The sequence below is a fragment of the Columba livia genome, chromosome 10 (genome assembly GCF_036013475.1).
Source record: "Columba livia isolate bColLiv1 breed racing homer chromosome 10, bColLiv1.pat.W.v2, whole genome shotgun sequence".
NCBI lineage: Eukaryota > Metazoa > Chordata > Aves > Columbiformes > Columbidae > Columba > Columba livia.
The window spans coordinates 15600310-15725483 of NC_088611.1; the positions used below are offsets into that span (position 1 = coordinate 15600310).

Genomic DNA, 125174 nt, shown 5'->3' on the forward strand with positions numbered 1-125174 from the left:
TCGTGAATACAAAGCAAAAGATTTCATGGGTTTGGGTTTTATTTTAGTTGGCTAGACATTTAGGACCAAAAGTTTGGTAGAAATTAACTTTGCCTTTAAAATGAGCATCATTGCTTTTTCCATAGCTGTTGACTGTATGCCCTGGATTTCCAGGGGGCTCTTACGAGTGTTTTTGTTCCCAATGACCAAGTGTGACTGGCCAAGGATTGACATCTACAGGTCAGAATCACTTTATTAGTTTTAGCTTCTCCTCCAATTTGACTGCTAGGCACAGTACAGATGTTTTCAGGTGGCCCCACTTGTGGATATCAAGACATAATTTTGTACGTTATTGCCTGGGGCATAACTCTCCTTGTGTGCTTTGAGTCACTGGTTTAATTTTTTTAGGAATCTCAGTGTAGTATCACTGGAATTTGAAATCAGTAAATTGGTAACCTTCCTTGCTTTGTCCTGAGTGGGCGGGACCCCTATCTTTTCTACATATTAAAAAGAAAAAAAAATAACAAAGTGACAGATGAAGCAGAGTAAGTCATTGCAATTTGGGGAGCTCATATTCGGTATTCAGCTTAAGCAGGAATAAGAAATTTGATGGTTTTGTCCAATATTATTTTGGGGACTGTCACTAACCGTGATAAAACCGACAAGATGACAAGACCACATGTGCACTTAGGGTGGGGGGAAGCAGCATCATTCAATCTGTAGATTTAATTTTCATGCTCTTGCAGCCTCTAAGGACTTATATGACTGACAACTGTAATAGCAAAAATCTGTATTTGAGGGTCTTCCTCCACTGACCCAGTAAACCTTTGCCAAGTCATGATGGTTGCCTGATGCACAGCCTGAGTGTCAGTTGAAGAAAGAGAAACACCTGGGATTCAAGAGCTGAAAAAGATATTTTAAAAGTAAATACAAACTGAAGTGGAAGAAGGTCACTGGCAAAGAGCAAAGACTGGAAAAGCTAAAATGAATAGCACAGAGGAGCAGACATCACTGGAGATGAGGCTGCTTTTGTCTTGTGGATTACATGGGTTTCCAGCTTGGGTTTTGTCACTAGCGATACCATGCTATTGTGATTTTGCAAGTTCAAGACTGGATCTTCTCTGAAAGTCCTTCCTGTAGCAATGCTCCATGAAATAGGCAGTTCTCTGCATCTGGAGAGAGCACCATCTACATCTGGGTGAAAGCACCAGGTAAGAGGGTGCACCAGGCAGCAGTGGCCTGCAAAAATAAAGGCTCTTCTACCAGCTGGGGATGCCACAGAGCTGATGTGTAGTTTTGAGCTCCTATTTAATGTGATTTCCTGCAAATCTTTAATAGAGTTCATGATTATGGCTGACTAGCATTCTTGTGTTGCTTTTATCTGAGTCTGTCTTGCCTCACTTCATAAAAAGCGCTTTTTATGAAGATGTGGAGTAGCCTACTGCAGGAGTGACACACCACCTCCTGAAATCTAATAGAGCTGTCATCCTTGTGTCACCATTGTATCTGTTAAAGTAATCAGCTAAACATCTGTCCCTCCGTATTTTATGCACTACAATCCATTCTGCCAATTCCCTCCACCCAGGCAGGTTTCCGGAAATACTGCATTTAAATGCTTTTAGAGTGGGAGGAAAGAGGGAGTGTTTTTTCATTTTTCAGTCAGCTGCATCTGATAAAACAACGATTTGTAGTGCTGGGTAACCCCAAACATGTAAAAGCTCATTTGCAAGCCATGCTGCAGTATTATAAAAAGGACTGGAGCTCTTCAAAACCCATTCAATTGGAATCACATTGGGCCTGAATTTGGCAAGAAAACCACCTAATTTCAGTGCTGAAATCTGTAACAAACTGGAAGTAATTCTCCATTAGTATGGAGTTTATATAAATCAAGGCTTCTGCTTCCAAAACTGAATTACCGGCAACAGCACAAGCTATTGTTGCTTTTAAGAGCAGACATCCAAACCAAGCGTGGCCAGTTCCAGGTGTTCAATATTGTAATGGGGGCCAGAATTTTTTTAGGCAGTTGGATATGTTAAACAGCATGTTGAACTCTTCTGAAAAATCTGATCTGCTCTTGCCTGCTATGGAAGGGATTTTTATTCTTAAAAACAAAAAAAAAATCTGACTTTTTTTTCCTGATTCAGAATATTTTGGGCAAGTCCATTTTCTGACAGTATCCTTGTATTTGGTTTGATTCTGCTCACAGGAAAGAAACACAAAGAACTGATGAGTCCGGAGTACAATCAGAAAGCTGGCAAAAGCAGTGATGAAGTGGAGGTAGCAGGAATGGAAGGAGACCACAGGCCATGGCCAGAGGAGCTTCCTTAGCATGTCCCTTCCTCTCACACACACTTGGATGACACAACTTCATCACGTGCACCTCAAACAGAATTTTATCTTCTTCTAATGAAAGAAGAGCTAAGCAGATTGCTATTAAAATTAAACAGATTTAATAGTATTAGCTGTAGGCTTCCAAACACAAAATAGCCAACTGTTTTTTTTTGCCCTTGTTTTGATGCATTTTGCCTAAATGGCAGCAGGTGTTCTGGGCTGCCCTGCCAGCACTTCCATATGGGTCAGAAACCAAATCAGCTACCAAATACTGATGGAAAAGAATGACTTCTGTAGTACTTCTCATCTCTCTCTTTGCAGATATTGCATTTCTTCTCATTTATGTGCTGTACATGACTGTGGGGCAGTTTCCAGGTTAGTGTCTCTTCATTACTGTTTTCAGCTTGGTGTGAGCGAAGAGAAAAACATCCTTTACTGCCTGTAATTCTAGATTTTACTTGTGGATTGTTTTGTTTTTCCTGACACCCTTTTGCTTAGACATGGCCAGAGAGTTAAACCACATGCAAAGATGCTGCATGTTTAATACACTGCTATTGGGACCAACATGGGATATATGGAGTATTTCAAAGTTCATCTTGAGGGAAAAGCCATGGTGCAGGTAGTTTATGAGCTGTGATGGCTTTTGCTATCTTGAGAAACTCACTCTGTTACACCTGCCAAGAAGGACTGTCTCCTGGAAAAGCTAAGGCAGTTTGTCTCAATAAATACTTGGATACAGCATAAAGGACATGTGCTGGCTGTATACCTGCAATCAAAAGAATAAACTGTGTGTGTCTGCAGCCTAACTATGTGCTACTGATAAACTCATAATCAAAGAAGTGAAACTCTTTTGAAGATCAAAGGAACTGTTATTCATGTGGATGTGTATAACATATCTGATTACAGGCAATGGTCTAGCAGTGTCTTGCAGCAGCAAATACAACCAGAGAGACAAACAGGGGTGGTTGGGAGGGATGGATGGGGCTTTAGCAGTCTCTTTGGCCTTGGGCACTCTGACCCAGTGTTAGGAGTAAAATACACGTTGTTGCAGTCAGGTTACCTCCAGTTCCTCTTCCAAACTGAGTTTTCAGTCAGCTGGAGAGACCTAGGAGGAACATTGTCAGAAATACTTTGCTGTGGAAAGACATCCTGACTCCTAGAGAAAAAGGAAAGCTGTACTTTTTCCCCCTGCTTCTCTTTGTCCATTGAAGAAATGGCCAAGAACTGGGGAAAAAAAATCTTAGCTAGAATACCTCTTAACCTTACATTTTAGGTGTTATGTGTGTTGCATGATTTAGGCTTAGTACTGGTACTTAGGCAGAGTTAGTTCTGATACTAACGTACTTTCTAGTGTAGTAATACAAATATGTAATTAAGAGCTCTCAGTGCCTGCTCCTCTTTGGAGGATGTGCTCTCAGCCCTCCTCACCAGGACCATGACCATATCGGTCTCCCGAGGTTTGGGGGACAAGGGGAATTTTTGTAGGCTCAGAGCACAGAGTTCAAGGAGTTCCTGAGACAAAAGTAGCTGTGTGATAAGATCAGTGTTGATGGGGTGTGGAGGAGTATGATTAATATGCTGAAACTTAAGCTGTGTCTGCCAGAGCCTGGTATCAAAATACCAAAAAAAAATTGTGACAAGATGCATATTTGTGAAATGCTATAGATGGTCTCATGTTGGCTGGGGCACAGAGAAAAGAAAGCTTCTGCCTTGTACATCTGCATGGGCCAGATATTATCTTATTGATAGATAGCAAAAAGCATGAGAAAAAGGGTAAATGGGATATCTGGCAACAGGGATTTCTCCCAGAGCCACCCCAATAGCAACCACAGAAGAGGTTTTTCAATGTGAAGCAAGTCAGATGCACTAATGTGGGCTGTAACTAATCCTTGTCTCTTACATCCTCCAGGAAAAATGGTGCTTGTCAACACCTCCAGTAATCGTGGTGTAAAGGGTCTGTACAATGATCCAAATCTTATTGGGGGTCTCAAGTGTTCATGCTCTCTTTCTCCCATCACTTCATCTCCTCTTGCATATATTGTAGCAATGGATTTCCCAGAGCACTTCTGTCTTATTATTAAGACATGCTGTCACTCTGGTTCATCTGCCAGAGAAACAGAGTAACACCTGAAAATCTGAAGAGGGAAGAAACTAATTATTTCTTGATAAATTATTTCTAAATTAAGAAATTTAGAAGAAGTCAGTTACAACTCTATCTTGAGAAGGAGGGAGGTTCATACTAAGAGAGAATAAGGCAAATTTTGGTCACTCAAAAATTTTTCTGAGAAGGATTGTGGTGTTTCAAATTCTGGATCAATGTTGTTTATGAGAAATGCCTCATTCTGATAAAGCAGAGAGGGAAATGGGGCTGGTAGGCCACCTCTCTCCTATTAGTTTTCACACACACCATGTAATCAAAGACTGAAGCATAATCTGTTGGCACGAGGTTGACTGAACTAGAGTATACAGACAACGAACTTTTTGAAATACTTGATATTTCAGTCTCAATCATGGTTTACATCTGAAGTAATTTGGAGGTTTATTTTGTTTAGAATCTGAATAGTCATTTTTGATTAGCAGACTGCATAGGTCAGAAATGATACTGCAAACCCGAAGCCATGCAGGTTGCCAAAGGTAACACACTGTCTTTGCTTACTCAGGTTTTCAGTGCTGAAGTTATTTGAAGTTGAGCTGAACCATGGAATATTTGTTTGTTTTGTAACTGTTGTCTACCCATCTGCTTTAGGTTTTGCTTGATTTCAAGAAGGGTTGGATTGTTTTGTTTTTTTGTTTTCTATTCAGGACATCGGGTGCATTAATCCTCTGAAAAATCAAAACGCCCTCAAGATTAATTACAGATATGGGTCAGCTATTTGTTGCATTCTACCCATATGAAACAGGTGTTTGGGTTGGCAAGTCACCCAGAGGCAAGGGAAGCATTTGGTAGATTAGAAACAGCCCTATGACTTTTTTTTCTTTGAGTTTATGGTAAATCCAACCCTCACATACTTTCCAGGAGTCACTTACTTCAAATGTTGTGTTCTGCAAATGATTCTCACTGGAATGGTTTAATAGACTTATGGAACAATTGAAGCTGAAAAGAAAAATTGCAGGTCATCTAGAACAGTCCCTGCACAAAGCAAGATCATCTCCCTTTGTCTTCATTATCACCACCCATGAGGTAGCTGGAGAAAGAAATTAGATGTACCTATCCTCAGCTCTCTCTTTTCCAGGCTGAAAAAATGACTTCTCAGTCTGTTCTGTGTTCCAGCCTTTGCCTGCCTTGGCTACAGCATCTTCATATCTTTCTTGACTGCAGTACTTCAGAGGTAGCCTTCCTACAGGTATACAGTGTAATAATCACTTCCCCTGGCCTGCTGGTTACATTCTTGGTTGACCTTCTTCAGTGCACTGCTGGCTCACACTCAGTTCCTGTCCACCTAGTCCCAATCTCCTTCTCTGGAAAACTGCTTTCTATTTAGATAAACTGCTGCGTGTGCTGCCCTCTGGCATACCAGCCTTTCTGAACAATTTATTATTTTATGTGAACATGCTGATGATGCACTCTATACCGCTGGCTAGGTTAATGTGGTCAAGCACAGTGAGCCCTAGCATCAAACTGTGGGGAGCTCCACTGATGATCAGACATCAACTGAGCATCAAGTCACTGACCACCACTCTCTAAGCCTAGCAGCCCACACGTTTGTTCTAGACATCTCCGTGTGTCCCCTGAAAGGTTGGTTTTGGTTAGAGAATACTGCAGGCAAGGTCTGGGGAGATAGATTTGGAAGGTAGTGAATTCATAACTAGAGGACAAACACCATTTGCTAATGAGTTTCAATGGGAGGTGGTGAGCTCATTGTGTTTTCTCTCGGTGAAATCTCCTCCAACAGCATACTTTGGTGTTCTTGAGACTTGTAACCCAGTTTCATTTTCCTAAGATCTACTTGGCAAATGAATAATGCTTCCAGCAGCCAACAGTGTCACAAATTTGATACAGTAAGGAGCCCTCTAAAGGGATTCAGACTACAGTGGTTAAATCCAAGTGCTGGGGTCCCAGCCCAGCGCTGCGGAAGGCCATTCTTAAAAAGAGCTTGTTTGCCAAATACTGACAGATGACTGTCTTTCCCTCAACAACTAAACTCTTGTTTAGCTTTATTTCAAATGTTTACTTTTCTGCCAGGATTTCAATAAAAGACCCTTGTCTTGCAGCAGCAGCAGCAAGTCATCTAGCACAAGAATGGGGTCTGTAAAACTGTCTTCTTTTCATGCTTGTAAAGCTCTTTGAGAGAGAGCGTGCTACCCATCCTGTGTTTTGCTTTTGGAAGGAAGTAAAACATACATTATTTAAGTTATTTGTGTTATTGTCAGATCATCGGGACAAAGGGCTTGACTGGTAGCAAGCATAAAATAGATGAAATATATGCCCCCATGAGTCTTTAAAAAAAAAAAAAAAAAAAAAAGAAAAAGAAAATAAGAGAAATAAAAGTGTAGATCATACATTAGGTCTTCAGTTACTTTCATTTCTGGATTGCCTTTTTAACTCGGAGCTCCTATTTGCCTATTGCATCTCAGGCTATATCTGGTCCATAGAAATAAGGCCATCTCTTAGGTTATTCTAACAGAACAGTTGCTCTTGAAAATCAGATTCTTCAGACAGATGATTGGTATATCAAGTCCACTGATGGGGAGCGCATCCAGCACAGCAGTGCGCAATTGCTCCTCTTTCCTGGTGGCTTTTCCTTCTGCTACTTGCACAGTCATCATCCCTGCAACATTGAACTAATGCTACAGCAGCTCTGCACAGGAGCAGAAATCTGTATTTCAAATTTCTATTTCCCTTTCTGTTTCAAGATTTAAATGGTGCCAAGCATAGAAAAAGGCAAGCTTCAAGGCAGGAGCAGCTCTCAAACCCATGAGCTCTGCAGATGCAGCCCCTGATACCTGTTGGATGTGCTCAGTGTTGATAGTTTCTACTACTTTTTGACAGCTCCCACAGCATCTAGGCCAAATAAAATACTGAATTAATCTCTTATTCCTGACTTCTGAAGAGGGGGGAGCCATGGAGGCAAAACCTGCCAGTCCTCCTCTCCCACTGGTGTTGACTAAATCATGTGAGAGGGATTAAGGAGACCAGTGAAGCATTTTTAACCCTGCTCTCACCGCGAGAGCAGCAGAGACCTGGTGTGTTCACATAATAACCAGATATGTGTATCAAAGAGGCTGGTATATGAGAAGGGGAGCAAGGTGGAGTTTAACAAACAGCCCTTAATCCAGTTAGTTCTTGATGCTGACGACTGGGGCACAACTTGTAACTAAAGGGTTTGTGCTCTAGGATTTCCTTTATGGGACTGTAAAAGTGACATGTTCTCTCTGGATGCTGAGTGTTAAGAATCCTTTGCTGCTTTTTGGAAGGCAGCAGTGCTGCAGCAGATTTGTATGGTGCTGCCACAGCAGTTCCCATTCCTCCCAGGAGCTTTCTAAAACCCCTCTGCCTTTTGATAGTGGCCCAGCTCCCCAGTTCACTGCCTTGCCTTTGTGCAGGCACCGCGGGGCCTGGGCTAGAAGGGAGATAATGCTTCCTGAAGGGCTCGTTTAGCCCAGCAGGAGAGAGGCGGCCAGCAGCATCCACACAGGTTATTAAGCTGCACTGGAAAGAAAAGCAAACTACAGAGTTGTATTAGTTTATGTATTATCAGCATTTGTAAGGTGCCTGTTGCCTTAGTAACAATGAACAATGTATATAGCTTTGACCAGGCAAAATCACCCTCTGGTCAGGGAAATAAAAAAATTCATGGCCTTTCCTCCAGAGCCACTCCTCCTCTGCTTAGGGAGGGGAGCTTAGAGGGCAGGAGAAACTGAGCTGGTTGTTATGATCTTACAATCCCCATTTCTGTCTATTCACTGCTCCTTGGAACCCTGTGGAGCTGCTAACAAGCTGTGTGTATATTGAGAGCACGTAGGAATATGTTGGAGGCAGGGAGGCAGAGGGGTGTGCAAACTCCTGTAATCCAAAGCATGCACAGTACCTTTTGGTGGAATGGGCTTGGGGTTATCCTGAGCTGTCCTTTAGGTATCCCTCCTGCCCTCATCTCCAACAGACCCATGTCTGGCTGGGGAGCACATTAGCAGTGCTTCTCCTGGCCTCATCCACGCTGGGAACTGGACCATTTCCACATGAGAGGAGTGACCAGTTCTGCTACTTGTGCAGCAATTGCATGTGTTGCACTGTCCTTATTTCTCTGGGCTTAGTATTTTGTCATTACATGGGAATAATAGTTTTGCCTTATCTGAAAAATCTATTGTAGGTCTCATGGTAGCAACTACTATTCCAATGAGGGCTGAATGATTGAATTCATTAGATGCCACTACTGTTTTTATCACAGGAAGGTCTAAAAGCCATTGTACTGAGCACCGGGAGCTCAGTGCTGGCATGGTGGTCCCACTGGGGTACAGCAGGGTCACCCCATCTCTGGAGCAGGGAGCCTGGCCCAAGTATACAGCCCTCTGGACTTTCAGATGTTTGACACTTGATATTTCCCTTATGGAAAAATAGTCTGCTCTGTATAAATAGTGTAACAAAATAAACACTGTGCTCAGCATGACAACCAAGAAAAATATTGCAAGGTCAACTTAAAGGCTGAGATGGGCTCAGAAGACAATGCTGACTTTGTGTTAAAATTGGGGGAGACTCATTGCACCAGTCCTGGCAGTCATAGGAGGTAAAGCAGCACTTTCTATTGCATGTGGATCAGCTAGCATGGGCTTGTTCCTTCTATTTATTCTATATGCTGGCTAATGACAATACAGTTATTGTTCTTACACCTGTTTGCAAAGGGAAATGAACTGATGGCAGAATTTTAGTGCCTCTCCATGAGGTAAATGGGTCAGGTTTCTTTATTTTTGCCATTTAGTGCAGTACATCTGGTCTCACAAATCTGAGCTGCAGCTCAAGATATATGTAGGCAATTCAGAGCCTTGTTTTATCGTCTTCTAAAGGACGATAAAGTAAGTAATGAAAATCTCCACCAGAGTGAAATAAGAGGTGAGATTCTGATAGTTGTATACCAGGCAGTCAGCTAAGGTGAATCCAATTATTTGTGGCATTGCAGGTTTTTGCTGCAGGAATATGTCACACGTGGTAGCCAGCAGCACAAAACTTACTTCACTTTGGCTTGACACGTGTTTTCACAATTGCTATACGAACAATAAAAATGCAGCACCTATTACTGTTCCATCCTCCTATCACACTCTTTTCCTTGCATCAGAAGAGATTTATCTTCACCCTTAATCAGCCACCACAGTGGTTGCTGCCACTATAATTTTGACTATAATTTTAATTGCCTACAGAGGCTGCACTGATCTTCTTTCTGACACTGAAAGATTTAACAGTGGAGTTGAGGTCCAGAATCGATGTTAACAAGTCTTTATTTGTGACTATTTTATTTAATAGACTCTTATAGCTACTAGGGGTGATTTACAAAACTGACCTTCACTGGCTGTCTGGTAAACCAGAGAATTGGCAAATACGTTTCCTCAGCAAGTAATGGATGCACCCTTCTTGGGAATCAGCCCGGTCCCTAATTCAAGGCCGCAGCTTTACCTGCCCCAAACCATTACTTCTCTAACTTTTAAACAGATGATATATTGCCCTGTAAAGAGCAAAATAAAACCAAATTTCTGGTTTAATATACTTTAAGATGCAGCAACAGAGATAGAAGTGGATGGTTTCTTGCAGAGCAGACCATCTTCCCATGTCTAGCGGAGCTGACAATGTTGTTTTAAATGTCCCAAGTAATAAGAGTCTGGACCAAATGCCATAAAAGATATAGTATGGAACAGTTAGGCTTTGATGGAGACATGGCTGGCTAACCTAACAGACATTCCTTGGCTTTAACAACCCTGCTATAATGTGCAATGATTTGTGTGGCTTTGAGTTCAATATGAAGGTTTCTGCTTTAAAAAGTAAAGGGGGGGAAAAATTACATTGGCATTCTGTTCTATCAGGCAACGTTGCCATTGGGACTGTGTTCCCCAGTGAAAATGCCACAGAGACAATCTGTCAGCTCCTGCCCATCACATTTCTTTCCATCCCAGTGGCTTGCAGGGCATTTCCATCTGCATGTAAAAATCCAGGCTGATGATTGCAGTGGTATTTGCAAAGGTGAAAACCATGCAGCTGTTACAGAAGCTTGCTTGCTCCCGATCAGAAAAGTCGATGAGCATTTTATGGATGACAGGTTTGGGCAGTTCTTCTGAAGTGACTCTACTCTGCTCCCTTTTGCACTCTGATTTGACTGGTAGGTGCTGTATGTGCTTCATAGTAAATGATATAATAAAGGGTTATTAAGTGATACAAGTGTGTTAAGAAGTGCTATCGACAAATCAGTATAAAATATTCCAGGTTATTATAAGACCCTATTACAAGAAAACTGAAGGATTTTTGCATCAGTTGATTAACCAGTTATGAAACCGTGCTTCTTGTTAAACTTTCAAATGACATATTAAATATACAGTTATAAAGGAAAGGTGAGTAGACCATTTATACCAAAAAAAATGGACTCTCATGATAAAAAGGGGGTTGTGCTTTTGTGAAGTGATACTGCTAAGAGGAATAGGAAGAGCAGTCCCAAAAGTGAGAATGGCACAATGTGTTTTTAATCCAAAACAGAGTCCTGAATTTGCCCTGTTAGAAAAATCTATCGCGGGGACTTGAGTGAAGTATTATCTAACCATCTGAGACACAGCCCTATAATTCATGGGTCATTGACACAGTAGAGAAGATCAGTTTTGTCTATTGTAGCAGCAGAGGGACTCTTAATCCATGGATTATTAACGTGGAAAATTGAAGGGGCTGTTACAGGCTTGTGGTTTATTAGACTATTGTGGATTTAGGGAGCTTTAATTTGAAGATTATGGACACAATGGAGTGCAATAGATCCTTTGACAATGTCAGTGGCAAGGCTTTTGTACAAGAGAAAGCTTCTGCGTGTATTCTGGCCTTCCCCATCCCACAGGATACTGCTTAGGGAAACACTTATGGGGCTGTAATCACCTTTGAAACTTATGTGATCAAAGCAACTCAGAAACCCACTTCTCTGAAGATAATGTTCCTTGAGCTCTCCAGCCTGAAAATTGTTTTGTTCTAGTAAGGGTCTTCTTGCTAATGCTTGATTTGCACCTCTTGTTGCTGTTTTGTTTTGTGAAAATGTGATGCAATACATCACTAGATCCATGGCATGTTTTGCAGCACTAGTGAGCTGAATGTATGTCACACTTTGGAGAAGGACCAAGGAGTGAAACCTTGGACTTCCACTAGCAACGGGTTAGAGACAGACCTTCCTGCCCGTGGTCACCACCTCAAAGGAACTGAGTGAGCTTATCTCTACTTCCCATATACTTTGAAGGACTAATAGATGTGAGCAACTTTTTGTGGGTGTAAAGAAGCACAGTGTGGCTTGAACACAACCACAGCTCAAAAGACAACCAGCCTGCTCTGAAAGCCCGTTGGGAAAAGTTTCTCCCCTGCCCAAGCATCTTGCAGGTTGTATGTTCTTGTATCCTCCTCTGTTCCAGAAGCAGGGAAAGGAATCAGAAATCATCACAGTAAACACTACAGGAAGGGCTGGGTTTAAAGTGTAGTGCAGGAGACTCAGAGCTGACATTGGGGTGAGCTTTGTAACTGCAATGGTATCTGAGAATGGAAATGGTTTGCTTCTGGAGGGCATGAGGGCATGTCACTGGCAGTGTCTAAGAGCAGGTAAAACATCTGCTGGGAAGGTCTCAGCAGTAGCGTGTTCCACTGCAAAAGCATGAGCTGGACAACTTTTCTGTTTAATTTCTGATTTGTGTTTGCAGTAAAAGAGGAGGGAGCTGTGAACAGAACTGACATAAAGTAGCTGGCTGGATCAAGGGTCTTGACATGTCCCCTGTGGACATGCTCAGCTCAGGGTGTCTGTGCATGCAGGGGTCAGCTTTGCAGGTCTTGCATTCATGTCTGCAGCTGTGAGTGGACTGAGGGGAGCAGGGACGAAAGCCAAAATGCCATCTGTCCCTGGTATTGTTTGGCTTATTGCGCTGTTGTCCAGAAAAAGCACGATCACGATTCAGTCATGGAGCTCCTTGCTGCTGGAAGTTGAGGAAGCAAAAGCATTAATGGGATCAAAAGGAATTACACAAATTCGTGGGAAACAGCTTATGAATGGCTTTTGAATGATGGCTCAGACACAACGTCAGGACCAGGTTTTCTGGAAATGGAGAGGGCAGCAGGAGGAACAGGTCATGCTTGTCTTCCTGTCTAGGTTCTTTCCCTAAGCTGAGTACTGTCCACTGTTCCTACTTGATTTCATATTAGGGCCAGACAACATTTTAAAAGCTTTTCCAATAGACAAAGGACTAAAGAAAGACGACAACTATGTGAAATAAGCTACAGGGTACATTAATTGAGGAAGGGCAAGAGAAAATTGAAGTGGGGATCTCTTCTAGGCCAAGAGAGGAGCAGAAGGTGATCTGAAGACTTCTGTTTCAATTCCATTGATGTTGGGCAAGGAGCTCACAGTATGAGGATAAGCTTAGGTCTCCAAAGCTGTGTTTGTCGTATTTATCTCTATTTTGCAAGAAGGGAATGCTGAAGGAGAAAGGAAGTCTCTCTGAAGAGAAACTTGCTCAAGAAACATTCTAGGAGTGGCCTTAGCCACTAGGGCAGTCTTTAACCTCTGATGCTCCAGTGTGCAGCAAAGGCTTGGTTTCTGTGCAAAATCCCAACAGTCATGCAGAGCCTTGATTAAATCCTTGGAAAACTGATTGAGGTATAACACTAGATTGAGTGATTATTTTAGTTGAGAAAATACATATTTACTTGAAATAAACTCCTATTACTCAAATGGGATGCTTACGCAATGCATTACATAATGTAATGTTTACGTTATGCAGATAGCTTGGTTTATGTTTAAATAGAATATGTTTAATATTCAGCCTGGGAATCGTTGTTGAGCACAAATAACTATTTCTTCAACATTAATTTCCACTTCAAGTATTTCCTTTTGCTTGCTTTGCCTCTCCTGCCCTCTTCCATTCCCTCCCCCCATCAAAATTTACTTTTATTTCCCAAGGAATGTATGTGTTTTAAAGTAATGCAAAGAAAAGATAGATTGAGTGCATTTGCAATGGCCTTTGAAAACTGTCCCAGTGTCCAAAGGCTGCTCAGTTTTAGTCCTTCAAGTGTTCTGTGCTTACTGCTGCAACGTGTCATCTACACAGCCAGGAAGTTGTACAAGATATACAAGATTCAAGCCAATAGGATAAAATCCAAGTGATCTTTTAGCCAGCTTTTGAAATGAATATAACTTTGTGACCCAGGACTCCAGAAATTAATCTTAACTGAGTGGTCAGACACAGATGGTCTATATGAAGTTTTCTGTATAACTTCTAATTTGATATGTGAAACTCCTTGTATCATTTTAAAATATATGGGGATTTTGAGCACTATGCTATTTAAAGAAGCACATACTGTTGCAAGGGAACAAGGACCTTCTGAGAAGTGTTCAGTTTTAAAAGATAGCTAAGTTTAAGCAGCTTTAAAAATTTGTGTAGTACAGTTATTGAGTTAATATTCCAGCCTAAATCTATGGATGTACCAGCAGTAAAATATTCTGAAACTGCAGACTGTAGAATCTGCTCGGTTTGAAGATGTTCTACAAACCTGAAGATTTTGATGTTTGGATTTGTGAAGATAGGACATAGCTACAAATGCTTTCACAAATCCAGGTCTTTAGTCAGGAATCAAGGTGTTCAACATGAAGTCAGGGATGCAGGCCAGGGCTCCAGCTGGTAATGCTGTTGAATCAACACCAGAAAGTGAACTTGTGTGCACAGACCTCTCCAAAGGGAAGGGGAAGGCTCATATCACATCATGCCTGAGACACCTCTGGCCTGCTTCATTGAGCACACGTATCTTCTGCTCAAGCCAAGGCTGCCTGATTTTTGGCCAGCTCTGTATGCAAAACTCCCTGAAATTGGAGTGCACCTTTTAATGGTAATACACTAGACACCTGCAAGATATTCTGAAAACTTTGGTTGCTCAGAAGCCCTCAGCTCTAAAGTAGTGGGAATGTATCCCTTGACTTCAGTAGATGTCTCCCACAAGTATGCAAGAAAATATTTGTCTTAATATTAGCAGTAGTTTTTAGGTTACACAATAGCCGAAGATCAGAACTTCATTTTCTCTTGAGCATGGTGCTGAATGAACAATAGCTGAATACCTTTTATTTGGTATTTGCAGTCACTGATTACACTCCCTCAAGATATTACAATCTCTTATTCTTCCAGTTCTGCCTGATAAAGTGGCTGGAGATTGGTAAACAACTGGAGTGAAAGGGAGGTAAAAATACCGTAAAACTGAGGCAGGTGAGATGTTTTCCTGGCGAGTATATGAAGAAAGGAAAGACACTGAGCTCCTGAAGCTCCAGGCATCACCCTCCCTATGAGAGAATTGTGAATTAGTATGTATTTTGGTCATTTGGTTGCTAACATTCAGAGCAGAATTATATTGTAGTTGTAAGGGGGTTTTTTTGCCAGCAGATGAAACCTTCTTACTGAAGCCTAGAAGGCAGAACAGTCCTGGTTGCCACTCCTACTTGGGCTACTGCTTCTCCCCTGTCTTGTGGCTTTCTTCTCCAGCAAGGTCAGGTGGGGAGCCACCAGGAGACTGCTGACACTAATTCAAAGCAAACCGAGCCATTTCTCCTCCTCAGCTTTGCCAAGACAATCGTCTCCACTGTGGAGAGCCAAGGTGGGAATTTCTTCTTTGTTTTCGCTTGATTGAAGCGGAGAAGCTTCATTCTTTTTGAGCTTTCCATGTTAGTGTCATATAACATCTCTTTTCACTTAAATACTACATCCATTCATTATCCATCCAAATGGAAGCTGGCAGGGCTTTCTCTATTAAAGTTTGGGGTTTTTTTTATAAGTAGTTCTATCTGTTGTTGGTCCAGAAAACATCAGCTTTCATCTGTCCTTTCCCTCTCATGGGGCTTTTCCTTTTAAACCAAAATTTTTGTTTAAATATTTAAACATTTATTTATTTAAGTAGCAAACTGATGCATCCTCTACTGATGTCCAGTTTCACTAGACTGCATTTCTCTGGCTTTGCTTGTTGTCTTGTGGCTCAGGAGATAACATATTAATGGCCTGTAAGAAAACCCAGCAGGATGTATGCTGGGGAGAAAATGGACTATGTCTTGGTTTCTCGATGGTCCTTCACTTGGAAATTTGTTGTGGAAAATGTGTTGATGGAAAAAATACAGCTGCTGCTTTGCATGTGCTACATCCACAAGGAAAGATCTCCCATGAGCACTTGTCTTGCATCAAAAGTTTCTGGTGAACAAGTGTTCCTACAGGAACACCAAGCCTCTGTGTTTATTAGTCCCATAAATGGCTGTCATTTAATGCTCTAACCAATCTTCCTAGTAATTGCAATCAGCAGGGTTCCCACGCTGTGCATCAGTGATGGTTCATGAACTTGCTTCAGTAGCTTCCCATGAGTCATCAGTAGAGTTGACACAGCTGAAGTAGACAAGTCAAACTACAATTACATAGTTTGTTGGGTTTTTTTGAGACCAATTTCCTAAAGATATTTCCACCGTAACACTGTAAGTCGGACTTCACGTTTGAATACATCGCTATGTTCCATCTAAATTTGACAGACAGCTAGATGTGTCAGCAATAGCAAGATAAGCAACTGAGGAGAGATTAAATTCATGCCCTCCAATCAGGAACAAAAGTTGCACTGTAACCTCAAGTAAATTTCCAGATCCCACAGACTACTCATGGGAAAAGTATTCCTGCTATAGGAGACATTCTGATTTGATTTTGTGTGTTACTGCCCAGAGACTGACCCAACTTGAGCCAGAGAGCCAAAGGAAACAAGGGCCTGCAGCTTCCATTACTTACAGATTGGCTTCTTGTTAAATGCTTTCCTAATTTCACCATCAGAGATGCGTGTCAGCTTTTGCTTTTTTGTTTTAAATAGATAAAGATGGTTTTTCCATTAAATATTGTTCAACTGTCCTGGCAGTTACATTTCCAGTACTTTCTTTACTAATAATTCTTGAGCATAGAAGGGAAATAGAAACTGAGGGCAGGAGGCACAGTGAGCTTTCTTGCATTAGATGACAACCTGACATCTCTGGTGTGGGACAGAGGCTTGTATAAGATGAAAATGCTAATGTGCCGGATACATATCATGTGGTGTGATGTCTCCATGACCCCACTACTCTGCCTGAGACATTGACGTTTGGACCATCATGGTCCTCTGATGAACGCTGATAAAATGGTGAGTTTCTGCCAGATATCAGCCCTGTTGCATGGTGGGGAACAGACGGGCTGTTTTTCAACTCTATGGTTTTGGCAGGCTGTGCAGTTGGTCATGAGGGTCTATTATTGCTCAGAAAAAGCGATGGAGCTGAACCCCACATTCAGGTGTGAAGTTGTCCTCCAAGTCTGCACAAGCATTTGTTGAGAAGTGTAAAAGAAGCAAAGCAATGTATAGGAAGCAATTATGCCATGTAGGCTCTAGGTAGCATTGTCTAATATGAGGACAGTAGTTCTGATGATAAATATTTCACAGGTCATTCATGTCTGGTAAAGGTGAGAAGCCATGTGTTAAACCTTTCATATTCCTTTTTCTATCTCCTTTTTTCAGCTGACTTGTTTGTTGGAGCACCTCAGTCTCCTGATCCTTCCTGATGAGAGAGGAAATCACTGGTTCTGACATTTTCTAAATAGGAGGAACTGAGGCAGAGAAAAGTGCATCTGTTGAAGCAATTTAGGGGAGAAAGAGGCACACAGACCAATTCTCAAAATTCTCCCCAGATGTCCAGCTCCCCTTGGCACCAGGCATTAAAGAAATTCCTATCAGTTTTCTCTCTGCATCTTTGCAAACCTAAATCCCTCTGAATGTCTGGCACTAAATCATCTACCCATGGTTACAGAAGGAATTTGAAGTATCACAGGGAACTGATCCTTTTTCAGCAACAAGAATGGTGTTTAATTGTTGCCCTTTCCATCTCACATGGTGCATTCTGTAACATTTGTCAGCTTGAACTGGGCACATTTTGGCTGCCAAATTCTTTGTTGAGGGAAACTCCCAACTTCTTTGTGTGAGGAATAAGTATATATGTGTGTGTGTATATATATAAAATATACATGTGTATACGAAATATATTTACAGTATCGAGAAAATAAGAAACAAGAGAGCTTCCAAGACTCCAAGTTCTCTTCCAGAGGAGAATTATGCCTATGTCTAGTGGCTCATGAACACATTTGACGTGCAAGTGCTTGGTTGCACTGTGTTCCTCCTAAAACCTAAAGATGGTAAATGAACACTGGTAAATTCTGAGTAGCTTTTTTAAAAATGCATTTATTTTTCCAGTAAACTCCCTCCCATCAGAAGCTCAGCTGGGATTGCTTACTTAAATTTATTTTGCTTAAAACAGGAACTGAGCTTTAAAACCATTATTAATAAACAGTTTATTTTTTACAGTGAGGCATCCAATGTAATTCGTAAATTATTGTCCATTTAATTAAAGACACTCACCTTCCCAGCTGTTTCTCTAATGAGCTTAATCCAAAGCAAATAAATTCAATGGGTGCTTTGCCAGTAATATCAGGGATGTCAGTGCAGACACAAGCATTTTCAGGGCTTCTTCCCTCATCGCCCTGACTGTTACCAGGTTCTGGTTTGCAAAGACCTTGAGACATGCTTAAACTTCTGGGGACTCCACCTCTTCAACAACAGATTGTCCAAGGTGGAGGCTGCTATGCCTGGCTGACACAGTGGGCCCACCTCTCTTTACTTTTTACCTTATTCTCCTTGAATTCAAAAGTGGACCTGTGAGAAATTAAAGTAACTTAGCCACAGCTATCCTGAAAGACCAAGTCTGCTGTTGACGTAGCCAGCAACTTGCTCAATGACCCTTCAAGCTAATCCATACACAAGATCATTTCCTATGACACGGAGTGGGATGTTTCAGGCATCTGGCTGGAGAGAGGAGCCTGTCTGTGACTATTGCCCACAGGAAGAAAAAAAATATTGTTTTTGGTTCTTTCTACAGCTGTGAGCCTCCTGAGTTCATAAATACCCAAATGAGTTTGTGGAAAATAATTCTACTGAGGGCTATGAAATATAAATACAAAGACACTACCCTCACCTCCAAAAATCACCTGGGAAGTTTGTTAGAGAGGCCTCAGAATAAATGAGATGGAAAACAGAAGATAAAGGTAGCCGGAAATGATTGGGTTGGTAAAATTCACCCCACTTTGAGAGTGACCTGCAAAAGAGGGGAAAGTGGGTTAACCTTTGTGTATAAGGATGGGCCAAAGATGTGCATTTTTGTTCTTGCGTCTCACCTTTATGTGACTTCTGTTCCCAGTCCTCATACACTCCAGTGGCATGTGTGACACAATGCAAACCGAGATAAGAGAGAGTCTGTGATGTCTGCAGATATGAAAAATCAAGACATGTCAATAATTGCAAGTAACTAAGTATTATTCAGAAATAATATAGAATGCGACCAGCCAACTTTCTCTGTGATCTGCTCTAACTTTGCCAGGCACCAGAAAGTTGTCCTTAGTGTTTATGTGTGCAGGGCAGACAGAAAAGGGATGAAATGCTACTTCTGCTTTTTTTTTTTCAAGCATCTGAGCCACCTCTGCTGACAAATTAGCTGCACTTTAGTGAATGTATCATCTGCACAGTGACATCAGCACTGGCTTGCCATTAGATAACACTTCTCAGAAAGGGAAATTTAATCTGTTGGATTACTTTTCTAAGCAATTGGGGGAAAAAATACAAACAAGGAAACTTTGCAAGGCTGGAGTTTGTTTTTACTTATGACGTCCTTTAAAACAAAGGTTAAACATCTGGTCAGAGAACTCCTTGTAGGGCTAAGGTTCAAAACTGAAAGTAACAGCCCAGCAGAAGTGTGTTAATAGCAGATGTGAGTTGTGTAGCAAGATGGGGCTACGATGAATCTGAATTCTTATGAGAATCCATGAGGACTTGGGTGCTGGCTATCTTGGGTTTGTTTTTTCTCACTTTCTGATTATTTTTTAATGTTACCTCTGACTGTCACAGTTGAGTGGTTGGTTGGTTGATTTATTCTTTATGAACGCTAGAAAAGAAAACCTTTTTAGGTTGGAGAGAGCTAGAAGGACGAAGGCATCCTGGTAGGCATTCCCCAGCCCCCCTTCCCTTGGAGGTAAATTCTCTTCCCTGCTGCCTGACCTGGTTTGGGATTTTCCCCTGTCTGGGGCCATTCCCATGAGGTAGGATAACTAACAAAAGCCTGAAGGACTGTGTCAGGACCAGGGACTCGCTTTGCAGAACTGCCGCTTCATGCACTGCAGAAAAACTTGAGAGGGTGCCACTTGACTGAATCGGCTCTTGCGTTGTGGATTTAACTTCATTTTCTACTACAGGCATCCTGGTATGTAATAAAGCAAAATCAAGCATGCCACTGTGTTCACTGAGGCAGCAAACTGGGGGGGGATGAGTGGGATAGGAAATTCCCCTCCTTCTGCAGTTCATGGTGTTCTTCTAAACTATTTATAAATAGGTCTACTGTAGCCAGCATTTGCATTTGCACGGCTTCGCTGTTCTCATTTTCAAGGCTTCTCTCAAATCTGAAAGTAAAGGTTAGGCTGATTCCCCTTGTTTGAAATAAAGAGGAAAATAAAGTTAACCCTGTAGGCAGGTGGCTCTGACACAGTAATTCCCAGGGACATGAGTGAATTCTCCCTCACATGTGGCAGGAGCAGAGCTCTGAGCCTGCTCTCCCTTTTGCTCTGTTTTAATTTCTCTGCCCTCTTCATTAGCTGATGACAATTTTCACTTCCTACATCCTTTTAAAGGCCTCCCCCTGCACATCATGTGGGATTCTTGAAATGCAGATATCTGGTAAGCAACACAAATCACACACTTCTAGCCTGCCCTTGCCAGAAGCTCTGGATAAGTTTTCAGCTGAGTTTATACTTCATCTCCCTCCACTTTACAGAGGAATAATATATGGCTCCATTTGCGCCAGAAAAACTTGCACCAAAAACCAACAATCTATTTTGTGAAGGATTATTTTTTGCTGATCGAGTGGTGTTTGCAGATGACAGGCACGTGAGCTCATCTTAAGCTTTAAATTGCAGGAAATCCTGTATTTATTTACTTTTTACTTCAACCAAATAGGACATTATCCTACCTTTGAGTTAACACTCTCAATACTTGCCTTAGTTGAGTGCTGCATGCCAAAGGCATTGATATCTACTATCACTGGGCAAGGAACCACACAAAGCCACCAATTCGTGTATGTGACAGCTAAAATACTAAATAGGATTATGTAGCTCCTAAGACACAAAGAATCAGAAGCAGCCTGTTAAGTGATCTCTAAGTTGTAGATGTAACAATTGTTTTGCTTCTGCATGGGGCAATTGGAGGACAGGTGAAACACTGTGAAATAGCCTGAGATAGTCTGTTGTGTCTGTGGGCACAGGATGTGATGCCTCAGCACCTGCCTGCTGTTGGCATCCGAAGGCTGAGAGTACGAAAGGTCTCAGTGAGAATTTTCTTGAGGTCCCAACCTATATCTGAATGAAGAAAACATGGCTTTTGAATAAGGGTGTGCAAAAATTCCCTTCTGAAATGGAAAACACTTTTCCTTTCTTCTTTTTTTCTGTTTGTTTGGTTTTGGGGTGCGTGTTTTGGTTTTTGTTGTTAAATAATTAAGAACACTTTAACCTCCTGTATCCACAGGACCTGCCTAGCAGCCTTCTTGGAATAGATTGGTTTTGACTCAAATTGTACATTTACTTTGGGATGGGTTACTAATAAATAGAGGTTTCTAGGTGTTCTGAATGTGAGGAATGTATGTGGTAGGTTGGTACATTATGAATCTAAACAAAGAAGACTTATAAGACTAAATATTGTTTTATTGCCTGTTTAAGACTTGGAGATTAAATGTTTGTATAAAAGAAGGCATGTTATCCTAAGACAGTGAGGGTTTTTTTTGCTATTATTAACACAGTGTTACAAGGACCTAAAAGGTCTCTAAACTCTCTATTCTAATTGAGCTGTGAATTAAGGCCAAGATTAACTTCTACCGGTAAGTTCCAGCCACCGAAACAAGGCACTCACCTTTACAGAGGTGGTCAGGGCACTAAGGCCAAAGGTGGTTTGTTCAATAACGGAGCTGGATCATAGGTGTTTTGATTGATGTGTCATTTTTCCACCCAATGATAATGTGTGCAGGTGTGATTTCTTTTATCACAGAAGCACTAAAAAATTGTCACTGTTCACCTTGAATGTGTTCAGCTGCTTCTGGTTCTGAATATTCCACAGGATCTGAGGGACATTTCTGTGCAGGCAGTGGCTGTTATTCTGACAAGTGTTCATTCTCTATTTAGAAATCTAATTTTCTTCACTTATTTGTCGTGGGAAAAATTGCGTGGCATTCTTGTTACAGAATTCCTTTTCTAATTTTCCTGTGTTTTGCACTTATGCAATCTCTACAATTATCTTTGGCACAGCAACTACAATTGTTCCAGCTGTAATTCTTGCAATAGGTGAACCTAATGAAACACTGGGAGGTGTCTTGTGAAATTCTAGCACTGGTGAATACAGACCCCACCAGAGCTTTTATTATGGACTTTTGCTAATTTGTTCTGGGTATGCGCATGAAGGTTTTTATGTCATTCACTTTCTGTGCTATAGCAAAGTGAATTTCCAAAATTATTTACCTCTGAACTGTGACCTTGTATCTAGAAAATTGCAGTTTGTGGCAGGTGTTTAGGGATGAGTTTCAGCACAGTGTGTTTTTCAGTTGCTTGCTGCTTCAGATTTTAGTTTTATACATCATTGGAAAAAGCAAACTTATAAAGCACTATACATGAGAACTATCTCTGTATTTCAACAACTGTTTTCAACATTATAAAGTCACTTATTTTCATGTATTGACTACAAATTTACTTTTTTGTAGATCTATGTCAATTACAGCGACAAGGCATATATATATATATATATACACATATATATATATTCATGCAGACCTTAAAAGTTGAATTTGCTTTTATAGTTCTTCCATTTACATTGATTAAATGTCATACACTAAATAATTCCCATACCCATTAACATATGATTTGCCCACTAGTAATTACTTTGTCATCCCTGCTTCCTCAGGCTATTTTCAACTTTAAGCCACTGTTAATCCATGACCTTAGTGCTTTTGTCTCCAGGTCTGAATTATATAAGTATTATGGAACAAGGATTGAAATGAACTACTCTCGGTTTTATTGTACAATTACAGGCAGCTGATTGGCTTTTCTATTTCCACTAACTAAAATAATAGAGTAAATTTAATTCCTTTATAAAGGGGTCACAGGATTGGAGGGTTTTTTCTTTTCTTTTTTTGTTTGTTTTTAGATTGTAGCAAGGCCAAATAAGAAATATTCCTAAAGGGAAAGTAAAAATGGAGAAAAATAACAATTGTCAGTTTTTCTGAGTGTTCAGGATTGCTGCCAAGTGGACACAAAAATGACTGCAGCAGGAATGTACCCTGCACTCTGCAGAGGCCACTGCAGTCATAATTGAATAAAATCCACTGAGAGGAGAGGAAAAAATAAAAAGTCCTTTGGTCATGGAGTTGAAATGGGAAGGTATGTGCCTTTAAAGGACCTTTTTGTAGCGTGTCTCCTCAAACTCATTCTCCTTCCATGAGACTACCAAAAAAGCAGAACACCTGTTGAATGTCAGGTTTCCTTTTGGATGCAGGAGCGCAGCATCGTATGGCATGGTCAGGCCTCCAGCAGGCTGGGCAGTTTGCTATTGCTCCTGTTCCAGGTAAGGTGCCTGATTCTCCTTTGAAATGCTATCTCTAAGCTGCTTTTGTTCAATTGCTTACTTTCATGAAAGGTTATAATCAAAAGGCCAGACTTTTAGAAGAGCTTGGCTCACTTATATGATACTGGTTTCCAAGTGGGACGTAAATAAGAGGCCACATTTTCCAAAGGGAGTACTGCCCCACTATTAGTGCTATGAGAAATCTGCTTTGCAGCTCCATGGCTGTATGTAGGGGGAAACATTGCTGAAAGGCTGAGTCAGTGGCCCAAATTCTCCTCCCTTTATCCATATAACCACATGAAAGCTTGTGCCTCGTATCCACTGAGTGTGCATGAATAATTTGCTTGGCATGGAACTGGAGCTAGCTAGCACAATAACCATGCTTTTGTAGGCTCCATATGTCCCTTGCCTTGGAGCTTTTCAAATGATACAAAAATCTGGTACTGTGACTAACATGAGAAAAGCCTGGGCAATGACTTCAGAAGCAGTTGGGAGTGACCTAAAACTCATGAAAGGACTCTTTGCTTCAATGGCAGACTTAGGAGTTACATCCAGACCCTACGGAGATCCTGGAATGACCTCTCCAGTCTGCAGATAGATTGGGCTTTTCAGTTACCGCAAGGGAGTCCTCATTTACAAATGCTTCAGAAACACTGGATTCTTTAACTGTCCTTCTTGAAATATGCTCAAGAAGTAAGTGTGCACACACATTGCCTATCCCTCTTCTCCTCTATCCACTGAATGTTTTTGGTGTAGGAAGTGTAAATCTTCTGTTTACATCTATAAACAAGATAAGGTATAAATTGCTGCAATACAAACTTCCTTGCTCTGGCCCTCCCCTGACCTCAGCTATAAATGACAAGGAGCCTCCTTTCTCACAGTTGCAGGAGACTCCAGCCTCTAGGACAAAGTTTCAGCCAGCAAATGTGTTTGCAAAATCTTCTCTGTGAATTTTTCTAACTGCTGTGCTATTCATACACTGCCAGGGGGCTTGTAGCTATGGCATGACTCTGCTGTACCCACACTTGCACGGCCTCCAGACACCTCTGGCTGCAGGGTGAGGCTGGTTGCATTTGAATGTGTTTCCTACATACATTTTTGCCAAAGGGCTAGGATAGGAAAGTGCAGACTTGTACCACATTTCAGACTGACGGACAGCAAACATTCTTGTCTCTGTATCACGGGCTCATGTCTCCTCCTGGAAGCTCTTTGCTGGGTCAAATAAACTGGTTGCAAAATAGCTAAGATTCTGCTAAGTAAATATAAGTATAATTAGATTAAAAAGCTACTCATCCATTGTCTTACTTGTATAGATTTCAATGGATGCAGAAAGAAAAAGATCTGTTGATAAGACAAGAGCTGGTTTCTGCGAGCAGGAACCTGACTCCTTGGAGAGCTCGACAGATGACATGTGGCCTGAAGGAAGGACATAAGGAGAGAGCTTGGTCATGGGAAAATCTTAGGACATGAGGCAGAAAAGCTAAATGGACTTCTTTCTTCAGCAGCTGTGATGATAGTTCCATGCACTGAGAGATGTCACAGCCCTTTTTGATAAAAGCTCACAGCCATTGGCAACCCTTGTCCAGCTGCACATGAATGCCATTGAGACTGTGATTTTTTCTTTTTTTCAATCAGAATTTGTTGATATGAGATTTCTACAGCCATGTCTGTTCTGGGTGCTCAGTGGAAGCTAAGCTACCACACTTGGTATCAACATGAGACTGTAGGGCAGTGCAAGGTCAGACTTTTCAACACCAAGATGGTATTTACAAGAGGACAAGAGCTGTGATGATGTTTTCATCTCCCCAGGCAGGACTCTGGCCCATCTCCTCCCAGAGCAGCTCAGCAGAGGGGCACAAGGGCATCACCTCTGGCACGGATGGGTCACACTGTGGCAGATCCTCTGAAGCTGGATTGGTGCTCAGGTGAGGCATTGCTTTAAGTTTACCTGTTCTTACCTCATCACTGTTGAATGGTCACCGTTGGCATGCCCTGTAGATGGCATGAAATGGCCCTAACATGGCACAGTTCTTCTGTGTTCAAGCAATGCAGAAGCTCCTCTTTCATTTCTTGTGTTTTGTAGGAAAGTGGCTTGGGGAGAGTTCTTGGTCAGAACCGTTACAAGGCTGCAAAAGCAGCAGAGAGGTAGTGACTGGATCCCTCCTGATGCTCTCAGTAGAAGCATGTCAAATCTTGACAACTGCTGACTCCTGGCCCAGGGGCCTTTTTTCTATTCAAAAAAGTGGTGTTCAAAAAATGTTAATGCAGTTAATTAGATACTGCTGCTCTAAAACAGATGGTTTTATATATACATAACCAGAGCTATAAAATTACAGTCTCACTGTTCAGATGGGTTAATCAATTCATAGAATCAAACAAGATAAGCATATGTTTCTTTTAATGAGCCTGGTGCTACACATCTGTTCTGTGAGGGGTGTCCTTCTTTCTCTTGGGGTGTTTGGCTGACCTGTGGGTGCTGGATGATGCCAGCATGGCTCACAAGCTATGACAGGTCTCCGGCCCTCAGCCGTGGACAAGCATCTCCCTGTCCTGGTGTAGCATGAACACAAACATCCACCTTCTTGGTAGATGAAACAGTTCAGATTTGGACAATTCTCTCTTTTGAATATGGGCTCTGAGTTACAAAGAGCCATGAGCAGGAACCTCCTATGAAAACACTATAGAGAAACAATGCTGCTGCTATGTATGAGTTTTCCCTCTCCCTGTAACAAATGCCACTCTTCGCTGGCCAGCTAGCATGGAGTAATGCATTAACTGAGTGTGATAAGGCAGGGGAACTCTGATACCAGCTCCATTTTCAGTCTTGTGTTTGTTCTGCAGTTAGCACAAAGGGGTCTTGGTCCCTTGGTAGGCCCTGTCATGTCAAAACAATGTCAGTTAAGTCAACAAATCCATTCACGTTACAGTCATTTCCAAGTCATGCTTCCTCCCTTTAAAAATTCTGGGTGGAAATGTTAAGGATATTTAAGCATTAAGCTGATAAAACATGGGGAGAAAAATGTGGAAACAGCTGGCTCACAAACATGAGCCTGATTCCCATCACCAACATTCAGTAACGTTATTTGTATTCTAGTGTATACAGAAAGTAGAGAGGCCTGAAAAATATGTGTCTATCCCAATATACTTGCACTGTAGGATATAAAATTACCTCCTTAGCAGAGCTGCTGTATCTTCAGGCATACAAGATGAGCTTTCCACGTGCACATCACCTCACGTCTGCCATGAACCTGCAGGCAATGAGGAGCTCCAGGGGGGTTGTCGTTCTTAGGAAGGCTCAAATGGCCCAAATCCTCTATGTCTGAGTAACACTTCTGGCTAGAAAAAAAAAAAATTGTGCCCAAACTGGGTATGGGGAAACTCTGTTCCTGCTATCATCAATTTTAGCCCTTGCTGTTGTAGGTAATAGTGTTATAATCTGTACTAAAACCCTATTGCACCTCATTTTAGAAGTAAATTAGGTGACTGAAAGCAACGTTTTTGTTACTGGCAGGTTGCTAGCTAATTCTTTCAGCTCTACTGCATATCCCTCCTGGTGTCCTTATGGAAAGCAATTCTATCCCATCCTTCCTTGCAACCAAAAGGCAAAGTAAGGCTTGGTTTAAATGTCTTGGGAATTTTGAGGACTTATCTATGTATTTGTGTGCTTAGACTTGACAAAATTAACTGCTTACTTTTTTGACTGAAAATGGATAAAATTAAATCCCTGCTTGTTCAATTAATAATTCATCAGTGAAAGAAAGTGCTGCAGGATACTATTTGGGATGAAAACTGCTTATGTTAGTCTCCATGAGTCAATCTGCTATCTATAAAAGAAGGGATTCCTGCTAGCAGTGCTCTCTTCGGGGAAAAAACCACTTCTTTTAACACTGCCTGCATTTAGAAACAGCCTACATTTTGAGTAATTAAAACTGATGATCCTGACAAACATTCACCTCCAAAGAAATAGTCTATTGTGAACATAAACTTTCCAGGCATACCAGCACAACTGTCTCCTAAAAATTCTTCCCAAGCCATCTGGTGCCTTATCTTTGTAGCCAAGGCATACAATAACTTTAAAAGACGATTGCTGTGAGCAGGCTTTAGTCTCAGGACTATGGATTCCCTTGGAAGTACTGCAGCTAGCTCTAAGCCTGTCAGCCGGGCAGCTCTGGCTGTGTCGAATATTCCACTTTTTTCTATCATGGCGCAAAATGTCCAGCTGTGGTTTTTTGGGGAGATCTCTTCCTTATGTGGTTTACGAAGGGAGTGAAGGAGTTACAGGGAGAAGCTGGAGTGTGGTGTATTTCCAAATAGGGATTTACACTCCATTAATTCTCTCTACAGCGGCTCAGCCTGAGTGGCATGACATGAATGTGGTTATGAAGGCTACAGCCAATTCACATCATTTGTGTAGCTCTCCCCACACCTGCAAAGGGAACATAGAGCTTCCAGGCTTCCTCTTACACAGATTTTGCCATCAAAAAAGGGTATTTAGTGAGAAAGAAGGTAGGAATCCATGGAGCAGAGATGGCTGCTGAAACAGCTGGCAAGGGGAGGACAACTCTGTTTCAGCTCTGCAGATCATCCAGAGTTTGTTCTCCCTTGGTTGCATTTCACTACTTCTGAGCCCATTCCTTAACATCTCACCTAAACCCCATCGTTTCAGAAACACTGAATTCCTACCATTAAGTGCCTTATTTTGGTTGCACAGGCAGAGATTGACAGTGAAGTTAGGTAACAAAGCCAAGGTTGCAGGCACCTGACAGCAAAGCAGCGATGCAGGTACAAACCTGGTGTGAGAGATCCTGCGTTAGCTGTGCCCAACTGCTCAGGCTGGCCAAGAGCCACCATGAGAAAGAGGCAGGTTGTTGCAGAACACGTGGCTGAAAACAGAGCATGCTCAGCACTCGCTCGTCCAGGGCAAACACAACATAGTTGGGGAGAGACCAAATCCCATGTGTTATGCTGACTCTCCACCACCTCAGCATCCCTAGTATGTTCCTTATCAATGATGCTTTCAGAGGAAATGAGGAAACTGGGTGAAAGAGTGTAGCAGCACATGTAGGAGGAGAGAGATCTCCTTTCTCAGGACATCCTGCACTCAGCAAGTCAGGCACTTGTGGGAAGTTGTATCTGCACCATCGCATTTCAACACTATATCTCTTGCTCCTTTAGCATCTAGGGAAGCAATCCCACATCACTGCTCTGGTCTGAAGCACATTCTGGCTGCAGTAATGATGTGATGCCAGCAGTTGTACCAAGTGATGGAGCTATCATTAAACTATTGTCTCCCTCCTTGTGCCAGTCTGTGTGGGCAACCCTCAGTGACCCGGGCAATGTTTTTAAAATGCTCTTTTTTTTGGTGATGCGCCTTAGGGGTAGCACAGCCATTTTTCCAAGTTAGAGAGAGATGTTTTTTTCAAGTTGTTGCATCTTGGTAATGAAATACTGGGTGGTATATATGCTTGTCAGGTGGATATTAATGAGCATGATGTGATACTGTAAAATAGCTCCTGGAAATGACACAGAGGCCCACATTTTGCACTTCTCCAAGTCAGTGGAAGTCTTGTTGATGAATTTTGACAAGAACTGGATTAGGCCTAAAACATTCACAATTTTTAGCCAGTGACTTTTTTTTTTGATGGTTTTATAACTGGTACAGACTTCCTACCACTTTACAAATACAGCATTGTAAAGACTTCCCCCAGGGAGATGTCTTTGCTTTTAGCTGGCTACCTTGTGACACCCCTAAGGAAATCAAAGAGTTTAGTGATAAAGAATTCAGTATCTGTAAAGCTGTTTGGCTTTTTTCTTTCTCTAATAGATATTTGTATTTTATCATCTCTGGAGACAATTTACTATTTGGGGCAAGAATGAAAACAACGCTCCTAAAAGAGTTTTGCAGTTTAATGATCTCTGCACTGAAATATTACATTGTACACTTATGCTGCATGCAGGCTTGAGTGGGAGGGTGGAACTGATCACAGAGTCAGAGCTCCACGACTCTTTGTCCTTTGCCAAACTGACCATCACAGTCTCCTCTTCATAAGGTGATGGTGATACCTTGCAGAGCTGTTATGATAATTAGTTTATACATGGCTTGAGGGGCAAAGTTTTTTGTACCTGCAGAACTTACAACATTCCCAGGTTGCCTTTTGGTGTGGGATTACAGAACATCTGCTCTGTTTAGTCCTCCTAGTATTACTGTTAACGTTTTGGCAAAGGCACCTGGAACAGAGCATAGATGCACGTGTTCATAATATCAAAAGTCAAAAGGAGTGTATTCAATTCCTGTTTGATTTATAGCATGTCAAACACAAAAGATAAACTAATATAATGTTTAACTTGATGGCTTAATTTGCACAAAAATGGAAAGACACAGAATTAAGTGTTTGTCAGCTGCTTTAGGGACCTGCCCTGCATTGCTACCTGAAGTAAAAAGCATAGAGGATGGGATCTATAAATGCTTGCCAGGCCAAGGGAACTGCTAGGCTGCAGTGAGACCAAGAAGTTGGGCTGCTCTGAGCATGCATTTCCCACAAGGCAGATAAGAGGAGTAAGCAAAAGGCTCCGTGTGCAAACAGTCTGCGGCAATGCTGGGAACAGGGGAGGGGCGAGCTGGAACCATCAGTTTTAAGTGAAAAGCCTCAAGGGATACTCACGTCCATCCATTCTGACCTGAAGCTGAAAATCCCACACATTTGCAGCATCTACGTGGGCTTTGCTCTTCTTCCCACCCAGTCCCTAGTTCCTACTCATGTATCTGTTTTCCAGGGTCAAAGTCGTTTGTAAGGCAAATTGAGAGCCGGTTTCCTCGCACGTGAGCGAAGCGATGTAAGAACCTTGTTTGCTTTTCCTCCTTCACCTTCTGTTCCCAAATGGTGGTTCTCCACCCAGGCAAGGAGCAAGGAATGATGTCTGCAAGGACAGGGGTTCGTTGAATTTCCACTGCACCCAGCTTGCGCCTCTGTGCAGTGGGATGGGTCCCACAGGACACCGCTCCTGCTGCAATGCACTGGCTGGGAAGATGTTTGAGTAACACAGTGTCACCCTGGACCAGGCAGGAGGACATTTGGGTCTTATTTGCCTGGTGACCTTGTATGAGTCACTTTCAAGTGCACATCTCAGCATCCAGGGGACCAGTACGGCACCAAGAATTGAATTCTGCTCTGCAGCATCCAGGCATAGACTTTCACATCTCCCTCTGCCACTCGCCCTAAAACGGGGACCAGGATATGAACCTGCAGAGGACAAGCTGTGCCAGCAGTGACAGAAGTGTTGTGCTGGTATTGCTGTGAATGGCAGGTACCACTTCCCAGATGTCAGTGGGTCAGAGGAGCAAACCCAAAACAACCAAACGATTCAGACCTTGATGGCAGTATCATGCTGCACGGGGCATGGCTCGGAGTAAGAACGGAGAGCCCCACAGAGGAAGCAGGAGCTTTAAAACGGCTACTGTAAATTAGTTAAACTGTGTATTTAAATCCTTTTAACCAGGATCAAAAAGAGTTGCCTTGGCACAGGTAACAAGCTTGACAACTAAGTACACCAAGTCTCATCCCCTCCAAACAATTGGGAAAGGCTTAAAACAACAATCCAGCCTTGACACAATTGTTGAAAATATTCCTTAGAAGAGAAGCCTTTATATGAGGAGAACAGCTTCCTAAACTGAGCAGTATCCATCCCTGTGACCAGCACAGGCAGATGAGCAAGAGACTGAAACCCAGCCAGCTAGTGGTTGGCTGTTTGAAGGGAATGAAATCTTTCACTTTCTGACCACACAGATTAGACACGAGGAGAAAATGTTTACTGTCTTGGGTTATCTTGTGGCATTGAAGAGCAACCATCAAAGGGAAGCAGTCTGCCCTCTGGGAAATCATTGGGCAAGCAAGTGGATGCAGCAGATAAAGGAAGATGACGCTGACCCAGAGAGGCCAAGTGGAAAAGAACAAAGATGAGTGACTGGGGCTTGCCCTCACCTATGAGGAAAAGGAAATAGTAACGAGGGTGAAAAGCAGTGCAAAAAACACAGGAAATCTAGGCTCCTTGAGTGCATTCTTGAAGCAGCATTGCACTGCCTTAAATTACCCACTGAACTTTTGCTGTTGTGATCAAGTTCTCGTTTCATAGTTTATAGAAGCATTATTTGCAGTTCAACTTTTGCCATATTTACGTAGGCAATATTCCCAATGTTTTAAAGGGATTTTTCCATGGGTAGGTATGGGCTCTTAGAGGTTACTGTTGACAGGGTTAGGACTTGGAGTCTGCACAATTACCATGCCGTAAGTATTAACAGATCATTCCTAATAGAAAAGTTATTTAAGATTGTAGCTTAGTTCCTCTAAACTCTGCATCATCTATTTACTTACACTAGAGCTTTCCGTCTGCACTTTCTAATCTCCAGCTGTAAAGATTCAGATGCTACACAACGTACAACTCTGACGTATATCAATGGAAATGGCATTGTAAGTAGGTAGTGCCATGCCCCTAGAACATGTTTAGTGCTGTTGAAAAGCCAGCATTTCATCTCGGGAGCACATCAGTCCACTCCCAACTCTTCCTCATAAATGAAACCTTATTAGTCCCTCCATGGGTCAGCTCCCCTTTTCTGAAAGACTGGAGGGGTTTTGTTTCTTGCCTACCCTCATGTCTGTCCATGCTAAGATTTCAGATCAGTGAACGATCCTGTGAGGATGCTCAAGACAACCTCGCTCCACTCAGCTCAGTGCCAAAAATGAAAAGGATCCAGCCCACCCAAGTCACAGGTATTTGCTGGCATTTCTCAGGCTGTGCCAGCTCCTGAGTATCTTCAACCACCCAGAGCCAAATTAACTGGCTACCAGGTAGAAAACTAAGAAGAAAAAAAAAAAAAACACCTACGAAAACTTTGTTGTTTTTTTCATGTGTCAGTGAGCTGAACTGGAGCAAGGCAGCTCCCACCAGCACTGGACCCGGCACAAGAAGATGCTGAGGCTGGGAGTGGTGGGATGCAGGACTCTTGTGAAACAGGGACGGCGGCAGCTGCCCTGGGGCACTCTACAACCCAGATAAAACAGCAGCAGACCTGTTTCCCAATATCATCCTGATTAGAAGACGAATAGATGAGTGAGGGTTGCTCCTCTCTCCCCTAGGACGTCGGCAAGACAAGCTCCACGTAAGCCTCCTTCCCTCCCCTCTGACTCAGCTCTAATGCTATGCTTAGCTTTTCACTCTCTCCTTCCCCAGGCAACTCTGTTCACTTTTCTCCACTCCCCCTTTGCTGACTAGCAGCTCGATATCGCTCAACACACCCAACTGCCAGTGCTGGATTGCCCAGGCACTCCCAGGACACTTGTCTGCACCCACCCGAGCTTGGGATACGGCTTCCTCTTCCCTGCCGCAACTTCTGGGCCCTATCCCAAGCTCAGTCACCCCATATACCTCTCCCTGTGAAATCTGAAAGCTTTGGGGCACATGTGGGAGATTTGGGAAGGTACTGGAGGACTGTCATGGGTTTGGTAATGTACAGGGTGCTCCCATTATCTTGGCAGAGCTACACTGCAGCTCAGGGAGCAGATATTACTCCTGCTATGAGTTAAGTCATTTATTTGATGACAAGATAGAGAAAAGCCCAAAGAATTGGAGCAAGGAAACACGTTTAGAGGGAAGGCTGGGTTGCTGTGCGATGATGTTACAAGATTCCCCTTTTTGTTCATCCAGCAGCTGAAGGATCTCAGTGGCTTTTCCGACTCAACCAGGACACAATTCATAATAGGACGAGCGGGGATGTCACGCGCTTTTGTGCTGAACCAGGAAGGGCCTTGCAAGCCAGGGGTTTGTGTGGCAGCCCCAGCAGGCTTTGCAGATTGAATATTTTAGAATAGTTTGGTTTTTCTCCCCTTCCGAGGATTTCCTTCTTAACGCGTGTGCATGAGCAAGCGATTAGGTGCTAGGATAGGAAGATGTTACTGTACAAGCACATTACAGCATTACAAGAAAATCTGGACCAGGTTTGCTCGTAGACAGGTGAGTGCACAGAGATACAAGCACGTTTGGTTATTGGGAAGAGCTGCTCCTGGCAGTAGATGATGCCTTCCACAACAGGCATGTCACCACTCCTGTGCATCCCATGATGGAAGGAAGGAAGGAAGGAAGGAAGAAAGAAAGGAAGGAAGGAAATACCTCTGCTCCCCAGAACTGGGGGACCATCAGGCAACCATGGATGTGCTCAGGCCAGCCCTGAGGCTGGACACAGTGAGAAGAATCAACACGGTTGCCAGCGCTGACTGCACACGAGGCAACTCAAGTCTGGAAGCAGCCCAGCTATGCCAAACCCCTGAAGCCAATATGGGTGAGTTATCTTATTGCAAGCATCTGACACTTAAATTAAACATAGTTTATGAGTGTGGGCACAATGCCATGCTGGGAGGTTGTGCCATTAGGTCTTGCCCTAAAGGTGTATTGACATGGGTCTTCACCAACGTGGGGATTCCTGCACCATGCTCAGCTTTGCAAAGCTGCTGCTGAGGACCTGCCCAGCAACCCTGGCCAGCCAGCTGCAGTGTTAAAGACACATGGCTTTGCAGGTGATCCTTTGCTTATTTGACTTTTATATTCATTGTACAAAATTAATAATTTACTGCTAATGGTTGAGGTTCATAGAGCTTCAGAAGTTAGTTTAAAAGAGCTGGGCGGTGCTATTTTGCCCAGTAGTGGATTCTGAATTGATTTTTTTTTTTTAAGATTTCCCTTTCTGCAGCGAATACTTATATTTCTGTTCTTTGTACAAAAATTGAGTGAAGAAAGTACAGAACTTTGAAATTTTCTATGGAAGTGAAAATTCAAACTTCCACCTAATTTCTTTTGCCTTACCTTACAGGCTTTAAATTTTATTGCATCTTTCCTCATTTTGGGAAAAAAAAAAAAAGTCTTGGTTTGAGGAAAGGTAAAAGACAATACTTAATTACATTTAGCTGTAAAGGATGTCTTAATTTTGTATAGAAAATTTCCAAATTGTAAAGCCAAACAAAACAAACTCAGATAAGGAAACAATGTTTCTTTTCCTTCAGGCTACCTGAAGACTGTGCATCATAACTATAACTCTAAGCCTTGGTTTAAATAGCTCCTGTCTGAGAAATGAAGACGCAAGCAACTGCTATCAGGAGGAGTCTTCAATTGTTGGTACGCATCTTCGAACTATTAAAAAAAAAAGAAAAAAACCAATTATGTAAGAAAACTCGGCTCTGTCACTCACCGGGAGGAAAGTGGCTCTTCCTCACGGGACCGGGCAGATCAGGCAGTTGCCAGTGCTGCTGTTCCTGGGACACTTCGCGTTTTTAAACCCACCTTGCAAAGCAGCCGGCGGGGAGCAGCTGCAGCCGCCCGGGCCGGGGGTCCAGGCTCCCCTCCGTCCAGCTACAGTGAGGACTTCTCTTGGCGAAAACCTGCGATTCCGTCGTTCCTCGGGAATGAAAGAAAGTGACATGTTGGAAGAGGAGGGGGGGCGCGAGAGGAGGAAGGGCTGTCCCTGCTCCTGCAGGGCGGGATCTTTTCTCCTGCTTGATCTATGGATCCCGCCCCCTTAAATTGGTTCCCGGGAGCGCCCCGTCCACCAGCCCGACTAGGGGGGAGAGCGGAAAGCGAGGGAGAGCAGACGGGCGGGCGGCCGGCTGCCCCGTCCCGGCCCGTCGGTCCCGGCCCGTCGCCCCCGCGCACCATGCGCGGCCCCCGGCGCCCCTCGCCCCGCCGGCCCGCCCTCCCCTAACGCCGCCCGGCTCCAGCGCCTTCCCCCGGCTGCGCACCGAGGGGGCGGGGAGGGGGGAGAAAGGGGGCAAAAAAAAAAAAAAAAAAAAGAAGAAAGGGAGGAAGAAGAAGGAGCAAAAGAAGAGCCCGAGGAGAGCAAGGAAGGCTGCGCTCCTCCGAGGACAGCGCGCAGCACCATGCAGCTGGCGCCGCTGGCGCTGGCACTCACCACGCTCTTCATCGACGGCTTGAGGACAGGAGCAAGGAGGCAGAAGCTGCACCCCAGGCAAGGTAAGGGTGTGCTTGGGGAGGGCTGGGAGGGCGACCCTGGGGGCTGGTGGGCTGCCCTCCCCCGGGGGCTGGGGTCTCGGCCTCCCCGCTCAGGGGCATGTGCTTCTCTTCCCTTGCAGCCAAGCTGCTGGAGAAACTCAGCGAGTACGAGATCGTGACTCCTACCCGGGTGAATGAGTTTGGCGAGCCCTTTCCCACCGATGTCCACTTCAGGCGGCGGCGGCGGAGCACCAGCGCTGGACCCGACGCCTGGACGGCGGCCGCCGCCGCCGCTGCCTCCCCCAAGGCGCACTACAGGCTCTCCGCCTTCGGGCAGCAGTTCCTCTTCAACCTGACGGCTAGCTCGGCCTTCATCGCCCCGCTCTTCACCGTCAGCCTCCTGGGAGAGCCCGCCGCCGACCAGCGGCGCCTCTACGCCGAGGCGGCCGACGCCGACGTGAAGCACTGCTTCTACCGGGGGCACGTCAACGCCCGCCCGCGGCACACCGCCGTCATCAGCCTCTGCTCCGGGATGGTGAGACCCGCGTCCCGTTCCCAGCTCCGGCCCCACCGGGCGCCCAGCGGCGGCGCGCCGGGGCGGAAGCGGGGAGGAGGAGGAGGAGCAGGGCGAAGGGAGGGTGGGCAGAGGGATGGGGACGGCCCCTTCCCCCCGCCCTCCGGCTGCGGGATAGGGCTGCTCCGGCTCAGCCCGGTCTGGGGTTTCTCCCACCCTGCTTTTCTTATTCCGTCGGGTTCTGGCAGTGGGGTGAACCCCTCCTGCTCCGCGGCTTTTGGTGGAAAAACTGCCACCCAGTGGCACCCCGCGGGGGGAGATCAGCGGGTGTAGACCCGGGACACGGACACCTTCCTGTTGCCGGGGTGCCGATGAGGGCTGCAAAGAGATGAGTGGGGGCTCCCCAGCAGCGCTGACCCCAGCGCCGTTCTGCAGCTCGGGCATAGGCTGAGCAGAGACGAAGGCAGGCTGCCTGTTAGCTCTTCTTGCCATCCTGATGTCCTTCAGTGCAGGGGAATATTGGCAAAGTGATGAGCAGTGGCTCCCAGCAGAGCTGACCCTTCAGGCTGCCCTGGTGACTTTCTTCACCCCGGTGCCTGTCTCAGCTGTTCCTCTGCTGGTTTCTGTCTGGTCCAGGAGCTTCCCTGGGTGAAAGTGTTCACCCAAGCTAGTGCACACGTGTGTGGTTGGGCAGGACTTCCTTCCAGTTGCTGGTCATACATTCCAGACTGGGATGACTACAGGATGCTCTTTTGTCTTGGTTATCTTTTATTTACTTGCTAAATCGTTACATTCATAGTTCTATGGAATTAGGAGTGCTGGTGTCTTCTCATAAGCAGGGATTATGGCTGGGCACCTCTCTCTGGTCCTTATGTCCGAGTTTAAAGCTTGTCTTGGGGAGAGCTGCTGTATGAAAACCAGTGCAATGTGATGGGGTTGCACTGAGGCCTCCAGCACACTGCAGCATCATCTCCCCCTGGGCAGGGGTGGCTTGGTAAATGTCACATGCATAGGGATGAGGTCTGGCAGATGTGCCCCTCTCATGTTCTCTTTCTATGAATTAATAACTTGCTTTCCTGAAGATCCAGAGGGATGGCTGCAGGGAGCTGCATGCAGCTGGGCATGGGTGTGATGGGAGCTGGTGCTCCAGCCCATGCCTTTGCAGGGGTGGCTGCAGAACTGGGCACTCATGCAAGTCCCTTGTTAACCACTCATTTTCTTGAGTAGTCCTGCCCCATGGTTTGTCATTACCCAAAGTTGATTGCCTGCCCCTCTCTGGTCTCTCTCAGCTAGGCACGTTCAAATCTGATGATGGCGACTATTTCGTAGAACCATTGCTATCACTCGAAGAACAGGAGTATGAAGAAGAGCACAATAAACCGCATCTAGTCTACCGACACCGAACATCTCCAACCAACTCTTCAGGGGACAGGCAGACTTGTGATACTCCAGGTACTCATTTTGTTACTGCCATTGATTACCTGGCACTTATGGAAGGGAACAAATTTCCAGTAAAATGCCAGTAGGTTTGTGTGGGGCAGAAGGGGTGTCAGTCTGAGGGACCCCTCTAGAAATGGTCCCATGTGCTAGGACTGGGCTCGCGATGGTACTGCTGTCCTGGAGAGACACGGTGTGCCTGTGCTTTCTAGTAACTGGTTATAAGGAAGTTGTGGTCAGGAAAAATATTATGGTTTCCATTTCATTCCTGCTGTAAGGCTGGCAAGAGATCCTTTGAGCTGTCTTGCCTTAAAATCCCATGAGCCTTTAAACCTTCTGTCTTCTCCTATGTGTAATTCTTAACCACCCTTACCTGTTTTGTTCTCTGTCTGAAATTCTGTTTCTGTCCTTTAAATGACATCCTTCTGCCTTAGTCTTGCTGTACTCCTGGTCTTCCTTCCCCAAATCTGGTTGTGAGTTGCAACATCTTATTTTTTTCTAGTGAAAATGAGAAGGTCCTAGCACCAACTCCAACAGTTCTTCCCTTATTAATCACTTTTTCGTGGTTCATTTTCAAAGGCTTTTTCTTCCTCATGGCCCTTCCTCCACCAGCACTATCTTCCTGACCTCCTTGCTCCCTTTTTCTAGTCTTTGCACATATGAAAGAGCACAAGCCTTTTTATCTCCCCTTCACGTGCCTTGGTGAGCAATAGCCTTCCTCCTACTGTCCCTATTATCTGCAGTGGCCTCCTGCTGCTCTCTGCTTCGTTGACTTCCTGATTTTCACAACTAATCCTCTCCTTTGGCAGCAAATAACTAAATTCTGTCTGAAGAAGCTTATTCCTTCGGTCTCCTGTTTCACCTGCTGTTTTGCCCTCCTCCTTTGGCCTGCAGCTAGATCTACAGGAACTTTAAAGCCCAAACAGAGTAGACCTTGAGTGGCTTCCCTTGCGCAGGCTGTGAGCTGCTCATGTGCTGCAAAGCGGGTGGAGTTGCTCAGGGAGTAAAGGTACCACTGGAATGGAAGTGTGGTGCCAAACTTGGGCTTTATTGAGCATACATGACTCATTTGACACCCATGACTGTGGATTGTGGCTGTGCTGTTGAGCTGTTGTTCTGGTCACCTTGCACTGACCATGCAAAGCCAGAAGATGCTCTGTGACTAGCTAGGGCTGATGCACTAGCAACATGTGTTTCTTCTAGAAAACACGCGGATACACGTCCATGTGCAAACATACGTGCTGGGGGACAATGGTACCTCTCACAAGGCTGTCATTGTTTGTTCTTCCAAGGGTTGCTGCTGGACTATGCCATTCTGGTTTCTCTCTTCCAGCTGTTTCTGCTCCCTTCTTTGAGATCAGATGCAGGAGACTCAGAACAGTTGGAAAGAAACACGGAATCTGGCACATTGCATCAGTAGCCCTTGGAGGAACGGAGCAGCAGATCACAGGACTCATTGAAGCAAAGGTAGCCGGGAGGGCTCTCACATTCACTTGTGGACTTTACTCTGTGCCATTTTAACAGTCTGCTGTATTTCACCCCACTTACATGTATCACAGCCTCTATTTAGGGTATTATTCTTTTAGGTTATGATTCACAAGAATAATACCCTATCAGTATTACCTACACGGTGTGTATTTCTTTTCTTTTCCAGTGTGTTTTGCTTCTTGCTTGTCTTTGTTTCCTTGCTCTTCTTAGTTACTTCATGTAGTGGAGAGAGTAGTTGTAGCTTCTCAAGTACAAGTTTAAGGGTTCCAAACAGGTATGACAGTCTTGCTTGCCCTCCTGTCCTCTCTATCTCTCCCTCTCCCTTTTACCACTGTTCAAATTTTTGATAGGGAATGATGCTTTGGTCATACGTGTTTGATGAACAAGCCTTGGTCACTTTGTTTAAGGAGCAAGTGCAGGGCAGCTTGGACTATGCTGAACCTTGGTGTTCCCCCCTGGAATTACATCTAGTGGAGATGGTATCCCTCGTGTCTTTGGAGCAGCTCTTACTGGTTTGGATGGGGTGCATCTGTTGCTCCTACCAGAGAAAAGTGGTTTTGTGAGAGTTTGAGAGTTTGTTATAGCTGTAGGGTGTTGTGTCGATCCAGCCTTTTGTCAGAAGAACATGTGAAAAGATGCCTTTACATTGCAAGCTTCTGGCATGGACTGAAATTTTCCTGAAGAGGAAATTCATGCAAGGGAAATCTGCAGTAATCACCCTGCAGTGAGCAATGGAGCCTGTGTTGCCTGGCAGTGGTGCTATTAAGAATGGCTTTCTGATAGTCTTCTTCCTGGAAATGATTAATAAGCAACATACTGGTGAGCCCTTGCCGTGATGATGTAATTATAGACTTCTTGCAGTATCCAAGAAAAGTTCCCTCGTGAGCTGACTGACAGATTGAGTAAAAGCTTTCATTTCCAGTGGTCTCCCTGGTGTTACTTTTCATTTTCAGCGTCCTCGGGTCAGCTTAGAAAAACAGGTAGTTGATTTTGTTAAGTTTTAATTAGCAGTTTCTGATGACAGTTGTAGGTACTCTGACATATGAGATACTCTGCAGATGTTCTGAAAAAAAGATCTCTCTCCTCAGAATGCTGATGGATATCAAATACAAACTGTGCTCTGCATATGAACTTTCATAGCCCAACACCCAGGTCTCCTGGCAGTGCACTTCAGCCGTCTGGTGTATAGCTCAACTGCTGCAATAAAAACTTTTGACAAAGTTTTCCTTGGGGTAATGGGTTAATGTAGTTTCAGTCATAGGAAATGGTGCAATTTCTCCTCATTCCCTTCTTTTAGTTAGTACCATGAATCAATTTGTCATCTGGTCGGGGATCTGGCAGAGTAATTAGTTGTGTTTCACTGAATAGCCCTGATGGGATGAAGACTTGGCCAGGCTCATGGCGTGATGTCACTAGGTGCAGCGCCGCTACCACCCATCGCTTCACGATAGCAAGCTCTTCCGATCCAAATTATTAAATATCCGCTTTTTTGAGGTGGAGGAGGAAGAGAAAAGAAATTCTGATCCTAAAAAAAGAAAAAAAAGGAAGTGGCTCATTGCGAAGCTGGAAAGTGGAGCTTTCCTGCGCCCTGCGGAGGAACAATATGACTCCGATGATAAAAGGCACGGAGCTGCATCCTGCGGCACCGTGGGGAGCTGTGTCCACCATGCTGGCTGGTTTCGGGAGGCCGGCAGCAGCTCTCCCACACCCCCACCAGTCTGACCTCTCGCCAGTAGCAGACCAGCAAGCCCTACCTAGCGGTTTCGCTGTGAAACCCCAAAGGTTTGGTCTCGGAGAGATGTCCAGCTCCAGATGCCAACAGGACAGTGCCTCTGGTCATTATCTAAGTAAACCACTTAAGGCTACCTCTTGCTCTGCATCTCGTGTCCCTTTCTGCTGCCTCTCCTCTTTCTCATGTTTCCTGTGCTTTTTGTTGTTGATATACATATTGATATACATACATTTTGTTCATTGGCTTCCCTGGAGCTCTTCCAGTTTTGTTGGGTTTTGTGATAGCTTTAGACTTTTACTGGATCTTACCCAGTCATTTTGCCTGTTGGCCACCCCTTTTTCTGAGGCAGATGTGACCTCTACCTGTCTGGTGGCACTGAGCCACAACTGCCCTGTGGTCATGAGTAATAAATGCAAGAGTTGGTGTTTCTCATCTCCCCACTTCTGCTCCATGCTCAGCTATTTCATTGCTCCAAACTTTGCAAATTCCTTGCAGCTTGTACTGTGACTTAGTGAACTCTTTTGGGCAGCTCTTTCTTTGTTCCCACTGTGTTCACTTTGCCCTCCACATCTGTGTTTTCTGTTTCCTTCTCAGCTTCATTAGTTAAATACCTCCCTGATCCTGTCTCATTTTTCATAATTCTTTTATATTCAAGACTCATCTGTGGCTGAGATGAGTAAATCAAGGACCAAATATGTATGGAGTGCTGGCTGTTCCAGACTGGTCAGCTGTGCCCATCCTAAGGCTGCTGTTAGACACAGGCTCTGGAACTGCCTACGAGGATCTTGCACAAAGTCCTGGCTCCTTAATGAGAGCGCTTAAAGTGGGAATATCCACCACGGGCAAAACTCCTCATGCAGAAGCAGCAATAACACTCTGATGGTGCCAAGCTAGTAGGAAGATGATTAGAGCTTTTTCTGTTTCTGGAGGAGAGCCAAGGGGCTGTAGCCAGCAAAGAAGCCTTCCAGCAATTCGCGCTGCGGTGGTGAGATTTTTGGAAGCGGTCTCAGATGAGTACGGGATGGAGCAGATGTTACCTGTGCAGAGCTGGCGCTGTCCCCACCTGCTGCCAGCAGAGATGGGAGAGCCCGGTGTCTTGGCTGCTGAGGTTGCTTTCCAAAAACCACCAAGCATTTACCAGCACAGGTGGCTACTGGGCACAGTCTGGAGGCTTAGCACGTCCCAGTACCTGCCAGAAATGGACGCAAAAGGGTCTCAAATTTGCAACAAGGTATTGCATTGCAAAGTGTTAAAGCAGTTTGACTGTTGGGGAGGCAGCATGTGTGCAGCCAGGCACAGCAGCTCCAAAAAGGCAAGGCCAATGTACTCATCCAGGTGAGGAGGAGAAAATCAGCTGAGTGTGTGTGTAAGTTTTGTTGAAAAAGTTGCTGTAATAACCGCAAGACGAATTGGCAGCGTGAACCAAGTCTTTCCACCGAGCTAGCGTGACACAGGCATAATCAGTAATATGTCACTGATTTTTCAGTTGCATTAATGAGTAATTTGTAATAGATTACCCTTTCATAGTAACTTTAACAACCCTTCCCACTGAACATGACACTGGGGAGTCACCAGAGCAGAGGAGTGCTGCTGTGTGTCTTGAGCAAGCAAATGCCTGGTGCTGCCAGCAGAATGATCGCAATCTCTTTTCTGTGTGATAATTACCACCAGCCTGCTCAGCCCTTACAGATGGTTGTCATCTCTCTCCCCAAATGCCACCTGGCTATACAGGAAGTTATTGCTGGAGCCATGACACAAGCAGGAGATGGTCCTGCCACCGTGTTCTCACGTGCTTGGGAAGGGGTGGCTGGGTTGAGATTGCCAGGGTGGGGATTTGTTAATGTGTCATTAGTGTCATGACTGGGGAGGTGACCTGGGGGGAAAGTATTGAGAGCCTGGCACCGTGGCTGAAGCCTGACTTTGTCCTTTCCCATGTAATGTGGCCTCTTGTTAGTGCAAGGTGGGTGGTGGACTCTTGATCCTACCTGAGCTGTGGTTTGAGGTGTATGCCCAGTGTTAGACATGGCAATGGTGAGGAACAGGGCCAAACAGGCCAGAGGTGAAGAATTTCATATTTATTCTACAGACCATTTATATGTGTTATGTTCTTGTTTTATAGCAGTTTTGAGGCAGAAACTTTGAAAGCCTTTTCCTCAGGGCTTGATGTTTGTACTCTTGTGAGTGGTTCATGGTGAAATTCCAGATGTCTTGCAGTCAAGCTGTTGGTCTGGAGCTGCTTTGTATTTTTGCTGTTCCTTTTGGACTGTCTTGCTTCCAACCGTGACCTTGTTTTGGTTTTCAAGTCCTTCATCCAGCAGAATTTCTCATTCTAGGTGTCTGGTTTCCAGGCAGGTTTTCAGGCAAATTGTGTCCTGCTGGGTCTCACGTAACTGTGGAGCTGCAGAAGATCTGCAGGGAGGTTTTCCTAAGCCTTTGCTTCCAGGCTGAGCAATCCTTGAGGTCTTTCAAAAGTCTGTTTAAGCTGTCAGCTTTGGTTTTGGCCTCAGGGTAAAACATCGGCTTCATTCTTTCCCTCAGAAAAGTTCCTTGTTTTAAGGAAGTGAGTTGTAATTTATAGTCATATAGTAATTATTTCAGGTTTCCTTCCCTCCCAAAAACAGCAAACGAGAGAGTTACGTCACAAGTACCATATGCTAATGTAATTAATTCTATTTCTGGCTTCCTATTGAGGTAATAGCACAGTAACAGCCAACTAGAACTTGGTCAGATGGGCCTGGGATGTCAAACACAAGATTTTCCCATACTGAGTTGGGGAAGGGATCAGGCTGTAATGTTTGTGATATGTTACTGTGGTACTGGCAAGAGAAATAGGGTATTGGACTGACTTCAGGTAAAAAAAATGATCACAGCGAATGATACAGGTCCTATAACCACAGTTTTGCGTGACAGTTTCTCAATGTGAGTTATAAGCAAGGTGCACACACTTTGTTATTGTTACTCTTAGTGTTGAAAATGTATCAAGCATCCATTAGGCAAGAAAGTTTATTTCCCTAATGGTGGAAGATCAAGATTGTGTCTAAACAAATTATTATTGATTTGTTGTTGCTTTGCAGCTTAGACATGATAAAGGAACAGAGTGAAATTATTCTTCTGGAATCAAAATGGGTATACTTGTAATTTTGCATCTACTTTTACATCATCTATGTGGATATCTGGTGAAGGGCAGGTGGGAGAAGCAGGGAGGTATCACTTTGGTATTTTCCGTCTGTATCCCATGGCATATGCTACTGAAAATAAACAAGCTGACTATTCTGTGACTTCTCTTCCCACATGCCTGTATTGTCATTACCAGCATCCCTGTGGCCAGTTGCAAAGCAAAGCTTCTTTCTTATGGGATATTTTTTTTCTCATCTTCTGCTGTCAGTCCAGAGATGTGGTGATCTCAGTATTGTCCTTGTTGGCCTAGTACCTCATAGGTACCACTTGACATGAGTGCAGATAACGTGTTGATGTACTTGCGACTTATGCATTGAAAAATTGTATTAAGAGCAAGAAAACAGGCACATGTGCTGAGGTGGATTGCAAGGCAGGGATCAGGTTCAGCAGATGCGGGTTCAGAGCTCTGCAGGTAAACAGGTTCAGTCTGCCCCGGCAGTGCAGAAGGCAGCAGCTCTGCCTCTTTTCCTGATGTGCTGAAATGCCACCGGTGTGTGTCAGTGTGCCTGTGGTATATTCATACTGGTTTGACCCACAGCCTGGTTCAGATGTGTGTCTGCTCATAGGTGAAACACTGGGATGTACTTCAGCGAGCTGCCCAGCCCTTTGCAGTGTCAGGATGGTTTTCAAAGGTATTTGACCATGGGTTTTTTAGTCATTCTACAGGGCTAGTTTATTTTTCTTTCTGAACCGGTAGATTATGGAAATGGTATCAGTGATTTTTCAGCACTGTAACTTTGTGTCAGCCATACCTTAAACCAATTTTGTGCCAATTCAGTGGTGCTTTTGTGCCTTGTGGTTATGAGCTACAGTTATTCAGTTATTTTGTCTCTAAGATGATCTTGAATCGTTTTCTGCCACATGCTCAGCTCACATATTACTATCTGTTTTCTTAAAGAGGCAATTTATTGTTTTGTTCACTCGTCTGGTTCCTGTCTACTGTGCACAATTGATAGCTTTCACTTGCAACTTTTTACCTTAGGCAGAAAAAAATTCTTTAAAGCTGGAATGTATTCTCTTATACATCATCATGGAAGGAAGCATCCAGATTATGTGTGGTCTTTGGTGTTTGCATGGTATATAACCAGAGAATATTTTCTTCCTAAGGGAAGCTGATTGGTACTAACTGCAAGTCCATGGTTTTTAAGTGTTCAGGTTCAAGCAGTATGAAGAAAGGCAGGATCACCTCAAAAACATAGGTGGGTTCAGCATTGCTTTGAGCTTTGGCTCCTCCAAGGATGGAGCCTCCATAGCCAAAGCCACCAGGCTGCAGCAGTGGGACTCCTGATCTTGATATCAGTGGTGCTTCATGCTGGTCTAAACTGCCCATGGCTCTATAGAATTGCTTTCTGGCCTTGCAGTATTTTCTGATATTACAAACACAACTCCCAGGCTCTGTGCTTCAGCTGACTTCAGCAGCAGCTGCTCCTGGACATGGACCTTTCCGAGGATCTGAACATTGCTCCAGCTGGGCATCTAGGAAGCTACTTAGTAAGGCATATGTGCAAAATTCAAAGTGGAGAAAGGCAAGAAAATTAACAAGCAGGTGTGCTTGGGTCATGAGGGTTTATGATCCGTTCACGTAAATATTTCTCTTAGTAGCAAAGGAAACTTTTTTGTAGAAGCCAAATATTTTGGGAGTCGAGGGAGGCAGGTCACACTCTGACTGACTGCCTGGAGGGAGCTCAACTGCCTTTGGATCTGCTTTATGGAGGTGTGTAATAAACAACTAACTTCTAAACAATAGTTTTCTCATCTATGCAGCTGGATCAGAGCAGGTCTAGGAGCAGAGCAGGTCATGGGCACACCACTGAGGAGCAAAGTTTCTGTTAAAAATCCTAGGTCACACATTGAAAAAACATACGATGGTAAATTGGTTTGAAAGGACCATGCTCCTTTTCTAGCAGGGAGAGGTTGTTAATGTTATTAGCTTGAGAAATAGGTTAATTTTTCTGTGTGTTTTTTGTTGCTTTTTTTTTTTTCTCTCCTTTCTCCCCTGCTATGTGCAGCTCTCATGAACTTGGAGCTGAACTGAAATTGCTTGCATTGTCACATGTCTTATTTAATTGTGCAAATTGCTTTCTATTCTAAGGACAAGTTAATGTAGAAATGGAAAATATTAGAACTGTTAGGATAAGCGATTGCTCTTTCTTTTAATTTTTGCTTTTAGTGTAACAGTAGCTACTACTCCCAAAGCAGTCCCTGGCTCTGCCCTGTCACCCTTTCATGAAGGCAAAGCACTTGCGCAGGGCCAGAATCTCCCCTGCCTTCTCCCTTGGGATAGATCCAAAGTCCAATAATCAGCAGGAATCATCCATTAATCAGCTCAATGGGCTCCGGGCAGAAGCTTCTTGTGTAAGCAAAAATAAATGGCACGGGTGGGAAGATGCCATCAGGAAGGAACATCCCTGTCACAGGACTGGGTCTCCTTTTAAGTCCCACATAACGAAGAAGAAACTAGGGAAAAAAATGAACGTACACCTCCAGGTCTGTCTAAAGACAGTGCAAATACCATAGACTGTCTTATTAAAGCAAGTAGTAAAACAGACATTATTCCAGCAGTCTTTTAGCCACCTCTTAAATGAATATTAACTGTTGAGTAGGTGCATAGGCTTGCCTTAGAGATGAATTATTGATCTGTAGTTGGTGTAAGGTGTTTGTCTACTTATTGGGGTTTGTTTTCTCTGCAAATTAAAGAAAATATTTTGTTGCTTAAACCCATCCAATTACTGCCATATGTAGGTAGATGTTTTTCAGGTCACTTGCAGTGATTGAGAGCTTGCCAAGCAAACCATTTTCCTTCCTGATTTCTGTTAATATGTTAACACAATAGGGGAAGGGAAAAAAAAAAAAAAGAAGCAAAACCAGGTGGAAAAATATCACACTTTTTTTTTGGTGGTGTGTGTGGCAGTAGGAAGCTGCTGCTGTAAAACTGCAGTTTTCTTATGTAACGTGAAAGATTTTCACTTCTGCTTGATTAAACAGCTGTATGCTGCGCCAGGCAGTAAGAGCATTTCTGTTGTGGCCATCGTGGTGGAGCGAGATATCACCAGCATCAGGCACAGGGAGTACTGGCAGTGCCTGTGTGCAACTCCCATTAAGGCTGGGGGTGGATTTTATGGATGGGTTGAGAGCAGTGCACTGCCATTAGTGTTTAATTTTTTACAGGTGAATGTGCGCCATCTCTGAGTGTAGTTATATGGAAGAAAGATGAGTGAAGATAACAGTTCACTACTATCAAAGTCCAGGAGTGGCTTTACATGCAAAGCATCCCCAGTCGTTTGTGTTTGGTTTTACAGTAACTAGACTGGCAAACATACTATACGTGACTTGTCCAGATAGTGTGCTGTAAGTGTTGGGGTGACTTCATAGCTGGAAAAAAATCTTGGTTTTTGAAGGGGTGATGGGGCTGACTGATTTGTGTGCCGGATAGGGGAAGTACACTGATACTGTATCGACACTCAGCAGTGTTAGGTTAATGATTGGACTCGATGATCTTAAGGGTCTTTTCCAACCTGAATGAGTCTGTGATTCTGTGACAACATTCCAGATATCTGCAACAGAAAGAAAGGTCATTTTTCCTCTGTGCTGAGCATACTTGGCTGCAGTGGGCTCTGGTTCTCCTGTGTGGTGCATCAGTTTGGGGCTCTTGGAAACAGACCTGGCATTTCACGTGGGATCTCTCTGGTTTTGCGGAAGGGTTTTTTGTGTTTTTTTTGTTTATTTGCTTTTTGGTTTGGGATTTTTGTTGTTGTTGTTTGTGGTTTTGTTTGGTTTTTGTCTATTTAATTTTGGTTGGTTGGTTGGGGTTTTTTTGGTTTCTTGTTTCTTTGGTTTGGGGGGTTTTGTTTGTTTGTTTTTCAGCGTGTGACAACACTACCTGCAGGATTTCAGTGCAAGCGTGCTGAATATCAGTTAATTTCTTTTAAACATCCTTTATAACAGGTGCCTCTTCAAATAATCTTTTGCACTTTCATCTTCTTTTGCCATCTAACCTCCCTCTGTCAGACCAGCCGGAGGAGAAGACATCTGAGCCCCATGGTCCCATCTGGGGCTCTGGGAGCTGCTGCAGTGGATGTTGAAGAGCCTTTGCACAGCAGCCTTGCCTTCAGCCTCACTTGAGCCTTGCTGAGCATCTCGCCATCCTTAATGCATTTTTCCTTGAGCACCTGCTTCTTTTGGAAGTTAGTTATTAAAAGGGAAATGTAAGTGACAGGCAGAGGGTTCAGAGAGGAGGGGAGATGGCTAAAGGGCTGAGGTTAGCACATTCTGCTCAGTCTGGTCTTCTTCTCACCTTTACATTATTTGTATGCAGAGTTGGCTTCCTGCACTGATTGGCACCGAGCGAGTCGGGATAATGTCACGGTTGCCCACGAAGCCGTGCCAGCATGAGAGCACAACCTTGCCAAGCCAAGGGCATTGATTAGTGTGGAGGAACTAGGGCAATCCAATTATAACCACAAATGCTATTGGCTTTCTCAAATTCTTACTCAAATAGCTGCGGACTCTCTGCTGTATTAAGGTGGTCTGGACTATATCGAGAAAGGGCAATTCATAGGACTTAGTGCAGAGTAAACAGGATTTAATTCTTAAATGCTCTATTGCCTATTTACACATAGGGCAAAAGGATAGTATTTTTCAGATAAGTAGAAGCAGGCTGACCCCCTTTGCCTGCCTCAATATTAGAGAGTGTATTTATATTTCTTTTTTTGGAAATTATTACAAAATATCCTAAAAGGGAAACTACACAGGAAAAAGAGCCAAGAAGTTTCCTATCATTTCAATCTTGTCTGAGCATTGAATATTCCTTTGTTCCTTACTATTATGCTTCCTCTAACCTACTCAGTGGGTCAGATAAGGAAATGTGATATTTTTCACCACCATGATGAAATTAAACTAAAGCTACAAAAGAGCTATGAGGGTTGTAGCCTGGAGTCTTAGATGAGTAGTTCAGATCTGGCTTTATATTAAATGCAGAAGCAAACAGTCTCTCATGGATGAATCACATTCAATTAAGTACTTCCTACGATGAACTGATTAAAAATTAAGTGGCATCAAATAAGACTGATTTTGCTCTTACATTTAAATAATGCTATAATTACATACTAATCAGATGGTAAATCTTAATTGTACATGTTCCATATGTTTCAGTTGCCTATTCTCCCTCTTCACTTTGTCGTCTTTGTATCAGCATGGAGTATATTTTCAGGCTGCTTTTATGTTTGGCCTAATTGAATATCAAAAGCAGTATATGTGAAACTTCCTGAATTCTATTCTTTAGCCAGTGGCAGCTGTGCTATTAGATGACCTTTACCATTCCCGTAGCACAGAATAATAAAGGGAGGGGGGGAATTGAAGCCCAGCCATGTTATTGTTAGAGACAGAAATAAATCATATATAATTGCTTTGCTATGAAGGCCAAATCCTGCCGTCCTTCATGCCTCAGTTAGAAATACAGGATTTGAACCTTTGTTTCCTGTGGTTTCCTGGCCACCTTGGACGTGCCCAGAATCCTCACGCTGCTGCCGTGGTGGCTAATTACCATCGCCGGGCTCACGTCACATTCAACTGAACTGCAGCCCTGGCTCCATCCCTCCTGCACGAGGGAGACGGCTCTGCTGCAGGAAAGCCTTTACAGGAATGTCTGCCTTTAGTCACCATTGGCTTCCGTAAGGTTACTTTACGAAAAACCTCATATGTTGGGTTACATGGTGGGCTTCCACAGAGTTCTTCTGTTCTGGTTAGCTGTTTGGAACAACCCTCCTAGAACCCGTCATTGAAATAAACAGGCGTTTTGATGTAACGTGCATGTGGCATTAACTTTATTCACGCCAGAATGTGTTATACTTCATGTTTTCGTCTGCTTTTAAATCATAGATCATGAACATAGTCACAAAAAGAGCAAGCGGAAACACTGGAGAAGACAGTGGGCAGAAAGCAGCATATTGTCTGATGTGGAGGTGTTGAAGCACAGCCTGGAAGTGAATTCGTTTTCTGCAGATCGCAACAAGACTGGGAACATCACTGAACAGAAGAGCCACAAACGGACGAAGCGTTTTCTCTCCTACCCTCGTTTTGTGGAAGTGATGGTGGTGGCTGACAGCAGGATGGTCGCCTACCATGGAGCTAATCTGCAGCACTATGTTTTAACGTTAATGTCAATAGTGAGTATTCAACTAGGGGGAGTAGATTCACTCACAAATCATTTTCTAGTAGTCACAGAGCCCCATTTCTGCTGTGTTCATATGCAATACCATCAGTTTGCCTCAGCCAGGCATGGATATAATGCTGAGATTAATGTAAAGCTTGGTAAAACTTGGCTGGGGAGCACTGGCTGGAATCTTCTTCCTTCCCATACCCATCATGTTTCCTATCCCTTCCCACACCTCTCCCTTTCAGATTTCTGAACCCCAGGCAGCACAACAGAGATCACTGGTCCTTTAGTCCACATGCTGTGCTCTTTATTTAAGCCCATGTAAAACAGCAACTGAATTTAAAAGGTACTTTGAGGACTGTGCCTTCCAAGAAACTGGTGCTAGTAGGTGTTGCAGTTGCAAGGGAAAGGAGCCTGTGGTCACCTTGATCCTTAACATAGTGCTGGGGTTGGCTTTCCAGGCTGAGGACAAGGATTTTAGTAGCTGCTGGGACTAGGATGCAGTAGTGCAGCCTCTGAACAGGCAGTTCTGTAGGTGCAGAGTGAGTGGAAGTAAGTATCCAACATAGTTGTGTCATTGGGGTGATTTTCATGCTATTAGAGGGTGGAAGTGCAGTCAACATGTCATCTAAAAATGTCCATGTCCAAATGAGACACTTGAGAAAACAAGTTGCTTTTAACAATCTTAGTCAGTGGTTGTATCTCAGAGCAGAACAATCCTGTAATTTGGTGAAATGTGGGTTAAAGCAAAAGGAAATGTTTGGTTTCTGCGATATCAGCAGACTTATTTCATTCTAAAATTGTGCTTCTGGCAGGAGGTCTCTCCAAGTAGCGTCAAAGCACAGAGTGGGGCAGAAGGGCAGCTCAGGAGAACAAAAGCTTCAAAATGGAAAGTGTGTGTGTTGTCTTAATTGTTTGTTTCCTTGAACGTTAGCAATAATTCTGAATATTTTTTTAAAACAGGTGGCTTCTATTTACAGAGACCCAAGCATTGGAAATTTAATTAATATTGTTATTGTGAAATTGGTCGTGATACATAATGAACAGGTAATGGAAATTATTTTCTTCACCTTCTATTCGATGGTGGCATTTGTAGTGAGTTGTATGATGAATAATTGAAATACCTGCTTTCTGTGTGTTGCTTATTAGGATGGTCCTGCAATATCTTATAATGCCCAGACAACACTGAAAAACTTTTGCCAATGGCAGCAATCCCAGAACCACCCTGAAGGAAGTCACCTTCAACATGATACAGCTGTGCTTGTTACCAGGTATGGTGAATATTCTCAGTAAAACTGTAGCCAGTTGTGTGTCAGAGGCTGTGAGCATGTAATATATGCAGCTTTGGGAAATATTCAGTTTTTGATGTAGGTGTAATGATATTTGCAACTGTGGGAGAAGTGTAACTGTGAGCAGAATTGGGATAATGTGTCCAGCATAGCGGTGGATGACTTTCAGACTTCCAGGACTGTCCATAAGATGAAAAACTCTGACTGTGGTAGGGAGTTGTTCAGACTCTGGATGATGTGGCAAGCCAGCATGAGAAGGTCCATTGGAGGACCAAGCATTGTTTTTGGATATTGTTATTATTGTGCTTGTACCTTAACTCACTGCTGCATTGAAAATTAATGTGTCAGGTCTGTTCTGCTTTCAGACAGGATATTTGTAGAGCGCACGACAAATGTGATACTCTGGGTAAGGAAAAGCTTTTCTTTGTCTTTTAATAACTTTTTTGTAGTGACAATGTTAGTTGTCTGTGCCGAACTGTGGGTGACATTTCTTTTTCTGTCATAAACCTTTTTGTTCTCTTCTAGGTCTGGCGGAGCTGGGCACAGTCTGTGACCCGTACAGGAGCTGTTCAATTAGTGAAGATAATGGACTGAGCACTGCTTTCACAATAGCACATGAACTTGGCCACGTGTATGTTTTATGTAAATATATTTACATTTAAATAGCCCAAGACTTATGCTAGCTAGGGCTTGCCAGCCTGCCTAGGACTTGGTACCTGCTGAGCCTAATTATTTGGGAGGAGATGAATGTAGTCAGGTAGGAGATGTACCGTTGAGGAAAATTAGGCTGTGGTGTGACTCTGGGAGGTGGTGGGGTGCTCTGAAGTCCATCTGAGAGCAGTAAAACCAGCAGACCCACATTTTGGGGAGGGTGAGTGATGGAATACCCCAAGCAGCACATTAGCAGGGAAGGAGAACTAACAAAATGCCTCTTATTACTGCATCTTCTCACATCTACATGCAGATGTCAGCAGCATCTACCCTGGAGCTGTGATGTCTTGGCCAGGTCACTGGGACTAGATGGGTTTTTGGCCAGGGCTGGGATGTGCTGGGTGCCTTTGGGCAAACCAGGGCAATTGCCACAGGCACATCTCACCTGGGCTTTGGGACTGAAGTCTCCTCCAAGAGCCAGTTCTCAGCCTGCCACAGCTTGGCCCACCACCACACATGGTGCTGAAGGAAGGAATTTAGCCAGCGTGTCTGGCAGGTGATGGGGATGTGTTAGTGAGCTTGATCCACCTCCTGAACCATTTCACAAAGGGAAATCTCGTGATGCTGGACATGCCCGAAAGAGATGCTGTCATTCAAGATGCACCTCCTCCAGTGGAGGTGCATCTGTTAACCGATTTTGACTTCTTTTTTAGAGTAGTAGTGAAAAAAATCATCTTAGATCACATAGTCCTTTACCTCCCAGCTACAGCTCAGTCCCAAATCACCTCATGTTTGGTTTGCAGTGGAGATCTGTAGGTGTGGGATGGATGAATACTCAGTAACAAGTCACTCATTGTTTTAAACTCCCTTTTTCTGCACAGAGAGCTGGCTGAGATGGTCTATTTTTAACCACAGCAGTGTTTGTTTAAATAAGATTTCCTGAGAGAAAGTCCCCGAAGGTTTGGCATTCCCCACACCTAACCTGTGGCTAATTCCTTCGCGAGTGCTGCCCCAGAGCTCCTGGAGGGGTTTGTGGCGCTGCCGGGCGGGAAGTGCCTCTTTGCTCTTTTACAGGGAACTGAGTGAAAAGGTGGTTCACCGGAGGTAATCTTAATGGGATATAAACTCTCCAGCCTTCGAACGCAGGATCACACTGGGTCATTTCCCCTTCTCCACTTCAAAAGGCAAAGTGCTTTAAGCCGTTCTGTCTCTGTTAGCGTATTTGCCGCATTCTTCAATATGTCATGTGCTGCAGACTTCGCGTGGGTTTCTGCTGATACTGATGCTTGATGGCATTTTGTAAACCTACCACATAAAGTAGAGAAGCCAAGTCTATCCCCAGCGCAGCCCTATTTAGGCAACAGCATGAAGTATCAGCATGGCCCGAGGTGTTCAGCTGCATTAGAAGACATTTTGCAGCCAGCGTAGGATGCTGGCAACGCACATGAGGGACTTCAGGCACCAGTGGTCAGTGGGCTCAAGTCGTTCATCTCTTTCGGAAGCTTGGCTCTTTGGCTCAATTCCAGAGAACTTTTGCCATTTTTATGAAGGTGGGGCCAGACTCCAACCTGCCTGCGGGATCTCTACTGTCAGCTGAGAAGGAAACGGCAGCTGAAATTGCATCTTACTGCAGGCTCCCTCAAGGACTTGTCTAGCTGAATATCTGCAGCCGTGATTTGGTGACCTTACCAGGGTGCTGCCGAGCTTCTTGCAGACAAATGCTAAGAACCCAGTTTGACCAATGCTTGTTGACGTTTATGAGTATGTGCATATTAATTACTTCTATTCTGTAATATCTGTCAGTAGCGTATCTAGGAAAAATTCTCCCATTTGCTTACATTTAGTTCACACTGTTGCTCTCGCTATGCTAAATACTTGACATTTGCCACTAAACTGACTGTGCTTTTCACTGCTGTGTTTCTCCTAGATTTAACATGCCACACGATGACAATCATAAGTGCAAAGAAGATGGAGGTAAAAATCAACAGCATGTCATGGCACCAACGCTGAACTTCTACACCAATCCCTGGATGTGGTCAAAATGCAGTAGAAAATACATCACTGAATTTCTGGAGTAAGGCCATATATGCATGTTAGGCTGTTATTACAAGTGCGTGCATCCAGTAGGGTTCATAATTTACTCTGAAGTCCTAACGTGCAGCATTTGGAGGAAATCGGAGGGATTTGTATGTGCACATATCCTTTAGGTAGATCAGGAATGCATCTTTGGCATGCAGTCCCTGCCAGTTCAGCCTCGTGATAAGCTGGCAAGGACCAGCCTCTCTATGGGGAAGAATAAGTCTTCCCCCATGGATATTGCTTTTAAGGAATGTGTGTTCTCCTCAAACCTGAAGAGTGAGTTTTCCAAGCCCTGTGGCCAAGATACAGAGCCATATTTTAGGAGGCAGATTGAATCTGCCCGTCTGCTCCACAGGTCAAGATAAGGCTTTGGCACTAGTCCCTGGTGAGAACACTCTTCCAGGAGCCCATAGGTCAGTTTGATGTGCAGTGATCGCCCATTTTGCCCTGATGCCTTCCCATACGTTGTGATGGGGAGCAAAACGAGAGACACGATGGTGTCCTGGCAAATCCGGAAGCTCAATCCCCCAGCTCTTCTGCTAATAAATGTTTTTTCTTTCTAAATATATATTACACCACTGCTTACTCAGCAACTAAATTCAGGTTGTGCATGCTCAGAAACGCTTTTGCCAGGGTGGCTGACTGCGTTGTAGTGGATGGTTGTTACTGCAGCCTGGGCTGATGGGAAAAGGGTAATGCACCCTCCTGTGCTGAAGTCTGCAGTAGCTGCTCTTGTGCTTGTTATAAATAAACATGGCAAACATGGTGCACCTCTGCCCCAAGGCTGGCTCAGGTAAACACCAATGGGTTCTTGTCGCATCACCTCCTGTTTAACACCATTTCTCTGCTTTGTGTTGTAGTACTGGTTATGGGGAATGTTTGCTTGATGAACCTTCATCGAGAACTTACACGTTGCCTCAGCAGCTCCCGGGGCTGATTTATGATGTCAACAAACAATGTGAGTTAATTTTTGGACCTGGATCTCAAGTGTGCCCGTATATGGTAAGTGAAATTCCACACCTTGGTTTTCCTGCTGTTGCCAGGGCAAAATAAGGCCTCTTGGGGTGTGCATGAATGGAAGGCTCACAAGCCATCAAAGTATTGTCAAGCTTATGAGTTATTGATGAATCCTAGGGGTATAATTTCATTGAGGATCATTTATCTGGTAAGACATGTGGCACGTATTTATTTAATGTCTTCATCTTTTCAATAACAAGCAGATGCAGTGTCGGCGACTTTGGTGTATTAACATTGATGGCGCACACAAGGGATGTCGTACCCAACACACACCTTGGGCTGATGGGACAGAATGCGAGCCAGGAAAGGTCTGTAATATCTGATGGTTTGTGCCTCATAGCGATGTTTCCCAGATCTCAGGTTAAGCATATCAGTCAAAATCATCCTGTCCCAATGGCCAGTTATATGGGGCACAGCTTCCGACTGTGAGGGTGGAAGCCCAAAGCAGCTCTGTGTGTTTTAAACCTGGTACACATGGGTCAGCTCTGCACCGGAGAATGTGATTAAAATCAACTGCTTGGCATAGTGTTGTTTAATCAGGTATTCCTTCTGCAGTGCTTATCTTGGTAAATTAATGCCCTTGAGTGAACTTTTGAGCAAAACTTTCACAAAGCTTCACTAGGCTTTTATTAGAAATTTCCTATGTGATGTGAGCAATTAGTGATTTTGTGTAACATAAATTTGTCAACTGGCTTCTCATCTTGACAACTTCCGAGTAAAATATAGAACTCGTTGACATTTTCTGCATGCAACAATTTTGGCAGTAATTCATACAAACTTTCAGTTTCCATGTGCAATGTTAGTTTCAAGCTAGCATTGTGGTTTGTAGAATAAGTATTTAGTTTTTAGTTGTCTAGATCTAGAGAAAAAATAGTTGAGAGGATTTTTCTTTTCTATTTTATTGAGGTACTGAACCTTGTGAAGAAAAATGCTAACTAGTTTTCGTATTGTTTTGTCTGAACAAAAATATTCTCCATCTAAATCTAGTAAAAAAAAGTGTGATGTTATTCTACAAAGTATAGCTTAAAACTTTGCTTTTCTGGCTATTAATGATCAGTAGTTAAAGTTTTCTTTAGAAAGAGTCAACATTCTAATTCATAGTCTTTCAAATGTATTTAATAAAAATATCTGGATGTTATTTTAGATATCATTTTCCATAAAGGCTTGGTAATTAATCCTCTGTTGCATGTATCCGCAAAGTAAATTGTTCAATGACATGTGACTGATTTCCTTCAAGACAATGGGCACAGTCTATCAATTTGCCTTCCTTTCTTAGGGAAAAGCACAGCAAACACATTTGTTTTTCTTGTTGATAATGTGCATTAGAGATGTGGTTGGAAAATCCTATTCCTGTGCTGCTCTTTGAAGCCAGTGCTTCAATATTTAATGTTTTAATGTAAAATGCCCCCTTTTTTGAGACTCTGGATAAAGCTAAGGCATCTGTGGAGTCCCCTTGACTTGAGACCTTCAGCTTCCCTATGAGCTTTGGGTCTACTCACTGCTGGAAGCTCAGAAATAACTATTTTCTTGAAATTGCAAAAATCTGGGCTGCAGTTTTGTTCTCACAGACCTGCTGTTACCCTTGGATATGGCCAGAGTGATGTGCAAACAACTGCAATTGAGCAGATTATCACCTTCTCAGAGTTACCATGTCATCCAAGTGGCAGTGTCCAGCTGCATGGTTCTTAAAGACCATGTGAGCAAAAACATTTCAGTCCACAAATCTAGACAATTTGACAAGTTTAGACAAATTAGACAAGTGTGACCTTGAACTTCTCAGCTGAGAGCAGATGGGCTCTTAAAAAAAGCTAATTCAGTCTGCTAGTGTTCAGGCATTTGAATGTATTCTCACAAAAAGGCTTTACGGAGTAATTCTTCTATCTGTGTGTTGGTCTAATTCAAGCTTAAGGTTTGAATCATGATAAACTCTCTTCTCCTTAGTGTTTATTTGGGCTTGTGAAGTGCTGAGGTGCAAGTCTGAAGTGCTTTTCATAGAAATAAATCACTATTTAGGTACTCTGCTGTGGCCAGGAGCCCCATCAAACTGCTGCATGCTGACTAATGCTTTGCCTCAAGTCTGTGTGTTTAAAGCCTGTGATATATGAGGTGACAGATGGAGAAAATACTGTCCCATTTTTTATGGTCATATATTTGGAAATGAGGGAGCCTGAAGAGCTAAGAAAAATCTAGCTAAAACTACTGGGATGTAGATTTATCCAGACTCTAAATTTATTCTTAAATCAAGGACACTAAAACAACATGGGAGTATTAGTTTATGCATATTTTGCATGTGAGGACAGTGAATTTGATATTGCTAATTCAAGTAGTAAGCCCAGCCCAGAGTCTGACCTTTGCTGGGTGAGCACCAGTCGTCTTCTCAGGGTTTCACAGCACCAGCGCATTGTTGGGTGGAAATAAATCACTGGAAGAAAATAAAGAGGGTCGTAAACTTGGGCCTCTGTCTCTTGTGGTTTTCAGGGTTGTTTAAAGAATGGTAAAAGAAGAGTAGATGAATAGTAATCATTTCTGTCTCCTGCCGTATGGCAGCAGGTAGCGTATATGTTATGCATGCGTGAAGCTTCGCAGCACTTGTCTGCCCCCTGCTAATCTATTCAGCTAAAGTCAGCACAAGGATGAAAGCTGGATTTGGTGAATTGTCTGGGACTCCAGTGGCAAGACAAAGAAAAGGAAAGCCTGTTGTAGTGTCTCCTGTTCCTGCCATTGCTCTCCTGCTCAACTGTGTGTCTAAGTTATTTTGAACTTGCTACAGACAAAAACTCTTTTATTCTCTTCGTTCTCTGATCTGTAAGCTCGTAGGAAAGAGAACCCTGGCAGGCTTTTTAGTTTTTCTGTTGTAACTCAACATAGAAATTATTTTTAAAATACAAAAGGCATGAAGGTTGCACAGCCAGACTATTCACAGTGTGGTTCCAAGAAACACCATTGCATTTCCATAAGATAATCTTGCTGTTTATTTAAAACAGCTGCTCCTTTTTTTTTTTTTTCTCCCCTTTTGATTTACCATCCACTCCAAACCCTCAATTTTTAATAAAATCAAGAGGATGTAGGTGATTTCCTGGTTAATTCTCAACCATTGGACGGGAGACATATAGGTCATGTCACGCTCTGTTAGCTGTGTACATTCACTAGTTAGCTATTCCGTCGTCTTCTCTGGGTCAGTGATGCCAAGCATGACTGTGGTTATATATTTAGCTGTGAGCATCAACATTGCTGTGAGAAGTTCTCTGCTGGGACAGCACTGCTGAATTGGTGTTGTGTATTTTTTGTACGTTGATGATGCTATTGGACCTCTTTGTCCCTGGTACAGGGCTGGCATAGGGGTCTCCATCCTACAGTTTTTCAACCCTCTAAATGCCAGGAGGAGTTGTGCATTGGAAGGGCTTGTCCTGCAGCAAAGAAGCAGGCATTTCAGCTTATTTTATTCCTGTCCTTTACTGTAGCAGAATTTTTTTCAGCCAGTTTCTATATGGGGAATGAAATCTTCAGATGACAGCAAATCCAAGGCACATTGCAGCCTTGAGACCATGTTCATCTCTGACCAAACACCACATTTAGGGCCCAAGCTATGAGTTGTTTGGCTGTCCTGCAAACCACGTCCAAAGGCCAATGCACCTGAGATCAGCTTTCTTCATCAGCAAAGCAATGGGCCAAACTGGCCATCATGGGCTAAAGGTGTTAAATGTGCTGCAGAGCCAGTGTCCTGTGGCCTGGATGCTCAACCCCCTTGATTTTGATACCTTTTGATACTTTGTTTTTGCTCTGTTTTCCTAGACAGCTTTCTCTAAGGTGATTCATAAGGGTGTCTAAAAATGGGGATGAGCTTATGGAATGTCTTGTTCTGGCATTAGTGAAAGGGCTGGAAAAACACAGCACATTGGTAAATTTGACCATGTTGCCGTAAAGATTGTCAGGTGTTTCCATTCCTGAACAGCATCAGGTGCAGAGAAATATTGGAAGTGAATATTTTAATGATGCACTATATGTTTTATTCTTTGAGTCTGTAACCTCTTCTAATCTGTGAGCAATCAGCAATGTTTGGGCTTCATATAATTGCAAAGATTTGGGCATCTGCCAGCAGATGAACATGACTCTGGGTTTAAATCTGCTTTAGCAAGCACTGTTCAGTGGGTGGGAAACCCTGCTCTGATGGGTCTTGGGAACACTTTTCCATCCGCTCTGGTGGGACCAGAAGCTGACTCTCCCCTAGATCTCACCTCTCCAGAAGTCTCTGTAGTCAGACTAGCAAACATAACCCAAAGGGACACAATTTATACTGTAGAAATGAGGGACAGGGACTTGCTAAGATAATTAAAACCAGTTTTCCAAACAAAAGAAAACAAGAGTTATAGCTGGAAAACACAACACGTGCCAGGCTTTGGCAAGTCCCATGTTATGACTGAGTGAAGAAAAATTCTTTGCATTGAGGAATTTTTTCTATTTTATTTGCCCTTTAGATTTGGAAGCTTCCTTTCCCTCTTCTGTCCTGGGGCTTTGCACAGCTGTGCGGAGGTTTGAGTTTTCCCTGTTGTTTTTCCTACTCTCTGTCTGTCTCCTCCCCTGACATGGTGCGGTTCCTGCTGCTCTCCAGGAATTCAGATAAGCGGCTTTTTGAAAAGCCAGTGCTGCGAGCTGAGCATTGCCATGCTGCTCGGCACCAGTAAACAGGGAATATTTGAGGACAACAGCAACCGCCAGTCTTCTTCCCATAAATCACTCCACTGGTCTCTGCAGCTTGTCTTCTCTTCTTCATTTAAGGCTGCAGTGAGAAAAAAATATGGGTGCAACAGACAAAACTAAAGAAGTTAAATTTTATTTGATTGCAAAATCTTTGCTACATTTTGTGAGTGGTTGAGAAATAAGTAAGCCTGAGCCTTGGCATCCAGGGTGGTAATGAAAAGCAACTCAAGCTCACCTTTCCTGTCTCTCTCCTCTGCGCACAGCACTGCCGGTTTGGGATGTGCGTACCCAAAGAGCGAGAGGCGCCGGTGACAGATGGAGCGTGGGGGACCTGGAGCCCTTTTGGGACCTGCTCGAGAACCTGCGGCGGCGGCATAAAGACGGCGATACGAGAGTGCAACAGGCCCGAGTAAGTGCACGGAGGGGAAGCACTGGTGGAGGAAATGGGGAAAAGTAGCTGGGTTACCCAAATGGGTTGAAGTACCCTTCAGCTCTTCCCAGCCTGTGTGTCACCCCAGGGGCTGGTGGCTTTGCCTGGCATGGATCATCATGGGGACCCAGGCATAGCTGGTCACAGGTTTTGTTTGTGGGAAAAGTGCACTAAAAAGGGATCTGTTCAATGCAGAGAGAAGAAAAAAGCGAATATCTGTGCAGGTTTATTGCCTCTTGTTTTCCTGGAGAGGCACAGCTGGGGTCTCACTCCTAAAGAGATTCTTCTTCTTCCAAACCTGTGGATCAGAAAGGACCAAGAATGGAAGGAGTCATGGTTTTATCTATTTTTCACCATTTTACCCATGCTTTGGCTGCTTTTGCAGCTGTTCCTACAGGCCAGATCCTTTAGACAGTTTTCTGCCATTTTATTCCTGCTTTGGCTGGCTTTGCAGCTGATCCTTTATACAGTTACACATCAGCTGGCGCAGACTAGCCAAACCTCAGCAGAAATCTGTGCCCCATTAAAAAGTGGCACTCAAGAATGTTTGCCATCAGCCTGGAATGCAAAATTCTACACCCTTTGAAATGGCAGGGAATTTTGCCGTGGGCTTCAAGGAGATAATTGTGTGGCTGGTGAAATATTAACAATAGCTTGAGCAACTGGTATGAAAACAGGCTGCTTACATAAATTGTGAACTGTGCTGGTTTCTGTTTAACCACCTCCTTTCAGCCCATGAGAGCAAGAAGGGGTGCGCAGGAGGCTCTCCAGACTCTCATTTGGTACTGAGACAGGGAGAGGAGTGAGGGGTCTGTGAAGCTGGTTGGACCAAGGACTCTTAAAAAGATGAAGCAGGCTTATTGCCAAGGAAATGGCCATTAGTGATGTACCAGTGACAGTTTCATCACTGCTAATGGGAGAAGGGAGAGCTCGTACCTGCGGCATGTGAAGTGACAGGAGAGGCTGCTCAGCACAGCTGGGCAGGTGTCAAAAGAGAAGAGTTGAAGGGAGTAGGATTCCAGTATGTCAATTAAGAGGATGCTGAGAAACACACAAGAACAAAGGAGTTCTCATCTCACCATGCTGAGTCAGCACATACTATATGGTCTTCCAGTAGCCATGGAGACACAAAACCAAAATATTTTTCCACATGCAAAAATAGCTGTGCTGCCGAACCTTTGGATCCTGTCAGTAAGAAGTATTCCCATCTTCTGGAGAGGCATCTGTTTGGACTGATAGCTTTTTATGATAGAAAATCTACTTTATCCTGAGGGCTAGCCAAGGGATTTTAAATTCCATCTTCACTTATAGCTTGCGTTTTGTATCTGGGTGTTTTGTGAGGCTCGTTGCCTTGGCTGGGGTTTGCAAAAGCACCTAAAGACGTTAGGTACCAAGCTGCCTGTGAAATCCTCTATTCTTATCATTATTAGTGGTTATTTTTTAGGCCCCCCTTCAAGAGCTGTGTAGCTGGCACTGGCCTCTTCTCTAAACCCTCATGAAGTCTCTGTGGCAAACTGTCTGTCCTGGTACTGTCCACAGAGCTTTACCCCAACTCTCTTGTATTGTCCCTGTGATTTGACATTGTAGCATGGGCTCCCACCATCTATGTTCCTGTTATTGTGAGGCTGCTGACATGATGCAAATGGCTGAGACACTGCTGGGTACTCTCCTGCCTCTCTCACTTTTCAAAATGCTCCAAAAAAATACAAAATAGGTCCAGTGTCTGTTTCTCCTGTTTTGTAGCAGGCAGGAAAACCAACTGAGGTACATTGAGTAAGGTCTGAAATAGTTTTCAGTCAGTCTTTTATATTCTAAGATGGTTTAGATTTTTAAAGCTCTTTCTGTGCATGAGGATCTGGGGAAGGTATCTTGCATGCCAGTAAAATAGTGTTAAATCTAGCCATGGTACAGAAAATAAGGCTACAGCTCCTGCCTCTCTTTGTACTGTGCTCTGACACCTACATGGACGAGTATCTTGCAAGGCTGTAAGAAGTGCTGTAAACCTCTGAAACAGCAGCAGACTATGTTTTGACATACACTGAAAGAATGTATTAGCTAACCAGATCAGAACCTTCCCACCAAGGTTGCCCACTTGGGAATTCAAGGCTGGCTGGTACAGACAAAGCCCCCAGCTGCGGCACGTCACATAGCGGGTCTGTGGTGCAAGCGCTGGTTTTCAAAGCAAGGCATAGCTTCAGAATTATGGGAAAAAGGCATATTTCATAAGAAGGCAATACCAGGAGCCCTGTTTCCAGGAATGGCTTTCTGTTTGGGGTGGTGTTATCTCTGGATGCGAGTCAGATCACGTCTGCATTTTAGTCCATCACAAAAGTATCCACCTGTGCCAAAAGCTGTCTGAGCTTGACATGTAAACACACCTATAGATAACTGTGCTGGCTGCCAGGAGCCAGCACATGTACCAGTTCCCAGTCCCAGGGTTTCTCAGGATGCCATGAAGGAGATCTCAAACTGATCTGCGCACACCAGGGCTTCACAGATTTTTCTGCAGCCGCTGCGTGAGCACAGTCGCGTAGGCAGATTTGCAGATGAACACGTGTACCCTGTGGTTGGTCTCCAGGGTCCTTTCATTGTTGCAGCCTGAGTATCCCCAGTCATAGCAGCATGGGCCTGAGCACAGGCAGAGCATCCCCAAAACCAGCGTATCTCCATCAGGTGCCTGTACCCGGTGCTCCTGGACCACTGAGAGCTGGGCACTGCCTTAAGGTCTGCAAGCAAAAACGTTCATGCTCAGTAATTGCAGGTGATGCATTAAGCTTCGTATATCGAAAATGTGTTGAGGTGGGAGCAGGGATCATAGCCCGCTGCTCCCCAGGCCTGTCTGCTGTGTCCTGGGAGTTTCTGACATGCTGGGAGGACCGCAGCGATGCCGGGGTGCGCGCAGGTGCTCGTAGGGGGAATTATGCTGGATTGAAAGCAGGTCCACACTGGCAGTTAGTTGATCAAACAGATGATTCAGAGAGAAGGGAAATCAAGAGAGAACAAGGAGGTTTCTATGCATGCACTACATTCCCTTCTATCTCTGCAGTGCATCACTGATGATTATCCATAAAAATATTGTGTAGTGTGAAGAATCTGGTATTTCTTTGTGTTGTCGAAAATCGATCTTATATGAGGCTGACTTATTTTCAAGGGTCAGCTCTTTCTGTTTACTCAAGCTCTGTGAAAAGCAATGCTGGTTTAAAACCACCTTAAAACTTTCAGGGTGGTTTGAGGTTGGTTTTAAACGTCAGAATTGTGAGTGTGCTTCAGCCCTGAATGCTGGCTGCAGGGAGGTTTACTGCCGCAGTTACGAAGCTGACAGTTTGCAGCATGATGTCAAGTTTCAGCATCCTTCAGTTTGTGGTGGTGTGTCGCTGTGTTCGATGTTTTCTCAATCTTTCAGGTCATGTCTAGAGAAAAGGAAGTTATACAGTAGTTTGGAATCTCTGGATTTTGTTAGACCTACTCTTAAAAAAAAAAAAGCTCCTGCATTTTCTTCTTAACTAACTTAATATTTCGAAGTCTTATTTTAATTAAATTGATTTATATTGGAAGCAATGTGATAAAAATGTGGTAATTGCAATTTTTTTAATGAAATACCCTGCTAGAGGTTTGCATAATTTAAAGCCTTTGTCAAACCGCAACAGTCCTGCTGTGGTGTAAATGCTTTTGAAGCAAAAATGAGGAATCCAGTTAATTCCCCCATGAATGATTTGGACTCACAGAGGTCTGGAGTGTGCTGCTGCCACAGCTAAGAGGTTTCCCCAGGGTCGAGATGTCCCTTTGTAGCTGGAGGTAGATAATGATAATGTGCCTTCATAGGAATAGTCTGTGGGAAGGGCCCCGGTGGTGGGAAACCCCCAGAAATCACCATGATGGCTGGGAGGCAGGAGGGGTGTTGGATGCACCCACAGGGGCTGCAGCACTGAGTTAGCTCTGGAGCAGTCCCAAGCATGCTCAGTTCAATTAAATCAAGTTGTTTGCCAGTCCAAGGTGGAGAATAGACTAAATTGGTAAAAACCAGGTTTAAACTTTGCTCCACTAGGAATTAGTGTGAAATTGTTCTGTAAACTGATATCTTTAGTGAGTGCTATGCAGTTGGTTGTGACTTTTAGCCCTGTTACTTGCTTAACTGCAAGCACCAGAAACCTTTGCAAGTGATGCATGTTTAGTTTCCAGATGGTATGTAAGAATCATAGAACACTTTGAGTTAGAAGGGACATTCGAAGCTCATCTAGTCTAACCCCCCTGCCATGAGCAGGAATATCTTCACCCAGCTCAGGTTGCTCAGAGCCCCATCCAGCCTGTCCTGGGATGTCTCCAGGGATGGAACATCCTGCACCTCTCTGGGCAACCTGGGCCAGTGTTTCACCACCCTATTGTAAAAAATTTCTTCCTCATGTCTCACAATCGCAGCAGGTAGAGCCGGTGTTACCAGCTACAGCTCCGAGTCATGCCTAAAGACAAACCATACTCCTCAGCATTTAGGATGGGACTTGAGGGATCTGTACCATGGCAGCGTGTATCTCAGCAAGGAGAGGATGCTGGCAGGAGAAATCCCATGTGTGTAGCTGGCGGTGCTCTGCATCTCGCCCTCAGACTCGTGCCAAACCTGTGAGCATCTCTAGCTTGGTGCTAGCGCGGTGGTGGGAAGTCCACCTGCCCTTTTCTATTTTCAGGTAGCCTTTAGGCAAGGGCAGGCCCCTCTGGGTGCCTCTGTCTCCTAATTTATTTAAGAGGACCCCTGCTACTTGAGTCACAAATAGTTTTCAAACGTCAGAGTGAAGAATTACTTGTGGGGGAACAAGTGCTCCTTGTCTTCATAAGCTTGTTGATGTTCCTGTACTTCAAAGGATGCTAAAAAATTGTGATAAGGTGTAGGAGTTTGTTGACTTGCTGTGTGTAGAGACCCTCATACATATGCAAGGGGTTTCTGTCTCTGTTATGGTAGAAGATGCTGACTGCATGCAATGTGGAGAGCCTACAGTGGGCATCTCCATGCTAGGGGCAGGGGTGCTTCCCGTTTATCACTCATTAATTTGCATTTTGAAAGGTCTTTCTGTGTGCAAATTGGCTTTCTTCCTGAGGAGGCTCAATGGGAAGATGCATTCTGCCAGTATCCCGGAGGCACTGACAGCTGTTTGGTCCCGGGGCAAGGCAGAACTGATCCTGAAAAAAGCCCTAAAAGGCAGGAGATGTGGGTGCCAGGACTTCAGCGCCCAGTGCATTGCTCTTCTGATCTTTACTTCTTGCTAGCACAGGCACTTATTTTGTTCAGGGGTTGGGTAGAAGATGCAGGTTTGGTGGTTATTTTGCAGCAGCAGCTGGAGCTGGGCACACATGTTGAGCTTCAAGGGTCACTGTGTGCTTCTGTGGCATCAGGGAAAAACAAAGCTGGATGGTAGGGCAGTTTTTATTATGCATATTAATGGTGGTAGCTTGTAGTAGCCTCCACCATGCCCTCTCAATTTCATTTGAGGTTTCACAAGAGAGCGTCAGAGATGGTGGGGTTTTCTTGGAACATTTAAAGCATAGTGCACCCTTTTAAGTTTTATTGTTATAATTCATTATATGCATAGAAGTCTGCACAGAGATGGGCATATGAAACCTTACCCTAGTTCCTAGAAGAACTGAACAGACAGTAGATAAGATAGCTTATATCCCAAGGGTACTTTCCTCACAGTGTTACCATAGCTGAAAAGGAATCCTTACCAGAAAGGTGCCTTCTGCTGGGTCATTCCCACGCCGCTGCTGACAGTGGCTGCAGGAGGAAAGGCTTTTTGGGTCCCTGAAGTGAGCTGTTGCCTGGCAAAGGCTCCATCTACATACGAGGACAAAAATAGTTTTATGACTCCAGCCCTGAATCTGAGAGTTGGGAAATTCAAAATGACAGTTTCTCCTAGGCTTATGTGCTGTTTTTTATGTGGCTTGGATGATATTGCTTTCCCCAGTTTATACCAGAGCCATCCTACTATAAAATGGGGGTAAAGTATTTATTGGCCATCTTTGGTGCTTTCTGGAATATGTGGAGATAAAATTGGTAATGCTAGACACTTTAAAACACTTCTACCATTTTGGACTACAAATCCTGAAGGACTAAACACTGCCTGGCCTTTCAGCCTCCACAGGGAAGCCCTTTCTCCTTTCTGACATGGTGTTTGGTTATTTGCAACCCAGTAGATCAGAGGCAAACCCTCAGCTGCTGAATCCATAGGATTGCTCGAGTTCTGGAGGGATGGTCCCATACAGGATCCCACAGTGTGAAACTAAATCCCCAGTTAAGGAGGAAAATGTGTTTCCTTTCTGGTTTTTCTCACTACTGCTGCATTCATAAGAGAGCAAATATTCCCTTTTTCATCTTCTTTTACCATTGTAAATATGGTCTTTTTTATTAGACACCTGCATAAGCTTTCCTGCTGTCAGCCTGCGATATTAAATACATGGCCCACAAAATGGTGCTGCAAATCCTGACTGTGCTGAACAGGCTGCAAAACTACGATTGAGTCTTGTTTCTGCAGGCCTAAAAACGGTGGGAAATACTGCGTGGGTCGTCGCATGAAGTTTAAATCCTGCAACACCGAACCATGCTCAAAGCTGAAGAAGGATTTCCGGGACGAGCAGTGTGCCGACTTTGATGGGAAGCACTTTAACATCAACGGGCTGCCCACGAACGTGCGCTGGGTTCCCAAATACAGCGGCAGTAAGTGGCCGGGGAAGGGAGATGCGGATTGCTGTGTCAGGCTGATGGCATTCGGATAACATGCTTCTGGTTTTCCTCCCTCCCATCCCTAGTCCTGATGAAGGATCGGTGCAAGTTGTTCTGCCGAGTGGCGGGAAATACAGCATATTACCAGCTGCGGGATCGTGTCATCGATGGGACGCCCTGTGGCCCTGACACAAATGACATCTGCGTGCAGGGCCTTTGCCGGGTAAGTATTTTCCCTTCTCTTTAGCCAGGGTGGTTGCACTTTTTTGTGGCAGGCTGGTGCTTCTGCACCTTGCTCTAGCCGGTCATTGCTGTGCCCTCTTCACTTGGGGCTGCCGGAGAATCTGCAGACTCTGCCAACCACGGCTGATCTGAAGCTCATGGCAACCTCCAGATTTGCACAAGAGCCATGCGTGGAAGATGTCTGTATGTCCGTCCTTCGTTACTGAGAGCTGTGGAGGTCTGAGCCTGAATGCACACAGTGTTTCCTTCAGTCAGACCTTGGAGGACTCTACATTTCCATTCACAATTATTTTTCATTCTTTTTGCTGTGGGAACAACCAATGCAAGAAGTTTTCTTTAGTGAAGGCATTGCCTGGTGCAAATGGCAGTTCTGATTCTCACGTTGTAAAAAAGCCTTTTGTTTGAAAATGGTGTGGGATGGCCACACTTTAAATCAGTGGAAAAAATGTGGGGAAGCAAAACAATTTGTCTCACGGAAGTCTTTTGCATACAAAGCTTTTGTGTGCCTTAATTGGAAGGTTTGTAAATGCTGCTCTAGTCTGTATTTGCTCAATCTATTTTTTTCAATTTTTCTCTTAAAGCAAGCTGGATGTGATCATGTGCTGAATTCAAAAGCAAGAAGAGATAAATGTGGTGTTTGTGGTGGGGATAATTCTTCATGCAAAACTGTTGCAGGCACATTTAACACGGTGCATTATGGTAAGAATCTGTTGCTAAAAACTTTATAGTGAAAAATGCAGGTCTATAAAGACCATTACCACACTTAATCTTCAAAAACACTGATGTAAAATGCAAAATCCTTCTAGCTATAACATATTCCATTTTATAACTATTTACGCTACCTCTAAATGAAAAGTATCAGCTTGTGTAACATGAAGTAATTTTGATCATTTCCTTTTTGCCTGTAAAAAGCAAATGAAATGCCTGCGTAATAGCCTTGACTTTCTGTTAAATCTTTTCTAGGCTATAACATTGTGGTCCGTATCCCAGCTGGTGCAACTAATATTGATGTGCGTCAGCACAGTTACTCAGGGAAACCAGAGGATGACAACTACCTGGGTGAGTTACAGTCCTTGTTTAAGTCTAGAAATCTGCTTTATTGTCTGGTTGTGGCGATATCCACTGGCTGCTCTCTGTTAGGGAGGATGAAGAATTCACTTAAGGGAGATGTTTTCTTGTTGAGACTTGATCTCATATATCTACCAAACATGCAGCCTTATCTTGTTCCTTCTTTTTTTCATGCCATCCTTGATGCAAAGTTTGGGAGGTTCACAGACTCTAAGAAATATCCCCTTAGAGTGTCTCTGGGGCTGGGAAGGACTCTTGAGCCTGTGCTTTGGGTGGGAACTGAGGCATTAAGCTGGGATCCAAACAGACTTCTGAGTTCTGCTGGAGTCTTCTCATCGCAACTTAACACGACTCTACACTCACTGTGCCTTAGCTGGAGAGTAAATGTGCCATAGCCTGCAAGATGTGTGTACAAACAAATTCAAAGAGAAATTGTTTTCTATTCTCCTGAGAATAATAATTCTGATTTCACTTCGACTGAGCCCTTCTTGTCCCTGCCTGACAGTGATATGTAACTGTAATGAAATATCCTGCACCAAAGATGTTTGTTTGATTTAAAGCTAACAATAACTTGGCCTTTGACTGTTGGACATTCATGGTAGCTGTTTTCTGTAATCTGTGGGTATCTCTCTGGGGATAGATTAAAATGCTTCTGGTGCTGTCTTAGACCAGTCTGCGGCATGCACATATGCTTTTAACACAGCCATGTGTCTCTTTACCATGCTGATCAGTGGTTCACCCCATAGAAAATTCTGTTTGGGTTCAATAGTGGATATAACACCAACACACATTACAACTGATATTACACCTGCCAGTGGAAGGCTGGTCTTCCCATCAAGTCCTGTTTGTGCCCCTCAGAATCTGGTGGGGTTGCTGATGGAGCAGGGTGTCAGGCTGTGGCTCCTTGCAGTCCCAGGTGGATGGTGGCTGCTCTCCCAGCTCTGTTCCTTCTCTTCTGCACATCCCATACCCAGCACTGGGTTTGGGGGTTCCATATTTAAACCCCTGAGCAGGGCACTTCATCTCCTTTCATCTCACAAAATCCCTGCATTGTTGAGTGTTTTTGCAAAATACAGAGCTTAGCCCAAGTGCTCGCTGTAACTGGGCATATTTAAAAGTGGGACCAGGCTGGCGGTTCCTAGCCTATGGAAGGTAAAGGACTTCACTTGAGAAATGAGTAGAGGAGACTATCACTCACCAAAGGGAAATGGTGTTGACAGCTTTGGTGGCTGTTCTCCAATGCTATCTGTGTGGCTGGACCCTTCACTCAGGCAAAAAGCTGAGCAGGTTCCCCCTGTTCTCATTCCCAGACTGGGGTCATGCAAGGCTGTCAGTCTGTCCCTGTGCACCCGCGGCCATTCACTTCCAGCCCCTTTGCTGCCTTGCATAGTTTCTGCACATTCACAGCAATGAAATGAGATGGTGCAGCATGAATGCACGTCAGTACCAAGAAAACCTTACTAAGGTGTGGTAGTTTTCTGTCCTGGGAAAGGGAGATACATTTCATTATTCCTCTTTTCTAGAAAAACAATCCTCCCTGTGTTGTGCCTATTCAAACTGGTCCACCCCAGAAGGAGCCCCAAAGAACTTCTCAGCTCTTCTTGGAGGGCCTTTAATCTTCTTGGGAAGCAATGAAGTCAAATCTTCTTTAATGTTGCTTTAATATTGCTGGGAAAGAATCTCTTCACATTAGGCCTGACTAGAAGCAAATGAGAAGTGCGCATGTGTCCGCTTATTTTGCAGCTCACTGAGTGTGAAATCTTGGGCCCTCAGTACTGTGAACCTTGTAGTTGCTTAACAGTTTAGGAGGAATTTGATGTTGTCATCAAGTCCAAGATGTGTACCTACTGTTGTAGGAGATACAGTAAATGGGAAGGAATCCTTTAATGAGTTTTACTGCTGCCTAATGACAATAAAGCCTCCGAAGTGTGGAATTTGTTTGAGTATAGCGTCTGCTTTGTGAGTTTTTCTCCATCCTGTGTCTGTTTGCTACTGAGCATTGTATTGCTTTATTTTCTCTTCTCATTCCGTGTAAAAACCTTTGCTTTGGTGTTTTGGTGTTAAGTTTAGATTTTTCAGTACAGAGGCTTTGGAGTAATGTAGCTGTGATGGGTGAAATGGTGGGGAAACTAACTTAGGAAATTAGCTACATAATCGCATTAGTGTGAAGTTGTGCAGCAGACTGCTGTTTTCAGGAAACCGTTCCTTTTATAAAGCATTTAGGCTTTAAGCCTCCAGTGCTTTCACATACCTTAAGATTTGGAATAATAAAAAGTAGGGGGGGAGGAGGGAGAGCGAATGAGTGGGAGAGATACTGACCAAACTCCCTGTAATTATCTACTGGAAAATGACATTTGGTCAATGTACATCTATTTAGCGTAAGAACATACCTGGAAACAACAGGGAAGCCACCCTACCTGCGTGGCTAACAAAAAGACGTGGGCAGGGTTATTTCTGCAGTGTATGAGGGGATACAGACTGTGCGTTCTGCGTGCGGCAGCCGGGCCAGCATCTCTTTTGGGTGTCTCTTTGCCCTGGGTTATGGGTGAACTCTGTACCAAAAACTTCAGGCATTCAGCCTTCATTTTAATGAGGCTCTCTGGTGGAAAAAGCTCTGTAAGAGCTTTGCTGCTCTCTTTACATCCTTTCTGTTTGAGAGTGCCAGCGGGCTTCTCCTCCCACCCCAATGAAAGGGAGCCCTGAGAGCGCATGACCCACGTTATTATGTACGTATGAGTTAATTCTGCGTCTTTAGTTCTTGTTTTTTACACCTATGCAGCCTTATCTAACAGTCAAGGAGACTTTATATTAAATGGAGACTTTGTCGTCAGTATGTTTAAAAGGGAAATCAAAGTTGGGAATGCTGTGATCGAATACAGCGGATCGGATAATACTATTGAAAGGATTAATTCTACAGATCGGATTGAGCAAGAAATAACACTTCAGGTGAAGTATATGTTGTGTGTGTGGAAAAGTCCAGCCAGCATTACTGGACTGAAAAATGTGGGCAGCAAAGTCTGTTGGTTTACTCTGCTTCATCTTTTTTTCCCCTCAGGTTTTATCAGTGGGTAATTTGTACAATCCTGATGTTCGTTACACATTTAATATCCCCATTGAGGACAAACCTCAGCAGTTTTACTGGAATGCGTATGGCCCGTGGCAGCCCTGCAGTAAGCTCTGCCAAGGTGGGTGCTTGGGAAGGCTTTAAAGAAGACACAGTTTTGTCCCGGATTCATCTGGGATCTGGGTCGTGCTGTTAAATCCATCTCCATTTGCTTTCTGTGAGATTCTCATGTTATGGGTGTGACTGTTTCCCTGGGCTGCAGTAGTAGATAACATGGTACAAGGCGCACCACTGCTCTGCTGATCCTCTTAGAGAGTCTTAACCCACCCCCCCATTTCTGAAAGAGGTTTAAAAGCATAATTAAATGTCTCTTAATTGCTACTATAGGAGGAGTAAGAGAAATAACTGATCTGATCACTTTCCTGTATGACTCAAACGATGTGTGGGGTTTTTTTCTGTGTAGGAGAAAGAAAAAGGAAACCCGTGTGTACGAGAGAGTCGGATCAGCTCACAGTGTCGGACCAGCGATGTGATCGACTTCCCCAGCCTGACCCCATCACTGAGCCTTGTAGCACAGAATGTGAATTAAGGTGCACTCTACTCAGCCATGTGTACACATTACATCATATATTTATTGTTTACTTCTCTTTCCTTTCACTTCTCACCATAAATCCTTTTCTCACCAGCTTTTGTTAGATTTAAAAAAAAGAAAAGGATTAGCAGTTGCCTCTTTGTAAACCAAGAGGGATTGGCATCCACCAGCTGTGTTTTGAGAGGCACTTTTCTGCATTTTCACATTTCTTTTATTGGATTAAATTAGTGCTAACTATAAAAAAAAAAATCACCTAGTGTTGAAAAATCTCCCTGTGCAATACAGTGCCTGAAATCCGCATCTGCCTGGATCAGAAATGCTCAGCACCATCCTAGAAACAGCCTGCAAAGAGGGAAAAACATATGCTTAAAGCAAAAGAGTAACTAAGACTTGGATTTATCATTGTTTGCTTAAAGCAAAGATTAGGCTTAAGTGTAGAGCAGGTTTGGGGCTGTCCCCAGACAACTGCTGGCGAGCTGGAATTGATGGAGCATGGCTTGAATCATTACAACCCATTTTCCTTTAAAAAGCAATGTTTTCCTTTCTGGAATTTAAATATGGTGGCATTAAGTGGCTGTTGGTGAAGTAACTGGGATGGTCGAGTTTCCTGAGGGGTTTCTCTGGCTGTGCTAAACCCAGGGCTGTACAGGAGCTATAGGTTGGGTTGTCGCGGTAACAGCTGTTGCCATTGCAACAGGTTGGAAACTTGAGAAGGGCAAATGCAGGAGTTTGAAAAGCAGGCAGGGACATGAGGGCTCCCACCATTGAGGAGCTATTGACTCCAAATCCCCTTAATCTTATTCTTCTAGCTGTGCTGAAGTTTGCTCTCTAGGCTTAGGAGTGGGGCTCTGCACTCCCCACACAGGCTGTCGTGGCAGCTCCAGGATCCACAGGGGACATGTCACTGCCTCTGTCCCCATGAGCACCCCTGGCGAGGTGCAATAAGGTCCTCTTGACTCCAAGGTCTCTGACATCTCTGTGGATCAGACCTTGTGTCCAGCATCTCTTGACAGAGCTGGGGCCCGGCAGCTCGTGTCCAGGTGACCCTGGGGACCTGGTGACTCTGTTCTGGTGTCCAGGTTACCCTGGTGAGTATCCTCAGGTGGGTCCTCAAGGGCCAACAGCATCAGTCCTTGCTGCCCTTTCCAGGAAGGAGGAACCAGGGTGCAAGTCCATCCACCCAGAGGGAACAACCCTGCTCCCCACTGACACCTCTGGGGCTCGTGTGTCTTGAAGCAAGTAAATAGCTCGTGCTTTGGAGAGCTGAAACTGTTTTGCAGGCATCCTGCCTTGTGGAATGCCTTGTCACACATTTCAAGCCTGTGCAGATAATTTTCTGATGCTGTATTTTTCAGTATTTTGTTTTGAGAGGCCCAAGTGGTGGTCCTTCAGGGGAATGTGGAGTAGAAAGCCGTCAAAGCACTGCTCCCTGCTCAGCCACAGAACTCCCCACCACTTTGCATGGTTCCCCCGGAGTCATAGTGTGGCTTTGCTGTCTCTAAGAGGGACCTGGTGACAGTTCTTCCGCATATGAAACAATGCCAGGGTTTGTTGCCTCAGGTTTTTGGAAGCTTCAAAGCATTGGGAAGTATTGTAAGGAGGCAAAACTTCCAGTTCAAGAGTGTATATTCCTTATTTATGTCAAACACCCCTAAACATGTTACCTGCAGAGTCGCAGAGCCCCACAGCTCCTTCTGCTTCTTCTGATCCTCTCCAAGGCAGGCACCTTCACGTGGAGTAATGGATTTTTGCCACACCAGTGCTGACACTTGCTTTCCTTGGCTCAGGTGGCACATCGCGAGGAAGAGTGAGTGCACGGCCCAGTGTGGGCTGGGGTACCGCACCCTGGAGATCTACTGCTCCAAGTACAGCAGGCTGGAGGGAAAAATAGAGAAGGTTGATGACCGCTTCTGCAGCAGCCAGCCCAAGCCCAGCACGAGGGAGAAGTGTACTGGAGACTGTAACGTGGGAGGATGGCGGTACTCGGCCTGGACAGAGGTGAGGGATGCTCAGTGGTGCGGCAGACGCTGTCTCCCCCTCACATGGGGCTGTCAGTCTGTTTAGGTTGCATATAGCATATAAAAGTTGGCCACAATGATTCTGCTTCCATTGCTTTTTCTGGAGGACACTGTAGTACAAAGCAGCCTGGTACTTGTTTTCCACTGCAATGAACTTACGCTTTTAAACATCCCAGGGTCTGTCTTCATTACACTGAACCTGGCTGGTTTTCTTCTCCCATCACAGGCAGCCCTCCTGGCAGAAGCCAGGAGGATGTGTTACCATCAGTGGCAGACTTCTGAAATTTGTTTACTTTACGCTTTTTTGCAGAATACTTCTCCATGGCCAGGAATATTCCTGATGCAGACCTAGAGAATGATGAGCCTGGGGCTTTTCAGGGAGGGCACAGTGAAGGGGAACAGGCTGGTTGGAGATAATTTCTCTCTCCTAAAATGAGAACAAGCTACAGCCATTTGGGAGAACTGAAAGGCAACACTTGTAGAAGTAATAACCCAAAATGAATTTGTAAACTCATTATTAAGCTTAGCAAGACTGGATTTTTAAAGGAATATAAAAAGTAACAGCTTGTTACTTAAAATACAAATTGTTCTTCCGGAGGTTTTTTGCAGTCTCTTCACAGTCCTGTCTGCAAGTGGGATGAAAGAAATAAATGGGCTCTCAACCCATAATAGAGTGGCAGAAAGTATTGACTTGGTGTCTCTCCTTCCCAGTGCTCCAAGAGCTGTGGCGGGGGCACGCGGCGCCGGCGAGCCATGTGTGTGAACACCTACAACGACGTCCTGGATGACAGCAAGTGCAGTCAGCAGGAGAAGCTGACAGTGCAGCGGTGCAGCGACTTCTTGTGCCCCCAGTGGAAAACTGGTGACTGGTCTGAGGTAGGTGCTGGTCACCACTATGGGTTCACCCTGGTGGTGCCTGCAAAGCAATCGCTCTGTCCCTGCTCATCCCTTGCATTCTGTTTTTGTCCCAGGGTATGGTGGCACTGTGCCTGCTACAGAGGGTGTCCCCAAGGCTGTGCACAGGGAGGCTTGAGATAGACAACAAAGTCACTGGCCTTGTGACTACTGGTTAAGTGGCCATTTCCCTCCCTGCAAAGCCACAGGGGGTTAATTCCTCTCCAATCCTGCAGAAATTTCTCCCCAGTTTTTCCACAGTTCTTCTGTAACTTCAGGAAGAAAAATACCTTCTTGCCCTCATTTTCCCTTGAGATTGTCCTCACAAGCCCTGGCAGCGCTGCCTGTCACTGGAGGGCAGGATTTCACCCTACTAATGTCCTGCTCAGCCCTCTCGCTGCTGTTTATTACTGTTACCTCTTCTGCTGCTGTTGGTGTCCTTTGCAATGCAATAAAATTGTATCTTGAGAGGCTTTTCCCTGCAGCAGGACCAGTGATGCTGGAGAACAGTTCAAAGGCAGCTTGTCAGCATTGTGGCCAAATAGCTCTCATTTCTTTGACTCGTGTTCTTTTAGGAAATAATGAAAACTATTTAGTGGGAACAGGGATTGTTCTTTGCAAAAAAATCTATCTTCTGGCTCGAGCTGCTGGCAGTGCAAGCCATGCCAGCGTGGTGGAAGAGGCACTCGCACCCTGTGGGAGCTGAGACCCTTAACACTCATAGCCCAGCAAGCTTTTTGCAAGCCTTTGGCACCCTGTTTTGCACAGCTAAAGTGCTGTCGGGCAGTCCCAGGGCTTTGAGCTATATCTTACAGCTGCTGGAAGTAAAGATCCTTCATGGTCTCACTCTGCCAAAGTGTCTCAGCCCAGCTGTGCTCTCCACACTCCAGTTTCTCCTCTGGACCAGCTTCTGAGGACAATCCTGTCTCATTGCAAGACATTCACATGTTTTCCAGCACACGTGGTCATTAGCTAAATAACCGCCTCTCAGCACCAGTTTTTAAGTAGTGGTTGCAGCGGGGTCTCCAGGTTTATTTTTCAACACCGGTGCAGGTGCTGAGCTGGCAGTGCATCCTCAGCACCGCCTGAGCTTTTGTGCTTTACTCCTTGCAGTGCCTGGTCACCTGTGGAAAAGGGCACAAACACCGCCAGACCTGGTGCCAGTTTGGAGAAGATCAGTTAAACGACAGGTTTTGTGACCCCGAAACGAAGCCGGAGTCGGTGCAGACGTGCCAGCAGCAAGAATGTGCTTCGTGGCAAGTGGGGCCATGGGGCCAGGTACCACGGGGCTCGTGGTTGGTGGGACCTGGGTGCTGGTGGCCGAGGCTGGGTGCTACCCTTTCATCCAAACTCACCAGCATAACTGCGTTAATTGGTTTGCACACCAAAGCAGCCCTCTGTTCGTTTGGGTTCAGCGGATGGGCAGCAATAACAGTACCTGCCCTTTGTGCTAAATTTAATTTGTGTCATACTAAATTGGCCGTGATTTTTAAAAAAAGGGTTTCCAAGGTTACGCTCCTAAATCCATATTTAGGCACATAAATATGTGGCCTAATTTTCACAGAAAAGCTGCTCCCATTGAATAGCTTTTGTTGTTTTTAATGTTTTCCAGTTTCTGGGTTGGCAAAGGTTTTTCTGTTAAAATACAAGTTGCTCATTTCTCCCAGAGTGTTCTGGCATCTCCTTTTCCACAAAACTGTTAGCTCTTGACTTAAAAACAAACCCAGACTAGTTGTCCCAGTCAGACTTATTTCCCATCAGCAAAATCATTCATTAGCTGCCTGTGCTACCATGGGGCTGAACAACCAGTTTTAAAGAAGGATATGATGCAGGTTGTGCCAAAGTATGATTTACTGTGTGCAGCAAAGTAAATCATTTGAATGCTCGCACCTTCATTCCTGAGGAAGCAAGCGAAGCGTGTGAGGCTCTGGTGGGCACAGTGAATTAAAACTTTGACCTAATTTAAAGCTGAAATACATGAAGTGGAGAGAAACCCAGAGAGAAGCTGAACTTTATTTTTGCTGCTCATGCTACATGCCTAAACACAAGCAGGGATGATTAATACTTTTGAATGAAAGCAGCTACTCAGACCCAGCACTTCTTTCTCACTTCTTTCTCCTGTCTGTCCTCTCCCAGTGCACAGTGACTTGTGGCCAAGGCTACCAGATGAGAGCGGTGAAGTGTGTTGTGGGCACCTACGTGTCAGTGGTGGATGATAATGAGTGTAACGCTGCAACCAGGCCAACAGATACCCAGGTAAATCCTGCTCTCCTGTCTCCATCCTTTGCCAGTGTGTGTACAGAGGCAGCTAGGCTGCATCTTCAGGGGATGTCTTGCTGTAGCAAAGGCTTTTACCCTGAACACCAGCCCATGCAGAGCAATATCTTGGTCTGCAGTATGACTGTTGCAAAGGTGCAGCACAGCACCATGTTTTTGGTAGAAGCAGGACAGAGAAGCTGTATTAAGGGAGTTCCCATACAGACTCTCTCCATGTGATTAACATTACACTCTGAAGAACCAAATTGCCAAAAAGGGAACAGGCAGCTTGTCATGAGGGCATCAGGACTTTGTGGAGTAAAGATTGTCTTTTATATGGTTTATATCCATGGAGCCGTAGTCACAGGATGGGATGTGCATGGTGTGTCCAGATGCAGAGCTAAAGCTCTAAGAGCTCGTGAGCTAAAGAAGCAGCAGTAGATGAATATAGGAAAGCAACCAGAGACCAGAAGGATAAGAAGGGACAGTATTTACTGGCCTCAGAGGTTGGAATCTCTACATAGCAGACACCTCCTTTGGGTTGTGTGCACTCTGGGATGCCTGGCTGTGGTCTGGGCTCACGTGGCTGCAGGACTGCTGCTGTGTGGTAAAAATGGCAGCTTGGGACCGTCATTTCTCATCTGTTGCACGTGACAATATGGTGTATGTGCCAGCTACAATTCCAGACACATACCCCCTGACTGGATAAATTAAGAATTATTGCAAACCCTTTGCAAATTTGCTGAAGAGGCTTTCCATGCTGTGTTCACTGGTACTTGGAAGCGAACACGTGAATTCCCATTTCAAGCAGAGGACATGTCCATGGCATCTGAAGCAGTTGAATAAAACAGAACATTACCATCTATCTGTCATCTAGGAGAGTTGTAGTGCTGTTGCCCTGCCCAGCTTCAGCCCTGCATGACTTCACAGAGTTTAACTAAGGCCACAACATTTATGAAGGGACTGTTTTTCCCATGTATGGAGACTGATGGCACGATAGTCAAGGGGTTACAAACCTACTTGTCATCAGCCATCATTTGGCACGCATGTCTCCAGTGTAAGTAAAATCATAGCAATGAGGAAATCATTTATGCCGTTTGTCAAGAGCTGCCCTCTCCCTCGCAGTGACGATCAGTAGTAATTTAATTTTTGGCAATGACTACTTGTAGGCTTATGGAGTAAAGTCATGGCTATTCATCTTTTCTGTCACCAGACCTCCCAGGAGGTCTGGACAGGACCAAAACCCTCCTGTTAGGCACTGTGCCAGGACCAAGCAGAATGATGTGCCTGTCCTCAAAACCTTGCATGTTTAGCATGTGATGAAGATCAGCATGTGGACATAAGTGTTCTGGTGGGCTGCAGGGAATCAAAGGGCTGCAATCAACAATTAAGTTGCTGCTTTGCAGATGTGTGTTTGTACCAGAACTCTTAATGAACTTTCACTTTTTGCCTCAAAAATGTCTAGTTTTAATACACAGAGATGGCATATGGTTATGGGAATCTCTGTTGTAGAGTTCCCAATAAGCCAAAAGTCCACTGAGGGTTCTGCATATGAAGCCCTTCGGGTGCTGGTACCAAGTTTTGTTGATTCTCCAAGCGGATGCCAGGAGAAAAGCCACCAACACACAAGCATGCTGGTCACAGGTTTAAAAGACACTGTGTTGTTCATAATTACATTGAAGAAGAGACGGTTTAACTGAAACATCTGTGAAGTCTTTATTTCCCTCTTTTCCCTCATGTATTTCATGTACAGGACTGTGAAATAGCAGCATGTCCTCCCCATCCAAATAGTCCTGAAGCCAAGAGATCCATATCGGGTATTCACAGGACACAGTGGAGATTTGGATCCTGGACACCGGTAAGTGTGTGTCTTAATACTTTCAGGATTCCTCAACAGTAGACAATGTGATATTAAGTACGTTTGACCAAATTTTCATTCCAAAGCCCTCATAATATATATCAGGAAACTTTCTAGTGGAGTGTTTTTTGCCCTTCCCTAGTGCTCTGCAACATGTGGGAAGGGTACCCGGATGAGGTATGTCAGCTGTCGGGATGACCAGGGCTCAGTGGCCGACGAGTCAGATTGTTTCCACCTCCCGAAGCCATCAGCCACGGAGATGTGCACCGTGACACCATGCGGGCAGTGGAAAGCCCTGGAGTGGAGCTCTGTAAGCATCATGCTGTCTCTTGCCACCCTGTAGACCTCATTGTTAATCTGTCACACGTACCGTTTTATAAGTGGGGGGATTAAGGTCTTCTGCTGTTTATTATTAGCAATAGCTGTCTGTCAGATTTTTGAAGCCAGAAATGTGACTGTGTCTCCTTTTCCCACTGTAACGCAGTGCTCGGTGACTTGCGGTCAAGGTAAGGCAACGCGACAAGTGGTCTGCATCAATTACAGTGACCAGCTGGTGGACAGGAGTGAGTGCGATCCAGATGACCTCCCTGCCACCGAGCAAGACTGCTCCATGTCTCCTTGTCATCCGAACAGCCATGACTACGGCAGGCCCATCCACCCTTTCCTCTATCCGGATCATCGCCTGAAACTGCACCCTGGAGGCAGCCCGAACCGAAACCGTGCCCATATACCGGGAGGCAATCAGTGGAGGGTTGGCCCCTGGGGTGCTGTAAGTGCCCTGATTTTCTTATTTCTGATTTTTGTTTGTTTGGGGCTTCTGGGGATTTTTTGTTGTTGTTGTTTGGTTTGGTTGGTTTTGGGGGGAATTTTTTTAGTTTGATTTGTTTGGGGTTTGTTTCCCTGGGCTAGTCCAGGGCTTTTCTTAACGTCACCCCCAGGGAAAAGTGGGACCCTTCTCCCTGCATTCTGCTCTCTGCACACACAAGTAAGTGTTGCACTAGGCTGCAGGCATCACTTCTCAGCCTCTCACACTTCACATCTCCAAAGCTCTGCAGACAGAAAGCTGATGGCATTATTTTCGATGAGGCAAAGGCCAACCTCTGCTTCTTGGCTGTCTCCTGGGACATTTACAGCTGTGCAGAGCTGTTGCCAAAGCACAGAAGAGCTTTAATGCCAGCTCCTCTCACCCCAAGCAGTTCACAGTGCTTTATCACAGAAGTCCCTAAAGGGAATTAAGCACAAATGGGATGTCAAACACTGCATTAAAGGCAGTGGGGATTACTCACCTGCTTAAAACTAGGCTGGTGTTTATTTTCTTTGCTTAGTCAGCGCCTAAGTCATTGCACTGCTATTAGCAATAGCTGGGTTTTGAAGTTAATAATGCCTGTTAGCTGTATTAAATTTCTGGTAGTGCATTCCCACGGTGCAAGGCAATGGGAAGGACCTGGGAATGCAAAATTATTCCTGGATTCAACAAAGCCGTGGGCAATTGTGTCTTCCAGTGCTCCAGCACATGTGCAGGGGGGTTCCAGCGGCGGGTCGTGGTGTGCCAGGATGAAAACGGATACACCGCAAATAACTGCGATGAGAAAAACAAACCCATGGAGCAGAGATCGTGCGAATCTGGCCCCTGTCCTCAGTGGGCTTATGGCAACTGGGGAGAGGTGAGTGCACCGGTCACCCCAGGCTCCCTGTGCGCGGGAAGGTTTTCAGTAGTGGATGGCTGAAAAATGGGAGAAGTGGGGAAATTGTGGTGACATTTATTAGAAAGATTGGATGTTTTCCTTTCCATTTCTCATGGGAAAAGCTTCTTCCCAGGCGAAAGTGAATTCTGCAAAAATCAAGATTTTTTTTTTTTTAAGAGAAGTCCAGTTTAACTGAAGGCCTTTTTTTCTGTAATACAAACATTGCTCCCTTCTAAAAATTCATCTGAGATGAACAATTAGAGTCATTAACCTCCAGTATCATGTTGGGTTTGTCAGTATTGTTGTGTGGAGCAGCATAAACAGCTTTGGGAAGAGAGAAGCTGAAGCAGCTGATGCCCCATCTGAGACTCATGCAGCGCTTGGGGGGGATTTGGCCGTGGTGGGTTGGTTTGGAACAGAAACAACTATCGCATCTTGAGAGGTGCTAGTGCTTTGAGGGAATGGTCAGCGGTGTTTTTGCTGCCCAGACAGTGATTGCCCTGTCTTCTGCTGACTTCCAGTGCACAAAGCCATGCGGGGCAGGGACAAGAACACGGCTGGTGGTGTGCCAGCGCCCTAATGGAGAAAGGTTTACGGATCTGGGCTGTGAAATCCTTGAAAAGCCACCAGACAGAGAGCAGTGCAATGTGCAGGACTGTCCTAGAGATGCTGCCTGGAGCGCTGGTCCTTGGAGCTCGGTACGACCATAAACTCTTTCTCTTTGTGAACCATTTTGTGGATATCCTGTAACAACAGATTTTAATTAGCTTCAAACCAAGGTGCTAATGCTTCGTGTCTTAAAACTGCACTTAAAGAGGATTATTGACAATATATTGAGAATAACACCTGTTCAGGAAGGGCTTACATTAGGGGAGCTCAAGTCCTTTAATTTAAAAGGCACTTTCTGCTAAGTAGCCACCTTTGTCCGTTTGATTACACTGTGTGAGCGCTGTGCATTATGAGTCTTGGTTCTGACTGAGTCCTTCGCATATGGATTTAAACCTGGCATTTAAGCAGTACATTTCTTTCCATTGAAGTTAAATTGTTCTGATATTTAACGGTAATACTGCACTGTGCACCTACTGGTTTACCAGTCGCGTGTTCTCTGCCAAAAGCAAGATGACAGAGGAAAATGTGTACTAAATTGCATCAACTCCCAAGCATGTACAAGTGTGTATAGATGTGTGTGCACGTCCCTACCTGCCCCCACACACAACTATATAGAAACACATGTGCATTTACGCCCATACTCTATTTCTGTTCCTGTGTATATATAGTATGAACATGATGTGTCATGCAAAGGCACCCGTAAGCTTCTCTCATGCATCTCTCTGGTTCTGGGGAGTTATTGTCAGGCCTGATTTCCACTTGCTGCTCTAAATATTAGTCAGCAAGGTGGTGGAAGGCTTAAAACCCTGGGAGTTTTCTAATAACAAAATAGTGTTTGGAGCAGAGATGGCTTACATTGCTCCTTTGCTGCTGGATGAATCTGCTATGGAGATGTTCTTGCGCGGGCAGAGCAGCCCTGACCCATGGGCTGGGGTGCTCTTTTGGGTCTCACAGCTTTGAAATTGTCCCAGCCCAGAGCAGCAGCATCTGCTCAGCACCAAGGCGAGTGCTGCCTGGAGCACTTCTGGTGTGCTGGAAACCACGGACCTGCTGGTTTTGGAGTGGCCTTCAAACAGATGTCGACCTTTATTGTGTGTTTTGTTATAAAAGCATTTGAAGAAGATTTAAAAAAAGAAAAATTTGACTCAAAAGCACTTTATAGAAAAAAAAAAGGCCTGTTTGTAATGTATTGGACTTATTTGTCACTGTTTGAAAAGTCATCTTGCTAAAACATAGCCACATTCTCGTTTCTGCGGGTTCTTTCAGTAATGTGGATGCCTTCAGTAACACTCCTCAGTATTTTTATCATACCTCAGTGAGTTATACAATAGCCATAAAACCGCTGAACTGGTGTTTATATGGTGCTTCACCAGTACAAGGGATAGTGACATGAAATATTTCATTTGAGGTGCTAATGTATCACTTGTATGCTGATATAGTTGGTGCTAAAAATGAGTGAGGTGAGCTAAGCAGAGCTGGCAACCCATGCAGTGGCTTCCCTGCAGAACTACCGGCTGGGAGCTGCTGCCAACCTTTGTTACGTGTGCTGGACCATTTGCAAGAACCGAAGGTGTGGACAGAGTTGTGTTGCCTTTTGGTGTTGCTCAGCTTTCAGCCTCTTTGCAGCTGTCCAGGAGCAGGCTCCAGGGCTGACTCTGCTTCTCTGTGTCAGATATGCAGGTTGCAGTCCTGGATTTTGGATTTGACTTGGCTTTTTTTTTTACCCAGGAAAAATTCCCTTGACTCTGCTAACCTTGGTGGGGGTTGTCCCTTGCTCTCAGTCTCCCAGGAGCAGATGCAATGTTGGGCAAAGAGACAGAGGGCAGGGGCATCCTATCCTGTCTGCAGCATCTCCTCCCCAGCCTCAGAGCTGAGTCCCAGTCGCTGCCGCAAAGTGACTTGATTTTTCAGGTCTCATTACCAAGGTGTCCTTTGGCTCTGACATAGGGAACCCCAGAGCTTTTCGAAGACTAAATTGTATTTATGGGGTCAACAGGGCTTCGTGTCCCTTCTGCAAAATACACCCCATATATGTCTACCTCGTGCTACTACTGTAGGTAGTAACATCCAAATTGTTTTCTCTTTAGTGTGGTATCACCTGGAGTTGCTTTAGCTCTGTCATCGATTGCAAACATCATTCTGTAGCTGTACATACTTCATCTATTGAGATGGAGTGTCACTACCATATTTTTTGGTCACTTTTGAAACAAGAGTATAGTATTAGCTGAAACTTTTCAGCAGTATGGATTTATGTATTTATGTAAAAGTGTATTTATTTTTCCAATATTGTTATTTAATTTTATATAAATATTGCATACATTTACAATGTTTAATGTTAATGTTGAACAGTGAAAATTAAAGACAAGTAGAATGTAATCATAAATGAATTTGTATAATGATTTCTTGAGTCTTTTGCTAAATTAAGGTCATATACTTAGTTTTGGTAACTTTTACTAAATTTTCTGAAATGGTACCGCAATGTTCCATCTTTTGACTTGCTTTTATTTTACTTTGTTCTCCAACAGAAACTGTCATTCACAGTAATTAACAGTTTAAAGTGTTATGTATGACGAAGTTTGGATAACTAATTTCTTGCAAGCATCTGATTGGCTTAGCTTCACTCAAATTTTAGTAAAATTATTACTATAAAATACATAAAAATTAAAGCAGAGGGCATCTGAAGAGTTCAACCCTCCATCCTCAGGCAAAAATCCACTGGGATTTTGAACAGTAAACAAGTGATTTTTATCTGACTGGTTAAATCCAGGTTTTAAAAATATAATTAAATGACTAAACAGATTCTGTATGTAAATGATAATTTTATAACAAGAGACTGGTGAGATGCCTTGTCATTATAATGTGTGTTCAAAGAGGACTAAGAGGAGGTGACACTTCTATTTCCTTGCTTGTTTAAGAACATGTATTTAAACACTGCAGAATTGTACGCCATATGATAGACCTGACCTTTTTATTAAAATAATGCTTTAGAAAACATGCAGAAACTGTCACCAGGATACAGAGAGTGTTTTTTCTCCTCTGTCTTACGGTATGAATGCAGATCTCCATACATGCTCTCAAATACCGAGAGGAATTCTCACCGTGTTCTCCAGAATGAGGGAGATGCTCACAGATAATATTATCCATCTCTTCACTTAAAACCTGAGGCTGAACCCACTTCTGCCAGAGTAGATCCGCTCCTTGCAATAATCTCCGTGAATTTTGGTGCTGTAGAGTTTCGCATAATACCCAGCTGTATCCTGATATAATTTATGAATAACGCTGAATTCACTTGTCATGGGCTTCTCATTCTTTCCACATTAGGAAATGGGCACAGATAAGGTAAAACAATCATATCTCGCAGCACCAATTCCTGGTTCAGTCGAATGAGTCATTTGGGCTTCACTGCACTGGGACAGTTATCATTTTACTTTGGTCTGTGGAAAATCGGGGGGCGGGTTTTTGGTTCGTTTTTTTAGGGGCTTGTTTTGTTTTCCTAAAAAGTATGATAATTTTAAAAGTAATCTGCTTTGCCAAATACTTATTGCTCTTGGGTATCAAAAGTTCTAGCTGCTAACACAATGGTTGTGTAGCTTTTAGTGCCTGCAAAACAGCGGTGTGAGCTTTGTCGGCTCTTTATCAAATGGGCAGAAGTGCTGGTACCTTAGTCTTTGAGGGTCTTTTGATCCAACAGTGAAGAATATGGAAGCTTAGTGTAAAATAATTAGAATATTAGCTGGCTAAACACCAAACTCTGTTACTGTCAATGTGAATTCAGGTTCTTTGGCTTCGCAGGGCTCTTTGGCTGCACGCAAGTATGTGGGTAGCAGTGAAGTGGCTCTGGACTCAATGGGGAGCAGCAGGACTGCCCGGCCAGCATCTCTGTCAGGGAGCTGGCACTCAGGAATTTTAATCTTAAAATTGGTGTCAATGGAAAGTTCAGGTTATTTGTATTTAGTTCTGTTAAAGCCCCAACATGTTGTTTATAAAATGCCCTCCCCGTGAAGATGGCTGAAAATAGGCTGTTCAACAACAATATTCTCCATGTCATCGGTCTGATAATGTTCTTAGCAGGCAGGATGTCAGCTCTTGCTATGGCAGAAGTGATAACCAGGGGCAGATTTGGTTGCAAGTGTATGTAACTCTGCTGTTCTCTTCCTCTCTTCTGCAGAAAATGAATTTGCTGTGACAGCAGCATTACTGAGCTGCTGTATGATGCTTTACACGTGTTTTTGCAATAACAAAGCCATCCTTGAAAAGGAAGCGATAGGCATGCTGAACTCTGCGGTCACTAAGTGATTCACATTGCCTTTTCTGTCCTTCATTCATACGATGTTGGTTCAGGCTCTGAGACTGCAATAACAAGTCTCTATTTCTCTGTAGTGCCAGGTATTATCAGAAAACTAATAAAAACAATCCTACCCCTGTGGGGAAGGACAAATGTTGTTGCAGCAGAGAAAGGCCTCACGTACAGTCCCAGCACCCACAACCCAGGCAGAGAGATGCACTGGGTGCCTTGCCTGCCTTTAGAAAAACAGGTAGATGCCTTAGTCATGATTGAATAAAGCTGATCCAGACCAAAATGAAAACTTGGTAGCCTATGAGTATCCCCAACCGTCTGCCTGAAGCTGTCTCCATCTCAGAGCTGTTCACTGTTCGCTTAGGCTGGCGCACCGAGGCTTATGTCCCTCTTGGGTTCCCGGCTGCCTCCCCTCTAGGATCAGTCAGACCGACTGACGCCAGGGACTGCCAGTTTAGTGAGCTGATAAAAGGCGAGAAGTTGTCTGCTTTGATTTGCCAGTCAGAAAAAGACTTTTGACAGTGCGGACCTCTTTGCTTTCATTTAAAAAGGCAAACCAGACCCATTTCAGCCATTTCCTGTACTCTGTCCTGTGTGTCACCCATCCAGAGTATCCCAGTGCCCAACTTCGGCCACCCCCCCCAAAACTGCACATCCCTGAGTGATAGCTGTCTTACCGCCCACCCATTCACTGCCTCTTCCCTTTTGAGAACTCATCCCAGATAGCGGATGCAGTTGGGGTTTTTGTTCAAAGAGTTCCAGCCTGTTGCTCCTCTGAGGCAGCAGTGATGGATGTTCCTGCAGCTCTTTACTCAGCTCCATGCCTGCTGTCCCAGCCAAGGCTCAGGGCCATAACTGGTGTCTCTAAACTGCTTACAGGAGGGTGGAGCCAGTGGTACACAGGTGCCTGGTAGAGGAACATCACTTTATTCTTGTCTCGCTACTTCTAAAATCTCTGATTTTTATTTTCATTTCTGTTTTTGTTGTTTGCCTGTCATCACCGGACATCTTTCATTGCCACTTCTGTTTCTCCTTAAATAAGGAGAACTATGTGAGTATGCTTTTGCTATTGATTCTGCTGTCTCCTGTTTGCTAGTATTGAGGTTCCACTGGCAGGAAAACAACTATCAAAGCCCGTCTGCCGCACTGCAGGAGAGGGACCACCCTGCACCACTGTGTGCTTAACACTGAGCCTGCACGTAAGTGCTTTGCCTCCTGCAACTTAATGCTCAGCTGTTGCAAATCACACTCCTCCCTTGCAAGGCACCCCTCAGTCTTTGCACCCATTGTGATCTGACCTGATGTTTAAGTGTAGTGTCTTTTAGTGTGATGGAGAACTGAAAGGACCAGGCAGGAGCATCCCCTCTAACCTCTGTAATCCAGTGCCTGAATGCTGAGGAAGTGTCAGGGTAAGGAGCTGCAGAAAATGGCCAGTCCTATCTGCTCTCCTTCGATATCCTCTCCTGTTGCTTCTGCAAGGACAGAAGTGAGCTGGAACAGTGGCTGGGCTGAAGAAGGTTGTTTTCTTATATCTTGAAACTTTTCTTCTTCCCCCACCCCCAGATGCTGCATCTTTTCCCAAGTTTCCCAGTGCTCTTCTGAGTAAGTAACTCATTAGAATTCACTGATGTTTCTTACCACGTATAGTCCAGCCCATGCTCCTGTCCTAACTTATGGTGAAATACTTGCCTTTCTCTTCCCAGAGAAGTACCATGGCTGTTTGGCTTCATTTAGTGTGCCTTTGTGGTTGCCTTTCTATACCTCCCCTCTTACACATTTTCTAGATGAGATGGTCATTTTCTTGGCTGTGCACAGCTGGCCTGAACTTGAACAAATGGTGGGACTGCTATTCAGTGATACCTGGCAGTAGTCCTCATGTCAAGGTTGGCCCATCCACGGCTGCTGACTTTGTAAAGTCTGCAGAGCTCCTATATGCATGCATATGTGCACACTCACACGCACAGGAGAAATAAAACAATAAATAAAAGGGTAATTGCTGGGAACATTTGTCTCCTAAAGCACTGGCTTTAAGTGCAGCAATTGAAATGTGTTAGACTGCAGAAGACGCTTTAGAACAGTAACATACATCCAAAGATGAGCTGGGAAGTTCAGCATCTTCAAGCAGATCCCAGAGATGGGCCTTAGGAAGAAATTTTGCCCGTGTTATACATTTGCACAGCCTACCACAAACTCCAATAAAAGCTGTTGCTCAGATCCTAGGGATTGTAGCATTTAGAAGCAAGGATGTGTGATGATGAGGGACACTAAGCACAGATATATTTACTGTATTTCTAACTTTCATTGTGACTGATTTGTGCTGTCATTAAAGAAAAACAATGTAGTCAATCTTGTTCCAAAGACACTTAATGCTCTATTCTTGTTTTAATTTTTACTAGCTAACAGGGAAGGTGTGTGAGCCAGCAGCATGGATGAAAATCTGTCCGATGCCCATATTCAGGATGACACTATCTAATCCCTGCTGCATTAAGCCATATTCAGGATGACACTATCTAATCCCTGCTGCATTAAGCCAAGATTTTTCTTTATAAAATCGGGGAGCAAAAAGCAGCCCAGCACTCCTACAAAAACCCCCTGTGTGATGCACACCTGTGCAATAGGGCTGACATTCCTTGGAGAGCTCTTTACCTCGTGTTTCCCTCCCAATGACACAGAGAAATCCTATTCTTGAATGGTACTTCTAAATGCCATTGTAATGCCAGACTGTTCACTAAAAATGTGAAGTGTCAGCCTATGCTGCTTGCTGCTTCAGTTGCTGCTGTCTTAAAAGTGCCACAGTATGGAAAACAGGCTTCATCAATGCCTTCCACATCACATTATACTGGAGTGCTGGGTAACTCACACATCCCCTAATTTAAGGAAATGCCATCCAACGTCTCCCTCCCTGGAGAGGCCTGCAGTGGCTATTTGAGGACTTTGTATTGTTTCTTTTTCAAGTTATATAGCATGGACTGGGGCAGAGATGCAGCTTTTAGGGCAGCTTTGTGTGTTCATAGCCCTCCTGATATCTGTACCTGGTGAAGTTTTTGTACAGGATGTAACAACAGGGCAGGTGAAATGGGGAAAGAAGGTGCTACTTAGTAGGTGGACACCATAGAAGAGGAGATGCATGGCTTCTCCTGCTGTAGTTACCTGCTTTTCTCCCATAATCCTGAGAGGTTTCTCAGCTCTGGTAAATTATTATATTAACTTCAGTGCTCAGGACCTTAAATCTTGCAGGAGTTAAAAAGCCCAAGAGCATCCTTTCCTCTGGACAGTCTGTGTAGCTGGAGGAACAGGCTTCATACACGCCAGCCTCTTCCCCCTGCTACAACAACACATGGAGCTGTACCTTTTCCTTTGAGAAATTTCCTCTTATTTTATTTTTTTTCAATTTTTCTTTTTCTTTTTTTTTTTTTTTTTTTTTTTTTTTTTTTTTTTTTTTTTGCCTGTTATGAGACATCATCTGAAGTCACTTGCAAGTCTCTGCAGCCTAGCTCAGCAGCGGGAAGGTAAAGGTTTATTGGATTGTTTTATTTCTCCCTTTTGCAAATCATCACTTGGGAAACTCTGTTCCCGCTGCAGAGCTGCGAGCAGAGCAGCCAGAGGATGGATACCCCATGTGTGCTGCAGAGCCAGGACAACCCAGCATGGGTGCTCCATCTCACCCATGCCCGGGGTGAGGAGCACTGCTCGGGGACACTGTGGCTCAGCCTGCTCTTGTGCACTCCCAGGGCCACCCTTTGACTCCGGGAGGGCTCCTCAGAACATTTGCACAGGGGTTCTGGGCAATGCTCGCTGATGCTCTTGGACTACACACTCCATAAATCCCTAAAGTACATTTCTTCGGGCAGTCAGCATGGATTAAGCATTTCTAAAGCCTCTTTTAAACTGCAGTGCACTGCTTTGGTTTGTTTTGCTCAGGTCTCTGGTCTAGTTGCCCTCCCTTGAATGGAGAGACTATTTTTCCCTTTTAAATGTACAAAAATCACCTGTATTTTCTGGTCTTGTACCAGCTAAAATCACCGTGACCATGCGCTCTCAGCAGCTGTGTGTGTTAAGGTGTAGCTCCCTCTCACAGTTTTGCAGGGAAGGAAAGTCCATCTGGGGGATCCTGTTCCTGTGCACCAGGTTCCCACCCTGCATACATGGTCTTCTCACTCTGCTGATGCAGCCAGGCATGAGACTTGGCTAAAGGTGGAAAGAACATGGTTTAAAAGCAGCTAGGAGCAAACATTTCCCAAACAACTCCTGCAGCCGCTGGAGAAACCATACCATGGAGCTGCACCCTTATTTTAAGCTTGTTACTTGTCTCACTCAATCCAAAGGAGGTACCTGCTAAAATACTTTACTGTTGCGAAGTTAATTAAGTTCATTCGGATGCCACAGAGCCTCTGTTGCTGGATAATACACAAAGGTCCAGGCGTTTTAAGACTTCTTGTAAAGGTTCAGCTGGTGAGGAATGATCCAGGCTTCCTATGGTGGTGTGTTTTCTGATGTCTTTTCTGCTCAAAAGGCTTCAGAGGTACAGATGTCATACAGCTGTGATTTCAGCATCTGATAGTGGCAGCATGAGTTATAGTAAGAGCTGACGTGGACTAATAGGATGCTGAAATGTAACTATGAGGGTATGTGGTTTGGCTCTGCCCGTAGCTGGAGAAGTTCATTGACATCCAGGAGCACAACCCTTCATGGGAAGAGGGCGTAAAGCATGTAGGGCTCTGCCGTTTCTCTGTTTTATTTCATCTAGCACATTTCAGCTCAGATTGTTGGAAAGGATGACCAAGGGCTTACTTACAAGCACTTACTTTCTACATAATCTTTAATGTGTGGAAATCTAAACCCACAAGGATTGCTTTTAATTTCCTCCAAAAAGTTGCTCCTGGCAGAATCTGATAAAGCCGTTTTCAGTCTAATTCTTCCCAGCCCTGCCTTTGGTGAGCTATGGGAGCATACCTATCTTTGGGAATTCATCTGGTGATCACTCCAGCTTGCATTCATTATCTCAAATACCTCCCAAATCGTTGGCTGATGCTGGGTAAGTGGTCTGACAGCATTTTCTGAAACCTTTCACTTTTGGGGGATAATGTCCCCAGGTTCTTGCTGGTGGTTTGATTTTTCTTTCCCATATCTGAGCTTGCTTGTTCAGGGCAGAAAATTAAGGAGAAGCAGAGCCGCTCTGTAGCTCTTGATTGCTCTGTGCTGCCTTTTTCTTTTCATCAAGATTTGCGAAGTTGTGCCCTGGGTTGTTGAGTCCTTTCGGTGTCAGACAAACCTTGCTCCCAGCTCTCAGCATGGCAGTGGCACAGCCGCAGCACAAGCTCCCGGTGCGGAAGAGCAGGTCCCAGTCCACTGCAGGAGGGTCATAACCCAGCCCAACCAGCCAGAAATTTTATACACATTTTTAAGAGCTTTTGGTGTACATATTCTGTTTTGTTTTCTGCTACCGGCCTGGTGAATCAGGTAGGAGCCTTCTTATGTTTGAGAGTTCTTACTGAACAAGATGTACCCTCGTCTTTCAAAGTATCAGAATAGGGAATGCAGCAAGTGGTAGTTTAAAGCAATTTGCATGTACTTAGTAAAATAACCTTCGTCATTCCTGCACTCTGAAATAGAAAACAAATTTCTGTGGAAACAAAAACACAGGCTTGCTGCTGCGCTGGAGCAGAGCAATACATTGCAGGAGAGATTTAGCATCGTGTTCTGACCTTTCTGGAAACTGTTGATATGGAAATATTTTTGTTGTATTTATTTAAACTTTTTTCTTGCATTTATATAAACTGGGCAGTATATTTATTTGAAAAAAAACACAGCAGCATGCCAATCCCCGGTTCTTGGCATGTTAACAAAACTAATCATGCAATAAACGTAATACCCTTAAATCTCTGCTCAAGTGCTTTGATCTTAATGCTCTTAGGAAAGTCCTTTCGTTCTTATTCTCCATGTAAAGCACCAGGTGTGACTGCAGTGATTTTAGGAGATAATAAAGATAATAACAAGAGGAAGGTTTACTAGAGTCTTCAGTGTAATGGCCATAGCTGATTTTTGAAATAATACTTCTCTACTATTTTATGTGTCACAGTCATCTCGGGTTTTTTTTTAAGAAACAACACAACATGGTGTTTTTGCATCCTCCTCTGTGCCTGGCTATCCTTCCAGGTTCACCCAGGGGTGTTATTTGCTGCTGTGCTTCAACCACAGGCTGGAAACAGTATTTCAGAGCAACATTTTCCAGCACTCGAGTGGAGGCAGAGACAGGCTGACCATGGGCATGCTCAAATGCATGTGATCCTTGACTCTAGGAAGCTGGTTAGGGAAAAAAGTCAATACGGTACCTTGGCTACACCTTCAGGGCTGGATCCAGAGGTGACTAAAATAGTAGAAATCTTTCTGTTGACTTCAAAGAGCTTTGGATGAGGTGGTGTTGCACAGAGGGCCACCCATCCATGCCCGGTACTTTGAAGTATTTTCTATGGAGATGGGGGCTAGGAAAGCAATCAGGAAAAATAAAGAGAAATATGAAAGGAGTGGTTTTGTCTGTGCTATTCAAATGTTTTAAAGAAGGCAAGGTCAAAGCTTACCTCTCTATGGCACTGTTATCAATAGATACTGTAAACAGGCAGCAGTGTTTGCAGTGATGAAAAGAGTCCTGATAGCAAAATGTAAAGTTTCTCCAGGATCTGAAATAAATGATGAGGCTGATGTCAGTAGCTAGGTGTGTTGCTTCCCTAAGTCCCATGGTGTTGAGATGAAGCTCACTATTAAATTATTTTCTGCATGTGGCTAACATATGATTAAAATCTGCGTGCCGAATAAAAGTTGGAAACACCTGAGACAAATTAGAAGGCACTTATGAAGTAGACTCTTTGCAAAGGAATTTTCAGTCTCTTGGTTACATAAGGTTGTTTTACCTCTCTTTTCTGTCAGTGCAAATGAGATCATCACTCACGTGTTCATGAAAGCAAATGGGTGGTTTAGATCTAAAAACACACAGCTGCCTAACTTTGATTTACGTTAAAGACAGGCATGGAAGTCATTCATTCCAGCATCTTGGGAATTACTTTTAAGTATTAACAAAATTGAGCAAATTATGCCTCAAGCTCTGGGTGCACTGAGGTATGCATGTAGGCTTGTTTGATGGTGGGATGGTGAAATAAATGTCAGAATCAGAATCCATGCCAAAGTTAAGCAATTTGTAGAAGGGAGATAATAATTTTGGAAATGACTAGCACCATATTAATTATGAGACTAAATATTTATCAATCAACATCAGGTCAAAAACATGCTTGTGTTGTTGCACAATGTGATTTTCTTCCTTTAGAGTAAGTTGTGGATCCAATGTATTTTTAAATTAGATAAAAGATGTGTTTGACTATACCAGCTTGGGATGTGGGGCAAGAGAGAGTCCTGATCAAGTGTGTGAATTTACCCTTGAGCTTTGGCTGTCCCAGTGAAATGGCATTAACTTGCATGGAGACCACTTACTAAGGAGCACTTGGATTTTTGCTAAAGTATCAGTATTGGCCTTTAGCCCAAAGACTTAATAGAATGAAAACATTAGAAGTTTACAACGGGTTTGGTAGGATTTGACATTTCTTTCTTGCTGCTGATTTTCATTGCCTGGGGAGAGACGTAGAAAGAATGAAAAAAATGAATTTGTGATGCAACGTGAAGTCTTATAAAGATAGGATAACATTAGCTCAACCTTTTTTCTGTTGATACTAAAGAAAAAAGTTGAAATTTATTAATCTGGGTGAGTTGTGAAAGTCACGGTTTAGGACAAGGAACAGCATTCCTCCTGATTCTCAGTGCAAGGCAGAATGCTGTGTTGCTCTTTGGGGTTTTTGGCCTATCTTGAAATTGGAGCTGGGCTCAGGAAAACTCAGAGGTGCCCATTCCTCAGCGCCCATCGCTGCCATACTCTCCCTGGCTTCCTGGCCTCTCGTTAATGGCATTAAACCCTATTGATCCCAAGGGACCTCAGCTGCCTTTTTTCATTCTGTAACGGTCTTGCAGCAGGAAAACAGCCTTTTCCAGAACATCACTTATCCAAGCTTTTAAGCAGCAATGTCTGATCTTGTGAGTTGCATCTATTTCCATGTTGGTCTGAACTTTTCCATTTCAGAGCAAGTTACTGCTCTGTCGCTGTTTTTTTGTACACCTCTTAACACAATAGGGGCTGAATGAGTTGGAAGTAGTGCTGTAATTTAAAATAATCGCAGCTGTCAATGCATATGCCAATTTCTGTTCTAATGGATCTTCCAGAGGTCCTACATATGTAAATTGTAGGGGGTTTAGGTTTCAAATGTATTCATAGGCTGGGAAGAACTTGGGCTGTAATTTGTTTCTTAGGAAATACGCTGATGGAGTGGCTCCAAAATGAAGGGAGAAGCACCTCCTCTCTGAAAATAAAGCAGAACATTTTATACTGAGAGATGGTTGAACCAGTGTGTTTGTGCTCAAGGATTAAACCAGGATTCTTGTGACATAGCATGTAATGACTTGCATAACATGTGATGAAGAAATTGCAGCTGAGTCTCTGGGTGCATCATGCTGAGTAAGAGGCTTGTTCTACACGAAACTGTCATATTAAATTCTTGTTGTGATTCCAGACCCCTTTGATTCCTAAATCTTTTGGAGGAGACTAATCTGAAATCAAAGTGAAGTTGCTTGAGGTTTGCATGCCTGAAGTGGCCACTTTTGAAAAAGTTCAGTGAACCTGCAGAGAGAGGTTGAAATTAGTTGCTTCACTACAAAGCTTTCAGCTAACATACCTGCTGATTTGCTTTTTGCTTTGATTCTTCAGGCTCTGCCTTCTTGCCACCTTCTGAGTTGTTTTCAAAATGCATAAATCTTAAGGATGAGCATGTCCTGGTTTCAGTCTGTTTAGTAAAAAACAAACAAACAACAACAACAAAAAAAAAACAAACAAACAAATACCCCACAAACTCAGTAAAACAAACATAAGCTCAAATATTGAGGACATGGAAAGACTGCATTTTTTTGTCTCCTGCCTTGTCCTTTGTGCAGTTATTTCCCTCTGTGAAGGTGTATATTGCAATTTATTCTCCTGATTTACCAACATTTGACCTCCCTTTGTACCAAGGTAAATGGGAATGGTCCCTTTCAAGTTCTTCTAAGCAGATACTGAGGGCTCCTGCCTTGATCCTTGTAAGATGACTCTGCTCCTTTGAAACCACTGGAGCAATGTCAGGAATCCAGCCTGTTATCCCTGCTGAATGTCAGCTGCTTTCTCTATTTTGATATTGGCATTTTGAGGGGCTTTGACCGAGAATATCATGCAATATTAAGTGCAAATGCGAGTATTTCCAGCAGTTAAATTCTGCCCTTCTGTATCCCCCTCAAGCTTTGCATAGGCTGCTGGGGACATGGGGATGTGCTTTTTGGTCCAATTAAAAGAAAATGGCCTGGGTAGCCATGGCCCATGTATAACCATGTAGATGGCCCTGCATGAAAGCTGATCTGTTGTTACTTTATATTTACAGTGTTCTGTCTCCTGTGGAAGGGGCCAAAGGCACCGCAATGTGTACTGTTTGACAAAGGAAGGGAGGCATGTAGAAGAAGATTATTGCAAGCACCTTGCTAAGCCCAATGTGCAAAAGAAATGCAGAGGGGGCAGATGTCCGAAGTGGAAAGCAGGAGATTGGGGACAGGTGAGACGTGTTGTATACCCTTTTGCACCCTTTGATATTCTTCCTCTGTCAAATTGGTTAGAAGCTGGTTTTCACATCACTTCTGTCCTCTTGAATGTTTCAAGGGTAAAAGTTCTGAGCCACATCCTCAGGTGATGTAAATCAGTGAAGCTTCATGGATAGCAGTGGGGCAGCACTGATTTGTCTGGAGAACTTGCAACTTTTAGTATCTATCTGAAAGCAAAATCCATGTTGTATATTTTAAGTTTCTGCTAGAAAAGGCATTAGTAGATAATATTAAAGAGGATCTAGTATTTATTCACATTATTAAAATTGTTTTTATTTAACTATGTCACATCCCAAGAAAAATCTTCCTTAGTTTTGAGAAAACTGAAATTAATTTTACTATCAGCTTCCTGGGAAAGTCTAAAGAACAATCAGAGCTGTTCATTAAAAATGCTTTTCACCTCCTTCTGTTTCTCAACAATCTCATCTCTTGATTTTCCTTCATTAATAAATCAGACACTGATGCATAGAGCAGAGGCTGCTGGAAATGTGAAAGTGCTTGGAGTTATTAAACACTTTGTTTGCTGAAAGCATATCTTGAATCCTTGTTTTGCTGAAAATAATGTCTTTGTCATCACCTTGAATCTGCTGCATCACATTTTTATCTCTGAACCTCGCTTTTCTCTCTACCTCATTAGTCTGCTAATCAGCAGAAGTATTGAAAATCCCAGACTAAATGAACTGTTAACTTGTAAAACATCATGTTCTCTTGCCGTCTGTCTTCCAAATTAAGGTACAAAACACCAGTTCTCACTGTATGCAAGTTCCCTGAAAGATAAACCATTAACATCTCTACAGGCACCCATGCAAGTGTTAGGACTAGGACAGCACACTTGTATAGTGTTGACTATTCACAAAGACAGTAAATCTACTGATATTCTGTTATTTTTTTCAGACTTGTGTTTGTTTTTAGTGCTTACCTTTGAGTCCATAGGCTAGGAGTATTTGCCATTATGTGTGTAAAGGCTTAAACGTGCATTTGCCATGGAGGTTCGGTTACTGAGGTCTGGGCTTTTTACCCAAGGTATGGCTGGGAGCACCAGGGTAGCCCTGCATAGCCCTGTGAGATGCACAGCACTGCTTCCAGATTGGAAATTAAGTCAATATCACTACCTTTATTACCTGCAGGACCGAAACCTCAATTTTATACAGGAAGCTAGACTGAAAAGAAACGTGAGGCCATTAGATAGTCTTGTCATATCCAATCTGCACCTTACTTAAAGTGACTGCTCCTGAAAGCAATTTTTTACAGCTGGTAATTGTAAACATAATAATGTAATGGTCTGTTGATTGCGTTAAAATACTCTAATGTTAATTGATAAAAGTAAGTGTTTCAAAATTTCCAATGTTCCACCGCATGATTGGAGTTAATTTCATGCAAGCGGAGAAAGAAACCCAAGTTATTAGAAGGATGAAGGTGATTTATGGCCTGAGGTAATCTCTTGTGACTAGGCAATTAAGGAATATTTGTATGCTAATGATTAGACTAAGAATAGGCAGGCATTTCAACATGTCTGGTAGCACAGCAGCCCAGGTCCCTGATGCTGTATGTGCTCAGCCAGCCAGGTTCTTGTTTTGGGGAAAAAAAAAAAAAAAAGGTAGAAACACCCATTCTGCAGTATCAAACTGGGCTTTTTAAAGGTGCATTAAATGCTCTGACTTGGCCTCCTCATGTCCTCATCCTCAGTTGTGCTGGCAACGTTTCTTTGCCTGTGACAGATGAAAAGCAGGACTGTTGGATGTTCGGAGCGCTGGCCGTGGCTGTCCCTGCGAGAGGTGCGCAGGGCTTGCACAGCTCTGCAAAAGCTTTAATGCCTCAGAGCTGAGGTGCATGTAGGTACTGAACTGCTCATTAAGGCTGTGGAACAGGCAGGGGTTGGGCACCCTGAATACCCAGTAGATCAGGATCTAAATGGGCATAGAAACTCCGTGTCACCTTCCACATCACCTGTGACACGGTTGAAAATAAGAGCCCTGATCAGTTCGCACTTAGATACTATCGAAAAGGCTTTCTGAAGGTCTAATTGCCTCCAAGAGATAATCCCAAAGCTGAGCTGCTGTGAGCTGGCTGCCTTTTGTCCTGGGTAAACCAGCTAAAGTCTGCGAGAAATACGGCGAGGTTTTCCCGTAAAAGCACATCCTCCTTGTCACTGTATGTGCACAGGACCTGTTGTGTGTGCCTTTAGGTTGGTTTGGTTTGGGTTTTTTTCTTTTCCTTTTGGGAAAAGGAATGCTTAAGAAGAAACAGGATTGAAAAATACAGGAATGGTTAAAAATGCATCCCAGCTGTCCAAGCTAAGTGCTCTGCTCCCAGGTTATTTTCTCTCTGGATGTTTTGTATTCAGAGGCCAGCTAATTCTTTTCTAGATTGTTATGAATCCACTTTCCTGCAGCAAAGCATTTTAATGTATCTGTAATAATAAGAAGGGAAGAAAATAAGGCTTTTTCTCCAAGTTTTAAATGTGCTTGTGTCTGTACTGAAATGTCAGATTTAATGTGTTTGCATCTCCTAAGTAGTATCAATTATGGCCATTTACCTTTCACTTAGCAAAAATACCAATATTTATTCTGCTCTCTGGTATTTACATATTTCAGCTACAGGCTGAAATCCAGCCCTGTCTAAAAACACAGGTAGAGCACCAGTTAGAACTTCTCCATAGATGAGCTGGCACTTGGCAGTTTGGCGAATAACTTTCTCAGTGGAGAAAGGAGCGCTCCTGGGAAAACATATAGACTCTGTAGAAAGGACAAGCAGGCTGCCTGACTCGTGGCATCCCGTAGAGGAATATATAAATACAGCAAAAGTTGGCTGCCCCCAAACTGACTGTCTTCTGGCAGTGTCAGCCGGCTGGATTTCCCCAAGTCAGACACAGGTTGGCTGACCAGTATTCTGGGTAAAAATAGCCAGGAATGGTGTTTAAAAATGCCTTTTCTTGTCTCTTGCAAACCAAAAAGCATTTTAGAGCATGGTGTGCATCCTGGTGTATATGTTTCTCCATGTTTGTACCTATTATTCAGTTTAACAGTCCCCTATGGAATGCACAGGACAAACGGCACCGTTAATCACAAGGACAAGGACGTAGCACAGCATATGGGAAGCATTTGCATCACCAGTGACAGAGAGCAACTGCTACTTTCAAAAGTGACACACACCAAAAAAAAACAACCCTACCTTCTCACAAATATTTAGAGCCAGGCATATATTCACAGTCAGCTTTTCTTTGGTCCTCTCGGCTTTATGGGGCATTCAGATAGTAAAGCAAATGGCATTAGGGGAGGAACACTCTGCAGAAGAGAGAATTGCTTCCCCATTAAGCACCACTTAATTCCCTGCCATAAGAAGGCTCGCTTTTATAGCTATTGTAATAATGGGCTCTAAACTTGTTTTCTTAGTTGCAGATGTATTAATAAGTTTGCTCATCTTAATTGTTAACTCAGCAAATGGCTAATCACAATAGCTGTGTTTTAAATGCGGATCTTTGATTTTTACATGCTTTTTTCTATAAATGCAAATTATTTTTATTCCAAATCTATATCATGTACTTTAAGATCTAGCAAGGAAGAATCCATACCAGAGGGACATTAAGTACTGTTAAACATATTACAGTGTGCAGTCACAACAGTAAGAAATGTTGCATGAAAGAAAAAGCAAGCTGTTAAAAGCATTGTAGTGTAGATAACAATTTGAAGATGTCTGGGAAACACAGAAATTCAGGCTTTTCTGGCTATACCTAGAAGTGAGGAGAAATGTGCCCACAGTGTAATGACAGAAATGTGAAATGCAGTTAATCTAAAGAAGACATTTCTTTTCACAAACTAACAGTATGTCTTGCCTTACGTGCATGTGCATGTTTAGATCCATGCTGAAAGAAATCCCAGCTGTATCACACCTCTACCCCTTTACTGCTACAGACCGTCTTCTCTATAATTCAAGTTTGCTTTCATTAAAGTCCACTCCAGTGACACTTGTGGCATTTTATATATTTTGAACTATTACTTTTTTGAGCCGAGTGCCTAAGAAGAAATACACAGAGCCTTGCCACCTCCGGCATGTTGAGATGGTTTAGCGGTGCCGCTATCTCCAGAGGTTTTTGTTGTATAAATCCTGTCTGGGAAATCCTGACTTCACTGAAACCAGCAGCAAAAGTTCCTGCTGGCTTAAGCAGAGCAGGATTTCAGCCTGTCTGCTCTGCCTTTGCAAAATTTTCCCCTTGTACAATGAAAAGCCTCACCTGAAAGTTTAAACACCGGCGTTAGAGCTTTGCTATCGCTGCCGTTGAGCCCAGAGCAGAGGGTGAAACCTGGGAACTTACCGTGATGGCTGCGATGGGAACGGCCACTCACCTTTTGTCCCTTCCTCCAGTGCTCGGTGTCCTGCGGCCGGGGCGTCCAGCGCCGCACCGTGCACTGCCACAGCGGCACCCCGAAGGCAGCCCCGGAGGCAGAGTGTGACCCGGCCAGCCGTCCCCCTCCCCAGCGGGACTGCCACCTCCCCGAGTGCCCCACGCACCACTGGGCAGCCGGCGAATGGCAAGCGGTAAGCGGGGTCCCCCCCTCCGCCCTTCCCGGGGTCACGTCACTTGTGCTCTCAAGCGTGGAGTGCGGGACGATGCTGGAGACCAGGGGAGTCGCCGATCCTGGAGATGGGGCTTTGGGGCTGCAACCCGGGCTTGCCAAAAAGAAAGCAGAGGAAACGCTCACGTGTGCCAGATGGAAGGGGGAGCGGAGAAATACTTCTGTGGGGTTTATTGCTTTGTGCTGCCCTGTGTTTGGCTGGAGCCTATGCAAATATCAAGTAGGTTTTAGCTAAGGTGAATTTGGGGCTGTTCCTGGAGGCTGAGCCCTGCCATACTGCTCTGGCGTTGAGCCCCATGCCTGTGGGTTTGAAGAAACTGGGGAATATTGGTAATTCCCGCTTTCCTGCCCCGTTACCCCAGCTCCTTCTGACAGCTCTCTCCTTCGCTGAGCTCCTGGTCTGTGCTTTTTCCGAAGCCATGATCAGTGCTGAGATGAGTTGTCCCATGGGAGATGGTGCTTTTCTGAGTGAGCAGCATCCGTCCCCAGCAAAACCAGCTTCTTAGGCTGGACCGGGGGATAAAGCTATTGCTCTGGTGGTTCAGAGGGAGTGACTTGGACTTGCCTGCAGTGTAGGTGATGGGTGACAGGAAGACAAGGGGACTCTGGGCAGGAGGAATGGGTCCAGGGGAAGCCCTCCCGTGGGGTGCTGTGGCAGGCTTCGAGTGTGCAACAGGTTTTGGCAGAGAAAGTTCAGACCAGGCACCAAAATTATTATTTTCATTCTGGTTTTGTTACATTTTTAGCCATCCCTGGGTACAAAAGTCCTGCCTCAGTTCTTCTCCATCCCTGTCTCACTCCCAGGTTCTCCCAGGTTCTTCCCTGCTGTGCAGGGACTGCCAGCCTTGGAAATGGGAAAGACAATGGAGCTGCCAGCTCTGGGGAGCTGACTCCTGTGTCACACAGCCTGCAGAAAAGGTCACCACTCCTATGGAGATGATGTGCTTGTCACATAGGGAGAAGAGGATGGCCCATCACAGGCCCTTCATGAGGATGCAGGGGATGGACAGGGGCAGAAGATCCCCCTCTTGCACAGCCCAGGGAGGTCTTGAAGGGGGTGAAATTGGTCAAGGTCTCTTTGCCTGCCAAGACAGTTGTGAAGAGGCCGGGGTGTCAATGAAAAACAAAATAGGGCCTCCTGCTCTATTAACAAAAGATGAGGAGGCACCGTCAGCTTCCTGCTCAAAATCTTGATGTTTACAGACTCACAGATACTTCCAGAGCTGCCTTTGTTGTGTCACTGAAAAAAAAAAAAAAAAAAAGAAAAAAAAAAAAAAAGAAAAGGGAGGAGAAGAAGAAAAGCAAATTTACTGGTAAGAAAAAAAGCATCTCACACACGCAGAGGCTGCACAACTGTTCTGCTGCAGCTAGAAAAAAATTCAAGGTGAAGGCAGCGTCTGCTTTGCCCTCATCTTCTCTTCCTCACAAGCTTGTTCTTGGCTCCTTACTGCGTGGATCACCACAGACTGCAGCCAGCTGAGTGTGTGACATTAGATGATATCCCACCACCATGATATCTTGACCTGACTGGGATGATACAAACAAATTTAGTTTAAATTCCTTGGTCTCAGCAGTGCTGGAAGTTGCTTTATAATCCTGTGTAATGCAGCCACAAGTACCAGAGGCCAGAGGGGACCGTGCCCCGTTCTCACCTGCCCAGGAACCAGAGTGGGATGGGATGCAGCAGGAGGCAAAGCCAAGCTGACCAGGCAGTGGTACCCTATGGAAACACCCCAGCCTGCAAAAAAAACATAGGAATGGCTGAGGGGGCTCCGGCAAATTCCTTGCAATGAACTTGTGCTTTTACAGAGCCCGGTTAATTTCTTCAGCTAATAAATTTACAGGCAGCAAAGTAGGTCACCAAACATCATGCAGTTACAGTCCTTACCCAATGGTGTAATTAGTCCTGAAAAGCCATGGCTCCTACCTCATCCTTTCACCCTCTTTCCTTTATTTTTGCAATTGTTCAAACTAGTGGTGCAAGGCTCCTGCCTGCCCTCACCCAGCCAAGCCCTTGGTGGGAGGTGGATGCTGATGTTTACCTAAGTTTTCCAGGACTCCCCATTGCACGAGGGAAATTTTTAACGTGTTACAGAGATATTTTTTTTTCACCTGCAAAGCTTTGCCAGGGGGGTGCACTGGAAGTTTCCTGACCCATAAGCAACCTTTAATAGAAACATGCAGGAGATGCCCAATGTGAGCTCACACTTTGGCTGACTCCAACCAGTTCTTCTGAGCACTTCTTGTTTTCTTCCGATGCACCCAGTGAAAAGAAGTAATAACACCTTCTCCCCAGCCATAGGTACTGGCTGCATGTTATTTATAGTGAGAAGGCTCAGATTGCATTAGTATTCTCTGAGCAGAGAACGGCAATGAACCCTAATTGACATGAAAGTGGGGATGTAAAGTAACATCCCAGTGCTGTCATCTTCTTGATTTCTTATCTTTAAAGGGAATCTGTCAAGAGGGTGGTGTTTGGTTTTTTTTTATTGTTCCTTTTTTGTTGTTGTTGTTTAGAAAAAAGTTGGTCTTGCCAATGAAAAGGAATAGGGAATTTATTGGAAACCGTTTATTGCTCTGTTGGTGTGTCACCATTAATTAGCTGTTCTCAGTGCCTGCATCAGGGAGAAGAAAGTCAATAGAAAAGGCCTTGTTAATGTCAAAGTAAAATTCAGACCAGCATCACGAAGCAAAAAGGGACAACTGGGAGAGGGGAGGGTTGGGGTTTTTTTTACTATGAACTTCTGTGGAAGCACAATCTATGGCTCTGGAAGCTGCAGTGTAATTCTTGAATTTGGGGTTTGCCATTTGGGGTAAATCATGCCATCCTTGTCTGATTTGTATTGCAGAGTTACCCAAGGCATGTTTGGAGTGTTCATGGTGTGGGGTTTTGTTTCCTCTCTGTGTAAGATTTTAATTTAGGAAAAAAAAAATGAAATTAACACTTTTGCAAAGCAATGTCTTTGGGGTTTTTTTAATTATTATTATTACTCTTCTAAAACAGTTGCAGAAGGGCTTGAAATGGTCCTTAATTTGAACTGCCAGGAAAATAGTTCAGAATTTGGGAAATGAGGCAAAAGAGATAAATAATGTAAAATGCCTGACCTTGTTTTCAGTTCTTGCTATCAAAAGCCGTTATAGCCTGGCCCTGCTGTTTTATGTGAGATTTAGATCAGTCAAGAATGTGAGATTTCATACAAAATATATCACCATATTAAAAGGAAAAATAGCTTTTTATTGCTAGCTGAACTGTCCACTTTCTACATGAAGAATGTTTTATAACCTTTGGGTGGCTGATTGGAACCTCTGCAGTGTTTCTCTTACATTTGTTTTATGATGGTCTCATTGTCTTTGAGCCATATTTAATATCTCATTGGTATTGCCAGTTATCCCTAAAAATACAAATACTCAAACTTTAATTTACTGATGATGACATAATGCACAGAGCTGGCTTGAGTTTATTTGGCCATATGACCATTATTTGTAAAGAAACCCAAAGCAGGCTGGCATGTGTTTGAGAGCATCAATCCCTCATCAGCAACTAATGATTTTAAATGAGGATGGGCTTTTCATATGATAGCTCTTCACCACCAGTGTCAGAAGATGCATTGATGGCATAGAGATGGTTCACCCTCATAAAATTAAGCGTGAGCCAATGTACTTTGCAAATTTAGGCTTAAATATACATTGAGAGGAGACAAAATCAGCCTTGTTTCTTCCTACTTCTTGGAAGGTGCTGCTCAGGGAAGCTACATGATAATGGAGCGCTTTTGATGCCTTATCCACATGCAGTTTTTCAGATTTTACTTATATAATAGGGAAGTAGCAGAGAAGGGCAAGTATAGCATGGTTTGCTCTCTGGGCAAATCACACTCCATCAAATTTCTCCAGCCCCCATAGGATTGCTTTGTTTTAGCACAGACCTAGAAGGAGCTTCTACTCCAAGGACTTAAAGCAAGTGAGTAAATAAGGTTGAAAGCACACAAAGCCCTTAGGGTCTGTGGGCAGACTGCGGATTTTGCAACATTGACTGTTGCCTGAGAGCTCCTCGGTTATTCCTTCAGTATAAAGGCTGCTTTGTGGGGCTCCCTTTCCTTTCCCATCTCCCTCCACTTCACATGGTTACTAAATATTTACGACCAACTTGATGTTGCGCTTGCTGCGGCTCTCCTGGTTTACTGCTCCTGCCATGGATTGATCTGATTTTTCAAAGTTCTCACATAATTTGCAATCTGGCTTCTGACAGCTAATTACAGAAACAGGGGACTGACAGTGTCTGTGTTTCGCAATTAGCTGAACCCACTGAGATCTTGCTAATTTTGGGCCAGCCAGGAGAGCAGAAGCTGTTTCAAGAAGGTTGGAAACTATATTTGGAGGGTGAGACTCTAAGTAGATTAAACTGGCATGGTCCCCCAATCTTAGGTGACTTCAAACAGTGTTTCTGTACAGAGAGGAATGGTCTGGTTAAACATTTTGTCCTTTTCCTTGGGGAAAGACATTTCCTGCATGTTACGTAAAATGATTATTTTCCTGCATATTTTCTCCTTGTTAATCCAGTTAGTTGAAAGTGTTAGAAGTCCATTACAGGTGGTAACTTTAAGAAAATAGGGTCTTATCCAGACAGCTGCTCTTATGCTGATTTATTTTTGTTTATGTGTGTGTTTTGTAAGACCCACTCCAAGCACAGACCCAGTCCTTGGGGGACAGCCTCACAGCCGGGATGGTTTTTCCAAGACAAGCAGAGAAAGAACCAAATCCTTGAAGTCCAGGGCAGCAGTTGTGCTCAGCTAGCATTGGTTACTCTTAATATTGGGCAGGGCAGCATTTAAAAGTGAATAAAGCTGTAGGGCCCCCTCAGCTGCAGCGGTGACAGAGATGTGTCCCCAATGGGGACACATGCTGCTCACCCACTGTCAGGGACCGGGGAAGGGACTCCCCAACGACAACTACAGCCAAGGGTGCAATGGTGTGTATTTTGGAAGGGGAATGGCTGGTTTATCATTCTCCAAGCAGCTGTATTTACTGCAGGATGACATGATGGGGGTTGGCCCCTTTCTTTCCCCCTTGTCCCATCTTCTGACCTGGCATGCCCACCCCTGCATCTCTTGGTCCCATCACAGCTGGAGCTCACATCTGCCCCACACCAATACCTGCTCCCTTGGTTTCTCCTCTCTTCCTGTATCTGCAATTTGGGTTAGAATCTCCAGAGGACGGGAGCAGTTCATCACTGGATGCTCCTGCAGTGCCTGGCATGGTGGGGACCTGGTCTCAAATTCGCCCCCAGGTGACACCAATGAGAGGAGCCAACGTGGGGCATAGAGCCATCTGCTCACTTGGGCTGCTGGGAGGAGGGCTTGCTCCAGGTGCATATTAGCTTGCTGAAGTCCCCATGGGTTGCATGAGCCGTTGTTTCTTGCAAACAGTGCATGAAGACGTGTGGTGAATCATCCCGGTACCGCAAAGTGGTCTGCATGGATGAGAACAAGCAGGTGCAGAACAGTGGCTACTGCGATGCCAGCAAACGCCCCCCCGAAATTGAGAGCTGCAGGCTGCCGCCCTGCGAGTATGTCTGGATCACCGGGGAGTGGTCAGAGGTGAGTCCCCGTCCCCATCCCCGCGCAGGGACTGTGCCGCTCAGCACCGGGCCACGCTTTCCTCCTCTCACCGCTGGCCTCGCTGAGATATTGCAACCCAAATCAACAGTGGCAGGGCAGTGCTGCGTGGTTCAATTATTATTTTTCGCTTTGTTTCTGTGTGTAATTTCCCTGCTGGAGAGAAAGGAGCAGGACTGTGGGAGACCAGGATGTTAAAGAGTAAACACCAGCATGCTCAGAGTCCTAGCTAACATCTAGAGACAGTTTTCTTCCAAAGCACATCGCATCCAGCAAAACCTCTTTGGTTTTGCACCATTTTATTTCATTTATTTATTTATCTGGTTTAATTCCCTTCCCCTCCTGCCAAGCGCTGGGGCCCCATGAGCTGTGTGAGGGCCCAGGTGAGCACCCTGGGGGAAGGTGAGCCTGGATGTGACCACGGGGACGTGTCCTTCTGTGCTGCCATCTTTCACAGGAGCAAAGACCTGGTGCGAGCAAAGGCAGCAGGTTCACCCTCACGGCTGGGAGAGGGCTCGGCAAGGAAAATAGATGAGTTTTCTTTGCAGCAGGCACTGCATGCGGGAGGACCTGGGCTAATCTCAGCCTGTTTCCTTCTGCAGCGAGTGAAGGATTATTTTCCACTTGGAGGAACAGCAGAGGGAAATGACAAGGCAGCTGCTGACACAGCACTGATTAAAAAGAAAGAACAAGAAAAGGGAAAAAAGAAAACATGCCAGGACTGAGAGGGAGGAGAGACAAGCCACATAGATAGTGCAGGAGGGAGAAATGTGGAGACACGAGAATTTCTTGGAGCAGCCTGGTCTCCTGGGTGGTGTCCTAAGAGAAATACTAAGGTGCCTGTGAGGCTGGAGCTCTGGCTGCCCCTTGCCCAGAAACCCCCAACCCACTCCCACTGCCTGTGACCCCCCGGGGGTGCTCAGGCCTGTGAAGATGAGGAGGTCAGTGAGAGCTCACAGAGCTGGAGCTCAGCTCGCCCCACGTCTCAAAGCTCAAGGCTTTTGGTAAGGAGGGCAGGGGCACTATTTGTCCTCTCATTAAAGGCAAATCCTTCCCTTTCTTCCAGTTGCTGCCAGGTACCTGCAAGTCGGGGTCAATCTTGACCGTTTTCTTTCTCTGTGCAGCCTATGGTGAAAAAGAAGACAAACAAAAACAAAAAAGAAAAACCACACAGCACTTCAAATACTAGAGACAATTCTGAGTTCCCAAGGGTCTTCTGGTCCTGTCTTTGCCCTTGGGGAGAGATATTAATAACTTCAGCCCAGGAGCAGTGGTAGGAGCAGCACAAGGAGGAATTGGGTGCTCAAAGGCAGTGTCAGGTGTCAGCCCACTTGTAGCCACTCATAATACTCATGGCTGGCTTAAATATTTACTGGTGATCCCTTGGAACAGCCTGACATGTTAAAAGCTGTTTTTTCCTCCCCGTTTCGGGCAGCCTTCCCAAAGCATGTGGTGCTAACAGGTCCCTCCTCTGCCTGCAGTGCTCCGTCACCTGCGGGAAGGGATACAGGCAGCGCCTGGTGTCCTGCAGCGAGATTTACACTGGGAAGGACCACTACGAGTACGGGTACCAGAACACTGTCAACTGTCCCGGCACACAGCCACCCAACATCCAGCCCTGCTACCTCGGGGAGTGCCCCATCTCAGCATCCTGGCGCGTTGGCAACTGGGGAAGCGTAAGTTTGGCAAACTTCCTTTTTTTAACCAACATTGGAACAAACTTTCCAGCCCCCCCCTCGCCCCCCCCAACAGGGGACACAGTCGTCATTTTGGCAGGGAAATGTTTAAAAGCTGCATAAATTAATGCAGTGGATACCCTCATGCAGCAACAACCCCAGTCTGTGTAGGGCTCCATGCTCCAGACTGAAGCCCATCATATGAGGGAGTCCCAGCAGACACAAGTGGGGTCATGATCTCCATGAAAATTCAGTTGTAGCCAAAATTTGTGGCAATGTTGAGGGTCATGCTGAATGTTTAGTCAGAAAGTGAGGTCATTGCCACAAAACAAGGGTTTGGAAACTATGAGAGTAGAGGTAGAGATGGCTTAGCTGGCAGCTGGGTTTGATCCTGCTTGCCCATGTTTGTGAGCAAGACCTGGGAACCAGCAATAGACTGAAACACTGGTAATTTGAGCCTAAAAATTATTTTTCTTTTTTTGTTTCTTTCCCTCCTCCCCCTCTCCTTTTTACAAATGCTGCGACAGGACAGGAGAAAGAACTTTGCCTTTCTGCTAAAGTTATTTGTGTTGAGCCTCTTCTGGGGCCTGAACTATAAGATCAAATTGTAGTTAAGGTGATAATATTTCACTTCTTTGGGCTTCTGACATTCTTTGAAATGTAGTGTTTCTCCATAAATTTGATTTATTAGCCCAGCTCAGGCATTTGTAGGAATCTGTCAAACCTTTACAAGGCAACAAGGGTCAAGTCAAGCAAAATGTAGTGGAAGCTGTCACAGTAAATGGCAGAACCGTTTGAAACCAAAGTTCCTCCTGCCCTGTAGGAAGTCTCAGATCCTCTCTGTGAGTCAGGGCAGAGGAGTTACAGCAAAGAGCTCAGCCTCAATTAATTGGTATTTTCCCCCAGAATTTCAGTGCAAAATGTTCAACTCATTAGTACGATTTCACTGAGAAGAGTATCCATTTCAGAGAGCAAGACCTTTCTCCTTGCTTTGGGATACTGAACATCCCAGTGACAACTGAGTGCCACGACCCTTCTCATCTCTGATTTTCAAAGGGATTTAATGCAAAATACCATCACCTTTGATGGACGAAGAGAGCCCTGCTCAGCTGCTTAGTTAAGTTTTATGGATTTGGATCCAATAAAGAATAAATGCCAAGATGCAAATGCCATAAGCCGTTGAAGACCATCTCCTTCACAGTGTGCTCCTTTAGAGTAAACATTTCTAAATAGATAAGCAGCATCATTTTCTTGGCAACCTAACCTGGTACCTGTAGAAAGAGCTGACTTTCAGTTCTCAAGTACTTGAAAGAACAAGTTGCAGAGGGGGAGCAAGATGCTCCTGCCTCCCATAGCCACATTCAGCAGCAGCCAGCTTGGACAACCTGCTGCTTGGTGGCTCCAGTAACTTGTGCAATTTCAGCCTTGAGATTGCCTTTGATTTGGGCTGTTTGAGGATAATCCGGTGCTTGCACAGATTTAGCCATTTTTCCAGAGCAAGCGGAAAGAGGGTTTGGAAGCTGTGGCGTTTTTTTGGTACAAGTTGGATAAAAAACACCAATCCATGTAATGTTTGTTCAGAGACCCCTGTCAATAGCCCAAGCAATGTCTCCCAGCCACCAGAAGATTTCCACTTTCAGGCTTCCTGGTGAACATTTCTGTATTGTACGACCTTCCTAATGTGAAAAAAAAACAATTTCATTTGAGCACATGTTTCACCTTAACCAACTGCCTCATCCACCAAAGTGTGCAAGTGCTAAGCAAAGTATGGTGGTCTTCTTGAAATAGATAACGACAATGATAATAATGAAGGGATTAATAATCAAAGGGACTACTTACTTGATTAAAATTTAACCTGTGTTTGAACACTTTGCAGGACTAAGGCCTTTGCTGCTGTCTCTTGATACAAGGGAAACGGGGTGTCTCTGTTCTTCTGGAGCCCAGAAACCCCTGAGATAAAATATGAACTTCTGTCTTGCAGTGTTCCGTCACCTGTGGAGTTGGAGTCATGCACCGGTCGGTGCAGTGTTTGACAAACAATGACCAGCTCAGCAGCTTGTGCCATGCAGATCTGAAACCTGAAGAGAGAAGAACGTGTCACAACATCCATGACTGTAAGTCTGCAGATTTGCACCTTCCTTTGCCTTTCTCCTGGTTTCATCCTCTTTTTCCATCAAACTCCTAGAGATATGCACTATTTCCAAGCATTGGGAGTTATGCAAGTAAGCACTAAGGTACTTCAGGAAAACCTCTTACAAATAAACAAGGTGTTTTGATGCTTTGGATGCCTCACAGTGATACAAAAGAAATTTCGATGTACAGTTGCTCAGTGACTACAATTATTTCTGTTTTGTTTCAGGTGAATTACCAAGGAGCTGCAAAGATGTTAAGAATCTCAAAGGTGTCACTGAAGATGGCGAATATTTCCTTCAAGTCAAAGGAAAGACATTAAAGGTGCATTTCAGCAACAGATTGATAGTTAATGCATTTTCTGAAGGTGCAAGAGGACCCTGCGTGTGCTCTTCACTTCCACTCTTGGATTTTCTACCTTCGGTTTTCTCAGCAATCCCTTTGCATATGATGCCTGACAAAATTCTGTCTTCTCTCTCTCAGTTGTATTGCTCTGGGATGCAGACTGACAGCCCAAAGGAGTATGTGACCCTAGTAAATGGGGATGCAGAGAATTTTTCAGAAGTGTATGGATACAGGTAAGAAATCCTTTAATCCCGAGCTTCACATTATTTTTGTTTTCCATGGCAATATTTTCCGGTCATGAGTAGAAAGGGTTTTCTTTTGATTTAGATTGCATAACCCGACTGAATGTCCATATAACGGGAGCAGACGAGAAGACTGCCAGTGTAGGAAAGATTACACAGCAGCTGGGTTTTCCACCTTCACCAAAGTAAGGCTGGACCTGAACACTATGCAAATAATAAGTGAGTAAAAACAGGGCCTTGCCATTAAAAAAAATCTGTTTGTTTTACACAAATATAACTGTAACTACAAGCAAGCAGTAGTACTCTAGTGAGCCATATTCCTGAGCTCTCCTGTTAAAAGCTGCTTTTGAACTTGGTCACTTGTTTGCTGCTTTGTGCTTAGAGACTGCAACTCTGCAACATCAGAAATGCTCATACCATTTCTCTGTAATATGGGAAAATATTAAGACAGTTGCTGGCGCATCTGCTATACAGAATGAATATTTGTGTGCTCCCAGCAGGCCAGTGTACTTTCTGAAGGATTTAATTTCATTTGGTCTCCTATTTTCAGACTGGACTCAGACAGAAAGCTGAACTGGGGAAAAGCTGGCTCCCCATTTTACTCACAGCCATGTCAGGAGATCCCAGTGCAGGGGATTCCAATGGGGTCAGGATGCTGCTTCCTCTGGGCCATGGGGAAATAACTTATGTTGAGAGGATGGAGCTGGGGCTGTGGTTTTGTGGGAGAGGAAGGGGACTGTAGCTGTGCAATATAAGTGATACCCTGTCTGTCTTGTCATTCATGGGAGTTGGGAGCCATTCCGCCGCCAGAGAGCCTGCAGCGTCCCATAGGGTTATGGTTTCAGTCACGGAGACTCCAGGGATGCTATCGGTTTCCAGCAAATGTTTTAAAAATACAGCATATTGTTGGTGATTCATTCAGTAAATAGCAGGGATTTTTTAGCAAATCAAAATCCTTCTTGTAAAATGACTCTTTATCTGATAAAGGTTTTTTTATCACTTAATTTTCAAGCCCTGAGACCTCCCAGTCTATCAATCTGTAAAAAAGCTACTAATAGTCTGTAAAAGCTCCTAGGTAAAGATCTCAAAGGAACCACCCTCGGGGAATTTGATACCAGCTCCCTTTGAATTTCAAAAGGAGCTGGGCACCTACCTCTGTCAGACAGGAGCTATCTCACATCCCCATCTAAATTAGTCTTGGCTAGTCCCTCCGGAGTATTTTACCCCAATTCCCTTTGAAACCCCGACCCCTTGGCTGGGGCACCCAGGAGAGCACAGAGATGGTTGTTTGCCTTTGTTTAAAAAGGAGATTTAGGACAATACATGGCCCTCTTGAAAGTGGGGAATTTTCTGATATTGAAATAAAACCCAAGTCATGGCTTTGAGTTTGTTGTTATTTATATCTAGGCCCTACATAGCCAATGTACTTAAACTGAGCTGTAAACACAGAGCATATAAGTGTCCTATTAAATTCAGTGCTTACGTGCTCAGAGTCACATGTGGGATGAATTGGGGGATTTAGTATTAAAAATCCAGCAGTCTCGACTCTCAAGATTAATGTATGAAACCAGCTTTAGTGAATTTAAACATTAGCAAAGAGCACGTTTACGTTTAATTTGTCTCTCTTCCTATATTTTTCTTTTCATGTTATTTATCAACTATTCTCCACAGCAACTGATTTACAGTTTGCACGGACACATGATGGACGACCTGTTCCTTATGCCACTGCTGGGGACTGCTACAGCGCTGCCAAATGCCCACAGGTATTCGACAATAGCATTTTACAGGAATTGATGCCATTTGTTTTGTTCAGGCCCTCTATTAATTACTGCTGATCGCATCAGCCCAACACCAGTGAGCGTCACATTCTCATCTCAGTGGCTGGAAACTTTTCCCTTTGTCCGTGCAGAAAGCACTTTCCTTATGGGAAAACATCAGGTTATTATCAGACCAGCATTGGGACTGGCTAAGGGACATTCCCCAGGGCTCCTGCATTCCCCTGCGAGTGCTCAAACAGTAAAGGAGAAATGAAGAAATGAGCTGTGAGAGAAGGGCTGGGCTTTGCACACGGAATTGAAAGAGGGGGCATCAGTGCATGGCAGGGTTTGGTGGAAGTACTGGGCAGGGAGAGCAGAGGTGAGTCAGACCATCGGGATGCCCTGGGACCCTGCCCCTGCACTCCACAATCTCATATCTGCTGCAACTGCTCTCTTTTAGGGGTGTGGGAAAATGGGTGAGATAACCTCTCTGGATGGAGAAGGGAGCAGACAGACAGCAGGACTCCTGCCAAGCCAGCTGAGGGAGGGAATGCTCAAGAAGCAGAGGGCATTTGCAGGGCAGGAACAGTTTGGGTTTCTACTGCTGGATGGACAGGTTCCATCAGTCAGAGACTGCAATGGTACCCACCAGCTGCTGTGTCACACCATCCTCATGCCCTGCTGCTTATTTTCACTGCAGGGTGGTGGGACCACCACTTGGTCCACTTTGGGACTGGAAAAACTGTCAAAATGAAGGCAGTGTCCATGTATCAGGGCAAATCCAACCTGTTCCAGCACAAAAGCACAGAGCTGGGCACAAGCAAAGTCACATTTCTGTAGCTTCGGGAGGTGATGTAGGACATCTAGCACCGTTGCTTAGAAGAAATATGCTTTCTTCAAAGTCCTTAGGTGACTAATTAATACTGTGCGGCAGTTGGCTTGCTCCATGTCCCAGGCACAACTGGTTTCTGTGGCACTGGGGGATGATAAGTGGTATGTTTGGATAGTCCAAGGTGTTGGGTAGACCATATTTGTGAGGGGTGTTAAGTAGCAAGTTGCAGCAACAGACGGCAGAGGGCAAAGCTCTCCATCTCCTTCCCTCCATACTTTCGGAGCTGACACTTTTTTGCACAGCTCAGCAGCTTAGGGATTCACTTCTTACCTCAGGAAGGCTCATGAATGTTAATATCCATCCACCTGACCCAGACAGTTTGCTCCTTGCAGAAAATCAACATTCTCAAGGCAGTAAGTGCAGGGAGCAAAGCTAACAGCCATCTGGTATCTCATGGCTGTGCTGGGCTGTGGGTCAGCCTGGGAATGTGGACACAGGATCCCTCCTTGGGTCCTGAAACAAGCAGGGCTGGGGTCTGCCATGGGGCAAGGCATTAAATGCAGACACAGCCCTTAATTTTCCAGCCGTTTTGTGCATTTGTGCATTTTGAGACAATGTGGAATGAAGCGAACGACATTTTTAAGAAATAAATAAATGAAAGAGTTCTGATTTTAGTGAAGTCTGGAAAGAAAAAAAAAAAAGCCCAGTGGGAAATAAGGAAAAGAAGGACAAGGGTGCCCTCTCCAGTCGAGGAGGGAGCAGCAAGAGCAGCTGCAGAGCATCCCTGGAGTATCTTTCCCATCAGCTGCTGTAGCATGTCATGCTCCACGGTTTGCCATGGAAAAGCCAAGAATGCCCTCAGCCGGCAAACCGTGAAAAAGCAGTGCACAACAGAGAAAAAGCAGTGAAAAACCAAGATAAAGCCCCTCCTTCCCTGCAGCCACCAACGAGGAAGAAGTTCCTAACCTGAGATATGCTGTGATTTGTACAATATGTGCTAATCAGTATCAGAGTGATGGGGAAAAAAAAATGAAAACATTGCTGGCAAGGTCCTTTTAGAAAAGTGATGCTGTGGCAAAAGCACAGTGTTTCAGGATAACCAGGTTCATCTGCTTGTTTTTTAGGGTCGCTTCAGCATAGACCTTTATGGGACAGGCCTGTCCTTAATGGGAACGGCAAAGTGGCTCTCGCAAGGGAATTACGCAGTGTCGGAAATCCAAAAATCTCCAGTAAGTTATAATTTTAATTGTGGTTATACCCACTCATGGGAAGTTTCTAACTGTTGGCTTTCGCAGTAACATCTTCCATGCAGAGCCTAACAAAAATCTAACATCAGAATTTAAGTGTTGCCTGTAATTATCTGGGGGGGGGCGAGGGGGGGTGGGAGGGGCTAGGGGGTTTAACTTGGCCTGAGTTATTGCAATTAATTAGTGAACCTGCTTAACCGTGAAGCTGAAAATGCTGCGTGTTGTGGGGCAGACATATCCTTAATTAGTAATCTGAGATGTCCGGCATGGAGCGTGCATCACGCGGCAGGCGGGACCAGGGCACACAGGGTCAGGGCCGCAGAACGGGGCTTGACCTGCCGGAGAGGGTCCGGATGTAAGGAGAGTGCCCTGAGTAGGAATTGTTCCCAAAATTTGGATAATAAATTATGGAGGATGTGGACATTCCCATTGGGCTGATCTGAGTTTACCTCCTTGGGAGACACTCAACTCACCCAAGCTCTGGTGGGCTGGGGCTGTGCCCCAGGACACCGTCCCCTGTGGCTGCCCACGGCTCTGCTGACATGATACCTCCAGATAAGCCAGGCAGACCTTCAAAATCACTCTGCAGCCAAATTCGAACTTGTACAGCTCATTTTTCCTGCCCGTTAACACCTCCATTGCTGTATGCCTTCACACTGTTTCTTCTGTGTCATGTTCTGAAATTGGAGAGACCCAGGATGCTTTTTTTGGCTGTTACTTCACGTGAGTCATCCCGATTGCCCCTGTTAAAACTCTCCAAAGGAGGTCATCATAATCATTTAACAAAAAACAATTTGCAAAATATCCTCTCCTGTACTGCTTTCATTATCCCTGGCTCTGGGAACCACCTTGGAACCATGAGCATCATCAACACTGGGGCTCTTAAAGGAGAATGAAATGCTGCTGGTCCAACCATGCTGCAGCAAAGCATCCTCCAGTAGAGATAGAAGACGACCAGCACAGACTCCGTATCTTAGTTCTGGCAGATGCTTTGCTGTTTTTCTGCCCTTCAGAACGGAGAATCCCAGACAGCTGACTTTGGAGTTGCAGAGAGCAGCCACCATCACAGCTGACAGAATTAAAACAAACTTTAAGGGATAGGTTATCTAAGAGACAGCTCTTACCTCCATCACCTGGTGGCATCTGTCAAATGCTGTTTCAGGAGTGTAACTGCCCGCACGAGCAGAAGAAAGGAAGGCATAGTGAGAAGAGATTATAGCAGCCTGCTTCAATCACAGATCAATAGTGTCAAGGGCAGGATAGAGCACATTTAAAAATAAATGCTTTGTGCAAGCTTGTTGTGCACTTAAGTCCGATTTTCTGGTAACTGAGGGTTGAATTCCCCTTAAGGACTGTCTGTCCACTGTGATGACCAAAAGGAGAAAGACTCTGCAGAGGTGGGAGAAGGAAAGCCAGATGGAGGTATCAATCTCCTAACTGAAAACCAGAGTTGCACCACACTTGCTGGGCCCTCCTGGAGACCAGGTCAACCCCAAGGCCACTCCACATCTTCCTTTGTTTCTTCTGGCTGTGGGAATGAAGAACTGAGGGGGGATGGCACCTCAGCAATGGCCTCACCCCATCACTTTCCTTCTTGTCTTGGCTCTGGAGCCACTCGAGGCCTTTCCCTTACAAATGGATGTTTCTTGGCAGTAATTGCAAATATCCTTCCTGTGCCCTTCACATGCTTGGGCACAACTGAGGAGCTGTTTTTGTCTAGATGTGGTTTTGATCTTGCATGATCCAAGTCTTCTACTCATTACAGTTATTCACTGTGGGGCAAATTGGACAAAGCAGATACCCTTGAAGTATCCCTCTGAATGGCCTTCTGCTTGGGCATCTTTCAATGTAATACATCAAAACTACCCTTTCTTATTTGTGTTCACCATCTGACCTGGTATCAGTAAAGGGAATTACATTTGCATATATTTAAATATAATGATGATTTTGTAGATTGATTTAGGAATAATTTGTTTTTCTTCCAAGATATTTTCTGTTAAAAACTCTGACAAGAATAACCTGGATGTGGTCCTTTTACATTATGGAGCTCGTAAGCCCTTATATGTGATGTTATTTCTGATTTTCCCTGCAGGATGGTACCAAAGTAGTAGGAAAATGTGGCGGTTATTGTGGGAAGTGTACTCCATCATCTGGAACAGGCCTCGATGTTCAGGTGTTATAGCGATGGTGAGTTCCCAGCTGCTTATGCACAAAGGGAAATCTTCCTGAAAACATCCTGAATCATAAGATCATAGAATGGTTTGGGTGGGAAGGGACTTAATGATCATTTAGCTCCAACCCGCCTGCCACGGGCAGGGACACCTTCCACTAGACCAGGTTGCTCAAAGCCTCATCCAACCTGGCCCTGAACAATTCCAGGGATGGGGCATCCACAGCTTCTCTGGGCCGCCTGTTCTTGTGCCTCACCACCCTCATGGGGAAGAATTTCTTCCTTATAACTAATCTAAATCCACCCTCTTTCAGTTTAAAGCCATTACCCCTTGTCCTATCACTGCATGCCCTTGTAAAAAGAGCAGACCACACTACGCTTGCAAAAGCACTTGTGCTTCGAGCACATCGGTGGCAGCCACCCACACCATGCAGCATCTGTGGAGCAATGGGATCCCGTTCTCCCAGTCCTTGCTTCTGCCAGTAATCCTTATGGGTATAACACCATCAACTGGTAACATACTTCCCACCTTGCTGGCACCGCTCTTGTGCGGATCTCTCCAGGTACAGGTTTCAGGGGTGAAGAGGATGATCTGACTCTAATGTGCACCTTGTCTGTGTTCTCCAGGTTCTCTGAGAGCAGCCAGCGGAGATGAGATGGATGAAGGATAGCGATGCAATACCTCTGCCTTCCACTTTTTTATCTGTTTATGTGTGTATATAGATCGCATATTCTTAATGTACAGTATAATATTTATGTTTGGAATTATTTATTTTGATTTAATATTTTTGTACGTAAAATCATTATATTAAGGCTGCTTTTACTGTTTTTTATTTTTTATTGTTAAATCCTGCAGTCAAACCACTGCATTTTGTGTACTCTACATTATATGTAGCATTATGACAAGTGATACTTTATTGTCACTGTATTCAGTTGTTTACTTTTCAGTCAGTAATTTTCCTTCAGTTATGGGCTGCTTTGGCCCTCTACGGTGCTACACAATCTGCATAGGGGTATTTTTGGCATTTCAATCTGTCTTTTTGTAAGGAAAATAGACATGATGTGCTTAAATTTTATTTTAGGGATTAGGCCAACAGCACTCAAGGAAAACATGACAATGAATACAGTGCTAGTTGCATTAGCAATCTTTATGTTTTAGGTATGTTTTGAATTTCACATGACCTCTGTGGCCAGTGCTAAGAGCACTGGTTTGGTGCTAACATGATATTTATTAATGCTCTGTAGTTTTAATTAATCCAGTGCCTTCATCAGTGAAAAAGCAAAGAAAGCAGTAAGAATTGTCAGGCGATTCAAATAAACTGAGATCTACCCCAGGTTTAGGAAAATTCCTGCAGATGGATCTTCAGCTTGAGCTCCTTTTTCACAGGGCTCCAAAGTGAACTCACTCTTTAAAAAAAACATGTATTTGTCTCCTAATTGCATGTGCCACTGTGCTTCCTGGCTCCATCTGGAAGCGGGGTATTAACTCATCCCAGACAGGCTGATCAGGCCATATGTTTCCCTGGGCTGTGTGCTCAGAAGCCACGCAGTTTCTTGCAGACATTGTCACCAAAATCCGAAGCCGAAAGCATCCCTGCTGCGTTATCTCCCCGGTGGGGACCGCGGGGTCTGTGGCAGGGGCTGGGGGACAGCACGCCCAGCCAAGCCACTCCATCCTCTTGGCCGGGGGACTTCACTGCAGGCACCTGCAGCATTTCCCTGGCTTCCTACTCACTCGCAGACCATCTGCAAAGGGAGGCTTCAGCGCCGGCTCTGCCTCCTTTCAACAAGATCACTCTGTACTCACAGATAACTCTGCCCGCCCCCCCTCAAAACCAGGCTGCTTTACGCCTACTTCTGTGTTGCTTCGGATCTTCCTGGTAAGGCATATGCGCTCCTTGCCTATCTGCCATCCCGTGTACAACCAGACCTTTAGCGCTGTTTTTTTTAATTATTATTATTTTAAATTGAGGAGACAGCTCCCATAGGTGCCAAATGCGGTGGTGCGATGGCTCCCGCCTGTACATAGCTGGTGGCATGCCACATTTTTGCAGAGCTTGGTAGCACATTGAACGGGGGTGATGTGACCGGATTATTTTTGTAGTCTATGACTATGTTCCTTATCTCTTTCTCCACAATTTTACTTAGCGATAGGAATACACTGCCCCTTCACCTTATATGTTGGGGCAGACAGAAGCACAAAGTGCAAGGAAAGGAAGCTTTTCAGCACAAAATTGCCAGCAGTTTGGAAAACTAAAGAAGCTTATCTGCTACTTCAGATAATTCTTTCAATTTTGGATGCAAATAGTTAAAAATAAGTAACCTCAGGATCTTGTGTGAGTCTTTCGCAGAGCTCCCCAAAGGATGTGTAATCAATCTGTTACAAAATAGTATCAGATCAATGCTGATAAATTATTTGATCCCTGAATTCATAACCCGTGCATGCATTGGGCTGTGTTGAGCCTTCAGAGTGAGTCCTGACAGTCGGGGTGCTCTACACTTATTTTGTGTGTACTTCTGTCACTCTTACTAATATTCAGACTTAGAGGAAAGAATTAAACTCTTACATATAATTTGGGGGTTTTGGCTTAGTAGCACATAAGTAGATATGATCACATCTTAGAAAGATTACTTTTTCACCTATTCTCTTTGTCTATGCATAACGATAATGAATTCTACCTTTCTGAGAAAAATGCCAAAAATACCATTTCAAAGGTGAAAGAAAAGGGGAAAAGGGAAAGGGGAAAAGGGAAAGAGAAAGAAGAAAAAATGGGAAAGGGGAAAGGAGTAGGAATGGAATAGTGATTTTTTTCTTTTTTAATGATAATTGCTTGGGTATAACTCCTGTAGGGGAAAAGGGAAAATTGCACTATGAACTTTAGAAAGAAACAGCGGTGCTTGGAAAGTACAGGCTTATTATATTTTCTCTAATGAACTGAATGGCTATTTATAAAAAGAAATATTATTTTGACCTGTACACATTCATTTCTACCATATAATTTCATATCAGCTATTAAAAGAGCAAGAGGAACCTAAAAAAATATTAAATAAACTATAAGGGAAAAAATGATAGAGCACTGATCCTGTGGTTTATTAATGGGTTTGATTAAATAGGAACAGACTTTGAGAACCAGAGATATTAGACCTTTCTTGTTCAGGAAACAACTCCGGGTTTTGTATATCAATGCCATTATTTTTCTACAAACTGGGTGGGGTTTTTTGCAAGCACTTTCCTGTACAGTGTTTCTTTTATTTCTGCTTATACTCAAAAGGAAACAAAAAGACCCACAAGACATGTCTGTATGGTCTTTCTGCATTTGCCATCGTATTTCAATACCTGTGTGCTATTATAGAGGAAAAATACTTTGTACACAAGGGAATAATACATTGAATGGTAAACATTCCTTTCTGTGCTGGTGTTTCTTTCCAAGCTTGACTGTCCCATGCAAAAGGAACAAGGGACAGTAATAATGTTGATTATATGGAGCTTTGCCCCAAGCTCAGGTTGGACGCCATGGACCAGAGATCATTTTGGAGAATGGCCACAGTGATCCACCCGTGCCCTGCCAGTCAGAGAGACTGTTGCTGCCCCATTTCTGCCCAGGAGAGGAGTGTCCTGAGGTACAAAACATATATGAGCACTTCTCCGAGACTCCCCATGTGCTACTTGGACATGCCTGGTGCTGGTGCTGCCATCCACATGACAGGGACATCCCTTGCCATGGGATGATAGGGGAGCCAAACAGTTCATTTTGCAAATGTTCTTGAAGGATGAGTTGAGATACTGGACCTGGTCCACACTGCTAGCAGTGCTATGTAAAGAAAACAAAAAGACCACAACACTTTTCCAAGTTTGAAAAAATAGTATCAAATATAGAAGAAAATTCAGGTAGAAGAAATATGGGTTAAAAGGAAGCAAATGTGGGGATGGGATCTCAGGAGAGCAACCAAGTAATAAACTGCCATGGTCTTACATCGCCTCTGTCCCAGAGGCCGCAGGTAGGAGTGAAGAAGTTGCATTTTTCTTTCCTCTTCTGTATTTTCCTCTTGCTTTGTCTCAGAAAATGCAGCAGATCTAGTGCTGGCAGCCTTTTTCAGCTTCTATGTTTTTAGTCCAAAAAGGAGAGAGGATACCTTTCTCATGCTAAATCACTGTCAGATGCAGAAAACAGAACATGCAGTATTTCAAAAGCTTGACTCTTAGTTTAAATGACGAGGATCTTAAAGGTGTCTTTCCTTTCTATCATTTATCCTTAAAAAATGATCACAAAGGCTTTAAACATGGGCTGCTATGGAGGTAAGCCAACAGGGGGTCTGTGCACAGCCCCTGAATCATATTTAACCTTCCAGCCCTGTATAATGAAAGGGTCATTTTATCACTTTCGATGCTTAGGTCCAGTTATTCTAAGAAAATTACAGTGCTCTTCTTCAGCCTTGTTGCATGGCCTATCAGAACTAATTGGTCCAGAGACAGAGTTGATTTCTTCATCTCTTCTTTCTGCTTTTATAATGGGTGTTTTTTCCTCTATAGAAAAATAAAATGCATTTTGTTGAAAGCTGTTGTAAAAGCATAACTCAAGGAGCTAGTCTCATATAATGACACCTGCTAGAAAACCTTCTTCTCCTGCAGAGCCATGTTTTGAAAATTCTGTTGAAAAACTGGGAGAGGCAGAAAAGACCAAGGAGGGCAGTCTAGGGTCAAAAGACAGTTTTCCACTGAGGCACTTCCAGACTTGGTCTAGTGGGTCTTTCTCACATGATTCCTCTTCCCAAACAGACAATTGTAGGCTGACTTGAAGAAAGCATTTCTGCCAGGGCAACAGCATTGAAGTGAGATAGTTCTTCCACCTACCAGGCAAAGGAACAGAAATTCAACCCAACCCAGAAGTCCTGAACAGCTGAAGCAGCTCAGCCTACGTGGTAAGTTCTCCCATCACTTGAACTCTCCAGACTGAGAACTCTTCCAATCAAGTCTTTTTAATAAATACATTTGAGTTCATCCAAAAGTCGCTAATCTTTGTAGCTGTTGGACATTTAGTGGGAGGGGTTGAGTCCCTTTGCAGTACAAATTCCTGGAGGCAGCTCTCCAGCTTGCTTTATGCAGGAAGAAGGAGCCGATGGCCAAAAGCGGTGCCTGTCAGTCTCACTCCTGCATTTTCCAAGTATTTTTGCCTGTTCTGGAGTAATCCAGGCAATCAGAATTGTAGCCTTCTAGAAGCAGATTTAATTGACCAGTTTCTGACCTCTCTTTCCAGCAGTGAGGTGAAGAATGCTAAGAAGTTATGCTGGGCCTTCACAGAACAGTCTGAGTTTGTATTTCTAAGTTGGCTTAGTTTTTCAGCTATTTTATGTTACCAAACACAAGGTGTGGTTTTTTTGGAACATCAAAATGAGAACAGTTTTTTGACCTAACCCATATGCTTTTTATACTTTGTTTCCTGGGTTTATTTGTTTGTTCAAATTAAAAAATAAAACAAACAAACAAACAAAAAAACCCCAAATAACAACAACAAAACCCCACACTACTGTGAATTTTTTCATGAAATAACTTCTCCCTCTCTCTAGTTACAAATATTACTTCTGAAGTGTTTGGAGATATGATCTGTTGACTGTAGGCGATGGAAGTACTATTTTAAGCTGAAAGAAGGTAGAAAATAGTTTCTGCTTTGTGAAGCTGTTTCAGGTCCTCCAAGGCAGTGGCTGGATATGAAGTGCAGAGGCTGAGGCCATCACTCCACTTCCACCAGGAAAACCTCAGTTCTGCTGGGAGTGTAAGAACCCAAATGGTTTCCACATTACATCTCCTCACAAGCTGGGGCACATGCCGAGCCTTAATGCTCCTGCTCAGTCTGAGCTGCCAGCAGCGATATCAAACCACAGCTACTCAAACTTTTGTTGGTAGTTGATGTTTCCGTCTCCGAGAAGACCATGTGAGAAGAAGAGCCAGAAGTCTGGGGTAATCCCTGAATACAAACCCCTTTGTAGGCAGGGCAGAGAGTGCAGAGGGAGGCAGGGCTCTCTATGTTTCTCCCTTAAAATCATTACTTGGCTCCATTCATATGCTTATGATTTCTTCATCCTTCTTTAATGTGTGACTACATTTCAGATGAACAATTAAATTAATCACATCTTTGCTGCATTGTCCTTTACTAATCCATCCTCACTGGCTTGCTGACCTTTCTCTTTGAAGCTATTCCCTGCTTACCGCCTGCCTTCCCCCACCCCCAAGCAGAAAGGAGTATTTGCTGCAAAATGCTTTAATTGCTCTTGCTCACGATAGCAAGGAAGTGGGGATGGCTCCTTGCAAAGTGGCAAGAACAAACGTGTCCAGGTTAGCCACTGTGCAGGCAGTGAAGGTCTTAGTGACTGACAAATATGAGCAGGGGTTTAGTTGCTCTCATGCCTCTGTAATCCCCCCGGCAGGCGTGAGCGAAGCTGCCTGCAGCAAAGGATGCAAGCAGGTACCAGATGCTGCCAGGGGCTGGAGCTCTGGCCTCATGCGTGGCTTGGGCTCCCCTAATGAAGCTGTGTCAACTGCAGGTCTCAAGTTTGACCAGCCCTTTGGAGCAAGGGCCAGACTTGTGGTGTCGGGAGCGTGCAACTGTGCACTCGCCCCTGAGGATGGCACCTTGCCGGAGCTTCGCGAGAGCAAACACGTACCCGCTGGTGGCAATCCAGCCCCTGCTTGAGAAAATGCAGTTACAGATAAAACAGATACCTGCATTAGCTGAACGGGCAAATAACTGAGCTCTGAAATAATAAACCGCATATGGCATGGGCCAAGCTGCTGGAAGGAGGCATAGTGCGGCTGTTGCCACGGAGGTTTGCTGCCTGGCAGCAGCGGGGAACAACAGGGTGAGTCTAATTGCCTTTTGAGAGCAGAAGCCAGTGGCCTTTCTTCCCATCTGTGCTGGGGATCAGCTGCTGAAAGACTTTGCTGTCTTCCTCTCTCTTTCACTGCTCTCTTCCCAAGGCATCCCTGAGCACATGAGGTCTCTTTAAATCGCAGTGTCTCAGTGGACAATCTACCTGGAACAGTGGCCCAGATGATCTAAGGAAACCTCAGCCAAGGGTGTTAGAGTAGACTGCTCTGCTTGAGCTTCTGCCCCCATCCGGGTGGGGCAAATGGAAAGATGCTGCCCATTAGATATGGGGTTTTTTAGAGATGTTCCTAAATTCTGCTCACTGAATTGCATAAAGTGGGGTGTCTTCAAGTCCTTCCAACAGCTCTTGTCAACATCTGCAGCTTCATCCCACTCTCCGTGGAGAAGGCAGCGGGTGTGCCTTGTGCTGGTGTGTAGCTCACCTGGAATAACCCCGCAGAGCTGCACGCCCGCCCCGGGAGAGGCTGCCTTCGATAATCTGATAATATGCTCTTCATCAGCTTTCCTCTACGTTGTGCAAGTGGTATGTGAAGCTTTCCAGATAGAACTTGCATTCAGATTCACTAATGGTGTTTTCCAGGTATTTTCCAATCTGATCATTCCTAATGGCCTGGGCCTTTCAAGAGCATAAATGTACAGAAGCATTTAACTTGGGACTATCAGAATCTTTAACTTGGGAGTATCAGAAGCTTTCAACACCAAGTAGGTCCTGAGCTGTTTGCCTTGGCCAAAGAACTGGTATCTCCATCAGGTACACTTGACAACATTCACAGCCAGAAGAGAAACCATTTCTGGCATCTCAGGAGCCATAGACATAGTGTTCTGAATTTTCCCTCCAAGCAGCTAGGTAACTTCTGCCTGATTTGAGATACCACCCTGAAGTGACCACTGACAGTCTGGTTTTCTCAGGTATCTCACTCTCTTATTTATCAGCAGGTTTCGATCCTGTGAAACAGGAAGAAAAAGGCTCTTTTATTTTCTCTTGATGAGAAGAGACAATAAAGCAGCTTTAAAAAATAAACAAAAGGACCTTTCCACCTGTGGGATGGCAAAGGCATGATTAATGTGGGGGACTGAACAACATCTGTGGTGTTTCCCGTGCTGTTGCAAACAAAGGGCAGGATGGCTTCACTCCTGAGAGCTCACCTCCTGCCTCGGCTGCTGACACTTGCCCCTCTGAGAGTTACCCCAAATAGGTTTGGGTTTTCTCAATTTCAGGAATGGTCCTAGAGAGTAAGAGTAGTGTGGAAGGAGCGTGAATTTACAGCGTAAAGCAAATAATTCTGCTGGATTGCAAGAGAGCTCAGGGGAGTGAGGGGAGGATAACAGAAAATTACTTGTTGCTATAGCGCAAGGAGGTTTTGTGCAAATTGGCAGAGGCCCACTTGATTGCTTTGTTTAGCCTCAAATTGAGAAGCATTAAGGAACTGCATGAACTGGGGCCATCTACCACCCACCTCTCCCCAAACAGGGAGACGAGGTAGAGCTGCTCCTGGGGAGGCTGGAGCTTGGCAGAAAAGAAAGCCAGTTCTGGGAAAAACCTGCAGCACTGTTGTTTTGGGGAGGATGAGGAGGGGGCTGGAAGAAGAACAGGAGGGAGAGGAGCAGGATGGCACAGCCCCAGCACCGACACATCACTGTGCCAGGACCAGAGGCTGGAGGAGCCCAGGGTCCCTCCGGCACCCCAGCATTGCTCACCCTGGCTGGTTATAGAGGTGCAGGGCCCTTTTTTGGGGGAGAGGACTAAGCTTTATATCCACTTGGCTCTGTGTTTCATGACAGGTGCTCCTCTCCATGGAGAGGGACTGGGCTGCAAGTTTTTATTGGTGTGGACTCCAGCTCCCAAATGCTATTTACCGGGAAATTGAAGACTGCCTTCAAAATTAACAATAGATGGCTATAAATCTTACTCAGTTACCTAGCAACTAACACAATAAAATCCTAAGGTTAAAAGGAGAAGGGTTATTTGGAGATACCTTGGGGAGCACATAATGGCCATTTGCATTCCTGGGTGGGAGGACAAAAAAATATTCCTGGGATATTTACAAATTACTGTATTGATGAAGGAAAAACAGTTAAATTACTCAGTGCGGTTTTAATCAAAATACCTCAGAACTGACAAATCTAACCAAAAAAAATAGTAGTCAAATGGCTGTGATAAAGAGCACTTGGAAAATGTATGGTGATCTGCAGAAATGACGGAAGGGTTTTGTTAAGTTGCTAAGCCCACTTTGTTGCTGTTTCTGACATCTGAAGTGTGTGCACCACAGACTAACAGTGTAATAAATGTTCGAAGTGAATTTGACCAGTATGTGCCTGACGGAATATGCCCTAGAAAAACCTACGCAGTGCAATAAAAAAAATGAAAACTGAAGTAACATAGCATGATTCATCCCAGCCTGGGTTCCTGTTATGCACAGCACAGATTGAAATTCCATATCCCCACCTCAAACTGGGGTTTCTGCACAGTCTTTTCTGCCTGCAGTAACTGCAAATCTCAAAGCCGAAATGAGCGGAAACACTGATTTGTTTCCCTCCTAAAAGACCCTCACAAGGGCACATTTACCCAGGAAGGAGGAGGTTTTGTGGACGAACTATGTAGTAAAATAGAAGCCTGGTCACTAGCACGTTCCTTCAGCAGCTGTGGCACTTAGAAGCATTTTTTAAGCGTTCCTTTTGTTGTTGAATGTCTTCAGACAATAACGGCCTAATAACAGTCAGACATTTATTGCCTTCAGGGTACTGATGGCGACGGGATTCATGTTGAGCTGTAATTCACCTGCACAGGCTACTGGCAAGAGGAACCACAAGGGGACTGACTTGGTGCATAACAGCCGAATTCACCTTGAC

General features: G+C 44.3%; 1 protein-coding gene and 1 long non-coding RNA gene across 19 annotated transcripts; one reads left to right on the forward strand and one right to left on the reverse strand.

Moving 5' to 3' along the window:
* The first annotated feature begins 34504 nt into the window (after positions 1 to 34504).
* On the forward strand, positions 34505 to 118844 carry ADAMTS9 (ADAM metallopeptidase with thrombospondin type 1 motif 9). Of its 7 annotated transcripts, none has more exons than XR_010475109.1 (40): positions 34505 to 35203; positions 35323 to 35717; positions 36986 to 37148; positions 49408 to 49694; positions 50648 to 50731; positions 50834 to 50955; positions 51339 to 51379; positions 51499 to 51604; positions 53552 to 53698; positions 54564 to 54705; positions 54921 to 55028; positions 59682 to 59827; positions 66367 to 66548; positions 66641 to 66777; positions 67379 to 67496; positions 67761 to 67856; positions 70645 to 70811; positions 70921 to 71050; positions 71393 to 71519; positions 73309 to 73519; positions 74251 to 74415; positions 75547 to 75711; positions 76570 to 76689; positions 78443 to 78547; positions 78690 to 78857; positions 79032 to 79316; positions 80050 to 80211; positions 80754 to 80930; positions 94642 to 94809; positions 99218 to 99391; positions 104853 to 105023; positions 106523 to 106717; positions 108699 to 108831; positions 109077 to 109171; positions 109331 to 109425; positions 109520 to 109619; positions 111106 to 111197; positions 113148 to 113252; positions 115363 to 115457; positions 116068 to 118844. XR_010475109.1 is itself a non-coding variant. In XM_065075523.1 (40 exons), exons 1-39 carry the CDS (start codon positions 35110 to 35112, stop codon positions 115450 to 115452), a joined length of 5799 nt encoding a protein of 1932 aa, XP_064931595.1. In that variant the 5' UTR covers positions 34505 to 35109; the 3' UTR covers positions 115453 to 115457; positions 116068 to 118844. The 7 variants fall into 7 exon arrangements, 6 of the variants coding, with proteins under 6 accessions (XP_064931595.1, XP_064931596.1, XP_064931594.1 ...); XM_065075523.1 differs by having other exon boundaries at positions 54924 to 55028; positions 109520 to 109653; XM_065075522.1 differs by having other exon boundaries at positions 34506 to 35203; positions 109520 to 109653.
* LOC135580467 (uncharacterized) lies at positions 83793 to 99339 on the reverse strand. 12 transcript variants are annotated; one of them, XR_010475121.1, is made up of 5 exons: positions 99199 to 99339; positions 93910 to 95022; positions 91717 to 91815; positions 91471 to 91620; positions 83793 to 90741 (listed from the first exon to the last, which is right to left on the reverse strand). It is a non-coding gene; the product is annotated as an uncharacterized LOC135580467 (long non-coding RNA). The 12 variants fall into 12 exon arrangements; XR_010475120.1 differs by adding an exon at positions 92565 to 92755 and having other exon boundaries at positions 83793 to 91620; XR_010475118.1 differs by having other exon boundaries at positions 83793 to 92755; positions 93910 to 94017; positions 94828 to 95022.
* Positions 118845 to 125174: the final 6330 nt, after the last annotated feature.

Coding starts and splice junctions, on each gene's coding strand:
- ADAMTS9 (XM_065075522.1), top strand. CDS start 35,110: ATGCAGCTGGCGCCGCTGGCGCTGGCACTCACCACGCTCTTCATCGAC. Junction 66,778..67,378: donor GCGTGCAGGGCCTTTGCCGG/GTAAGTATTTTC, acceptor TTTCTCTTAAAG/CAAGCTGGATGTGATCATGT. Junction 109,654..111,105: donor GAACACTATGCAAATAATAA/GTGAGTAAAAAC, acceptor TATTCTCCACAG/CAACTGATTTACAGTTTGCA.